The sequence below is a fragment of the Salvelinus alpinus genome, chromosome 22, assembly GCF_045679555.1.
Source record: "Salvelinus alpinus chromosome 22, SLU_Salpinus.1, whole genome shotgun sequence".
Lineage (NCBI taxonomy): Eukaryota > Metazoa > Chordata > Actinopteri > Salmoniformes > Salmonidae > Salvelinus > Salvelinus alpinus.
In genome coordinates this window covers 20,246,900-20,383,954 of record NC_092107.1, presented here as the reverse complement: position 1 = coordinate 20,383,954, position 137,055 = coordinate 20,246,900, and the positions used below count along the sequence as shown (strand labels likewise).

At 45.0% G+C, this 137,055-nt stretch overlaps 4 protein-coding genes across 10 annotated transcripts; 3 read left to right on the top strand and 1 right to left on the bottom strand.

Annotated features, from left to right (window-relative positions):
• The first annotated feature begins 39,561 nt into the window (after positions 1-39,561).
• On the top strand, positions 39,562-46,072 carry LOC139549208 (protein FosB-like). Of its 6 annotated transcripts, none has more exons than XM_071359426.1 (6): positions 39,562-39,839; positions 40,063-40,241; positions 41,760-42,116; positions 42,364-42,471; positions 42,902-43,252; positions 43,407-46,072. In XM_071359426.1, exons 1-6 carry the CDS (start codon positions 39,776-39,778, stop codon positions 43,470-43,472), a joined length of 1,125 nt encoding a protein of 374 aa, XP_071215527.1. In that variant the 5' UTR covers positions 39,562-39,775; the 3' UTR covers positions 43,473-46,072. The 6 variants fall into 6 exon arrangements, with proteins under 6 accessions (XP_071215527.1, XP_071215525.1, XP_071215523.1 ...); XM_071359425.1 differs by having other exon boundaries at positions 39,564-39,839; positions 40,060-40,241; positions 41,760-42,146; positions 44,288-46,072; XM_071359424.1 differs by having other exon boundaries at positions 39,563-39,839; positions 42,902-46,072.
• Positions 46,073-52,827: 6,755 nt separating this feature from the next.
• LOC139549240 (uncharacterized protein C19orf47 homolog) lies at positions 52,828-60,683 on the top strand. 2 transcript variants are annotated; one of them, XM_071359482.1, is made up of 8 exons: positions 52,828-52,908; positions 54,080-54,167; positions 55,736-55,850; positions 56,169-56,250; positions 56,456-56,581; positions 56,757-56,828; positions 57,159-57,232; positions 57,335-60,683. In XM_071359482.1, the coding sequence occupies exons 1-8, from the start codon at positions 52,830-52,832 to the stop codon at positions 57,860-57,862; spliced, it is 1,164 nt and encodes a 387-aa protein (XP_071215583.1). In that variant the 5' UTR covers positions 52,828-52,829; the 3' UTR covers positions 57,863-60,683. The 2 variants fall into 2 exon arrangements, with proteins under 2 accessions (XP_071215583.1, XP_071215582.1); XM_071359481.1 differs by having other exon boundaries at positions 56,757-56,903.
• Positions 60,684-65,294: 4,611 nt separating this feature from the next.
• LOC139549241 (tetratricopeptide repeat protein 9B-like) lies at positions 65,295-97,592 on the top strand. The gene is made up of 3 exons (XM_071359484.1): positions 65,295-66,065; positions 91,747-91,929; positions 92,142-97,592. The coding sequence occupies exons 1-3, from the start codon at positions 65,681-65,683 to the stop codon at positions 92,234-92,236; spliced, it is 663 nt and encodes a 220-aa protein (XP_071215585.1). The 5' UTR covers positions 65,295-65,680; the 3' UTR covers positions 92,237-97,592.
• A 2,431-nt stretch (positions 97,593-100,023) lies between these two features.
• LOC139549239 (mitogen-activated protein kinase kinase kinase 10-like) lies at positions 100,024-134,856 on the bottom strand. The gene is made up of 11 exons (XM_071359480.1): positions 131,751-134,856; positions 108,555-108,735; positions 107,134-107,282; positions 106,032-106,207; positions 105,637-105,883; positions 105,244-105,366; positions 104,845-104,983; positions 104,560-104,672; positions 104,155-104,405; positions 103,385-103,913; positions 100,024-102,793 (listed from the first exon to the last, which is right to left on the bottom strand). Exons 1-11 carry the CDS (start codon positions 132,748-132,750, stop codon positions 102,381-102,383), a joined length of 3,321 nt encoding a protein of 1,106 aa, XP_071215581.1. The 5' UTR covers positions 132,751-134,856; the 3' UTR covers positions 100,024-102,380.
• Positions 134,857-137,055: the final 2,199 nt, after the last annotated feature.

The window sequence follows — 137,055 nt, the reverse complement described above, 5'->3', positions numbered from 1 at the left end:
CCACATTTGCCTGGTACGAGCGGAGCGTAAGCATAGGACGCACTGTACCCTCCCAGCGCCCCGGAGACACAGCACGCAGAGCCGGCGCAGTAAACCCTGGACCGAAACTGCGTACCGGAGACCAGACGCGCTGAGCAGGCACAATACGCCCTGGCTGGATGCCCACACTCACATGACACTTTCGGGGGGCTGCCCTATAGCGCACCGGGCTAGGGGCACGCACTGGCGACACCGTGCGCTTAACCGCATAACACGGTGCCTGACCAGTAACGCGCTGCTTATGATAAGCACGAGGAGTGCGCTCAGGTCTGCTACCTGGCTTAGCCACACTCCTCTTTAGCCCCCCCGCAAAAACAATTCTGGGGCTGCCTCTCGTACCTGTCGCGCTGCCGTGCTGCCTCCTCATATCGCCGCCGCTCAGCTTTCGCTTCCTCCAGCTCAGCTTTGGGGCGGCGATATTCCCCAGCCTGTGCCCAGGGTCCTTCTCCATTCAAAATCTCCTCCCATGTCCAGGAGTCCTGGGATTTCTGCCGCTGCTTTCCCCCACGCTGCTTGGTCCTTGGTTGGTGGGTGATTCTGTAACGGTCGTTTTCCTCCTCGTCTGAAGAGGAGCATGGATCGGACCAAAACGCAGCGTGGGTTGAATACATATTTGTTTATTTAAGAAAGACGAAGACGGAAAAACTCTTAAACAAACTACAAAACAATAAACGACGTGAACAGACCTGTACTTGAGAACATAAAACAAGAACGCACGAACAGGAAAGAACACACGAACGAACGAACGAACGAACGAAAACAGTACCGTGTGGCACAAACACTGACACAGGAACAATCACCCACAAACAAACAGTGAAAACAGCCTACCTTAACATGGTTCTCAATCAGAGGAAACCTAAAACACCTGCCCCTGATTGAGAACCATATCAGGCTAATTAACAATGAACCCAACATAGAAACACATAACATAGAATGCCCACCCAGCTCACGTCCTGACCAACTAAACAAAGACAAAACAAAGGAAATAAGGTCAGGAACGTGACAGTGATGGTGCTGGTAGGTCAAAGTTGAATTAATCGAATAAAATCATGGGAGAACCTTCCAGAAGGACAACCATCTCTGCAGCACTCCACCAATCAGGCCTTTATAGTAGAGTGGCCAGACGGAGCCACTCCTCAGTAAAAGGTACATGACAGCCCGCTTGGAGTTTGCCAAAAGGCACCTAAAGGACTCTCAGACCATGAGAAACAAGATTCTCTGGTCTGACTAAACCAAGATTGAACTCTTTGGCCGGAATGCCAAGCATCACGTCTGGAGGAAACCTGGCACCATCCCTATGGCGAAGCATGGTGGTGGCGGCATCATGCTGTGTGGATGTTGTTCAGCAACAGGGACTGGGAGACTAGTCAGGAAAGTACAGAGAGATCCTTGATTAAAACCTGCTCCAGAGAGCTCAGGACCTGACTGGGGCGAAGGTTCCCCTTCCAACAGGGCAACGACCCTTATGGGCTATTGTGTGTAGAGTGATGAGGAAAAAAACAATTTAATACATTTTAGAATACAACTGTAACGAAACAAAATGTGTAAAAAGTCAAGGGGTTCTGAATACATTCCGAAGGCACTATGTGAGTACGTAGTCTGCATGTGTATGAAGTGTGTGTGCGTGAGTCTATCTTTGTCTCTTACTTACTACAGGAGTACTATTTTCTACTCTCACTTACTACAGGGGATGGCGTGATGGCTGTTCAACAGTCTGATGGCCTATCTTTCGGTCCCTGCTTTGATGCATCTGTACTGTCTCTGTCTGCTAGATGATAGCAGAGTAAACAGACCATGACTCGTGTGGCTGACGTCCTTGATGATCTTCTTGGCCTTTCTTTGACACCAAGTGCTGTAAGTGTCCTGGAGGGCAGGCAGTCTTTCCGGTGATGCGTTGGGCTGACCACACCCCCCTCTGGAGAGCCATTCTGTTGAGGGCGGTGCAGTTGCTGTGTCAGGCAGTGCTCTCAATGGTGCATCTATAGAAGTTTGTGAGAGTCTTTGGGGCCATACCAAATTTTTTATCTGCCTGAGGTTGTCGAGGCGCTGTTGTGCCTTCTTCACCACAGTGTTGGTGTGGTGGGACCATTTCAGGTCCTCGGTGATGTGTATGCCAAGGAACTTGAAGCTTTTGACCTTCCACTGCGGCCACATCGATGTGGATGGGGGCTTGCTCCCTCCTCTGTATCTTGAAGTTCACGATCAGCTCATTCGTTTGGGGGAGAGGTTATTTTCCGGGCACCACTCAGTCATGGGTAAAAAGGGAGTACAGGAGGGGGCTGAGCACACAACATTGGGGGGCCCCCATGTTGAGGATCAGTGTGGAGCAGGTGTTCTTGCCTACCCTCACCACCTGGGGTTAGGCTGTCAGGAAGTCTAGGACCCAGTTGCACACGGAGGGGTTCAGACCCTGGGCCCTGAGCTTAGTGACAAGCTTGGCGGGCACTATGGTGTTGAAAGCAGAGGTGTATTCGATGAAAGGTATTCTCACATAGGTATTTCTCTTTTCCAGGTGGGATAGGGCGATGTGCAATGGCGATTGCGTCGTTTGTGGATCTGTTGAGGCGGTATGCAAATTGTAGTGGGTCTAGGGTGTCAGGCAAGGTGGAGGTGATATGGTCCTTGACCAGCCTCTCAACGCACTTCATGATGACAGAGGTGAGTGCTATGGGGTGATAGTCATTTAGTTCAGTTATCTTAGCTTGCTTGGGTACAGGAACAATGGTGAACATCTTGAAGCAAGTGGGGACAACAGACTGGGATAGGGAGAGGTTGAATGTCCGTAAACACAAGCTGATCTGCGCATGCACTGAGGACGCGGCTTGGTATGCTGTCTGGGCCGGCAGCGTTGCGAGGCTAAACATGCTTGAAAGTCCTACTCATGTCTGCTCTGTAACAATAACAATGCACTATCTTGAGTTCATATGCATGACACATTGCAAAAATACTATGCATATTATGCATAAAACTGAGCAAATGTAATCATAATTGGTATGAGATATGGTGGCCATTGGCTCAACTTACCCCAAGGAAAACGTTCACTATATTAGCCCACACAGCTACAAGGTTTCACTTTCATGATAGGTTTAGGACCTCACTTTGTAGTTTATAGAGACCCCAACAGATGTATAAACAAATCTTAAAACAATCTACTTTGGTTTAGATACAAGCATCATGAAACCTATAACACAATTCATTATTTTGACATTTTGGACTTGACTTGCTTGCCACTTTTTCCATTTGGTTTCTTCCTTCAGACTAAATGAAAGGATGACCTCCTAAATATTTTTTTAACATTATTATTTAGGCGGTACCGTTCCCTAGAAACAAGGGGTGACTCAACTAACCATTTGGCTCAACTTACTCCACTCTCCCCTAAATGTAGAATTCATTTAAATCCAAACAAATCCATAAGGCTAGTGTTACGAAACCAATATCTAGTCCACTGATTTTGCTGCACTCGTTATGTCTAGGGGTCTTAGGCCTAGCTACATGGTCTGTAACTTCATTTGATATGTGCATAATGTGAGAGGTAAGCTTATGCGATCAGGTGTTGAATGCATGTACCCAGGAGCACCTTGACCTCTTGGTCAGCCAGTCCTAGTGGATTATTATTTGAAGAGTTTATATCCACCAATTTTTCCACATTTGTGTTTTCTAATCAGAAATGACTGTTCTCAGATTTTGTATTCATAGATTTGAGATGTTTTAGCAAAATGCAAATCCATTGTTTTGCTGGCATGGAATGTTCGTATCCTGTACATTTGACTGTGATATGGGGCCTTTTGGTAAATTCCAAGCAGTCTGTCATGTGCCTTTTACTGAGGACTGGCCTCCGTCTGGCCACTCTACCATAAAGGCCTGATTGGTGGAGTGCTGCAGAGATGGGAGAACCTTCCAGAAGGACAACCATCTCCACAGAGGAACTCTGGAGCTCTGTCAGAGTGACCATCGGGTTCTTGGTCACCTCCCTGACCAAGGCCCTTCTCCCCGATTGCTCAGTTTGGCCGGGCGGCCAGCTCTAGGAAGAGTCTTGGTGGTTCCAAACTTCTTCCATTTAAGAGTTATGGAGGCCACTGTGTTCTTGGGAATCTTTAATGCTGCAGACATTTTTGGTACCCTTCCCCAGATCCGTGCCTCGACACAATCCTGTGTTGGAGCTCTACGGACAATTCCTTCAACCTCATGGCTTGGGTTTTGCTCTGACAACTGTTAACTGTGGGACCTTATATAGACAGGTGTGTGCCTTTCCAAATCATGTCCAATCAATTGAATTTAAGACAGGGTGACTCCAATCGAGTTGTAGAAACATCTCAAGGATATCAATGGAAACAGGATTCACCTGAGTTTAATTTCGAGTCTCATAGCAAAGGGTCTGAATACTTATGTAAATAAGTTATTTATGTTTTTAATTTTTAATAAATGTGCAAAATATTTGAAAAAACTTTTTTGGGCTTTGTCATTGTGGGGTATTGTGTGAAGATTGGTAAGGGAAAAACGTATTTAATCAATTTTAGAATGAGGTTGTAACGTAACAAAAGGTGGAAAAAGGGAAAGGGTCGGAATACTTTCTGAATGCACCGTATATCTAATAAAATGTCAGATATCCGGAAATATATAGATAAAGATATCCCCTGATATTGATCCTTTTCGACCAGTGTTGGAGTCAACACGGGCCAGCATCTCTGTAGGACGCTTTCGACACTTTGTAGAATCCATGCCCTGACTAATTGAGGCTGTTCCGAGGGTAAAAGGGAAGGTATTAGGGTGGTGTTCCTAATGTTTTGTACACTCAGTGTATTTTAAGATGTCAATGCCAAACTTAACATGGTTCGTCATGGTATTGTTGTTGATGACCTTAAACAGTTTCAAGTTGATAGGCCATTAGGAAGTTGCTTTACAAAGGATTTAAATGGACATGCAAAATCTGATTTCCTGATTTATCAATACCCCAGGCTCTGCCAGCTGGGACCCTGACTAATGATCTCCATAATTGTCTGCAACTGAAGCTTATTAAGGTTTCCTGGCAGAGCAATGCCCTTGACCCCGGTTGGTGCTGCCACTTGGGGATGGAGTGTGGAAGTGTAACCTGGTAGTGTGCAGACTAACTGTGTGCTAACACTAACCTAAACCCTGTATCATAACAATTGTTAACGTGCATATTGCCTAAAGCCTGTCTCTTTGTTTTTCTAATAAGTGACTGTTGGCTTCTGGCTGCCCTGTCCTGCCTTACCATGCACCCAAATCTATTTGTCAAAGTGGTACCACCTAATCAGTGCCTGACCGAATCCTGTGCTGGCATTTTCCACTTCATGGTAAAACGTGGGGAGGGTTCATGAGCATGTGTTCTGCATACTCACTTTTTATTATTGCAATGAAAATGTCCCTTACAATCTTATTGAGTAGCATGTCTTGGAAAAGAGCGAGAGAAGCAAAGGTAGGAACAAAGGGAATGAGAGAATAGAGGAGTATGTTAGTGTGTGTATAACAGTGAGTATGGGTTATGGGAGGAGCTGGTGTAACTAGATCAGGGTTCTCCAACTGGCGGCCCGCGAGCCGAATATGGCCCAAGTGTGATTATATTTGATCTTCTTTAAAAAGACTAAAAACACCAGCAAATCAGCTCCAAGTGATTTTAATTTTGGAAATCTGTTCCAAAGTATCCCCACGCATAATAGAGAGATATTTATGTGATCATATACAAATGTAAGCAAGGTTTGAAAGGATTATGTTTTAGTCAAATATTATATCTGTTTGTTCTTCTTGTGGTCAATTTGCAGTCTATAAATGATTTGTAATTATATTCCAGTCCCCTGACCATCCGCTCAAGAAAAAAACGTCGCGTGGCTGAATCTAGTTGATGATCCCTGCCATAGATTAACAGACAGTTTGCTTGTACTGCTGTATAATTACCCCACTAGATTTATGACTCCCCTCTTCATCCCCCCTTCTGTCACTCACAAGGGAGATCTCTAATTACCCCCCCACCCTTAACCCTTAAAACAGCTGGGACTCATTCCAAACAAGACCGCCCCAAAGGCTTCTTCTCTGGAGCAACGTCGTTAACTGCTCTCGACTCTCTGTTCCACTGTCAAGGGGGTAACGAGGGTTGGGTTTAAATTTGGCAATGCCCTGCAGCCTTGGCCACCCATGTACACTGGGCACTGGTTAAGTACTATATGCTATTAGTATATGATACTGTGTACACAACCCTGAATCCTATGGGCCTTTCCTTGTGCTGGAGTAGATGGTGTGTCGAAACATGTAACCGATGATCGCTTGCAATAACAATTTGGTATGACAATCCATAACATTGATCACTGGCCAAAACTGACCAATGTGTTTGTGAGGCAAATACACATTGTGTTGGTATGTTTTCAGTGTCAACGAGACTCCCACAGCTCCCACAAATATCAATGTGTGTTTTATTTCATAGCAGCGCTTTTGAATTGAATGATGAAGAATTACTCATAATATATACACTGAGTCTACAAAACAGTGGACCAGGTGAATGCTATGATCCATTATTGATGTCACTTGTTAAATTCACTTCAAATCAGTGTAGATGAAGGGGCGGAGACAGGTTAAAGACGGACTTTTAAGCCTTGACACAATTGAGACATGGATTGTGTATGTGTGCCACTGGGAGGGTGAATAGGCAAGACAAAAGATTTAAGTGACTTTGAATGGGGAATTGTAGTAGGTGCCAGGCGCACTGGTTTGAATGTGTCAAGAACTGCAGTGCTGCTGGGTTTTTCAAGCTCAACAGTTTCCAGTGTGAATCAGGAATGGTCCACCACCCAAAGGACATCCAGCCAACTTGACACAACTGTGGGAATCACTGGAGTCAACATGGGCCATCACCCCTGTGGTACGCTTTCGACACCTTGCCCCGACCTTGTCCATGCCCCTGTAACGGCTGTCGTCTTCCTCTTCCTCGGACGAGGAGAGGAGAGAAGGATCGGTGGACCAATACGCGGCGAGGTATGTTGACATAATGAATTTATTGAAAAGACGAAGACTGACACGAACTATACTTGACTTATACAAAATAACAAACAAACAACGTAGACAGACCTGATCATGGAACTTACATAAAACACGCAGAACTCACGAACAGGAACACACTACAATAAACGAACCGAACAACCAAAACAGTCCCGTGTGGTGCGCAGACACAGACAACACAGGAGACAACCACCCACAACAAACAATGTGAAAACACCTACCTTAATATGATTCTCAATCAGAGGAGATGAAAACCACCTGCCTCTAATTGAGAACCATATTAGGTACCCAAACCAACATAGAAACAGAAAACATAGACTGCCCACCCAAACTCACGTCCTGACCAGCTAACACATAAAACAACTAACAGAAAACAGGTCAGGAACGTGACATAACCCCCCCTCAAGGTGCGTACTCCGAACGCACCACCAAAAGTCTAGGGGAGGGTCTGGGTGGGCATCTGACCACGGTGGTGGCTCAGGCTCTGGGCGAGGTCCCCACCCCACCATAGTCAATCCCAGCTTACGTCTCCCCCTTAGAATGACCACCCTCTTATTTCCCCCACCTAATTTAAGGGGCAACACCAAGATAAAGGACAGCTCCGGGACAAGGTAGCTCAGGACAGAGAGGTAGCTCAGGACAGAGGGATAGCTCAGGATAGAGAGGTAGCTCAGGATAGAGAGGTAGCTCAGGATAGAGGGGCAACTCCGGACTGAAGGGCAGCTCCGGACAGAGAGACAGCTCTGGACTGAGAGGCAGTTCTGGATGAATGACGGCTCTGGACGCTCATGGCAGGCTGACGGCTCTGGACGCTCATGGCAGGCTGACGGCTCTGGACGCTCATGGCAGGCTGACGGCTCTGGACGCTCATGGCAGGCTGACGGCTCTGGACGCTCATGGCAGGCTGACGGCTCTGGACGCTCATGGCAGGCTGACGGCTCTGGACGCTCATGGCAGGCTGACGGCTCTGGACGCTCATGGCAGGCTGACGGCTCTAGACGCTCATGGCTCGCTGACGGCTCTGGCTGCTCATGGCTCGCTAACGGCTCTGGACAGACGGGCGGCTCTAATGGCTCGGGGCAGACGGGCGGCTCTAATGGCTCGGGGCAGACGGATGGCTCAGACGGCGCTGGGGAGACGGATGGCTCAGATGGCGCTGGGGAGACGGATGGCTCAGATGGCGCTGGGGAGACGGATGGCTCAGATGGCGCTGGGGAGACGGATGGCTCAGATGGCGCTGGGGAGACGGATGGCTCAGATGGCGCTGGGGAGACGGATGGCTCAGATGGCGCTGGGGAGACGGATGGCTCAGATGGCGCTGGGGAGACGGATGGCTCAGATGGCGCTGGGGAGACGGATGGCTCAGATGGCGCTGGGGAGACGGATGGCTCAGATGGCGCTGGGGAGACGGATGGCTCAGATGGCGCTGGGGAGACGGATGGCTCAGATGGCGCTGGGGAGACGGATGGCTCAGATGGCGCTGGGGAGACAGATGGCTCAGATGGCGCTGGGGAGACGGATGGCTTAGATGGAGCTGGGGAGACGGATGGCTCTGGCCGGATAAGGCGCACTGTAGACCTGGTGCGTGGTGCCGGAACTGGAGGCACCGGGCTAAGGACACGCACCTTCATGCTAGTGCGGGGAGCAGGGACAGGGCACACTGGACTCTCAAAATGTACTCTTTGCCTGGTGCGTGGTACCGGAACTGGAAGTACCGGGCTGAGGGCACGCACATCAGGACTAGTACGGGGAGAAGGAACAGTGTGTACAGGGCTCTGGAGACGCACAGGTGGCTTAGTGCGTGGTGCCGGAACTGGAGGCACCGAACTGGATACATGCACTACAGGGAGAGTGCGTGGAGGAGGAACAGGGCTCTGGAAACGCACTGGTGGCTTAGTGCGTGGTGCCGGAACTGGAGGCACCGAACTGGATACACGCACTACAGGAAGAGTGCGTGGAGGAGGAACAGGGCTCTGGAAACGCACTGGAAGCCTGGTGCGTGGTGTAGGCACTGTTGGTACTAGGCTGGGGCGGGGAGGTGGCGCCGGAAATACCGGACCGTGCAGGCGTACTGGCTCTCTTGAGCACTGAGCCTGCCCAACCTTACCTGGTTGAATGGTCCCGTCGCCCTGCCAGTGCGGCGAGGTGGAATAGCCCGCACTGGGTTATGCAGGCGAACCGGGGACACCATGCGTAAGGCTGGTGCCATGTAAACCGGCCCGAGGAGACGCACTGGAGACCAGACGCGTTGAGCCGGCTTCATGGCACCTGGCTCAATGCCCAATCTAGCCCTACCAGTGCGGGGAGGTGGAATAACCCGCACCGGGCTATGAACACGTACAGGAGACACCGTGCGCTCTACTGCGTAACACGGTGTCCGCCCGTACTCCCGCTCTCCACGGTTAGCCTGGGAAGTGGGCGCAGGTCTCCTACCTGCCCTTGGCCCACTACCTCTTAGCCCCCACCCAAGAATTTTTTGGGTAGTACTCACGGGCTTTTCAGGCTTCCAGCCACGTCTCCTTGCTGCCTCCTCATACCACCGCTGTTGGGCTCTCGCTGCCTCCATCTCCTCACGAGCGCGGCGATATTCCCCAATGTGCGCCCAGTGTCCTTTTCCCTCCAATACTTCGTCCCAAGTCCACGAGTCCTGGTTGCTCTGTTGAGCTCTCCCCCGCCGCTTGGTCCTAGGTTGGTGGGTGATTCTGTAACGGCTGTCGTCTTCCTCTTCCTCGGACGAGGAGAGGAGAGAAGGATCGGTGGACCAATACGCAGCGAGGTATGTTGACATAATGAATTTATTGAAAAGACGAAGACTGACACGAACTATACTTGACATACAAAATAACAAACAAACAACGTAGACAGACCTGATCATGGAACTTACATAAAACACGCAGAACTCACGAACAGGAACACACTACAATAAACGAACCGAACAACCAAAACAGTCCCGTGTGGTACAGACACGGAAAACACAGGAGACAACCACCCACAACAAACAATGTGAAACCACCTACCTTAATATGATTCTCAATCAGAGGAGATGAAAACCACCTGCCTCTAATTGAGAACCATATTAGGTACCCAAACCAACATAGAAACAGAAAACATAGACTGCCCACCCAAACTCACGTCCTGACCAGCTAACACATAAAACAACTAACAGAAAACAGGTCAGGAACGTGACAGCCCCGACGAATTAAGGCTATTCTGAGGGAAAAAGAGGGTGCAACTCAATAAGGAAGGTGTTCCTAATGTTTTGTACACTCAGTGTATGTTTTAACAGACTGTTACTTGCAGTGGTGTAAAGTACTTAAGTAGTTTATGGGGTATCTGTACTTTACTTTACTATTTATATTTTTGACAACTTTTACTTTTACTCCACTACATTCCTAAAGAAAAGAATGTACTTTTTACTCCTTACATTTTCCCTGTCACCCAAAAGTACTCGTTACATTTTGAATGCTTAGCAGGACAGGAAAAGGGTCTAATTCTCACACTTATCAAGAGAACATCCCTGGTCATCCCTAGTTCCTCTGATCTGGCAGACTCACTAAACACACATGCTTCGTTTGTAAATTATTTGTGTCTTGGAGTGTGCCCCTGGCTATCCGTATATAAAACATGAAAAAATAAAATTGTGCCGTCTGGTTTTCTTAATATAAGAAATGTAAATTATGTCTGAGTGTTGAACTGTGCCCCTGGCTATCCGTAAATTAAAATAAATAAAATCATGTCATCTGGTTTGCTTAATATTAGACATTTTAAATTATTTATACTTTGACTTTTGATACTTAATAAGTACATTTAAACCAAATACTTTTAGACTTTTACTCAAGTATTATTTTACTGGGTGACTTTCACTATTACTTGAGTCATTTTCTTTTAAGGTATCTTACTTTTTCTACCACTGGTTACTTGGTTTGTTTAATTAAAAAAAGACATTTAAACATCATAGAGGTCATGAGTTATGGTTTATCAAAATATGTGTCTCTAATATGGTCATATTGGCAGGAGGTTAGGAAGTGCAGCTCAGTTTCCAACTAATTTTGTGTGTCACACCCTGATCTGTTTCACCTGTCTTTGTGCTTGTCTCCACCCCCCTCCAGGTGTCGCCCATCTTCCTCATTATCCCCAGTGTATTTATACCAGTGTTCTCTGTTTGTCTGTTGCCAGTTAGTTTTGTTTCATCCAGTGGTTTTCCCGCGCACCTGGCGTTCTCTAGTTCCTGTTTTCTAGCTTTCCCAGTTTTGACCATTCTGCCTGCCCTGAGCCTGCCTGCCATTCTGTACCTTGTTACACCACCCTGGATTACTGACCTCTGCCTGCCCTGACCCTGAGACTGCCTGCCGTTCTGTACCTTTCTGACTCTGCTCTGGATAGCCGGTCTTCTCTTGAGAGCCAGGTCTCACTGAGTCTGTACAAAGTCAAAGCTTTCGTTGAATTTTGGGTCAGTCACAGTGGTCAGGTATTCTGCCACTGTGTACTCTCTGTTTAAGGCCAAATAGCATTCTAGTTTTTTTTGTTAATTCTTTCCAATGTGTTTTGTAATTATCTTTTTGTTTTCTCATGATTTGGTTGGGTTTAATTGTGTTTCTGTGCTGGGGCTTTGTTGGGTCTGTTTGTGAACAGAGCCCCAGGAACAGCTTGCTTAGGGAAATCTTCACCAGGTTCTTCTCTCTGTAGGTGATGGCTTTGTTATGGAAGGTTTGGGAATCGCTTCCTTTGAAGGTGGTTGTAAAATTTAACATTTATTTTCTGGATTTGGATAATTAGCGGAATCGGCCTAATTCTGCTCTGTATGCGTTATTTGGTGTTTTACATTGTACACAGAGGATATTTTTGCAGAAGTCTGCATGCTGAGTCTCAATTTGGACTTTGTCCCATTTTGGGAATTATTGGTTGGTGAGCGGATCCCAGACCTCACAGCTATAAAGGGTAATGGGTTCTTTAACTGACTCAAGTATTTTTAGCCAGATCCTAATTGGTATGTTGAATTTTATGTTCCTTTTAAAGGCATAGAAGGCCCGTCTTGCCTTGTGTCTCAGATCGTTCACAGCTTTCCTGGAAGTTACCTGTGTCGCTGATGTTTAGGCCGAGGTATGTATCGTTTTTTTTGTATGCTCTAGGGCAACGGTGTCTAGATGGAAATTTGTCGTCCTGGCAGCTGGATCTTTTTTGGAACAACATTATTTTTGTCTTACTGAGATTTACTGTCGGGGCCCAGGTCTGACAGAATCTGTGCAGAAGATCTAGGTGCTGCTGTAGACCCTCCTTGGTTGGGGACAGAAGCACCACATCATGAGTTTAGACATTTGACTTCAGATTTTAGTAGAGTGAGGCTGGGCGTTGCAGACTGTTCTAGTGCCCTCGCCAAATCGTTGACATTACAGTGCATTCAGAAGGTATTCAGACCCCTTGACTTTTTCCACATTTTGTTACGTTACAGCCTTATTCTAAAATTGATGAAATCATTTTTTCCCTCATCAATCTACACACAATACCCCATAATGACAAAGGGAAAACCGTTTTTTATACATTTTTGCAAATGTATTAAAAAAAATAAAAAACAGAAATAGCTTATTTCCATAAGTATTGTAGCAGCCCAGAGGAGTCAGAAGCGAAACTCACAATGAAATAAGACAGCGGGACACCGTTTAACGATGCTCAAAAAAAAGTTGTTGTTTAATAAACGTTGGGGGGAACGGGGAGGGGAGGAATACAGCTGAAAGGCCTCTCAGGTAACGAGTGGGTCACTCTGTGTCCGCTCCTCTGACCGCCTGTGTTAATGAACAAAACAGAGAGAGAGAGCGATGAGTCCGGGGTTTCAATACATGCTCTCAACTTGCACCTGGTGGCGTGCTACCCGGGAATAGGTCCTCTTCCTTGGGGCAAAGAAAAGGAAGAGTGAGAGACAAGTGAGTCAAACATGCCTAGTATCTTCTTTGGCGTCTGATCACTCCGGTTATTCTGGGGTCTACAGTGGCAAGAAAAAGTATGTGGACCCTTTGGAATTATCTGGATTTCTGCATAAATTGGTCATAAAATTTGATCTGATCTTCATCTAAGTCACAACAATAGACAAACACAGTGTGCTTAAACTAATAACACACAAATTGTTGTATTTTTCTTGTCTATATTGAATACATAAGTTGAACATGAGAAGTGTAGGTTGGGAAAAGTATGTGAACCCCTAGGCTAATGACTTCTCCAAAAGCTAATTGGAGTCAGGAGTCAGCTAACCTGGAGTACAATCCTTGAGACGAGATTGGAGATTTTGGTTAGAGCTGGCCTGCCCTATAAAAAACACTCCCAAAATTTGAGTTTGCTATTCACAAGAATCATTGCCTGATGTGAACCATGCCTCGAACAAAAGAGATCTCAGGAGACGCAAGATTAAGAATTGTTGACTTGCATAAGGCTGGAAAGGATTACAAAAGTATCTCTAAAAGCCTTGATGTTCATCAGTCCACAGTAAGACAAATTGTATATAAATGGAGAAAGAGCAGCACTGTTGCTACTTTCCCTAGGAGTGGCCGTCCTGCAAAGATGACTGCAAGAGCACAGTGCATAATGCTCAATGAGGTTAAGAAGAATCCTAGAGTGTCAGCTAGACTTACAGAAATCTCTGGAACATGCTATCTCTGTTGACGAGTCTACGATACGTAAAACACTAAACAAGAATGGTGTTCATGAGAGGACACCACAGAAGAAGCAACTGCTGTCCAAAAAAACTGAAGTTCGCAAAAGAGCATCTGGATGTTCCACAGTGCTACTGGCAAAATATTCTGTGAACAGATTAAACTAAAGTTGAGTTGTTTGGAAGGAAGGAACACACAACACTATGTGTGGAGAAAAAAAGGCACGAGCTGCTTTGCTGCCTCTGCCTGGACAGCTTGCTATCATCGACTGAAAAATGTATTCCCAAGTATATCAAGACATTTTGCAGGAGAATGTAAGGCTATCTGTCCTCCAATTGAAGCTCAACAGAAGTTGGGTGATTCAACAGGACAACGACCCCAAACACAGAAGTAAATCAACAACAGAATGGCTTCAACAGAAGAAAATATGCCTTCTGGGGTGGCTCAGTCACTCCAAAGTCCTGACCTCAACCAGATTGAGATGCTGTGGCATGACCTCGAGACCAGTTCACACCAGACATCCCAAGAATATTGCTGAACTGAAACAGTTTTGTAAAGAGGAATGGTCCAAAATTCCTCCTGAACTTTGTGCAGGTCTGGTCCACAACTACAGAAAATGTTAGTTGAGATTATTGCTGCCAAAGGAGGGTCAACCTGTTATTAAATCCAAGAGTTCACATACTTTTCCCACCCCGCACTGTGAATGTTTACACAGTGTGTTCAATAAAGACATGAACACATATAATTGTTTGTGTTATTAATTTAAGCAGACTGTGTGTGTCTGTTGTTGTGACTTAGATGAAGATCAGATCAAGTCCAGGTAATTCCAAAGGGTTCACATTCTTTTTCTTTCCACTGCAGGTGTACCCTCTGCCTGTCTGCCGAAGTTCCCGTGTCACTGCACCTCTACTTATACCCATTTGGGGTAATGAGGGACAGGTGTGACCAATTCCTGGTGCCAATTGGTTGCAGCACCTGGACTGGGTAGTATTGGTTTTGAATCACCAGCCCCAGTTGGTGCCTGTAGAGCTGTCCATGGTGCTGACACCTTGGCCTCTCTAGCCCTCTGGAGCTGACCAGAGGGCTAGAGAGGTCAGGGGTTGCCACAGTATTCAGACCCTTTGCTATGAGACTCGAAATTGAGCTCAGGTGCATCCTGTTTCCATTGATCATCCTTGAGATGTTTATACAACTTGATTGGAGTCCACCTGTGGTAAATTAAATTGATTGGACATGATTTGGAAAGGCACACACAGTTGACAATGCCTGACAGAGCAAAAAACAAGCCCTGAGGTCGAAGGAATTGTCCATAGAGCTCTTAGACAGGATTGTGTTGAGGCACAGATCTGGGGAAGCGTACCAAAACATTTCTGCAGCATTGAAGGGCCCCAAGAACACAGTGACCTCCATCATTCTTAAGTGATGTACTCGGCCATACAATCTACCCTCTGTAGCGGCTTACGGTCAGATGCCGAGCAGTTGCCATACCAGGCGGTGATGCAAACGGTCAGAATGCTCAGGTATTACAGACTCGGTCAGGGAGAGGTTGAAAATGTTAGTGAAGATACTTGCCAGTTGGTCCGCGTATGCTTTGACTACACGTCCTGGTAATCCGTCTGGCCCCGCGGCTTTGTGAATGTTGACCTCTTTAAAGGTCTTGCTCGGCTACCGAGAGCGTTATCACACAGTCATCCAGAACAGCTGGTGCTCTCGTGCATGCTTCAGTGTTTCTTGCCTCAAAGCGAACATAAAAGGCATGTAGCTCGTCTGGTAGGCTCGCGTCACTGGGCAGCTCGCGTCTGGGTTTTCCTTTGTACTCCGTAATAGTTTTCATGCCCTGCCACATCCGACGAGCGTCAGAGCCGGTGTAGTAGGATTCAATCTTAATCCTGTATTGACGCTTTGCTTGTTTGATGGTTCGTCTGAGGGCATAGCAGGATTTCTTATAGGAGCCCGGATTAGTGTCCGGCTCCTTGAAAGCAGCAGCTCTAGCCTTTAGCTCGATGCGGATGTTGTCTGTAATCCATGGCTTCTGGTTGGGATATGTACGTACGGTCACTGTGGGGACGAAGTCGTCGATGCACATTGATGCATTGATGAAGCCGATGACTGAGGTGGTATACTCTTCAATGCCATTGGATGAATCCCGGAACATATTCCAGTCTGTGCTAGCAAAACAGTCCTGTAGCGTAGCGTAGCATCCGCGTCATCTGACCACTTCCTTATTGAGTGAGTCACTGGTACTTCCTGCTTTAGTTTTTGCTAGTAAGTAAGAATCATGAGGATAGAATTATGGTCAGATTTGCCAAATGGAGGGTGGGGGAGAGCTTTGTATGCATCTCTGTGTGTGGAGTGAAGGTGGTCTAGAGTTTCTTTTCCTCTGGTTGCACATGTCACATGCTGGTAGAAATGAGGTAAAATGGATTTGTTTGCCTGCATTAAAGTCTTCGGCCACTATTTGCGCCGCTTCTGGATGAGCATTTTCTTGTTTGTTTATGCTTTATGCAGTTGGTTGAGTGCGGTCTTAGAGACAGCATCAGTTTGTGGTGGTAAATAGACGGCTACGAATAATATAGATGAGAACTCTCTTGGTAGTTAGTGTGGTCTACAGCTTATCATAAGGTAAGGTAAGGTATCATCGCGCACCAGCTGTTCTTGACAAATAAACATAAGATATTACATTTTTTATTGTCCCGTTGGAAGGATAATCTTGATCATAGGTCATCGATTGAATTTATCGAAAGACTGCACGTTGTCCAATAGAATGGATGGCAGTGGGGGTTTACTCGCTCGCCTACGAATTCTCAGAAGGCAGCCCAACCTCCGCCCCCTTTTTCAAAAAAAATTTCTTTACGGAAATGATGGAGATTTGAGCCTGTTCACAAGAAAGCAGTATATCATTCACGACGGACTCTTCCAGTTCGAGGTGAGTAATCGCTGTTCTGATGTCCAGAAGTTATTTTCGGTCATAAGAGACGGTAGCAGCAACATTATGTACAAAATAAGTACAAAAATAAGTTGCAAAAAAACTAACAAAATAGCACAGGTTAGGAGCACGTAAAATGTCATCCATCCTCTCTGGCGCCATTCAACTCTCATGGACATTTTGTGTAGATTGATGAGAAAAAATAAATACATTTAATCAATTTTAGGATAAGGCTGTAATGTTACAAAATGTGGGAAAAGTCAAGGGGTTTGAATACTTTCGGACATACACATCAGAACAAACTTATTTTGGATTTTTTCTGTTGTTCCATGTAGTGAATCTGTTATTCAAAGCGTTTGTATAGGCTAATAGCAGTAAGGTTAAAAAAAAAATGCATACATTAAAATTCTTAAAATTCTAAATTAAATAGCTAAATGGACCTTCTTAAAACAATTCCATATAGCTTAGTAGAACCCCCCCTCATTGTCAAGCCCTGTCCTCCTTAGCTACTGTTGCTTTCCAGGTCAAATGGCACCGTTCAATTATTTAACAATAAAAAAAAGAATAATGGATGTAAACCCCTCATGCCATAGCATTGATAAGCTTCCATGCATTTCAAACGAAAGCTGGAGCTGGGCCTGTGCATCAGACTTCAGAGCCTTTTATAGCAGAGTTGTGTAAATGAGGTGGTTGGTTTTCAATTGACTAACACTTTATAATGTGGTTTGTGCAGGCTGAAAAATGTTGCATTCGGGTGCCATCAGAAACTCGAACATTTGTAACAAGCATGGTAACAAGCATTTGTTACACCTTTGTGATTACAGTCTGCAATCAGCACCAATCAGTTACATGTTAGTACAGGGTAACTATGAATTATTACAATACTTGTCGTGTAATTACACTATAATAAGGACCCCTTCAAATTAAGTGTTACCAGTGTGTGTGTGTGTGTGTGTGTGTGTGTGTGTGTGTGTGTGTGTGTGTGTGTGTGTGTGTGTGTGTGTGTGTGTGTGTGTGTGTGTGTGTGTGTGTGTGTGTGTGTGTGTGTGTGTGTGCTTCACATGTAACGTCAATGCCACCAGTCTTGCCAGAGGATCGCAAGAGAGTACAGAAGACCTTTGATGAGATGGCGGGGCCTGTAGGAATTCTCTCATCTTAAAATATAACTCAACCATAGAAGATAATTAACCTCCTGTTCTCTCTCCCTGGCAGGACAACAAGCTGAATGCAAAGGAGTTCATGAAGCTGGTTAACTCAGGTTAGATCATAAGAGTTAAGCCGGGGGAGGAGGTTCTAATAAGCTATATGGAATTGTTTTAAGAATTATATAAACAATTATTTGATTTAAAAAACGATTTGGCCTCACTGCTATTAGCCCATACAAACGCATTGAATAACCAATTCACTACATGGAACAACACATAGTCCCCCCAAAACAATTAAACTAAGTTTGTTCTGTCCTATGCCTTCAACTGAAGTGTGTCAGGAAACATTTGTTATTTAACCCCTTATTTTTGGCCCTAAACAGTCTCTGTATGTACTTCCATAAATGTTTTCAACTGGTACTGTAGGACCTTCAGACGCGTCTTCTGTTGCTTGTGGGCGTGTCCTCGAGCACAAAAACCATATGTGTGTTCGTGAGAGTCTCACCTTTCCACAGTGGGGTCATAGACAGAAGTTGGCAGATTGGCTGTACCAAATTCAGACGAGTGCCAAGACGCGCGTGGGAGTCGTAGAGCAAACCGTTCGGGCGCTCTGGCCGATTTTCTGGGAGGTCTGACAAACACCGCTCTAGCTCTGTCACCTTTCACCACAGACGCGAAGGTGCGACATAGGCTAATATGGTGGATTGAGACGCATCCAATGCAACAAAACGTATCTCTAACTTAAACTGACTGATTTTTATAGGATACAAAAATACAATAATGCTAATTCGATTTCCGCGGACATCAACCTTAGGTGGTTTAATGAACCCAGGTAGTCATTATTAATTCTTATGTTAATTTAGTCAAATCTGTTGTAATGAAGGGTACCGGTATTGTATGTTAGTCCTATTGTGGGGAATATTATTACACTACAGTACCAGTAAAAGCCAGTAGGTGGGAGCAGAGTAGCAAGGTTTTAGGCAAAACCTCATAGCTAATTTACCTGACTGACCCAGTGCTCCAGTTGGCTTGAGAGATGATGATGATGACGATTCACACCTTTAGTTGGCTCTCCCTATTTGTTTTTGTATTTTAACTATCCTTTGTCTGATCTTCCCCGTTTTTATTTTGATACACTTTTTTAGTTGTTGGTCAAAGTTTGGTGTGGGGTTTTATTTTGTTTGCCTCTTCTTAGACAAATGTATTGGGCACTAATGTGTGGGTGTCTTTTAGGTCCCAGTTGTTATGGCTAGTCAACTAGAATCGCACCTGTCGTTCTGGTCGTAGTCCGTGACTCTTTGTTAGTTCCCTTCTGTTTGAGTTACTTTTTTTTGTTTTATTGCTGGGGAACGTAACAAAATGGGGGCTCGTCCGGGATCTTGTTTACCATGGGTATGATAGTTGCTCTAATAACCTACTCTGAAGCTCGGTTGTGTCCAGATATTTGAGTGTTCAAAAGACACATTTGGAGGAGAATTTCTGTCACACATCCACCCTGAGTGGCTATAAGATTGGTGAAATCATTTTTGAAAGTTTCATCAAAGTTGGAAGCATTTGTGGAAAATCCTACAAATCCCCAAAGAGTTATTCTATAGTGCTTCGGTGGAGGAGGAAATCCTTCCGGAGAGGGAGTATGATGAAAAGGGTCCTTCGGGTGGTAGACTACACCCCATAGACGTACAACTGCGAGAGGTAGAACTAAAGGCAAAATGGGAACAACAGAAATTAGAGCTTGAGCACAAGGAAAGGGAAAGAGAATGTGCAGCCAGACTAGAACAAGAAGAGCGATTAAAATAGATTGAGCTGGAAGCGCGACAAAGGGAGATAGATCTGTAAGTACTCCAAATCAAGGCCATCCTGCACCCTCAACAGAGTTTGATCTTGGTCGGAACAGCCGGCTTGTAATGCCTTTCAACAAAAAGGAGGTCGATGTGTATTTTACTCTGTTTGATCGGATTGCCACATTCCTAAAATGGCCGTCAGGAAACTGCTCCTCTTCTTGTGGGAAATGCCCAGAAAGTATACGCTGCTTTCTCTTGACCAGAGCTTTCAATTATGACACTGTTAAAGCTTCTATTTTACACGTTGGTCCCAAAGGCATACAGATAACAGTTCCATAAATTGCGAAAGACAGAATCAAAAAGCCGTGTCGAGTTCGCAAAGGAAAAAACATGTATTTTTGATCGGTGGTGTGGTTCTCAAGAGGTCAAGGACCTTGAGGATTTAAAGACGTTCGTACTTCTTGATCATTTCAAGAATTGCCTTCACTAAAGGGTTGCTACCTACATTTGAGGACAAGGATCTCACTCTTGAGAAAGCTGCAATCCTTGCAGATGAGTTTGTCAACACATAAAACTACCTTCACAAACAAAGCACCTAGTAGTTATCCCTACGCAAAAAGCAATCCAGGGAAGCCATCTCCTACTGTGAGGTATGTCTTTTTTCTACAGTGCCCAAAGACAATGATCAGCAGAACTGGTTTTTCGTATCCACCTTTTTGTAATTACTGCCGTGAGAAATAACACATTGCCTCTGTGTCCTAAGTTGAAACAGAAAAATGAGAGAGAGAAAAAGCAGTTTGTTTTTGTGGGAGCACTCCAGCCCATTAAGTCTCTGGTTTGGACTGGTATGCATTTCCTAAACAAGATTTTGGATCAGATGTGTATGAACATGTCTCTGCCGAGTGGCAAATCTGTTAAGCAGCCGGTGAAGACACTGCGAGACACTGAGGCAGCCCAATCCTTCATTTTGGAGGGCATTTTGCCTTTGTCTGACATTTCAGCAACTGGTTACAGTGCGTTAATACAAGGCGTGGAGAAGGGTTGCATGGAAGTTATTTTGTATAATGTGGAACTCAAACCTGATATTATTTCTGGTTCCGTTGTCATTTGGAGTGAGGCCTAGGCTACTGGTGAAGGGGTCTCATTCATTTTGGGAAATTATTTAGTTGGAGGGAAGGTTGTGCTAAATCCTGTCATTTGTAAGGAACTCAGAGTAGGGGAACCTGAATAGTTTACGAATGCACTGTGCTTTAGAGTGTTCCAAGCATGTGCCGTTACACGTGCTATGTCTAAGAAAGTCGCCGGGAGCAAGTAGCCGGGAGCTAGTGTTGAGGAGGACGTCAGCGATCCCACCATGGTCGATCTGTCTGAGACGTTTATGGGTGATCCTGATTGCAGTAAATCTCCTGAGTTGACCTCTCCTTTGAAAACCCCAAAGATGAGCATGTTTGTCGGACCACTGAAGGAAGAGAGGGTCCCTACAGTTGACACTTCGATGTCTAGGAAGTAGCTGATTGCTGAACAGAGTAAAGAGGTATCCCGCTCCCCTCTTTTTTCTGAGATGTCATCTCATTAGTCAGTATGTTTTACACCTGTGCTGGCTTGTCATCTCGTTAATAAGGTGTTTCATCTGTGCTGGCACAGTTGGCTTGAGAGATGTGGAGGGTTAACACCTTTAGTTGGCTCTCCCTATTTGCTTAAAGTAATTTTTTTTAATCCTTTTTTTTTCTTTTTTTCACCTTAATTTAACCAGGTAGGCCAGTTGAGAACAAGTTCTCATTTACAACTGCGACCTGGCCAAGATAAAGCAAAGCAGTGCGACAATAACACAATAGAAAAATCTATATACAGTGTGTGCAAATGTAGTAAGATTAGGGAGGTAAGGCAATAAATAGGCCATAGTGATGAAATAATTACAATTTAGCAATTAAACACTGGAGTGATAGCAGAAGATGAATGTGAAAGTAGAGATACTGGGGTGCAAAGGAGCAAAAAAAATTATAACAATATGGGGATGAGGTAGTTGGGTGGGCTATTTACAGATGGGCTGTGTACAGGTGCAATGATCGGTAAGCTGCTCTGGCAGCTGATGCTTAAAGTTTGTGAGGGAGATATAAAACTCCAGCTTCAGTGATTTTTGCAATTCGTTCCAGTCATTGCCAGCAAAGAACTGGAAGGAAAGGCGGCCAAACGAAGAGTTGACTTTGGGGGTGACCAGTGAAATATACCTGCTATGGTGACCAGTGAGCTGAGATAAGGCGGAGCTTTACCTAGCAAAGACTTATAAATGACCTGGAGCCAGTGGGTTTGGTGACGAATATGAAGCGAGGGCCAGCCAACGAGAGCATACAGGTCACAGTGGTGGGTAGTATATGGGGCTTTGGTGTCAAAATTGATGGCACTGTGATAGACTACATCCAAATTGCTGAGTAGAGCGTTGGAGGCTATTTTGTAAATGACATCGCCAAAGTCAAGGATCGGTAGGATAGTCAGTTTTACGAGGGTATGTTTGGCAGCATGAGTGAAGGATGCTTTGTTGCAGAATAGGAAGCCGATTCTAGATTTAATTTTGGATTGGAGATGCTTAATGTGAGTCTGGAAGGAGAGTTTACAGTCTAACCAGACACCTAGGTATTTGTAGTTGTCCACATATTCTAAGTCAGAACCGTCCAGAGTAGTGATCCTGGACGGGCGGGCAGGTGTGGGCAGTGATCCGTTGAAGAGCATGCATTTAGTTTTACTATCATTTAAGAGCAGTTGGAGGCCACGGAAGGAGTGTTGTATGGCGTTGAAGCTTGTCTGGAGGTTTGTTAACACAGTGTTCAAAGAAGGGCCAGAAGTATACAGATTTGAGCTTACCTGTTTTCGTTTTGCTCCACTTTTTGTTTTGCTTCCGGTCTAAGTTTGGTGTGGGGTTTTATTTTGTTTGCCTCTTCTTGGGCAAATTTAGTGGGCACTCAGGGTGGGTGTCTTTTAGGTCCCAGTTGTTGTTGCTAGTCAGCTTTCAGTGGACACCTCCATGAGTGTCTTTCAGAACCCCTCCTAGAACTCCCACCTGTCTCGTTTTGGTCGTCGTCAGTGACTCTTTCTTAGTTCCCCCTTCTGTTTGAGCGCCATTTTTTGTTTTCTTGCTGGGGAACGTAACAATCAGCACTCATACTCTGATGATATGGGCCCTGGTACATTTGAGTGCCTCTGTCTGTGTCTGAGAGCTATCCCTAACCCACCTGTCCGACTGGGGGGTGTAGCAGTCTGACCCGAGAGCAGACAGAGCCTTTGCTGGTCTCTTCGCAGTCTGCAGGTAGGGCTACTAGAGGGATAAGCACCAAGGTGTTAAACAATAGGGCTCCACAACAAGTGGTTCCGGAAATGAAGTCTCAATCCTCGCAACCCGTGGGGATAATCAGTATTAGCAATAGCGATATTACTGTGCAACTTAGACGTTCTATTTTCTCCCAAGATTGCAAAACCATTCGTATGTTGATGTAGTTAGTACCCATAGTTTGTGAATATTTCAACATCTGTGCTTAGAAGTCGTGTTTTTACCATCAGTTCCGAGTTTCAAAATCCACACTAACATGAGCCTTAGTGTTTCTGCCACCACAGAAACAGACCCTGGGTCAGTTCTAATGGCACCAACATCCATAGAAATAATGTGAGAGTTTGTAGTTATGTTTTGAAGCCAGAGGATGAGTCTGAGTCATCTTTCACTGTTAGTTTTACACAAATATGTGTTAATTAAAAAAAATATTGAAAGTACTGATAATGTTGTGTGTACTGACCATGGTAACTTAGCTAGCTAACAGAAATTGGAAACAAAAGATCTCAGCCAAATCCCAATTTGACTCTTATAGCCCCTATGTGCTTCTGGAGATCTGAGAGGATTTGATTGATATAACCAATATGGGCAAACTTCAACGTAGCTATTACCATATGGATTGGCTATATTGATTGCACCTGTCAAAACCTTTCAGACAAGCTATTAGTGACTGCTCAAAAAATGGAAATACAGGTCCTCAAAGGTGGAAGGCAGGCGGGAGGAGGCGAGATCAGATGGGATCATTCTAGCCAATGAGAGGGCAGATATCCATGTGAACAACATGCCAAAGAGATAGACAGAGGACTAATCTTTGCATCCGTGCCATTATAGCGCCTGTGACAGCGTGGGCAGCATTTTAAAGCACTTTTCTAAATTGGTTGATTGCTCCGAACTCATAGGAATCCCCACCCAGTTGACTACTTTAAAATGGTGGAAGCCCTCAATGGCATTGCCCATGCTAAAACGGGTTATATCCATGATAAGTCCTTTATCTCTATGACAACAGGCACAACGGCGATATAAAGTATTTTTTCCCCAAGTTGCCGGAAGGTCACGTGCGTCCACTTATATCAGTGCATTCGTAACAACCTAACTATTATGAAACTTCTATTCGATCAAATAAGCCTCACGTAGAAAATTAGCAAGTGTATTTTTTGTTGACCAAATTCATCACTCATTGACCGCCACACAAAAATGTCTCACTTCGTAGGGTTATTTTTGTCGACAGATTTAGGGTGGAGTAAAACCTCTTGCTTCACCTCTTCCTCTTTGCCCTTGCCTAACCAACAACCGCCGTATTTCAAAAAATGTCCAAGGTTGAGTCTAGTGGTCACATGGCTTGTATCCGCTTGTATTGGGCTCCCGAGTGGAGCAGTGGTAGAGGTGTCACTACACACTCCCTGGTTTGAATCCAGGCTGTATCCCAACCAGCCGGGATTGGGAGTCCGGTGTATCACAACCAGCCGTGATTGGGGTTTGGCTGGTGTAGGCCGTCATTGTAAATAATAATTTGTTGTTAACTTACCGCAATGCTGTATGGGATGAGTAGTTTGTTTTTCCCCTGACTCTGGTATGTACATAGTCTTGTACCCTTGACTTTTTTTCTCATAAATCATTTTGTTTTTAGGGATTTCTATTCTTTTGAAGGAATGGTTCTCCCCAGAGATTGCTGTACCTAATTACGGTTTGGAACCACACAAGCAGCATGTTGTTGATATTTTTATGCAAATTATTTTTATGGGTGTGTCAGTTCCAGAACTATAACTGCAGGAATGGGGGTGTGGCCCCTCAGAGCCCTATAAGGCCAGAGGGGGTGTGGTACAGCGCATTCTGAAAGTATTCAGACCTCTTGACTTTTTCTACATTTTGTTACTGTAAGGGTTGCGGAACTGGTGGCAGTGAAGTCAGACGCAGGAGAGCAGAGATAGGTGATAGCCGGAGCAGTTTAATTACAAAACCCACGGCAATACAAAAATAACCTACATGGGTACAAAACCCGACGCGCACCAGTAACATAGCGTACAAGCACTTACAAACAAAGAATTCCACACAAGGACATGGGGGGAACAGAGGGTTAAATACACAACAATTAATGATGGAAATGGAAACCAGGTGTGTAAGAAAACAAGACAAAACAAATGGAAAAGGAAAAGTGAATCGACGATGGCTAGAAGACCGGTGACGCCGACCGCCGAACACCGTTACGTTACAGCCTTATTCTAAAATGTATGATTTTTTTTTTTTTTTTTATCCAATCTACACACAATACCCCATAATGACAAAGCGAAAACAAGTTTTTAGACATGTTTTTTTTAACAAAAAGTAAAAAATAGAAATACCTTATTTACATAAGTGTTCAGACCCTTTGCTATGTGACTCGGAATTGAGCTCAGGTGCATCCTGTTTCCATTGATCATCCTTGAGATGTTTCTACAACTTGATTGGTGTCCACCTGTGGTAAATTCAATTGATTGGACATGATTTGGAAAGGCACACTCCTGTCTATATAAGGTCCCACAGTTGACAGTGCATGTCAGAGCAAAAACCAAGCCATGAGGTCGAAGGAGCTACGAGACAGGATTGTGTCGAGGCACAGATCTGGGGAAGGGTACCAAAACATTTCTGCAGCATTGAAGGTCCCCAAGAACACAGTGGTCTTCATAATTCTTAAATGGAAGAAGTTTAGAACCACCAAGACTCTTCCTAGAGTTTGCCGCCCGGCCAAACTGAGCAATTGGGGGAGAAGGACCTTGGTCAGGGAGGTGACCAAGAACCCGATGGTCACTCTGACAGAGCTCCAGAGTTCCTCTGTGGAGATGGGAGAATCTTACAGAAGGACAGCCATCTCTGCAGTGGCCAGACAGATGCCACTCCCCAGTAAAAGGTACATGACAGCCCGCTTGGAGTTTACCAAAAGGCACCAAAAGGACTCTGACCATGAGAAACAAGATTCTATGGTCTGATGAAACTCTTCAGCCTGAATGCCAAGCGTCACATCTGGAGGAAACCTGGCACCATCCCTACGGTGACGCATGGTGGTGGCAGCATCATGCTGTGGGGATGTTTTTCAGCAGCAGGGACTGGAAGACTAGTCAGGATCGAGGGAAAGATGAACGGAGCAAAGTACAGAGAGATCCTTGATGAAAACCTGCTCCAGAGCGCCCAGGACCTCAGACTGGGGAGAAGGTTCACCTTCCAACAGGACAACAACCCTAAGCACACAGCCAAGACAATGCAGGAGTGGCTTCGGGGCAAGTCTCAGCATGTCCTTGAGTGGCCCAGCCAGAGTCCAGACTTGAACCCGATTGAAGATCTTTGGAGAGACCTGAAAATAGCTGTGCAGCGACGCTCCCCATCCAGCCTGACAGAGCTTGAGAGGATCTGCATAGAAGAATAGGAGAAACTACCCAAATACAGGTGTGCCAAGCTTGTACCGTCATACCCAAGAAGACTCAAGGCTGTAATCGCTGCCAAAGGTGCTTCAACAAAGTACTGAGTAAAGGGTCTGAATACTTATGTAAATGTGATATTTCCGTTTAAATGTCTAAACCTGTTTTTGCTTTGTCATTATGGTGTATTGTGTGTTGATTGATGAGGAAAAAAATACAATTTAACCCATTTTAGAATAAGACTGTAACGTAACAAAATGTGGAAAAAGTCAAAGGGTTTGAATGCTTTCTGAATGCACTGGCCAATATATCAAAGCTAAGGGGTGTTCTTAGGCACAATGTAAAGCAGAGTGCCTGGATACAGCCCTTAGCTGTGGTATATTGGCCATATACCACAAAGCCCTGAGGTGCCTTATTATAAACTGGTTACCAACATAAATAGAATAGGAAACAAGTATTTTTGTTTCTGTTATAAACACTATTGTCTGATATACACACTAGTGAAGCGCAGATTGACTCATATCCCGCAGGCAGATTTAGGGTCATGAAACATTGTGTGGATGAAAGGCAGGTGGGTGGCGGGCGGGTTGAAAAAGAGAAAGACATTTATAAAAAAATATTGCTAAATGTATAATTCTTGTGCAATTAATATCTACAGGCTACATTGAGGTTATTCTTTCATTATTTGTATCTGGCATTAGCGCGTTAGCTTTAGGTCCTAACTGTACTCACGCCAAATGCTTTTGGGATTTTGGGCAGAAAAAGTTACCGTCGATCCACTGAGGCAAAAAGGCCAATGTCACAGTTTAATTCAATAAGTGAAAATCTGCAAATTGTAGAATTGAAAATAAAGAGAAGGGAGGGGCAGAAAAGTAATGTTTGGGAAAGGTTTGGTGATGTGGTATTTATTTTTTTAAATAACCTTTATTTAACTAGGCACGTCAGTTAAGAACAAATTCTTATTTACAATGACAGCCTACTCCTGCCAAACCCGGACAACGCTAGGCCAGATGTGCGCCGCCCTCTGGGACTCCCAATCACAGCCAGATGTGATACAGCCTGGATTCGAACCAGGTACTATAGTGATACCTCTTGCACTGAGATGCAGTGCCTTACACCACTGCGCCAAGACGATGATAGCGAGTGTGATGATTGTTCTAGTTCATAAAAACATTAGGCTACTGTTCAAAAGGTCTAAATATTAAATAAATACATTAATAAATGTTAAATAAAACCATCATTGTTCAATAATTGTTCACCAGAAAACAAGGGAACTGTACAGTGATTTTTCTGTATTTGCAGGTTAGGGTCGGCCACAGGCCTCAGATTTTTACTTTATCAAATATAGTCGGGCGGTTACGGATGGGTTATTAGCAATTATGGGTGGATGCGGGATGGGTGAACAAACAGCTGACCTGCGCATCACTTATACACACAGCTGAAATGCTGTTTCAGCCAATCAGCATCCAGGACCCAAAATAGCCAGTTTATAATTAAGAATATTACTTAGCTACAGCTACTCAACCATCTGTCATTGATCTCTCTTTCAGTCCATCTTCTTCAAGTATGATCAGGACTCTTCAGGGACCATGTGCCACATTTGAGCTTAGTCTGGCCCTCCAGGCTGCTGGTGCGTACACGCTCGCACACACACATACACGCACTCTCTCTTTCTCTCTGTGTCTGTGTCTACCTCTTACACTCCCTCCCTCCCTTTTGGACTCAGAGACGTTTGTGTTATTTAAACACCCGTAACTGCCAATTCCTGAAATCTCAAGCACAAATATACTCTATGGGTGTGATGCCTGTCTGTAAATGATCACAAATAGTATTACAAATAAAGTTTTACATAGTGGCACAGCCAGTCCATAAGGTGGCACAGCGCCACTCTTACGCTCTCTGGGGAGAACCCTGCCATTCACTCACTCACTTCCTCACTTTCATATCCTTGTTACATTTTACCCTCCACCCTTGCTGAAAAGAAACAGCATAGACCAGCATATGCTGCTGACTGGTGCTGGTTTTGCTGTTGACCAGCCTTCGTTGTGTTGGTGGTGACCAGTTTATGCTTGTGATACTTATGCTGGTCCTGGCTTGCAAAGTGAGGTTTAATTCCTATTGGAATCCAGCCAGACTGTAGATATCCAACAAGAGCTTTTATTCACCCACAATCTGTATTCAGAATGACTGCAAGGGTTAGAAAGATTAATAAATTAGTCTACCTAAACCATCTAAACTGGAACAACAGATTGGATTCGTTTTTGGTCAATCACAGCAGATCTTTTCACATCAGATCTTTTTCAGGGCTGCAAGGGTTAGAAAGATTAATAAATTAGTCTACCTAAACCATCTAAACTGGAACAACAGATTGGATTCGTTTTTGGTCAATCACAGCAGATCTTTTCACATCAGATCTTTTTCAGGGATTGGTCAAAAGACAAATTTGTGAGAAAAAAATATCAGAATTGGGCTGCCTATTTAAACACAGCCATATGTTTGAGCCAAATAAAGGCCGGTCCTGACCGGACCAAATCTGAACCAAACATAGACGTCTATGATTGGTTCAGATTAGGTCCGGGCTGGACCAAAAATCTACGTCTGTGGACATTGAAATCAAGGCCGATCCAGACTGCACCAAAAAAAAGATGGCCAAAAGACGTTGGCGTCGGTCCGTGCTTAGTGGGATGCTGGTCAGAACAGCTTGACCAGCTAGATCAGGGGTATTCAACTCTTACCCTATGAGGTCTGGAGCATGCTGTTTTTTTGTTCTACCTTGAAATGTTTGCACCCACCTGGTGTCCCAGGTCTAAATCAGTCTCTGATTAGAGGGGAATAATGAAAAAATGAAGTGGAACTGGCTTTGCGGTCCAGAGTTGAGTTTGAGGGAGGTAGACCATGCTGGACAGGCATAGACCAGCTTGGTCACCAGCATACCAGCATGGTCAGATCAGCTTGACCAGCTAGAACCAGAAATGGACAACTAGTCCTTGGGGGCCGGAATGGTGTCACACTTTTCCCTCGTCCCTAGTAAATGCAGCTGAATAAACTAATTGCATCCTAAACTGATTAGTTGATGATAGATCATGATTATTTGAGTCAGGTGTGTTCGCTGGGGCAAAAGTGGGACACCAATCAGGCTATACCCTTACTAACGCCCTCTAACCCTGACTGGTTCCTCCTCTTTTTGCTGTTCTTTTACAGTGGCTGCTTGAACACCTGTGAGTGTGCTCTGTAAACGGGCTTTTCTGAGTGGGCACTGCAGGGGCATTCTGTCTGACCAGTACCATGTGATGACGTCATGCCTCCATTGACCCCCCCCGTCCACACACGAACGTGCACGCACACACACACTAACAACTCCAGGCCTTTGTCACCATATAATACTCCGCTTCTATAGGCTCTTTCACATTAGCAGTGTCAGAATAACAGCCTCAAAGCAGTACAGTATGTGATGACTATGTCACACAGCACATTATATTCTACTGTGATGTTCAGCGCTGTCATTCTCTACTGCCATATTGTGTTACAGTGTGCTTTACATGAATTTACATGGATAGTACCTCTGGAGTTAGTGTCACTACTAATGTATTCGATGTGAACGCAGGTACTGTATGTATCTCTCTCAATGTAAATTTACACTGAGCGTGCAAAACATTAAAAAGACCTTCGTAATATTGAGTTGCACCCCCCCGACACTTTTGCGCTCAGAACAGACTCAATTCGTTGCGGCATGGACTCGACAAGGTGTCGAAAGTGTCCCACAGGGATGCTGGCCCATGTTGACTCAAATGCTTCCCACAGTTGGGTCAAGTTGGCTGGATGACCTTTGGGTGGTGGACCGTTCTTGATACACACAGGAAACTGTTGTGTGAAAAACCCAGCAGCGTTGCAGTTCTTGACACAAACCGGTGTGCCTGGCACCTCCTACCATACCCCGCTCAAAGGCACTTAAATCTTTTGTCTTGCCTATTCACCCTCTGAATGGTACATATTATACAATCCATGTCTCAATTCTTAAGGCTTAAAAATACTTTTTTCACCTGTCTCCTCCCCTTCGTCTACACTGATTGAAGTGGGTTTAACAAGTGACATCAATATGGGATCATCGCTTTCACCTGGTCGGTCTATGTCATGGAAAGAGCAGGTATATCAGCTATTTCAGCTAAGTATTTTCAGTATTTCAGTTATTTATTTTCATTGTTTGACTTTTAACTAGTGAAAATGTAGTTAAACCGTTGGAAATTATAATGAAAAACGCAATAATGAAATGTATCCAAAAATAAAAATTTTGCAGATATGAATCCACTTTGTTAATATTAAATTATTCCTGTGTTTATAAATACAGCCCAGCACACACACACACGGAGTACGGCCTGCCCCAGTGAGAGATTGAAGGTGATGTCTCCGCTGCGCTGCACTCACCATCTCTATTCTTATCATACTGACGCCACGTACAGCATCAACACGTACTCGCGGCCTCCTCCATTACGTTCCCTCGCTCCCTCCCTCCTTTGCTCCGTTCCTTCCTCCCTCGTGCTCTCTCTAGTAACTCTGTCTCACAATCTGCCTCCTTCTCCCTCTGTTACCCTCTGTGCTCTGTCACACACAAACATTTATGCTCTTGTCATTTCTCCTGATGCAGCTATAAATGGAAGCTTTGCTCACATACAGCTAGCTTCCTGTTCATCTTTAGGTGACTAAACACAGGTTGTCAGGTTGCCCATGGCAACAGTCCATCCACCTCAGGACAGAAGGGGGGGGGACATAATACACATGTACCAGGATGGGGCACTCCTCTCTGTCTCTTTTCACTACAAAACAAATACAACATACTCACACACTCTAGGGGCTGTATCAGTTCAACCCAGCAAGATATCATTACAGGTATCACCCCCCCCCCCCCCCCCCCCCCCACCCACCCACCTGCTCCATGCACCCGACCTCCCAGTGAGGTGCTGACTGTAATGCTATGACATAGGCTTGGCGTCTGTTCTTGGAGGTGCTGGTATTTCTGTGCCGTAGTGGCAGGGGAGGCTACAGGAATAGTGCTGGAGTTGTAGTGTGGGGGTGTTTGGGGGGGGGCATACGGAGGCTGCCAAGCTGCAAATTTAGCCCAGGCTCACTCGCTCACGCATAATGTGATGATCTCAGTCGTCACAGTGAGGTATTTAAAGATGTGTTTGTGTGTCGGCATGGGACACAGAGTGCATGATTTACCAGACGGGGTGATTGAGACGAGAGCTGTATTTACATTTACAATACGCCTCCTCTCTGTCTATTGTTTCTCATCGCACTGCTGCTATTTATTCATCAGCCTGTCACCTATATCCTTGGCAGTTTACTATAAATTGTGCTGTTATAGTGACAGGTGTGCCTCAGTCACTGACTACTAATTGAAACAACAATTCATTGTGAAATGTCAAGCAGATATAACATGATCTAACTGTCAAGCATGCGGTCATAGTTGCTTTCACTTGAGTAAAATTTGTGTAAATATTTTCACAGCTAGATTTGAATGAGTAGCTATAGATTCATGTATGAATCTTCATAGTCAGGATTAGCCACTTTCTTTTGCATCACAAGCCAAATCAGTATTAAAACCATACTAAAGTCATATAATTCCCTTCACTGGTATATGCAACCCTGTTACAAAGGCATAGTTCACCCAAATTACATATTGGTTTCCTTCCTGTAAGCAGTCTATGGACAAGGTAAGACAGTAATCCATGCTTTGCTTTTTTCAGCCAGCCACTGTCTCCAGGGAGCATTTAGGCCACAACATTTCTCCCTTAAACCTTTGTGGCCCAAAACCAATGCAAGTCAATGTCCTAAATATTAGCATATGAACATCTGTTTTTCCATGTCGCAATCAGTCGCTGTCTAAAAGGTAACGATGGAAGGATTCAAGGTGCAGACACTGCAGCCTTCAAGGATTGGAGTCATGTTTCCCTGCTCAGAAGTGACTTCACTGTCATGTTGGGTTAACGATACTAGGTCATTCCTGTGCTGCGATATGATTTCCATGCCCTGGGTTGCATGGATAGGTCGGCCCAGTGAATAGGTTGACGCAGAAGGCAGAAGCAGTGGGGCTGTAGCAGAGGAGGAATGGGGGAAGTGAGAGGTGAGGATCAGAGGTGGGGAGGGGGGTGGTGTAAGAATCAAAGATAGAGTAGGTGAGAGGGGGGGGAGGAGAGGGGTGCTGAGTTGTAGGAGTGGGTGACAGGGGTGAGTTGTAAAGGAGGTTAGGTGAGGGTTGAGGAGCAGAAGGTAGTGTGTGGGTGAGGAGCACAGGGGACTGTAGGCGAGAGCGGTGAGGAGGAGAGGGTTACACTATTAGCAAAAAGGGTTCCAAAAGGGTTCTTTGGCTTTCCCCATAGGAGAACCCTTTTCAGTTCCAGGTAGAACTCTTTTGGGTTCCATGCAGATCCCTCTGTGGAAAGGGTTCTACCTGGAACCAAAAAGGGTTCTTCAAAGGGATCTCCTATGAGGACAGCCAAAGAACCCTTTTAGGTGATTTTTTTAAGAGTGTAGGTGCAGAGTTTTAAGAGTGGATACGAGGGGTGAGTCATAAAGGAGGTTGGGTGAGGAGTATAATGCAAAGCCAGTGTGTGGGTGAGGAGCAGAGGGGAGTGTGTGGGTAAGAGGGGTGAGGAGCAGAGAGGAGTGTGTGGGTAAGAGGGGTGAGGAGTAGAGAGGAGTGTGTGGGTAATAGGGGTGAGGAGCAGAGGGGAGTGTGCGTGTGAGGAGCAAAAGGGAGTGTGGGTGAGGAGCAGAGGGGAGTGTGTAGGTGAGATGGTTGAGGAGCAGAGGGGAGTGTGCGTGTGAGGAGCAGAAGGGAGTGTGGGTGAGGAGCAGAGGGGAGTGTGTAGGTGAGATGGGTGAGGAGCAGAGGGGAGTGTGTGAGGGGTGGGGAGCAGAGGGGAGTGTGCGTGTGAGGAGCAGAAGGGAGTGTGGGTGAGGAGCAGAGGGGAGTGTGTAGGTGAGATGGGTGAGGAGCAGAGGGGAGTGTGTGAGGGGTGGGGAGCAGAGGGGAGTGTGTGAGGGGTGGGGAGCAGAGGGGAGTGTGTGGGTTGGGATGTGTAATGACACGGAGATGGGGTGAGGGGGAGGATGATGGGAGCACATGCAGAACTCTGTCTTCACATATGTCGTGTGACATCATTTCTACCCCTTTGCCTCTCTCTATCTCTTTCTCTTCCATCCAATCTTATTTGATGTCTCTTTCCAATATATCTCTACATTTGTATTTTATTTTTTCTTCCCCTCTCTCTCCCACTCACTCCCTATCTCCCTCCCTGTAACGTGCCTTAAAAAATAGGGCAATCCTTATATAAGAAGGGAAGGAGGTAGGGGAATATGGAGGGCAAGAGAGGTTGAAAAATAGATGGACAAAGAGACACGGTGAGCGAGAGAACAGTGAGTGGGGGGAATAATCATGACATTCGACCCTCTCCTCCTCCCTCTGCCTCCCTGTCTGGCAGTTGGCCTGTTGAAAGTAGTCTAGGTTTGACGTGCTGCCTCAGTCACGGAGAGCTGCGGAATACTAAAACCCACTGATTGCATTTAACTTTGGGTACCCAACTCCCATGCAGTGCATGATACAATAGAACAAGCCGTGCTAATTTCTGCTGCTCACTGCTGACAGCTAAGGATTCACTCAAACCAACAAAAAAAAAGCAATTGAAAAAGGAACAATTACGCAGTCGACAATCAGAGACACAGGAATGTATTGGCAGGCATCCCGTCTATATTTGTTGTGCGTGGTCATACAAAAAAAGGGGGGGGGGATTAGAAATTATGCCAACAATTAAATTGAATCTACAATCTATCTGCAATATGTTATATTGTTTTTGTGCATCTCTGAGCGATGTTCTATCAATTCCCGGGGTCATTCTATGCAAAACACGCCGAAGAGTGCAGATACACGTGAAAACAGGTAATCGATAGAACATTGTTCAGAGAGACGCACAAAAACAACATAACATTCAAAATAGGTGAATCTTTGCTTTAACACGTCTCACTCCAGCCCTGAGTTCATTGTTATCTACCGCAAGTCAGTAAGAGTTATTGACCCTGTCTGTCTGTCTGTCTGTCTGTCTGAACACACTGACCACAGAGAGACGCAGGAGGAGCAGTGGAGGGATAGGCTTGGTTAATCAAGTTTTAGAGTCCTAGCCCTTGCAAATCCTCTGTTTTTACACTCCCTGGTCTTTGGTCCAAGTATAACACAACCCAGACAGCTGTAGAATGAGCTGGAGGGGAAGAGAGCGAGCAGGAGGGAGAAGAGCGGGATGACCTCATTCTGCTCCTAGCCGTTCCAGATGTTTCCAGACACGACTGAATGTTTCACGAGATCACGCAACACAGCGGAGGGGGACAGGGGTTCCCTGTCTACCTTCCCAAATAAACAGTGTAGAGACATGATACATACTTAACTGTAGTTATGGAAGTGGGAGGTAGAGAGGAGAGACATTACTCTTTCCTGAGCTGAGCAATTTCTTTGCTCAGTACATACCTCAGATAGTTGTAACATTTTAATAATAGGTCTACACTAAACAGGGGGAGTGTTCAACATAGCGGTAATATATTGTTGTTTGACATATGTATTAAAGCAACTGTAACCAGAAATAGGGGGAAGTTAAGAGGTTTTAACAAACAGAAAAAGGAGAAGTCCACAGTTCCAAACGTTTGAACGTCTGTGAGCTCAGAGGTTTCGCTCAAGCGGCCAATGTTATTAATTTCAGATCTGCTATATTTCAGTTAATATAACAAATACAAGTCACGTTCGCTTAGACTGAGGCCATGGCCCATCTATGCTGCCGAGAAAGAATTACTGGATTTGACGGACTAGGAATGGGGAGGAGAGGTTATAGGGGCAGACTTTCTCCCTTATATCAGCAAGAGCAGCTGTCATACATACAGCCCTAAAACTGTGTAGCCAAGAGCTAACTTCGTAGCAAGCAATAGCCCTGTAACCTGCCTGCCTCATAGTCTTCAACTATTCTGCTGAACTTTTGTATTTTGTCTCGCAATCTAAGTAGCTGCAGATGACAGACAGAAGAGGAAACTGTCGAGAGAGCTTTGGAGACAAAGTCAGCTCTATTTCTGTGGTTAACAGGGGGAGGGGTGGGAGGAATTTTGTGGTGTGTTGGGTAGAAAGAAATCCAGGTCAAACTTCTCTCAGTGGTGAAAGCCTGTGAGAAGGTTTAGGCAATGTTGTCCGGGTGAGCAGCCAGAAGGGGTGTAAACAACACCATTCTGAAGTGGGACGGGCCTGGTTGTTGCCTGGTAACAAATATTTGGGGCAGGAAGACTGGGCAAACATGCCTCGCCCCCCAAGGAAACAGGGGCAGGCCTCACTAGCAGAGTTAGCAGCTTCCCGGAAATACGAAGGACAAGCAAAACAAAGCACACTCAGGCACAGGACAGATCTACTGGTTCATTCCAAATTCAGTACATCTGTAATGCAAAATGCATGAACTCTCAGACACTGATGGAAAGTGTAAAATTCCAACAGTTATGCAGGTTTACTTAGCACTTGTAATACCACTGTGGTGTATATGGCTACACATTTGGCATTTAGGCTACCTGATATCAATGAGACCAATATACTGTAAAATGATAACGTTAGGAGAATAATAAAAAGTAAAATGCATGGTGGTTCATACTGCTTATAGCCACAGGTCATAGTCTGATCCGAGATGTGTGTGTGCTTTAGCAAACTCCTTAGACTACTGTTGTCATGGTGCCATGAAAGAACCATACAAGATCATGGGAACAGGCTAAACAGGTCACAAGTTGCAGCCAAACGCAAACAGGTCACACGTTGCAGCTAAATTTGGCTCGGGGACCATTATTGGTTTGTTTGCGTATTGTCTACAACACCAGTCACCACATTTCCAGCACCTAAATGAGAGGGGGAAAGTCATGTGATTTCCTGCTTCTGTAGGGTGGCGCACATATGAGAAACAACTAAGCAAAATGAGGGTATTTTCCTTATCAAATCTATTTGAGATGTGTATTTGATTAGGAACAACAGTTTCCATGAGTAGCTTACAATACAATTTTAAAACAACATTTAGCCTCAGGCATTTCCTTAAGAAAAATATGAATGATAGTCAAATAAATACTATGACCTTGTGGTGTTGCAGTATTCATATGGTGGATAATATTACCCAATAACTGGCAGAATGTTGTAAGCTCATTCATTTTGCACCACATAGACTTCTAGCAGATTTATGTTCTGCATTTCTGTATGAACTTCAAAGCCAACACATCTCACATCTCTCTATCAAGCAGCAGGAGAAATGTCCCTAACAAAAGTTTTGCATGAAAATGAGCATTAACGCGCATTAACAAATCTTGGATGCAGATGGCCATTGATTGGCTAACTTCCTAGGCGGAACAATGCACTATTTTGCGATAATTAATTTCCGAATAAACTATTTAGCCACGAGTCGCAACCAAGTGGAATCTCCTGAAAAGCAAGTTAGGATACAAGTTAGCTTGCTGTAGCTAGGCTACAGGCTGCGCTGCTGTAGCTAGTATCTCCAAACGCTTAGCAAGACTACAAAGTTAGATATATGCATGCAAAATCACACAACGATTAACTTGTATTTGAACGGAGATGGCAGGGCTATATCATCAACTTGAAAATACGCTGTTAAACGAGAAATTCGTGGACTTCTGGAATACATCTCAGTCAGCCATCTTATTCATGCCTCAACAACAGCTCTACCCCTGCCCTGTCACTCACGAACTGGTTACTGCGGAAACCGGTTGCCAAGCAACAAAAACAAAAAAAGACTAAATTTGTAGCTACGTTTCTACGTCAGGCGTGTTGGAACGGTATCTCCAAGGCAACACAACGCTGTACTGTGTACACATGCAGCATACTTCATCGCGGTGAGAAAGGGATAGCAAGCACATGGTCGGTCTGTAAAACCTCTCTAGACTTGTTTTAGCCGTTATATAACCTAAACAAGACTCGTTAGATTGATTATATAGGTATGCATGCTATTAAACATGCTGAACACGCCTTGGTTTTTCTTGTGTTTCTAGCAAGCCTCAGCTTGCAGTGCAGATATGTTAACTGACAAGTGAATTGCTATTTGCCTGATGCAGATGTTAACTGTATTCCTTAGTTCAACCACCCTTTCCTTTATTAGACAGTTTAATGGTGGTAGTGGTTGTTGTCGTTTTTACAGTCGGTGCAGTTAGAATGTGAAACTTTAGGTAGACTATTGATCTCAATAATACCTGTGCCCCATTGATGTTGATGCCCTCCAGCCCTATCTTCTTGATAACTTCCCTGATTATGAACCACCATCCCCTAATATAATACAACACTTGCTGCTCCCCTGTGTAGGTAGGTAAATGTATTGTCAAAACTCAGTGGTGTTGTTATGACCTCAGAGCTTCCCATGAACCATCTGTCCGGATTACTCATCGCGATTGATCACCGACAAAGTACAGAACGTTCCTTGTGGGTGACGTTGTAGTGCTGACTAATTGTTATTATCCCCACTATTCCCTGTCCTTTTACACACCGATGTATGCCGCCATGACATTTTACGACATTGCAAACCTAAATATTTTTCTTGTCTATTTTAAGACCCCCCCCCCCCCACACACACACACACACACACACCTCCTCCCACCTGCCATATTCCAATTGGCGTCTGTACGTAGGGAGAAGTCTACAGAAAATGAATAATTTTCTGTACAATTCGACAGAGGATGTTTGCAGTGACAGCAGTGTATGGCGACGATTTCCGTCACTGCTGCCCACTGTCCGTGTCGGAACACTCTGCCTCTCAATCTGTTGACATATTTTCTGGTAAAACGTTTGGAGGCTGTTGAATAAAGAATAGCCCTCGTTGTTATTCTGGGAACTTGTGTAAAAAATTGACAACAGAATCATTGATCAGCGACGCCCTCTGCACATTTTACATCCCACACTCATGAATAACACGTCAATCTTGCCTACTTCATGCATGAGTGTGTAGCTACTCACAGTCCATAGATTTGTTACCTGAAGATGCTCCACTCATACAAAAGACATGCCGAATGGAAGTCCAAAAACGCGTACTCATTGCTTCATATGCTTATGCTCGATCTTTTCCATTTCAGTCTAAAATACCAGCTCGTAAAGAAATCTTAATGAGATCAATCAAATGTATTTATAAAGCCCTTCTTACATCAGCTGATGTCACAAAGTGCTGTACAGAAACCCAGCCTATAACCCCAAACAGCAAGCAATGCACGTGTAGAAGCACGAAATCTGATGATCCGACACTTTATGCTATGATAAAGAAAAATAACTGAATGTGTTCAAACGTACCAGCGCAAAAACCTGTCGAAATCCCAGCAGCAGAAGGCCCTGTTATAGAACGAGGGATTCCACGGCCTCTCCAAGAAAGGGAACTCCCGAGGGCGTGTCAGTGAGAAAGTTCACTCGAGAGGATTTCCTCTCTTTGCCTGGTGGGTTTCCTTCCTCTTGTGAGCGATGTCAAAGCAAGTAATTGCGTAAGAAATCGACAATGGAATGTGCATATGTTTATAATGGCCAACCGGTCTAAATAGGCCTACTTGAATTCTGCCAGTACGAAGTAGCCTGTCCCATAGCCTATTTTTCAATGATGTTGCTCATTAACCTAGAAGTAATTTCAGTAATTTCCCATTTCATTGTCACTAGGTTATAGCCTACAGTATATACTAGGCTATATATTTGCTGACCTACATGCTAGATCTATATTCGTTTATATATTCATTTATCTATTTAGGCCTATGCAAATAATAATAATACGTATAGGAGGCAGACAGTATGTACATTAATACCTGTTTTATTATTTAACATATTCATTAGGCAATGGGCTAAACTAGCCCTCAAAGTTTTACTTGATCTGGAGCTTAACTCTACAATATTTAGGCTGTTTACTGAGTCTACAAAATAATTATTAGGCTACATGAGTTTACGCCTCCAAAACACTAAGAACACGTGCATTGAGATTTTAATTTAATCTACTTTACAATGCATACTTTGGCTAGGTGCACACTAAAATTGTCATAACTTGTTGTTTCATTAAATGTACTATCAGAAATTGTTTCTTGATCAAAAATATATCGTGGCTGTGATAGTAACATGTTATATTCTCGTCTGCTGGACGGTTTCTGTGGGAGAGGGAATCCCTAGCTAAACGTCATTACCAAGGATACCAAACAAAAACACAACCCCATAAATGGGCACGTACGTCAGCGGAACTCCTAGGCGGGACTTCGTATCCTTTACAATGCTTCTCTCGTACACCATGGATTCATTCATAAGACAAGACTCGCTTCTGTGGACTGTGACTCTATATCGCTGATCAGTTTACACATAGTGGACTTTTACATGGATCTATCATTGCACATTGTAAAAAGGGGACAAAGGACATATTTTAGCGGATTCTGAATCGGATCGATGAGTTTTTAAAAATCCGAAACGTAAGGACTGTTTCCATAGCAGCGAACTGGATTTCCTTCTTCATGCAACTTTTTTGGAAAGAGACCAAGAGCATCTTACCGGAGCACAATAAGGAACACATTAACGGTAAAATACTTTCTAAACATGAATGTTAGATAATGCAGCAACAACGGTTCTTATTACGTGATTTCCGATATACATACATGTAGGCTACACGTAAAGCGAGGTTTCCAGTTATGCATGTTTACTGTTGACCAAATCCTAGATACATGAGATTGCATTTCAATGACATCAAACTGACAGCTGTCTCCCCTCTCCCCTTGCCCTTGTGTATGCGCTCGAACAGCAGGTGACATCACACTCACTCCGGGAACTGTAGGTTTCTCTCTCGGCTCCGCCCGGGAAATGTTCCAGGGATTCCCCGGTGACTTTGATTCCGTCTCCCGTGGAAGTTCGTCCCCGTCTATTGAGTCTCAGTACTTTTCCTCCGTGGACTCCTTCGGGAGCCCGCCGGCCAGTGCCTCACAGGTAGGTCCAATAAGTCAAGTAATGATGAGTATCAGGGGAGAAAGGGAGCTTATGTGTCCTTTTCCCCCCAATTTCCGATGTTGATTACTATAATATTGAGGAAACATTTCATTTGACAGATGTTTATATAATAATGCATGAAGTCTGATTTATGTTGTACATGATGATGTGGCCGTGGGCTGTATTCCAGAAATATGGGTTAAGTTTAGAATTCAATGATGCTTTACAGTTCAGTAGTATTTGCAAATGCTGGTGCAGTTATACCTTGTCGCGTTAGAGTTCTACCATGCAGAGTTTGGATTTATCAACCTGAGTATCATCATAATTATAAGCTTGTTCTTACATAGTTTCTATGAAAGGGAAAGGCAAGAAGATTTTCCCTTTCACGTCTGATAAACCATGCGTAAAAAAATGTGCTGCCAAATTGCCTTGAAATCTACAGGCACTTGAATTTTATTGTAGTAAAGGCCTGCCGGCATGTTCTCTGACTCAGGCTGTGCCACCTCTACTAGCAACGTGTACTGTCTTCGGTGGTAGGTTTACAGCACGCAGCGCAACGGATGACAACGCTTTGGCCCTCCTACGTACGCACAAAAAGCTCCGCCTTTGCTCGCTTCTCTCCACTCTCCCTGTTGTCAGGACTCGCTGTGACGTAAATGCGTTCTATTTTGGAGTGTTACGTCGCGTTGCTAAGGGAACATCGAGGGTGTGACGGGGGAGGACGAAAGAGGAGGGGGGACTTATTCGAGCGAGTTGATTGGTTGAGGCGGCCCCTTGAAAGCTGCATGTCGCCTTGCCTTAAACGCTTTCATATGAATATTAATGCAACTGCGAGCTCACTATGGCATCACTGCTCGCCTCAGTTCTAATTAAAGCAGAGAGAGTCAGTGATAGATTTGGGCACCTAAATCTATTCTTGCAATGATCTCTTTATAACATCTGTTGTGCAGGAATTTTGGGATACTCCAACTCTCACTGACATTCTATCATTCTATAAGAGTGACATTTACTGATAAGATGTACTACTTTTTACAAGTTTGTATGAGCCTTTATGACGTTATTATAAGGGTTATCAATGTGTTATGTCTATTTGTAGCACATTTTCGACTGACAAATTGTTTTTTTATTAAGTTAAGATCATAATGAGATCATATAAGACATTATAAGGGGGACATATATGCTTATGACTAGTCTTACAATGCATTTATACCTGTCAGCTTCTTATCCACATGGTAAATGTTTGCAATGGTGGCAGTTTATTCAACGTTTGTTTATAGATGACTTGTGAATAGAATGGGTGTGTCAAACTGTACCCTGGAAGTGTGTGTCTTATGGACATCAAGGCTATGTAATCTTCTGCTGTGATGTCTACCATCTTATGTTCAAGGGAATCAACATCGAAATAGTGCACAAAGCAATGTTTAAAGAGAAAGTCACTTGTTGTCATTGCATTGTATAGCAGCATCACATTTCTCTGTCTGTGTTCATTCCTAACCCCTCCATGTCTGTGTGTTCCAGGATTGTGTGTCTGCTGGAGGCGGGGTAGGGGTAAGCAGTGGTTCCGGGGGCAGCAGTGGAGGAGTGGATATGCCAGGCTCCTTTGTGCCCACAGTCACAGCCATCACCAGCAGCCAGGACCTGCAGTGGATGGTGCAGCCAACTCTCATCTCGTCCCAGGCCTCTGGGCAGAGTGGGATGGGGACCTCTACTATGACCCAGTCTGTGTCCCTGGTAGACCCTTATGATCTGCCAGGGCCCAGTTATTCCTCTGGCTCAGGTTTTACTCCCGCAGGCTCTGATAACCCGGGGCCAGGCCCAGCCCCGGGCCCCATCCGTCAGTCCAGGACCCGTAGCCGCCGTGTACGAGACGAGTCTGTGAGTGACGATGGAGATGTTGGTGTGTTTGTAAGTGTGTGTGCCCCGTGTGTCAATCTTTATATGTCGAATGGATAGACAGCAAGAATGAACACGTTCGCCGCATTTTCTGTGACACTGTATTTGACGATACATCTATATATCTGTTATTCTCAGCTAGCGAGAGCCCATTCAAGTGCATCAGACAGATTCGCGGCAAAGACAAAGTTTGCGTTTGTTTTAATCCCTCCTTATTCTTTTCCTCCAGTTGACTCCAGAGGAGCAGGAGAAGAGACGTGTTCGACGCGAGAGGAACAAGCTGGCAGCCGCCAAATGCCGAAACCGCCGGCGCGAACTGACTGACAGACTGCAGGGGGTGAGCTTGCCTGTGTTCTTACTGTCAAAATGACTTCCTGTGATAATTATATGCAGTGAGTTACGCTACATAACTAGGCTCATGATAATGACTGTGTATGTGAGTAAAAGTAACACATGATGTTATTCAAGGGGCTGGTTATTAAGAGACGGGGGTTATTAGTTGAAGAGCGAAGATGATTATAGTGCTTGTGACAGTCTATTGTGCCTACAGTTGGTATAGTCTAATTTACCAGTCCTAGCATGGGCTAAAGTATCTATTTCAAGGGGGAAACATGTAGGCCTATCTATATCTAAAAACATAGCCGTGTATCCACCTCCACAGACGTAGAATTAGAACACCTGTGTTGTCTAACCCTCTCTCTCTCTCACTCTCTCTCTCTCTCTCACTCTCTCTCTCTATCTCTCTCCTTTCCTCCCTCCCTCCACAGGAGACTGACATCCTGGAGGAGGAGAAGTCTGAGCTGGAGGCTGAGATCTCTGAGCTGCAGAAGGAGAAGGAGCGCCTGGAGTTTGTCCTGGTGGCTCACCAGCCCAGCTGCAAGATCCCCTACCAGGAGCAGCAGGCCTCTGGCTCCACACAGCTCCAGCATCAGCCCTTACTGCCCCAACAGGCCCCCGTCTCCATCGTGGGCTTGACTGTGGAGGACACTTTCTACCTGCCTCCCGCCTACACCTCGCAGCCCTCCACTTCACAGCAGCAGCAACAACAACAGCAGCAGCAGCAGCAACAGCAGGTTCAACAGCAGCAGGTTCATCCGCAGCCGGGGATGATGCAGGAGGTAGCGTTTTCTAGTTCTTTCTATGGCTCAAGCGAGCCTGCGCCGGGTGGGCCGTGCCTGGTGGCCGACTGTGGGGGTGGTGGTCACAATGATGGCGCGGCCGCTGGCAGCTACAACCCTTCATACACATCTTCATTTGTGTTCAGCTACCCAGAGGGAGCCTGCGGGGTCAGCGCTAACCAGAGAAACAGCAGCAGCGAGCAGTCCTCTGATTCCCTGAACTCGCCCTCGCTGCTCGCTCTCTGACTGACCGACAGACACACACACCACACGCATGCACACACACACCCCTGTGTCAATCACGTACATACGGCAAAAACCAGTTGCTCATGATAGACGAGGTCAACAACATGGATAACATACATCATATGATGATCCATACAAACTCACACACATTCAGACCTGAAAAACATGAAATCAAACCAAGTTTGACCACATAGCATTTAGTGCATATAAGCCACTGTTGTCCTTAAGAGAAAACTAAACGTAACTAACCAAGTATTTGAAGTGAATTCAAATTGAGTCTAAAACTCTGGGCTCTGAGTTGTCAGTCGATCTGTGAAACATCCTCTGACATCATACCCAGCTTAATTCACAATGAATCTTTCAACATCTTGTGACGTGCACGTACAGTGCACACAATAAATAGTAACATGCTCACCTGCGATCCCACAAGCACACTTATCCTCCCCTTCGTTCCCTCTGTCGGCCATCCCTCTCTCACTGCTCCTGCTCTCATCTTCTTCATCCCTCTCTTCATGCTGAATGTATTTGTGCAAGCTGAAATAGGGAAGAAGGACTGAGGTTTGGGTCTTTTTTTGTGAGGCCAGACTGCTGAGCTCTTGCTCTCCCCTCCTGCCTTCCTCATCCTCTCGGTTCCTCTTGCTTCTTCGTCATTAGTTGTGACTTGGAAAGGGAAGGGCGTCACAGCCTCCAGCTATCTGGCTCTTTCTCTTTTTATCCTGCCGTCTACTCTTCGTCCATCTCTCCATCTTTGTTTCTCTCCTCTGTGTGTCTCTCTCTGTCTCTTTGAAGTCTTCGAACCCTGAGAGCACGCCGAGCCCTTCCAGCCCCTGGGACCTTGACTGAGCGCCGGCCCACCTCACACGTCCCACACGGACGCGGACGCACCCCCAACTGAGGAGCCCTGGAGTATTTCGCTCAAAGCAGACAAAAGCAAAAGCTAAAAAACACACACGCACACACTGAAAATACAACAAATTTGATGGACACAAATGTAAAAGAGTTGTTACTCTTTTATTTCTTCTCCTGGGCCATTGTTGGATGTTGAGACGATGGAGATGAAATGAGACTTGTGTTGTGACGGTGAGATGAGGATGGCGGGAGAATGAGAGAAGAGGCTTTAGCCGAGGTAGAGGTCTAGAGGGAGAGCTGAAACTTTGGCAGAGAGAGAGGATGAGCCCCCTGTACTCGTAAGCCTGAATTGAATTTAAACAATCCCAAAAAATCCTGCTTTTGCCAACTGTATGGATGGGTTACCTCTTACCTGCAGAGTACCACCGCCATACTTCAAGCATCTGGATTGTCCGCCATTTGTTACTGATACTATTTTGTATAATGTTCTTCACCCTCCTTTATCGCCAAGTATTTTCTGTTGTTGTTTTTAAGTCTTACATTTGACAGAGAAAATATCATGGTGAGAAAAAAACATTGAGAGAGGAATGTACTTTTGGTAAAGAGCTTTTGTCAGACATGAGTCTGTTGATAACCAATATGTTTAAAAAAAATATTACCTGTAAGGAATATTTAACCAACCTCTGAACATTGGGATGAGTGGTCTCTGTGCCTCTCCAAGTGGGAGGTGCATTTATTGTCAGTGTATCTCACTCTGAGCCACTTCGCCCGCCTATTTATTTCTTGATTGAGGTTGACACGATGAGAGAGCACAATACGGAGCCGGACACACAGAGGAGACAAGAGGAGGGGGGTGTTTATGACTATGTGTTCTACATTTGTCTGTGAATTTGTTCCTTTTATTTCCAGTGACATTTGTTATGTTTGAGTTTTTTGTTGTTGCTTTGTCCTCGGCTCTTACCTGTGTTGTCGCTGCCAGAGGCTCTTGTTCTTTTCCCCTTAATGTTACATTTACTATTGCATTGTAACTATTATTGTGTTATTATTTTATTTTCTATCTTAGGTTTGGCAACTTCAGAGGCATGATGTGCACTATAAAAACATTTTCTATGTGTCAAAAGTATACTTAAAAGCATATGCATATAGATACAAAAAAAGTGTATATTTAAGTGTATGTACAATTATTGTGAAGTATGAATGTTTGAAAATATAAATGGGATATTTTTGTCAATGAAGAAACAGAGGTGCAGTTTTTGAGGCTGGTTTTAAAATTGATATTTTTCTAAAAGAACAAAGATTTATAAAAAAGATAATACTTAACCATTCCCTCAATATGACGCACATTATCACTGCCTGTGCTCATATGTTTTACATATAAAAGCACATTATTCAGGATAACTATATCTAACATGTGATGCTGCGTGTATTGCAGTTTGTCAATATGATGAGATTATTGAGGTGGTGCTATTGCCTTTTGCTTTTACATTTGTCCGTTTGTTTGTTTTTCTCTGTGAGGTCAGTCCCAATGCCTATGCCGCCAAAGCTTAATGTCACCACTTAGTCCCCTACGGACCCAAAATGAGGAAACTAGTATGAATTGAATGTCAAAATACATATTAAAGTATTAATGATGCAAATCATTTTTTATTTAATGTTTTTGTTGAGAACAGTCTGTTAGTCCAGTGTGCATTCCTGTTCAATAAAGTAGTTATCGTGTGATTCAAACAACAGACATTTTTGGAGAGCTTTTCGAGAGTTGCTCTCATAAAAAAAAATCACCTCACAGTAGTAATTGTTGCATAACTTGAAATATCAATGGAGGTGTGATTGTGATTTTTTGTTGTTGTCTGGCTTATCATTAGATGGGCTAAAGTCTTAGTTGTGAATTGAAAAGAGGGCCCGTCCATTTTTATTGTGAAGCAAAAAATGTAACTTAAGTGCCAGGCTTCAAGTGGTAAGACAAGGGACAGGCCTCATATGCCTTTTTTGAGTGACGAACTTCCATGCCTTTTCATTTCCTTCCATGAACCTACCATGGCATTGTTGATGATGTGTGAAAGGGGTTTACACTGATAGATGGCACGGTCTGGACAAGTATGGCTCGTGTACAGAATGGTTTTGTGGTGCTACTTATAGTATATCAGATGAACTGATCATAGAACATCCTGTTCTGGCAAATTCACTTACAACTTATCAGTGATGAGGTCCATGGGTCCTGTTCCATCAAAACCGCTCGAAGAGTCTCCAGAGTTGGACAAAAATATACCATGGTTCTTCCACTGAATGAGAGCATGTTTGAATATTCCTGCCGCCGATATTCTTCTAATTTCACACCCTAAACAATGTCGCATTGATATCTTGAATTCCAACCATGCATTCTCTTAGAAAATGTTATGTCATTTTTTTTCTTACCCTGGAAACCCAGTTACCAGTTTGGAAGAATTCACACCTATGTCAGCACCGGACAGATCAGGAAATGAGGTCTAGTTCACATAAGTCTAGTTTTGTAATCTGTACCATCCAAGAGAGAGAATGAGAGAGACAGATAGGTAAAGACAGAGAAATAGAGAGAGGAGAATTGAGGTGGCAGAGGGAGAGAACTTCCATTTTGGAACTTCCTTTTCTCACAATCCAAGTTGAGATGGGCCATGGACATATGTAGCAATGATTAAATAAACTCAGTCACGTTGTTGTAGCAGTGGACCTGCCTTCATACAAATACCTCCATACAAGACTGACTGGAACAGACAAGAGGTCTTTTACCATTTGCGTGGTTGACAAATGCCTTATTTTTCCATGAGTTGCAAACTTGCAATGTTATGTATTGAAATTGAAACTTTGAAATGCAACACTCATATCCTCTAGGATAGACATGTATCAAATCATATGAAAAGCTTCATTTACACAGTGCCAGAAGTCTTCTGCACACTCTTTCTGCTATGCTATGTGTCCAGTGTGATCATGTATTGTCGTGATTTTCCACCCCTATTATAAACTGTACCATGATCTTTCATTCACATAGCCCGGTATCTATGTTTGGGCCAAGAGGTCTTGACCTAATTGAGTGGAGGTTGAGGGGCAGACCTTGATTATAAATATATGAATCTTCAAGAAATATTTTAAAACCCTTATTTTTTTGCATTTTCCTTTGATGCCTTGTGACTGATATTTCCTTCAATAGAACCTTTGTCTTTTCCTCGAATGCCTTCTCTAGAAAGTTTATTTCTGACTTTATATGTAAACAGATGTTTGTCTTTTTCTGTGAAGCAATGGTCGCATTGTTGTGATCAGCAGTGACTAATGAAAATGGACGCAGAAATTTTACGGGAATTTATACTCAAGACATTTTGAGACTATTTGTAACAGCTGAGGCCCAAAACGAAATAGGTTTTAGGCCTACCTGGTTAAATAAAAATAAAATAAATAAAACATCTCCAGTGATAGATATAATGATGGTGCTTTGATAACTACACATTTGTCCTTGTTCAGTGCATAAAATAAGTATAATAATTGATGAAATGTAATGCTCAATAACCTTCTCTTGCATCTGTTTCTGAGGGGATCAATTTAACCTCTGATTATCTTATACAGTATTGTCTATCTTTTTCAAATGGACCAGATGTTATGACAGTACACCTGTCATATTTCTCTCTCTCTCTCTCTCTCTCTCTCTCTCTCTCTCTCTCTCTCTCTCTCTTTCTCTTTCTCTTTCTCTTTCTCTTTCTCTGTCTCTCTCTGTCCACCCCATTCTAACGCCTTTCCCCCATTCTCTCTTATTTTACTTGACGGAGGGGAGCTTTACTCATCGTTGTTCTTGATAGACTGTGAAAGCTGAGTGAGCTTTCCCCTCCGTAACTGTTTATGTTACCGTCCAAATCTTTATTTTGGAGAAAATAGCATTCAATAAACAGCAACATAGTATCAAGGTGATTTGTTGTGTGTGTGTGTGTGTGTGTGTGCTGTGGCCCCATACCTCACCTCTATCATAAAATGTCATGTCACTGAAATGTCTCCAAAGGGTCGGGAAATGGAGTCCCTAGAGAAAGCAAGAACAAGATGGTTGTCAGGAGTAGTGCAGTATTATCATAAGGAGACGTATACTTGGAAAACGGAGGAGGAATGGAGGGGAAAAGAAAGGGAGAGGAGGTTGAGCTTGAGTCAGATAAAAATTGTGAAAAAAAGGGAGATGGTTTGTTAAAGAAGAATGGTAGAAAGTGTAAACAGAGGGAGCTGAAGACAGGAGGAGAAATGGAAGTGCATGAGGGTGAAGTATAGGAGGTGGTAGGTGTGGTGAAGTTATCGGAGACTGAGGTATGTACCGAGGGTCAGGAAAAAGATGAGTCTGTGACAGTACGAGTGAAGTTTATGGAAAAGTTTGTGGACTCTTGCCTTTTGGCCTATCCATTTGTGGTTTCACTGTGGGTGAAAAAAAGAGTTGGAAAATGTGGAATCGGCGAGGGTAACCAGAAGTGGTCTAGTGATAATTGTTTGTGTTTCCGTTAGTCAGAGGGAGAAGGCGCTCGGAGTAAAACAAATGGGGGCAAGAAAAGTTAATTGTTTTGCTCTCAAGAAAAGGGCACCAATGAAAGGAGTGATAACTGGGGAAGCATTAAATATAAAAGTTTACCAGCTGAGGGGAAAGATTCCCGGTGTATGTGGTGCTCGTCGTTTGATGCGACAAAGTGAAGTTAGAATATATAAGTTATCCTGTACGAGCATATGTGCCGAATACAAGCTTATGTGGCAGCAGTGTGTAGGAGCGAGGGTCCACGATCTGAGAAGTGTGCAGAAGGGCATGAGATAAAGGAATGTGTAGTATTGGGGAAAGTAGTGGACTGTGTTAATTGTAGGAGTGCTCATGGAGCTGGGGATCAGAAATATCCCGAGCGAGAGAGGCAGGTTGAGGTTTCCAGGGTTAGAGTAGTGCAGAAGTTATCATATGCTGAGGCAGTGAAGAAAGTAGAGGAAGATGGGTTAAGATGGAGGAGTGGTGAGAGTAGTAGAGATATACCAGTACAGAGGGATCAGCCAAAAAGTGATATAAGTTTCAGTAAGATTGGATTTTTAGCATTTATAGCAATGGTTATCAACTGTACTGCAGGGATGGAACAGAAGTCGCAGAAAATTGAGGTGGTGGTGGCAGCTGCAGAGAGGTATTTGGGTGTGCGAGACTTGACATCAGAAGAGTTACAGGGTGTGTTAAGTGGTGATGTCTCATCCTTGATGGCATGAGGTAGGAATAAATACATTTAATTAGTAGAGTAGGGTGGTGTTAATTTTATATAATTCAGAAATTAGTGAGTGTAGTGTTAGATGGTAGAGTATTTATTTATTTATTACATTTGTATTTTTCAAGTGAAGTATATGGGAGTTATACTCCAGTCTAGTAGGTGGCGGTAATGCATCAAATTAGAAGCCAACTGCCGTTAAACCTCATAGAAGAAGAAGAAGAAGAAGAAGAAATGTAAGAAGAAGAAATGAAGAATATGAAATATGGAATATGGGAAATATTGGGAACTGCTGAAATGTAAAATCCGCTCAGCCTGTATTACTTATGGAAAACGGGTTGCTTTAAGAAGGAGATGTGAGGTAGCTGAACTCTCTAAGACAATTGCGGATATCACAGAGATTGAGCATCTTGATCTTAATGAGAATGCCAAATTGAATGATTTACAGAATCAACTAGATACATTGTATGAGGAAAAGGCTAGAGTAGCTTTCATAAGATCCAGAAAACAAAAAAGGCGAAATGAACAGTAGATACTTTTTTCTTTTGGAAAAGAGGAGAGGGGAACTCAACACACTTCGGAAATTTAAGATTAATGGGCTTACCACTGAGGATAGAGAGTTGTTATCAGACTTTACCACTAAGTTTTATGAGAATCTTTACTCCTTAGAAAACTATTTGAGTGACACTAAGGATCTCCTTGATTCTATAGAGAATGTTAATTCGGTTAGTGAAGAATTCAATCGGTCTTGTTGTCAAGATTTATCCATTATAGACATCCAGTACGGGGTTGCTCAGTTAAAAAATAACAAATCTCCAGGTTGTGATGGATTAACCTCTGAATTTTACAAAACCTTCTCTGAAGAAATAGCACAATTTTTACTTGAAACCTTTAAGGAGGCTATAAAGAAGGGAGAACTACCTGCCTCTCTGAAGCAAGTATTACTCTTATACCTAAACCACACAAGGATCTCTTAAATATTGATAATTGGCGTCCAATCACACTCCTAAATAACGACTACAAAATTATAGCCTTAATCTTTGCAAAAAGGTTAAAGTCTTGCTTGAATGATCTGATTGATGAATGTCAATCAGGGTTTATGAAAGGGTACCATATATCTAATAATCTGAGGCTGGTGTTAGACTTGGTTGAGTATTATGATCTATTGGATGACTTCCCTGTTATCCTATTTTGGGATTTTCAGAAAGCATTTGATACAGTAAGTCACAATTTTAGCTTTGTCTTAAGCATTTGAAATTTGGTCGTTTTTTTGTTGATGCTATTAAAACTCTGTATAATAGTGGCAATAGCTGTATCAAACTTGGTCATGGAACATCCTCAAGGTTAAACATTTACAAAGGAATACGACAAGGTTGTTCGATTTCTCCTTTTTTATTTTTGTTAGTATCTCAAATGTTATGCTCATTAGTTCATAAAAGTCCATTTGAAGGCATTACATTCCAGGCCAGAGAGATCAAGATATCCCAACTGTAAGATGACACCTCACTTTTTTTGAAAAATGTGTCACAAACTAGATTAGCATTGGATATCGTGAAGCAGTTCTCCAAAATCTCAGGTTTGGCATTAAATCTTTCCAATTGTGAGATGTTTCTTTTGAAAGGAGCTGTCAATCCGGCAGATTGTAACATCTCTGAAAAAGATACTGTAACCTACCTCGGTGTAAAGATCACCAAAAATCTTAAGGCTGTGAATGATCTTAATTTGAACCCAACAAAAAATTATCCTCATGGTTAGGAAGGGATTTAAGTCTTCAAGGAAGGGTGCTTTTTTCCAAAGCTGAGGGTCTATCTCGTGCATCCTGTCTTTTTTCATCTATTGACATTCCCAAATCCACTTGCTGTACCTTAGATAGGCTATTGTACAACTTCATATGGAAAAACAAGCCACATAAGATAAAAAGAGATGTTATCACCAACAGGGTTTGTGATGGCGGTCTAAATGTCTTAGACTCCACTCACTTCAATCACATATCAAAGGTCAACTGGATTAAAAGGTACATAAAAAATCCTCATAGTTTCTGGAATATCATACCTCATTTTGTTTTTCAGAAGCTTCGGAGGGCTTAATTTTTTACTACAATGTCCATATATTGTGGGTAAACTTTCTGTGAAACTGGCGGCTTTTCACAAGCAGGCTGGGCTTTGTTGTATAACCACAACTTTTCACCTCTATATGGAACAATGGGTCGATATTACATAGAAACAAGACGTTATTTAACCATAAATGGTTCTCGAAAAACATTGTCCTTGTCAGCCAATTAGTTCATATTAGTGGGAATCTATTTACACGGAGAGGATTTATGGAAATACACAACTTTGAGGTTTCAAGCAAGGAATATGACACTGTTATTAAAGCTACTGTATACCTAGTGGGATAAAAACTTTACTTCAGAATAATGCATATTTTGGAATATCTCCGATTGTAAGCGATATCCAGGTGAATGGCATTGGTCTAATAGATACGAAATTCAACAATCGTTTATTAAGGGATATTTTCTACAGGAAGTCTATTCCCTTTGCGATATTTTGTTGGGCTTCATCGTTTGATGTAAACTGGCGCAGTGCTTGGCTCACTCCACACAAATGTATGGTGACCAATAAAGTAAAGGACATCTCCTTTAAGATTATCCATAGATTCTATCCGTGTAATAGCTTGTAATAGCTTCTAAATATATACCTGATATTACCAGTGAATGCAGTTTTTGTGAACTAGAAACGGAATCTATTGAACACTTATTCTTTCATTGTTTATATAATGAAGTGTTCTGGACTGATGTAAAACTATATCTTTGCCCCAAATTGCATACAACCATTGAAATTTCTACGTTTGACATATTGTTTTACTACACGGATTCCTCAGTTGAACGTATGTCATAATCTCTTTATTTTATTAGGAAAATGTTTCATACACAAATCAAAAATTATGAAGAAAAAGCCCCTTTTCATATTTTTTTTATCTGATTTGGAAACCTATTTACAGTCTTTAAAACGTATACAAAACAAAATGTCAAAAAAAATGTATTCGCTATATGTCTGTATTTGAATTGATATAATGTGGATTAGTTGTATTTAAAAAAATATTTTTCTCATTTCTTTGTGGAATCCCTCTGGCTGTTATGTTTATGTTTTGCATGTTACTGTTAATAAAAAAATAAAAAAATAAATGTCTCCAAAAAAGAACGACAATTTATGGCAGTAGATTGAAGGGTTACACTGCACTCATGTGGTGAAAATATGTTACTTCAAAAAAACGCTACGGAATTTACGTCACAAACGGAGCAGTCTCCTGTAAACATGGCGTCCGTAACCACAGGTGAGTGACATAAAAGGGCCCAGATGACGTGGAAGATCGCTTAAAAAGACTCAAAAACATATTTTCCCCCCAATTATTATTAGGATACTGAGTAAAGATGTAACTTTTATTTTGTTCGGAATGTAGGGATACCATTTTCTGTATGTCTACCTAGCTAACATGGTGTGTACGGACACAAGTCAAGTGCCGACTAGAATGTAGCTAACGTTAGCCGGTTAGCTATTCAAAATTGCTCGTGTATCATTGTTTGTAGTTACATTTTTTACCACGAACATACGTGGGACTGGTTACTAGCTTATCATTGGCGCCACCGTGTTGACTGATATGTACGAAGTTGTAGCTAATCTAGCTAACGTGAACCAACATTTTCATTCACATTAACTAGCTAAATTGGCTAGCAAGTCAACTAGTAGCTAGATTGCTAGCCAACAGCCACACACTAAACGGTAGCTTGCTGCAGGGGAGGGTAGGTCGCTAGTATAACAACTACCGAAAGTTCGCCTTGTGAAAATTGTGAAAATTGTCATACGTTTCGTAGAGGCCATCGTGACATTAAACCTAGACTGAGAACGGTTGGTTAACTAGTTTAGTTAGGAAGTTATTGTATGTGTTCGAGACAAGTAGCCCACACACTGCAACCAGGGCCCTTTAGCTAATGTTGGGACTGACTTTAGCTGCCTGTTGTCTCCCTCTATTTAGCTAAACAGACACCCTCAGATTAATTAACAAATATTTTATTGTGCCTGATACTGTAAAATGAAGTCCTTTACACCTCACGGACTTGCTTTTGACGGCAAAAGTATTGTTCTGGGGGAAACACTGGCAATATCAAATGTGTCTATGAACCCCAGTGGAATTTCGCTCACCATAAGAAGCTCCATCATGGTTTTATAAATAACACCCAGCTGGCCAGTCAGCATGCCTGTCCTGTCCCCAGGGTTTCCATTTGGTATTTTCCATTGGATCTCACTGTAAATGGATCTAGCCTAATCAGATGGCTTTGAGTTTTAGCTTTGAAGGTCAATAAGTTTGATGGCTTTTAGTATTGCCATTGAAAACTAAGTTTTAAGATAATCATTTTTGTAATGTAGCTCTTAAAAGTTAAGACATAGGGTGTTTGTTTTCATCAGCTACTTGAACTGTTTTTGGACACCCCTCTTTGTCTTTTCAGCCACCTCGGAGTGGATCCAGTTCTTCAAGGATGCTGGGATCCCTGCTGGTCTGGCTGTCAACTATGCCCTTTCTTTTGTGGACAACAGGTAATAAAGGCCATCTTAACTCCTTGGCCTGGAACAGTTCACCGCAAAATGAAAGATTGTCTGACCTTTTCATTTGATTATTGGTATCTAAGGTACTAAGAGAAGTGTTTTTCAGTTTTGTTTTCGTTGAAGACATTCTTGAGTTTACTAGCAATTATAAATATTTGGGTCTTTTTCTTGATGAACATATTACTGTTCTATTCAGGAACATCTGCCCTGGCCGACTCAGCAAGTAGAGGTCTTGGAGGAGTTATAGGGAAAACAATAACACTCAAAGATATTGGTTTTTCTACGTATTCCAAACTGTATCAGACATGCGTGTGTCCTGTTCTGGACTATTCAGCCGGGGTTTGCGACTATACTTGCAATAACTGGGGATATGGGCTGGGAACCCTGTGAGGTGAGATGGGAGGCATGTATGGTGACACTTTGGAATAGACTGTTGGAAATGACAACTGCCAGAATAGCTAGTAAAGTCGTTCTATGGGATCTATCCATAGGGGGAGCCTGGGCAACTGAAATGTCCAACTTTTTTCAAGAGTCTGACTGTGAACGTCTGTACGAAAACCAAATGAAGGGAGACATAGATATGATTTTTTTTAAACTGTTGATGCAATATGAAAAAAAATGGCTGGAGTTGATGAATCATAAACCCAAATTGAGAACCTTTTGTTTTTATAAGGGTGAATTTGTGTGTGAGATATATTATGTATAACCTACCTAAAAGCAAGAGATCGCTATGTGCACAGGTAAGATCAGGGATATTGCCCCTGTGTATTGAAACAGGTCGGTATTGTGGTGAAATGGAAGAGGAAAGACTATGTAACTATTGTGACCTCGAAGAAAGAAACTAATTTGATCCTCTATTGCCCTTTCTACCACGATATACGCTTGCTCTTATTCCAGAAGCCCACCAGATATACCAAGGAATTATGTGGCTGAGTGATGAGGGGAAATTGAAAATGTTTTTTGTTCATTGTGTATTTCCTTTTGCGGAATATTTAAATAAAGTTTGGAATAAAAGAAAAAAGGCTACCTATAATTAAATTGTAAAAAAATATATATTTAGCTTCTATGTGGTTATTAATGGTGTGTGTATATAGATTGTGTATAGACATGTCTTCCATATGAATCTTCTCATTGTGCCAGACCGGGTTCAAGTGACTTCTGTTTCTTTCCCCCACTTTTTTTTCTGTATTTATTTATCTGTATATGTTATGTATATATGTATGTATATTTTACTGCTCTAGGGATGTAATTTACTATTATGTATTGATTTGTACCGTTTCTTTCTTCTCTTTATGCGATGCGCAATGCAGAGAACACCGGAAGAAGAATGATAATTTAATTACCATAGTGAATTATTGTAATGTTTGTTTGTGTCAAATAATCACATAAGGAATGGGTTGGCAATTGGCGATTTGACACGAAAATAAAATGTCATTAATTCGGTAATCAGTCATGAATCATTTCCATTGGTTTCGAGAGAAGAAAATCTCATCCATTCTTTTATTAGTAGGATTTAAATATTTATCTCGCTCTTCCCCCCTCTCGCTCTCTCTCTGCAGGATCCAGAAGACCATGCTGATGGACCTCACTAAGGAGATCATGATGGACCTGGGCATCACTGTCATCGGTGACATTATTGCCATCCTCAAACACGCCAAACAGGTCTACCGACAGGTAAGGAGAAGGCTTGTGTAGAGCATGCTCTTATTCAGAGCCACTGGAAATGCCTTGAAGATCCACCAGTCTATTGCGATCGACAGGTTGGTAGACCACCGGTCTAGAGAAATGATGGGCTGAAAGATACAATCACTTCCTGTTGCATCATTCATTTTAAAGAGCTTTTGGCACATCCTGGGAGCACTTCCTCCAATGCAGCACTACAGCTCATGCGAGAGAGATGGTGCTTTGCCAAAATACTTGCTGTTTTTAATGCAGGTTTGACAGTAGTTACTCCAGTGCTGCCTCTCTCCCACCTCCTCTTCCCCTTTCCAGGACATGTGCAAAATGGCCACACAGGCCATAACCTCAGGACAGTCCAGCGTTCAGACCGAACTCCGAAGAACTGCCAACACCCGTGAGTGTTTTTAATTCAAATCAATGAACCGTTATGAATGTCATACCGGTGATTTGCCTTTTATGTAGAGCTTTTCTCAAAGGATTTAACACTGTATAATGATAAGTCACCCCTTCCACTACCAATGAGTAGTAGCACCCATTTGGGTAATGGCGGGAGTCATTCTATGCCAGAATTCTCACCATATGTTTATAATCCTCTGCAGCCGCCACACGTATGATTGCCAACGCCTTGAGCCACGACTCACCGCCAACCACACCAGCCCATCACCCTGACAACCGGGCAATCTCTGTGACCGTGTCGAACAAACAGGCCAAGAGTGGCAAAGCAGGTAGCTACCCCCTGTTCCACTCTCTGTGTGGACTGGCCTTCTCTCTTCTCTCTCTCTCCATCTGCTGTATCACGAGGCGAAAGCTCCCTAGCGTAGATGTGTCACACTGACTCTCTCCGTCTCCCTTTTTTCTTCTCTACCCCCCCCCCCCTCATCCTTTCTCTCTTTTTCCCAGTGCTGAGCCGGCCTGCTGACGAGGGGAACGGTCTGCCGGCGAAGCGTCGCCGCGTGACTGCAGAGATGGAAGGCAAGTACATCATCAACATGCCCAAAGGCACCACGGCACGCACCGCCCGAATCCTGGCCCAGCAGGCCAAGAAAGGTAGGGCCTCACCTTCTGGCCAGGGTGAACCAAGGATACTAATCATTCAACCTCCTTTAATTCTCATCCCACTAATATTATGGACTGCCGCATCTAAAGGAAATGGGTCTTGGAATGTCTTTATCTCTTACCATGATAAAGATGACCCCTATCCCTAACTAGAACCCACCATCCCACTCTTTCTGTGTGTGTTTCTTAAAATGTCTGTGTGTGACAGTATATTTCTCATTATAACTCTCTCTTACCCATAAAAAGGGAACAAGCGGATGTCTGTGTTTGAGCGACTGGGAGCCGAGTCCAAAGCAGATACCACCACGGGCTGCAGCAAGGTGAGCCCTCTCTTTTGACACGTTACATGTGTGTCTATGTGAGTGACGTTGAGTGTTAGTCAGGGCATGGCCGTTCTGCTCTCATGGCCCGTCTCTCTCCAGGCCACGGGTGTGTTCAGTCGTCTGGGCCGAGCAGACGGAGCGGAGGAGGAGCCGGGAACAGCAGGAAGGGCTGATGTAGACGGAGCAGAGGAGGAGGAGGAGGAGGAGGATGATAGTGATGGAGAGGGTTCGGTCCTACAGTACGCTGGCGTCCTAAAGCGACTCCCTCCCTCCCAGAAGAAAGAGCCTGTGGCCCCCAAGCTGGCCCCCACCACCCTCCGCCGCCTAGGAGTGAAGTTCAAACTCCCCCCTACTGACTCTCCCTCCTCCTCTTCCTCCCCCGATGGCCTCCCCCCTGCCAAGCTCAGTGTGCTTCAGAGACTGGGTAAACCAAATGCCTCCCCACCGCCCGCCGACACCCAGGACAGCCGGGTGACCAGCACCAGAAATAAGGCCCGGCCAGGCCTGGCCCTGGCCAGCCCTAAGGTCAGCAGCAGCACCAGGGCTGGAGGAGGGGAGAGTTTTGGGGCTCAGATGGACGTAGGGTCAGTCAATGTCTTTAAGAGACTGGGCAGCAAGAGGACCTAACGCATATCAGGCCATGTCTAGACCTATACCTTTTCATTATTTTTATTTAGCATCCATCCGGAAGGCTAGTTATTGTGACGTGTTGGTAACATCACATAGACAGCTAGCCTGGGTACCAATCTGTTTGTGCTAACATTCCCCTCCCTGTCATGTTATGTTTATTATATGACACAGAGTACAAGGGGTGGAATGTTAGCACAAAACAGGTCTGTATTTTAGGCTTACGGAGAGCTGCTTCTAGGAGGAGTTGGCTCAGTGATAAAAAGGGATTGTGGGAATGCAGGATGTAATGTTCACCGTATCACCTCAGCACTCACCTCCACCGGGCTGTGACTACCGGGTACAGGAGAAGTACAGTCCACTTAAGACGGTCATGCTGTAACTCTAGTCCTAGAATGGACAACAGCAACAGGCAAACAACACATAAAGCAACCTCTTAACCCACAAGCAAGAGCATCTCATCGGCCTCATTTTTATATGAACTGTATTTGTAGAAAAGTGTAGACTCATATTGCTGTGAAGGCTCCACCACCACATTGAACCTCTGGTTGTGTACAACGATCTGCTTGAAAGCCAAGATATTCAGAGTTGTCTGTTCACAGAATAGGAAGTTACCCACCATTGACCTGTATGTAGATGTTATCGTGAGTTTTTTTTTCAGGGCTTATTCAGTACATTGCAGATAGAAATGTAACGTATAGAGCTGACATGATGGTTTTATTGACTAACAAAGAATCATGTTAGTTCTGCACCATACATTTCTATCTATACTGAACAAAAATATATACGCAACATGCAACAATTTCAATGATTTTACTAAGTTATAGTTCATATAAGGAAATCAGTCAATTTATATAAATTCATTAGTCCCTAATCTATGGATTTCACATGACTGGGCAGGGGCGCAGCCATGGGTGGGCCTGGGAGGGCATAGGCCGACCCACTGGGGTGCCAGGCATAGCCAATCAGAATTCGTTTTTCACCACAAAAGGGCTTTATTACAGACAGAAATTCTCCTTAGTTTCATCAGCTGTCCGGGTGGCTGGTCTCAGACGATCCAGCAGGTGAAAATGCCAGATGTAGAGGTCAAGGGCTGGCATGATTACACGCGGTTTGTAAGGCCGGTTGGACGTACTGCCAAATTCTCTCAAATGACGGAGGCGGCTTATTGTAGATTATCTGGCAACAGCTCTGGTGGACATTCCTGTAGTCAGCGTGCCAATCGCACACTCTCTAAAAACTTGAGACATTTGTGGCATTGTGTTGTGTGACAAAGCTGCACATTTTAGTGGCCTTTTATTGTCCCCAGCACAAGGTACACCTGTGTAATGATCATGCTGTTTAATCAGCTTCTTGATATGCCACACCTGTCAGGTGGATGGATGATCTTGGCAAAGGAGAAATGCTCACTAACAGGGATGTAAACAAATTTGTGCAGAACATTTTAGAGAAATAGTTTTGAGTATGGAACATTTCTGAAACATGGGACCAACACAAGTTGTGTTTATATTTTTGCTCAGTATACATGTTGTGTAATGTTGTGCTTTCCTGAATAACACCCTGGTTTGCCATTATTCCGCATGGTACAGGAACTGATATGTAAATGTCCCCTTGATATTGATACAATACTTAGCAGGTGTTCACCCAACTTTCTTTAAAAAAAAATGTTTTTATTGAACTTCACCAGAACTTTGCTACACTGTATATAGATTTAGAAAATCATGACAAGAAAAAAACAACATCCAAGGTTTTAAGATGTAATGGAACAAGGCACCATGCCTTGAGAAAGTGATCTTGAACATAAACAAGAAAATGGCGGAAAAAGTCTTGCCTGATTTATTTCCCCTCCCTCTTTGAGCCAGCTACTTCAAGAAGCCGTCCCGTCCTCCAGGATCTCAGTCCAACAGTGTGCTCTTGTACTTTGACCATGCTCTTTTAATGAGAGACCCTGTCATTGAAATTGCAAGTGAGAGACCACAGTCAATATTTGGCTTCCCGGGGGAATAGACATTGAGCTGATAATTTATCTATTGATGAGTTCAATAATATGTTGTCTGAATGAGTGGTGTATGTTTGTCTGGGAGTGTTATGTGTGTTAGGGGGGTGAGTCAGTGAGCTCTCCATGTTGTCAGTATTACCGCCCTGGGGATGGGTGTCTTAGCCCCCAACCTCCCCCCTCACACAGAAACAAGAGACAAAATCAGGCAGGAGCACAGCTGGTACCACTAACAAGGCTTTGACAGTGACCGACCGAGAGGAGGGATGGTGCGAGTGTGACAGCCTGTCCACTCTTCTCCCGCTCATTGTTTCAGACAGACAATACATGGAAGAGAGAGAATTCTCATAGACCTTCACTTCGTGTGCCGGTGTCTTTTTAGACTTCAGTGCAGCTTTTGACATTATCGATCATAGTCTGCTGCTGGAAATACGTATGTGTTTTGGCTTTACACCCCCTGCTATAATGTGGATAAAGAGTTACTTGTCTAACAGAACATAGAGTGTTCTTTAATGGAAGCCTTTAAAACATAATCCAGGTAGAAGCAGGAATTCCCCAGCGTAGTTGTATAGGCCCCTTGCTTTTTTCAATCTTTACTAACAACATGCCACTGGCTTTGAGTAAGGCCAGTGTGTCTACAGTGGCTTGCGAAAGTATTCACCCCCTTGACATTTTTCCTATTTTGTTGCCTTACAACCTGGAAATAAAATATATTTTTGGGGGGGGTTTGTATCATTTGATTTACACAACATGCCTACAACTTTGAAGATGCAAAATATTTTTTATTGTGAAACAAGAATAATAAAACTTGAGCGTGCGTAACTATTCACTCCCCCAAAGTCAATACTTTGTAGAGTCACCTTTTGCAGCAATTACAGCTGCAAGTCTCTTGGGGTATGTCTCTAAGCTTGGCACATCTAGTCACTGGGAATTTTGCCCATTCAAGGCAAAACTGCTCCAGCGCCTTCAAGTTGGATGGGTTCTGCTGGTGTACAGAAATATTTAAGTCATACCACAGATTCTCAATTGGATGGAGGTCTGGGCTTTGACTAGGCCATTCCAAGACATTTAAATGTTTCCCCTTAAACCACTCAAGTGTTGCTTTAGCAGTATGCTTAGGGTCATTGTCCTGCTGGAAGGTGAACCTCCTATCCCAGTCTCAAATCTCTGGAAGACTGAAACAGGTTTCCCTCAAGAATTTGCCTGTATTTAGCGCCATCCAACATTCCTTCAATTCTGACCAGTTTCCCAGTCCCTGCCGATGAAAAACATCACCACAGCATGATGCTGCCACCACCATGCTTCACTGTGGGGATGGTTTTCTTGGGGTGATGGGAGGTGTCGGGTTTGCGCCAGACATAGTGTTTTCCTTGATGGCCAAAAAGCTCAATTTTTTGTCTCATGTGACCAGAGTACCTTCTTCCATATGTTTGGGGAGTCTCCCAAATGTCTTTTGGCAAGCACCAAACATGTTTGCTTATATATTTTTTGGGGCCACTCTTCCGTAAAGCCCAGCTCTGTGGAGTGTACGGCTTAAAGTGGTCCTAAGGACAGATACTCCAATCTCCGCTGTGGAGCTTTGCAGCTCCTTCAGGGTTATCTTTGGTCTGTTTGTTGCCTCTGATGAATGCCCTCCTTGCCTGGTCTGTGAGTTTTGGTGGGCGGCCCTCTCGTGGCAGGTTTGTTGTTGTGTCATATTCTTTCCATTTTTAAATAATGGATTTAATGGTGCTCCGTGGGATGTGCAAAGTTTCGGATATTTTTTTATAACCCAACCCTGATCTGTACTTCTCCACAACTTTGTCCCTGACCTGTTTGGAGAGCTCCTTGGTCTTCATAGTACTGCTTCCTTGGTGGTGCCCCTTGCTTGGTGGTGCCCCTTGCTTAGTGGTGTTGCAGACTCTGGGGCCTTTCAGAACAGGTGTATATATATGCTGAGATCATGTGACACTTAGATTGCACACAGGTGGACTTTAACTAATAATGTGACTTCTGAAGGTAACTGTTTGCACCAGATCTTATTTAGGGGCTTCATAGCAAAGGGGGTGAATCCATATGCACGCACCAGTTCTTTTTTTCATTTCACTTCACCAATTTTTCACTTTTGTGTATGTCCATTACATGAAATCCAAATACATCCAATGAAATTACAGGTTGTAATGCATCAAAATAGGAAAAACGCCAAGGGGGTGAATAGTTTTGCAAGGCACTGCATGTATGCGGATGACTCAACACTACACGTAACTGAAATTAATGAAACACTGAACAAAGAGCTGCAGTTAGTTTCGGAATGCGTAGCAAGGAATAAGTTAAGTTATTTCCAAAACTAAAAGCATTATATTTGGAACAAATCATTCACTTAACCCCAACTACATTTCGTAATGAATAATGTGGAAATTGAGCAAGTTGAGGTGACTAAACTGCTTGGAGTAACCCTGGATTGTAAACTGTCATGGTCAAAACATATTGATACAACAGTAGCTAAGATGGGGAGAAGTCCGTCCATAATAAAGTGCTGCTTTGCTGCCTTAACAACACTATCAACAAGGCAGGTCCTACAGGTCCTGGTTTTGTCGCACCTGGACTACTGTTCAGTAGTGTGGTCAGGTGCCACAAATAGGGACTTGGGGAAAATTACAGTTGGCTCAGAACAGGGCAGCACGGCTGGCACTTAAAGGTACACGGAGAGCTAACATTAATGACATGCATGTCAATCTCTCATGGCTCAAAGTGGAAGAGAGATGGACTTATTTCTTGTTTTTGTAAGAGGTGTTGACAAGCTGAAGGTACCGAGCTGTCTGCTTTAAAATACTAGCACACAGCTCAGACACCCATGCATACCCCACAAGACATGCCACCAGGGGTCTCTTCACAATCCACAAGTCCAGAACAGTCTATGGGAGGCGCACAGTACTACATAGAGCAATGGCTACATGGAACTCTATTCCACATCAGGTAACTGATGCAAGCAGTAGAATCAGATTTAAAAAGCAGGTAAAAATACACCTTATGGAACAGCGGGGACTGTGAAGTAACACAAACAGACACAGACACATGCATACAAACGCACTATACACACGTACACATGGATTTTGCATTGTAGATATGTGGTAGTGGAGTATGGGCCTGAGGGTACACACTTAGTGTGTTGTAATGTTTTTAAAATTGTATAGCTGCCTTAATTTTGCCGGACCCCAGGAAGAAAGCAGCAGCTAATGGGGATCCATAATAAACACAAAAGTCACTACTTTCACCTCTGATTTGTAGCACCCACCTAGCCTGAAATACAGAACCTATTTTGCTAACATTCCACTCCTTGTACTCCATGTCATGTTTAGCATGACAAGGAGTGGAACGATAACTCAAACCGACTGGTACCCAGGCTAGCAAAAAACCTTTTTGCACCGGAGTCCTCACCACTCATCAGCTCTCACTGTAGAGAAGAGAGAAGTGATTGTTTGTAATTGCGTGCCAGTGATCTTCCGGGACTATAGGGGACACAGCTGCTTTGCCAGAGGGGAAGTCCTCTGGGTCACTGCTGCTTAGTAACCAGCACAGTCCCACAGCAGGCGATGCTGGTCATTAACGTGAACATGGGCACAGTACATTCATAATAGATGAGTGTGGCCGAACAACAACTATGGATTCTATACCAGTATAGGTTAGTCTCCTGTGGAATTAATGTAGACTAGGCTATACGAAAGGGCACAACACTGGTATTTTTGTGGATCCAATGGAATCTGGTCACAAATCATTGAAATTGACACAATTTCACCTTGATGTCGCTCTCATCCTGCTACCTATCACACTCTTCAGGAGAAAAACAACAGAAGAGTGGCATGGTGCCACTAAGTTAGCCTAGGTAGGTACATTACATGACCAAAAGTATGTGGACATCTGCTCGTCGAACATCTCATTCCAAAATCATGGGTATTAATATGGAGTTGGTCCCCCCTTTGCTGCTATAACTGCCTCCACTCTTCTGGGAAGGCTTTCCCCTTGATGTTGGAACATTGCTGCTGGGACTTGCTTCCATTCAGCCACAAGAGCATTAGTGACATCGGGCACTGATGTTGGGCGATTAGGCCTGACTCGCAGTCAGCGTTCCAATTCATCCCAAAGGTGTTCGATGGGGTTGAGGTCAGGGAACTGTGCAGGACAGTCAAGTTCTTCCACAGCGATCTCAACAAAACCTTTTCTGTATGATCCTCGCTTTGTGCACGGGGGCATTGTCATGCTGAAACAGGAAAGGGCCTTCCCCAAACTGTTGCCATAAAGATGGAAGCACAGAATCGTCTAGAATGTCATTGTATGCTGTAGCGTTAAGATTTTTCTTCACTGGAACTAAGGGGCCTAGCCTGAACTATAAAAAACAGCCCCAGACCATTATTCCTCATCCACCAAACTTTACCGTTGGCTCTATGCATTGGGGCAGGTAGCGTTCTCCTGGCATCCACCAAACCCAGATTCGTCCTTCGGTCTGCCAGATGGTGAAGCGTGATTCATCACTCCAGAGAACATGTTTCCACTGCTCCAGAGTCCAATGGCGGCGAGCTTTACACCACTCCAGCCGACGCTTGGCATTGCGCATGTTGATCTTAGACTTGTGTGCGGCTGCTCGGCCATGGAAACCAATTCATGAAGCACCCGACGAACAGTTCTTGTGCTGACGTTGCTTCCAGAGACAGTTTGGAACTCGGTAGTGAGTGTTGCAACAGAGAACAGACGATTTTTACTCGCCAAGCGCTTCAGCACCCGACGGTCCATTCTATGAGCTTGTGTGGCCTACCACTTTGCAATTGAGCCGTTGTTGCTCCTAGAAGTTTCCATTTCAAAATAACAGCATTTACAGTTAACCGGGGCAGCTTGTTGGAAACGTGGCATCTTATGACGGTGCCACATTGAAAGTCACTGAGCTCTTCAGTAAAGTCCTTCTACTGACAATGTTTGTCTATGGAGATTGCATGGCTGTGTGCTCGATTTTATACACCTGTCAACAAGGGGTGTGGCCGAAATAGACAAATCCACTAATTTGAAGGGGTGTCCACATACTTTTGTATGTATAGTGTATATGGAATAGTCTTGTGTTCATTGATTTCATTTGCGCAATTGACATATCTTGCCATTTGGATCAGAGCCAGAGGGCATAGGCCTACTACAATCATGTTGTTGATTACAGGTTTTAAAACAATAGATTTGTAGAATAGATTTAGCCTCTACCAGGGACATATTCATACATAGTCATTTCAACTCCGGGTTATAAATGTTGGTGTGCTTTTTTAGTTATTTTCAGTTTCTTTACACAAATGCATCGTGGCTCTTGAGTGATCGAAGATTGCTTACAGATTGAACTGCGCTCGTGGTGCAGGAACACTGCACGACTCCTCTCTTTCCCACAATTCACCACGCGCGAGCCTGCGTCCGCTGTCTGTGGTGCTGAAGCGGCGCGTGCTGGGGACTGGAGCGCAAACACACAATCGAGGCATCCTCTCGCGGGATGGTCAGAGGAGCTACGAAGTAGGTAGAAGAGTGTTTGCAATTCAGGAATCCAAGCCAATTATTTGTGATTTTTTTATATAAAATACAATTTACAGTAGTCTGAATTGGTGTAAGCTGTTTTGATAGCATATAGCCTATTTGCGCTGTACATGTTAGGTTTTTACACAGCCCTCTCTCTAAATTATTTCGCTCTCAGCCTTATTGTTGTTGCCTGCCCGTCTCGCGCATTCTTTATGCACAGCAAACTGCTCCAGTTCTCCCCGAGAAAATAGACCTTCGCGTCGGAACAGCATGGCCCGGTCCAGTCGCACCCACTGAGAGAGATGGAAGCCAAGCAGCACTCCATAAAGAGCCTGAAGAGCTTCCCAGAGGCGGGGGGCCGGAGCTTGGCGGCGGCCGCGGGAGACGTCGGTGTTGGAGGTGGTGGAGGAGGGTGTCGTGCCGGCTCGGCACAGATGGAAATGGAGGCAAACATACAGAAAGCCATTGACTTCAAGGTGGAGGGCCACCGTTGCTACAAGGAGAAGAAATTCCGGGAAGCGATAGGGAAGTACCACCGGGCTCTGCTGCAGCTGAAAGGGGTACATTTAGTGGATGGAACCACGGGCTCCGAGGTCAACCTCCTGAGCCAAGCCGCGGTCAAACTGACAGAGGTACAGCGGAGAACTGTGGAGATCACGGAGATCGAGTGCTACGACAGCCTGACAGGTGAGTAGCTAGCCTAATCGGTGTTTTTGCTCGGCATCGCGCGGCCACGCAACGGAGGAGACCCCGGCTCTTGAGGGGCTTGAGCCTGGAAAGCTCGTGTTCTGAGATTGAACCACGGCTGCCATTGTTCGTTTCGGTTCACGGGGTTAGGAAGGAACGAGTTTAGACAATTAGCCAGTGTCAAGCATAATTTCCGCTGCTGTGACGCCTGTATGGGAATAAATTAATAAGATTTGGCTTAATAATACATTAATAGCTTGCGCTTTTCACAATGGACAGCGCCAAATCTCGATTAAAGGTCCAATGCAGCCATTTTTATCTCAATATCAAATAATTTCTGGGAAATAATGAAGTACCTTACCTTGATTGTTTTCAATAACAATTATCAAAAATAAACAAAAATAGCTTCATAGCATAGAGCAATTTCTAAAGCTAGAATTTTGCTAGGACTGTCTGGGAGTGATCTGAGTGGGGCTGAAAGAACGGAAAACTAGCTGTTATTGGTAGAGAGGTTTGGAACTATCTTTCTTATTGGTCTATTAACTAATTTACCACCTGGTGATGTCACTAGGCAGGTCAAAATTCTGTCCCACCAAAACAGGCTGAAATTTCAGTCAGTCTTTTCGAACAGCTCTTATACTAAAAGGTTATTATAATTTTCACAATTTCACAGTATTATTCCAACATAGTGCGGAAATATATGTATATGAAACACAGGAAAATCACTTTTTTTTTTTTACTGCACTGGGCCTTAATGATTCCTTTATTAGTAACTGGCACAGGGGTTAATTATAATGTCGTATCATTTGTGTGCTAGACACGTTTTTGCCTCGAGCCATGTCTTCCTCCTGTGATTCTTATCACTGCCTGTCTCTCTTTGTTGTGCGCCATTAAAGTTTATTTTTGCTTCTCTGGATTCAAAACCTTCTCCCCCAGTTAATTCCTTCGATAGCCACGGGGGGAAACCAGCGATTTGATGTTGATCAACTGTTAATGTAGTCAGTGGAACGGCTACAGTGGGAGCCTGGGGGTTGTATGGTGCCATATCATCCAACACGTGATGTTTCCCACAGTGCCGCTGTGTTGTTACAAAAACAGTTCACATGCTCCGAGGTGGAAAAACATGGTGTGGACAATCGCATTTTACAGGTGTCTACGTGGATCCTTGAATGACTTCACAAATACAAGTACTACGCCACTATGGCTGCGTTTACACACGCAGCCCAATTCTGATATTTTACCCAATTATTGACAAAAGAGCTGATCTGATTGGTCAAAAGACCAATTAGTGAAAAAAATATCGGAATTGGGCTGACTGTGTAAACGCGGCCAATGAATTGCAACCTACAACAATTTGTATCGTTAGAATACTTGACAATATTAGGACTCTTTTCTGGTCAGCATCGTCATGTCTGGTCATCAAGGTTAATCTGTCTATCAAACCAAGCACAAGTGTCAGTTAAATAAGCTATCTATGTGTAATGTAATTAGAAGAGATAAACTGATGTCTTACTCGGTTAAACGTCAAATCTCTAACAAGGAGATTTGAGTAAAGCTGAGCTTACAGATATTTGTTTTTGGTAATACTTTGAGTAAGAAATCGGATCATCTAATTCAACAGATGTCAGTGTAAGAGATTGTCTACTGGCAGATAATCTATGAAACAGGTGAGATTTGATTGTAACAGATACAGTAGTCTGTCTGGCAGATGTGAGTTGGCCTATAGGGGATTTGATGTGTCTGTGGGTCTAATGATGACCGTATGAAATATTGTTTACCCCTGTGACAGTAGTCCGTCTACATGAGAGTATGGCTAAGATGTACCGTAATGCATTGTGAAATCTATTTGGTGAGTGATATGCTATGATATATTTTATGGTGCCTGTCTTGTTCATTTTGTTGACTATATCTATGAAGATTCAGCCCCCTATTATTCAGATAGAATATAAGATATTCTAACAAACAGTTAACATGAAAACATAGAATGGTTAAAGGCAGGCTGGGTTGGTGTGGTGCTGGCTGTGTCTCTCTGTCCTGGCTCCGCTGGGTCCTGGCTCAGCTGGTGTGACAGGCTGAAGGTCGACTCTCTGCCCCGTCTTATGGCCCTCTGTCTGGGCCCTGTCGGGAAGATACCCTGGCGTGAAGGAGAAATGGAGACGGAGGTAGGGGGATGGAAAGAGAGGTTAAAAGAAAGAGAGGGAGAGTAAAAGAGCGAAGAAGAGAGGAAGAAAGAGAAAAGGGAAAGCGAGGCAGACGCTGGGCCCTTTCCTGTTGTTATTCTAGTGTCCGTCACCTCATTCTGCTCTCAATTCTCACAATAATAAAGACCCTTTCACAGTAATAGCAGTGATAATGCGTATTGTTCATAGCCCACATCCTCTCAGTGGTGTGCGTTTTTTCAGATCATGTATTTGTGATTATTTCTATTTTATTTTAGAATGAATAAAAATACATGTACATTGCGTACATATTTCATAAGACTGGAGACCTCTCCACCCTACCAACAGTCTGGTTACCCAGAGTTCTGCTGGACAGAAGGTGGCCCCTGTGGTGTTGAGTGAGGCAGTGTTTTGATTGGCCAGCTGTCTTAGTCTCTGACGCATGATACAGGTGCAACAGAGCGAACAGCCTCACCTCCAGCTCGTCTGTGCGGGTGCGTGTGCGTGCGTGATTCTGTATGTCTCAGCAATCGCAGCTCTGAAGAACAGCAGCTAACCAAGGGGGTATCTGATATGGAGGAAGGTGGGGGTACACAGATCGCTTCTCACCCTGCCATTCTCACAGTGCCCATACTGACATTGCTGTGTGTGTGTTGTCTGTTTTTTGTGTAGGGATGTGCGAGCTTGTGGCGTGCGCGTGTGTGCGTGCTTGACTTTGTCGTGACAAGGACAGGCTCTTCCTTCCTATTGTGTGTCTCGTCACGGCACCTTTTCTAAATGACATGGCCACCCGACAAATGCGGCCCAGAAGTTTTCACTACATGCAGCGATTTTGCCGTCAGCATGCTGCAGACAGGGATTGTGTTCAAGACAAGAGATAGGAGAGAAGCCGACATCAAAGGAGACAAGTAATGACAGAAAGAGACAGAGGAGGAAACTGTGAGCGAATGACACAAGTAATAAAGACCTGCATTTGGCTGTGATGGTGGTTTGGAAGAAGGAAAAAAAACACTAAAGAATAGAGAGAGAAAATAGAGAGAGAATAGAGAGGGAGGGAGAGAAACAGGACGATGGAGGTTTGTGCCTACAGTGTTCAATCCCAGATTCTGTCTGAGAGCCATTGAGGTGAATGGCCTATTTGCCGTTGTCCTAAAAGAGACAAAATTCTGTTTCCCCATTGGGCTGTGGGACTGTATCTAAGTGGGTTACACCAGGCAGTCTGTCTGTAGCCGCTCTGGAAACGGTGCTGCAACATGTTGGCCAGAGGGAGACCGTCAGCCACACAGGTTGATGGTTTTTGGGATGAATCATGTTCGCAGGCAGCACACCCACCCACCCAAACCACATGCTGTGCTCACAGATACATGTGATAACAGCAAATATACTGACGGTTTTTACACTCTTCTTTTTATACATGGCACTCAAAGCGCTTCCCAAAATGGAGACCCTATGAGCAAAAGACGTTGAAAAGTCAGTGAGAATACGTCTTTTCAACGTCTTGTGCTCACTGGGGAGGAAGAATATAAAAACAGCAGGAAGCAGTTGATGCGTTATTAGAAAATACACCTTCTTTTATTTAACCAGGTAAGTTGACTGAGAACACATTCTCCTTTACACCAACAACCTGGGGAATAGTTACAGGGGAGAGGAGGAATGAGCTAATTGTTAAACTGGGGATGATTAGGTGGCCATGATGGTATGAAGGCCAGATTGGGAATTTAGCCAGGACACCACCCCTACTCTTACAATAAATGCCAAGGGATCTTTAGTGACCACAGATAGTCAGGACACCCGTATAACGTCCCATCCGAAAGGCACCCGACACAGGGAAATGTCCCCAATCACTGCCCTGGGGCATTGGGATATTTTTTTCGACCAGAGGAAAGAGTGCCTCCTACTGGCCCTCCAACACCATTTCCAGCAGCATCTGGTCTCCCATCCAGGGACTGACTAGAACCAATGCTACTTAGCTTCAGAACCAAGCTAGCAGTGGGATGCAGGTTGGTATGCTGCTGGCATATTCAGATTGCTTATTCAGATGAGGAGAGATCTTCTGTAGAGCACAGACATAAATGTAAAACAATTAGTCGGGTCCAAACTCCTTTTGTGAGGGAGATTGAACCATCTTTTCCTTGTCCGTTTTCCTCTGATTTCTGACTCAATTATTCCTTTGTTCCCTGTGAGTGGCTTAATCGGTGCGTGAGTCATGAGTCACAGCCTTGGGTAGAAGCTGCGGCACAACGTTTTGAGCAGGAATCGCTTGTTTCGTATCACCCAACACCTTTTGTTCACCAATCAGGATGTTTCGTAACTGCCAGCACCTTTTATTCACCCATCAGGATGTTTCGTAACACCTAACACGTTTTATTCACCGAGTAGGATGTTTCGTAACCCCTATCACGTTTTATTCACCCATCAGGATGTTTCGTAACATCCAACACCTTTTATTCACCCATCAGGATGTTTCGTAACACCTAACACGTTTTATTCACCCATCAGGATGTTTCGTAACACCCAACACGTTTTATTCACCCATCAGGATGTTTCGTAACACCCAACACCTTTTATTCACCCAACAGGATGTTTCGTAACACCTAACACCTTTTATACACTGTTCTCAAATGCTCTTCTTACTGCCATCCAGCAACTTCCACCCACTTGTGCGTGTGTGTGTGTGTGTGTGCGTGCGTGCGTGCGTGCGTGCGTGCGTGCGTGTGAGCTCTACCACTCAGCAGCAGATCCACCCATAGCCCTTTCAGGAGACTGGCTTTCTTTTAGACACAATGCATTAAGCCAAAGAGCTGCGATGAGGGCATGATGGACACTTTAGAAGGTTTAGGCTGTGTGTTATTTCATCAATGTCCATTAACATTTTGCTGCGGTATGTTTACACTAATCTATCAGGCTCCTAGAATGCTCATGGGGTTCATTTACAACCAGCTGGAGGTAGTCGGTGTATCAACACAACCTCCATTAGCTCCATCACTGGCCAGTGTGCGTGTGTGTGTGCGTGCGTGCGTGCGTGCGTGCGTGCGTGTGTGTACGCATGCTTGTGTGTATCTGTATCTGAGGGTCCATATTTCTCACCACATCCATTTCCTCTCAGGGCTATGACATTGAGGCTATCTATGAACTTGTGACGCTTGACTTGCAATTCTAGGCCCCCATAGTAACGAGACTTCAATGAGCGTCGCATCCATTTCTCCCCGGACAAGAAATAGACAACCACGAGTCTTAGAATGAGAGCGCTGCCTGGAATGAGATAAAAAGTCTATTTACTGGGAGTTCCATTTGGCTCCCAGTGCCACTACACTTCCCCAACAATCTTTAGATTCATGACATCACTCTCTAATCTTAATCTCATTCCAGAAGGGAACGGGGGGTATAATACCGTCAGAGGTTGCGCCCCAATTGGCACCCTATTCCCTATATAGTGCACTACTTTTGACCAGGCCCTGGTCAAAAGTAGTGCACTATATAGGGAATAGGGTGCCATCTAGGATATAGACTTAGTCCTCAGTGCTATATAATACTGCAGAGGGGGTACTATCTATCACAGGGCCTAGCCTACTATACAGTCCAGTCAGACCCCTATTATAAAACCAGAGTGGAGCCGCAAAACTCCTCCCTTTCACCCACTGCCAATAACGTCACTAGAGGAGGAGAGGAGGAAGTGTATGGAGGAGGAAGAGGAGGTGTTGAAGGGGGAGAGGAAGAGGAAGAATGAGGGGTATGAGGTGTATGGGAGAAGAAGAGGAGGGTGGAGGAGAAAGTATATGGGGAGGAGGAAAAGGAGAAGGGAAAGAAAGAAAGGGTGAATTATATGGGGAATGAAGAGGAGGACAGAGGGGGAGAGAGGAAAGTGAGGGTGAAAAGAAAGAATGTTTTTTTTTCCTTGGTTCGTATGTCTGCCGTTCAGGGGTTTTGCGTGGTTGTATGAGAGCCATGGGCGCATTGTGCCAGGTCTGCAGATGGCATGGCATCACTGTGGGGGCTCGACTGGGCATGCTGTACTCCCCTCTTCACCATTCCATTGCAGCCAAGAGAGAGGGAATGAGAGAGAGAGACAGAGAGAATGGGAGGCGGTCAGGGAGCCAAGAGAAAAGGCGCTGAGTGTGAAGAGGGGGAGGGTGGGGGAAAGAGAGTGAGAGAAACTGGACAGGGTTTTAAGGGAACTGTTAAATATGAAGGGATTAGAAGAGGGGTAGAGAGAGAGAGGGAGAGGGGGAAGAAAAGAGGTGACTTTGGTGGACCTTTTTGACCTCTTCATTGCTGCATTTGCGTATCATTTGTCATTGTAGGTATGGTGATGAGAAATCACATCCAAGGCTGACGGTATTATATCATCGCCCTGGCAGTGCTGGAGTGCTCTAGTCATGCCAGTAAATAAGATCCAGTCATCTGCGAAGGAGGGAGAGAGAAAGAGAGAGGGGGGGGGGGGTATTCAGAGAGTAAGCACATACAGACCAGAGTGTTCTTGGTCAACACCTACCATAATGAGAATTTGTAAGAATCATTTGTAAATATCTTAACACACTGTGCTCCAGTGGACAGGAGAGACAACTTGGTATTTATCGAGAAAGCTGCATATTAATATAGGTGGGGTCCACACTATGTTCCCTCAGCCCTATGTCCCCTCAAACCTATGTTCCCTCAATACCCACTGAACCAATTTCAAATGGCACAAATTATTATTGTTATAAGGTAGAAAATGCAGATTATTTTTAGTATCTACATATGTAAGGGTATACAAAACATTAAGAACACCTGGTCTTTCCATGACATAGAATGACCAGATGAATCCAGGTGAAAGCTATGACCCCTTATTGATGTCACTTGTTAAATCCACTTCAATCAGTGTAGATGAAGGGGAGGTGACAGGCAATGGTGGAAAAAGTACTAAATTGTCATACTTGAGTAAAAGTGAAGACACCTAGAAAATGACTCAAGTAAAGTGAAAGTCACCCAGTAATATACTACTTGAGTAAAAGTCTAAAAGTATTTGGTTTTAAATATACTTAAGTATCAAAAGTAAATGTAATTGCTAAAATATACTTAAGTATAAAAAGTAAAAGTATGAATCATTTCAAATTCCTTATAATAAGCAAACCAGTAGGTACAATTATTATATATTTTTTTAATTTACGGATAGCCAGAGGCACATTCCAACACTCAGACATCATTTACAAACGAAGCATTTGTGTTTATTGAGTCCGCCATATCAGTGGCAGTAGGGATGTTCTCTTGATAAGTGTGTGAATTAGACCATCTCTGTCCTGCTAAGCATTCACAATGTACTTTTGGGTGTCAAGGAAAATGTCTGGAGTAAAAAGTACATTATTTTCTTTAGGAATGTAGTAAAGTAAAAGTAAAATTTGTCAAAAATATAAATAGTAAAGTACAGATACACAAAAACACAACTTAAGTAGTACATTAAAGTATTTTTACTTAAGTACTTTACACCACTGGGGACAGGTTAATGAAGGATTTTTAAGCCTTGAGAAAATTGAGACATGGATTGTGTATGTCTCCCATTCCGAGAGTGAATGGGCCATACAAAAGATTGAAGTGTCTTTGAACGGGGTATGGTAGTAGGTGCCAGGCACACCGGTTTGTGTCATGGACTGCAATGCTGCTGGGGTTTTCACGCTCAACAGTTTCCAGCGTGTATCAAGACTGGTCCACCACCCAAAGGACATCCAGCCAACTTGACCCAACTGTGGGAAGCATTGGAGTCAACATGGGCCAACATGTAGTCCATGCCCTGAGGTTGTTCTGAAGGTAAAAAGGGGGGTCCAACTCAATATTAGGAAGGTGTTCCTAATGTTTGGTATACTCAGTGTACTGTATATGGAACCTACTGATATGTTCAATCACTATGACCTTGACCTTTTGTCACTATTACACCAGTCCCAATGGCATTTTCTGAGATAGTTTTTTTTTTATCTCAGCATCTACTCAAGTAATTTTTATAACGATTAGCTTAGATATGTACAATTATATGGCCTACCCACTGGACAAAAACTGGTTAAATCAGAGTTGTTTCCATGTAATTTCAACCCAAAATTTAGATGTGATTAAATGTTGAATCAACCTGGAAAAATTCAGGGATTTTAATTTTTTTAACCCAAATCCAATGACATGGTGAAATGTTTTGTTGATTTCACGTTGAATTCACGTTAGTTGACAACTCAACCAAATACAAATCAAACCTCAACGTTGGACTGACATCTGTGCCCAGTGGGTATGACCCACTCAAATATTGAAACATTGGTGACCGGAAACAAATTTCTGAGTTGAATAAGTGGTTATTTATCTCTGCATTGATCATATATTTGGCACAAATACTGTAAGCAAGGCCATTGGACTGACTAAAAATGTCTAAAGAATATGTCCTTGGCAGAAGGTCAAGGTCACACTGACCAGAAATGTACAGTGGGGAGAACAAGTATTTGATACACTGCCGATTTTTCAGGTTGTCCTACTTACAAAGCATGTAGAGGTTTGTAATTTTTATCATAGGTACACTTCAACTGTGAGAGACGTAATCTAAAACAAAAATCCAGAAAATCACATTGTATGATTTTTAAGTAATTAATTTGCATTTTATTGCATGACATAAGTATTTGATACATCAGAAAAGCAGAACTTAATATTTGGTACAGAAACCTTTGTTTGCAATTACAGAGATCATACGTTTCCTGTAGTTCTTGACCAGGTTTGCACACACTGCAGCAGGGATTTTGGCCCACTCCTCCATACAGACCTTCTCCAGATCCTTCAGGTTTCGGGGCTGTCGCTGGGCAATACGGACTTTCAGCTCCCTCCAAAGATTTTCTATTGGGTTCAGGTCTGGAGACTGGCTAGGCCACTCCAGGACCTTGAGATGCTTCTTACGGAGCCACTCCTTAGTTGCCCTGGCTGTGTGTTTTGGGTCGTTGTCATGCTGGAAGACCCAGCCACGACCCATCTTCAATGCTCTTACTGAGGGAAGGAGGCTGTTGGCCAAGATCTTGCGATACATGGCCCCATCCATCCTCCCCTCAATACGGTGTAGTCGTCCTGTCCCCTTTGCAGAAAAGCATCCCCAAAGAATGATGTTTCCATCTCCATGCTTCACGGTTGGGATGGTGTTCTTGGGGTTGTACTCATCCTTCTTCTTCCTCCAAACACCGCGAGTGGAGTTTAGACCAAAAAGCTCTATTTTTGTCTCATCAGACCACATGACCTTCTCCCATTCCTCCTCTGGATCATCCAGATGGTCATTGGCAAACTTCAGACGGGCCTGGACATGCGCTGGCTTGAGCAGGGGGACCTTGCGTGCGCTGCAGGATTTTAATCCATGACGGCGTAGTGTGTTACTAATGGTTTTCTTTGAGACTGTGGTCCCAGCTCTCTTCAGGTCATTGACCAGGTCCTGCCGTGTAGTTCTGGGCTGATCCCTCACCTTCCTCATGATCATTGATGCCCCACGAGGTGAGATCTTGCATGGAGCCCCAGACCGAGGGTGATTGACCATCATCTTGAACTTCTTCCATTTTCTAATAATTGCGCCAACAGTTGTTGCCTTCTCACCAAGCTGCTTCCCTATTGTCCTGTAGCCCATCCCAGCCTTGTGCAGGTCTACAATTTTATCCTTGATGTCCCTACACAGCTCTCTGGTCTTGGCCATTGTGGAGAGGTTGGAGTCTGTTTGATTGAGTGTGTGGACAGGTGTCTTTTATACAGGTAACGAGTTCAAACAGGTGCAGTTAATACAGGTAATGAGTGGAGAACAGGAGGGCTTCTTAAAGAAAAACGAACAGGTCTGTGAGAGCCGGAATTCTTACTGGTTGGTAAGTGATCAAATACTTATGTCATGCAATAAAATGCAAATTAATTACTTAAAAATCATACAATGTGATTTTCTGGATTTTTGTTTTAGATTACGTCTCTCACAGTTGAAGTGTACCTATGATAAAAATTACAGACCTCTACATGCTTTGTAAGTAGGACAACCTGAAAAATCGGCAGTGTATCAAATACTTGTTCTCCCCACTGTATATTCAAAATAATTACCAAGATTTACGGCCTTTTCTCAGGTTAATCCTAACGTTTCACAAAGCTACACACAGTGTCGCAATGCTGCATTTTTTTGGAATGCTGGCTGGTGGCAATAATGTAATTACTTTCTCAGTAATTAAAGTTGGAAATTCAAACATTGCAGATTGTCAAATGAATGTTAGATACAACAGAATACTAATCAGCTAACAATATATATTTTTTATAGAATATACAGCTGTCCTGTATAGGCTACCTAAACCTGCGTAACGTGAGCTGTCCCATCTTGGATAGAAAGTTGTTGTGTGTAAAACCAGTCTATTCATGCCAAATACACTGAACAACAATATAAACGCAACACTTTCAACGATTTTACTGAGTTACAGTACATATAAGGACATCAGTGAATTGAAATAAATTCATTAGGCCCTAATCTATTCACATGCCTGGGAATACAGATATGCTTCTGTTGGTCACAGATACCTTAACAAATTGCTAGAAAACCAGTCAGTAGCTGGTGTGACCACCATTTGTCTCATGCAGCGCGACACTTCTCCTTCACATAGAGTTGATCAGGCTGTTGATTGTGGAATGTTGTCCCACTCCTCTTCAATGGCTGTGCGACGTTGCTGGATATTGGCGGGAACTGGAACACGATGTTGTACACGTCGGTCCAGAGCATCCCGAACATGCTCAATAATTGACATGGCTGGTGAGTATGCAGGCCATGGAAGAACTGGGACATTTTCAGCTTCCAGGAATTCTGGGGCTGGGGCTGTGCATTATCATGCTGAAACATGAGGGCCCTTTTTCAATCACATTCCTGGAGCCCAAGAAACAAACACTTAGCCTCAATGTACATTTGGAAATTAGAAAGGTTTATGAATTAATGACTTATTGGAGGGTTACTGTCAAAATGATTTATTACACTGAAGAATATTATCAGGTCACAAGGCGAGACCCAGATGCAGACACAGGAGGCAGATGGTTGGAGTCTTACAATGTTTAATCATCCAAAGGGGTAGGCAAGAGAATGGTCGTGGACAGGCAAAAAGGTCAAAATCAGATCAGAGTCCAGGAGGTACAGAGTGGTAGACAGGCTCGTGGTCAAGGCAGGCAGAATGGTCAGGCAGGCGGGTACAAAGTCCAGAAACATGCAAGGGTCAAAACCGGGAGGACTAGAAAAAGAGAATAGCAAAAGGAGTACACACTGTAAAAACACACGGGTTGACTTGACTAAACATACAAGACGAACTGGCACAGAGAGACAGGAAACACAGGGATAAATACACTGGGGAAAATAAGCAACACCTGGAGGGGGTGGAGACAATCACAGGATCAGGGCGTGACAAATATAGACATGGATGACAGGCGCATGGGCCCCCAGAGCTGATCTGTTATTGAAGGTCCGTATTTATTTATTTATTCATACAACAGTGGACCAACTCACCAAAAGACCAATGTACATCGAGGGTGTGAAAAATCTGCTCTACATAAAATATTTGTTATCTCATAACATCACGTTTTTATCTATAACATGAGGCTAAGTGAACATGGGACTGAGAGATCATAGGGCTAAGGAAACATGGGACTGAGAGAACATGGGACTGAGAGATCATAGGGCTAAGGGAACATGGGACTGAGAGATCATAGGGCTAAGGAAACATGGGACTGAGAGAACATGGGACAGAGATCATAGGGCTAAGGGAACATGGGACTGAGAGATCATCGGGCTAAGGGAACATGGGACTGAGAGATCATAGGGCTAAGGGAACATGGGACTGAGAGATCATCGGGCTAAGGGAACATGGGACTGAGAGATCATCGGGCTAAGGGAACATGGGACTGAGAGATCATAGGGCTAAGGGAACATGGGACTGAGAGATCATAGGGCTAAGGGAACATGGGACTGAGAGATCATCGGGCTAAGGGAACATGGGACTGAGAGATCATAGGGCTAAGGGAACATGGGACTGAGAGATCATCGGGCTAAGGGAACATTGGACTGAGAGATCATAGGGCTAAGGGAACATGGGACTGAGAGATCATAGGGCTAAGGGAACATGGGACTGAGAGATCATAGGGCTAAGGGAACATGGGACTGAGAGATCATAGGGCTAAGGGAACATGGGACTGAGAGATCATAGGGCTAAGGGAACATGGGACTGAGAGATCATAGGGCTAAGGGAACATGGGACTGAGAGATCATAGGGCTAAGGGAACATGGGACTGAGAGATCATAGGGCTAAGGGAACATGGGACTGAGAGATCATCGGGCTAAGGGAACATGGGACTGAGAGATCATAGGGCTAAGGGAACATGGGACTGAGAGATCATAAGGCTAAGGGAACATGGGACTGAGAGATCATAGGGCTAAGGGAACATGGGACTGAGAGATCATAGGGCTAAGGGAACATGGGACTGAGAGATCATAGGGCTAAGGGAACGTACACATGGTCCCATATAGGCTGAGTCATGTAGTGGCCTCTTTGCGCGTGTGTATGGGTGGATGGTCTGGGCCTCAGTGTCCTGCTCTGCTCTGTTCTCCTCTACTCTCCTCCTCTGGCCTGGCTCTATCCTCACTTGCCTCTTTACCGCCACATGTTTGTCCAGCTGTGTTCAAAGGACTTAAACTTTCCAGTAGTTGCTCCAAATGTTTGATTGTAAAATCCTGGCCTCTTCAAGTCTTGTAGCTATAACAAGGCCTTGTGACTGCTGGCATGGAATCATACAAAAGGCATCACCATATTCATGAGTATTGGGCTGCATGGTTGTATTGTAGTTCGGTGTGAGTGTAAGCTACTCCATTGTCATTGTCAAGCCAAACAAGGAGTGTCTGTAGGCACAAACCGACTGGTACTCAGGCTAAGTGTAGCTGGCCGTGGATCAAACCACAGGCGTAAGTGAGATACAGGCGCCGCGATGGCCAACAAGGAAGACAGACAGACAGACGGCGTCAACCTGCTGCTCTAAAGGCAAAAGATAGCATCTGTTTGTCCTCAGTGACATTATCCACCTAGCCAGGCCAGCCTTCTCTCTCTCTCACTCTCTCTCTCTCTCACTCTCCCTCTCTCTGCTGCACACTGATGTCCAGTTAATTAGCTTGCTGAAGGCCACAGCAACATCACAGGACCACACCAGGGACCCAGACAAATATAGTCCCCTCTGCCTGGACAACACAGCAACACTTCGACACACACACACAAACACAAACATTGCTTGTAACCACATGCAAATGGGGAAATGGGCAATGGGCATGACACAGATGTACAGTAAAATCATATAAGGAGGGCTGTTGCTGTGACTCTATTACCGCCCCACTGGCAGTCATGAGGGGGTAAGGGAGGGAGGGGTGCAGGGTTGTAGGGAGGTTAAGGGGGGGTTCTTGTCTCTGGAAACCAGGCGCAGAGGGAGCCACTGCGTCTGATTTAGGCTAAGCCCATCTCTCTCTCTCTCGGTGAGGGATCTGACAGAATAATCTGGCTACTTATATTTCCTTTTTCACTCCCAGGATTGCTGTTGCACTGTGGGTAATCCATGCAAATATGTTTGATGTAGCAGCGGTTTCCAAGGACGATGGGCTGCGGGGATGTAATAAGGGAACCAATGTGCAATTGGTATTTTTTTACGGGTGGGATGGAAGAGAAGCGGTGTGGCGCCTTCCGGGGATGGCAATTAGAGAAGCATGGATGAAAACACCTGTTTCTCTGCTTGTTTGGCAGTCTTCAGCACTGCATAGACGCTGAAGCCACGCTGTGGATGTCACTGAGGCGTACACGTACACAGCGGCTCACATCGAAGCACTCAGACAAGAGCAACAAGAGGGTCTGATGGTGTGTGTGTGTGTGTGTGTGTGTGTGTGTGTGTGTGTGTGTGTGTGTGTGTGTGTGTGTGTGTGTGTGTGTGTGTGTGTGTGTGTGTGTGTGTGTGTGTGTGTGTGTGTGTGTGAACGCGTGCATGCGCGTCTAATGACGATATGGGTCTGCATTAGTCTCACTACTGCAGTCACACAGCAACCCAGGAAGCTCATTGGTGTAACTGGAACAAGTGATGTAAATGCTGCACCTCGGTCCTCTACTTTGTTTCGAAGGTCTTTGTTCTCAGAGAGCTATCAATCAATGAGCATTCAGGACTAAATCCACATGTTTTATGTTGAAATTCTTCCTGATTCCCTGACAGGGATGTTGGGGCTTACATCTGATCGGTGTTTCAATTCCGCTTAGAAGTGTAGAAATAGCGACGTGATCAACTTCATAGATAATATACTGTATCAGTGGAGGCTCCTCGGAGAAGGAAGGGGAGGACCATCCTCCTCAGTGAATGGTAAAAATTGTAAAACATAAAAAAAGTGATCCTTTTAAGATGAAACTATACTAAATATAATCACGTCACAAAATAATTTATTAAAACACATAATTTGGAAAGGTCTACAGTAGCCTCAACAGCTAGCTTCCTCTGGGTACATTTTCCGACAAGAGAGAACTGCCAAAGGGGGTGGAGTTAGCCTGCAGAGTTCTGTCATACTATCCAGGTCTGTGCCCAAACAATTCAAGCTTCTACTTCTAAAAATCCACCTTTCCAGAAACAAGTCTCTCACCATTGCCGCTTGTTATAGACCACCTTCAGCCCCCAGCTGTGCCCTGGACACCATATGTGAATTGATTGCCCCCCATCTATCTTCAGAGCTCGTACTGTTAGGTGACCTAAACTGGGACATGCTTAACACCCCGGCCGTCCTACAATCTAAGTTAGATGCCCTCAATCTCACACAAATTATCAATGAACCTACCAGGTACAACCCCAAATCCGTAAACACGGGCACCCTCATAGATATCATCCTGACCAACCCGCCCTCTAAATACACCTCTGCTGTCTTCAACCAGGATCTCAGCGATCACTGCCTCATTGCCTGCGTCCGTAATGGGTCTGCAGTCAAACAACCACCCCTCATCACTGTCAAACGCTCCCTTAAACACTTCAGCGAGCAGGCCTTTCTAATCGACCTGGCCCGGGTATCCTGGAAGGATATTGACCTCATTCCGTCAGTAGTGGATGCCTGGTTATTCTTTAAAAGTGCTTTCCTCACCATCTTAAATAAGCATGCCCCATTCAAAAAATGTTGAACTCAGAACAGATATAGCCCTTGGTTCACTCCAGACCTGACTGCCCTTGACCAGCACAACAAGATCCTACATCCTTACAGCATTAGCATCGAATAGCCCCCGCGATATGCAACTTTTCAGGGAAGTTAGGAACCAATATACACAGGCAGTTAGGAAAGCAAAGGCTAGCTTTTTCAAACAGAAATTTGCATCCTGTAGCACAAACTCCAAATTGTTCTGGGACACTGTGAAGTCCATGGAGAATAAGAGCACCTCCTCCCAGCTGCCCACTGCACTGAGGCTAAGAAACACTGTCACCACAGATAAATCCACGATAATTGAGAATTTCAATAAGCATTTTTCTACGGCTGGCCATTCTTTCCACCTGGCTACCCCTACCCCGGCCAACCTACCCCTACCCCGGCCAAATCTGTCAATCACCACACCACATCGGCAGACTCAACAGCCTTGGTTTCTCAAATGACTGCCTCGCCTGGTTCACCAACTACTTCTCCGACAGAGTTCAGTGTGTCAAATCAGAGGGCCTGTTGTCTGGACCTCTGGCATTCTCTATGGGGGTGCCACAGGGTTTAATTCTCGGGCAGACTCTTTTCTCTGTATACATCAATGATGTCGCTCTTGCTGCTGGTGATTCTCTGATCCACCTCTACGCATACGACACCATTCTGTATACTTCTGGCCCTTCTTTGGACACTGTTAACTAACCTCCAGACAAGCTTCAATGCCATACAACTCTCCTTCCGTGGCCTCCAACTGCTCTGAAATGCATGTAAAACTAAATGCATGCTCTTCAAGCGATTGCTGCCCGCACCTGCCCGCCCGTCCAGCATCACTACTCTGGATGTTTCTGACTTAGAATATGTGGATAACTACAAATACCTAGGTGTCTGGTTAGACTGTAAACTCTCCTTCCAGACTCACATTAAGCATCTCCAATCCAAAATTAAATCTAGAATCGGTTTCCTTTTTCGCAACAAATCATCCTTCACTCATGCTGCCAAACATACCCTCGTAAAACTGACTATCCTACCGATCCTTGACTTCGACGATGTCATTTACAAAATAGCCTCCAACACTCTACTCAGCAAATTGGATGCAGTCTATCACAGTGACATCGTTTTGTCACCAAAGCCCCATATACTACCCACCAGTGCGACCTATATGCTCTCGTTGGCTGGCCCTCGCTTCATATTCGTCGCCAAACCCACTGGCTCCAGGTCATCTATAAGTCTTTGCTAGGTAAAGCCCCGCCTTTTCTCAGCTCACTGGTCACCATAGCAGCACCCACCTGTAGCACGCACTCCAGCAGGTATATTTCATTGGTCACCCCCAAAGCCAATTCCTCCTTTGGCCGCCTTTCCTTCCAGTTCTCTGTTGCCAATGACTTGAACGAATTGTAAAAATCACTGAAGCTGGAGACTCATATCTCCCTCACTAACTTTAAGCATCAGCTGTCAGAGCAGCTCACAGATAATTGCACCTGTACATAGCACATCTGTAAATAGCCCATCCAATTACCGCATCCCCATTTTTATTTTTTATTTTTGCTTCTTTGCACCCCAGTATCTCGACTTGCACATTCATCTTCTGCACACCTGTCACTCCAGTGTTAATTGCTAAATTGTAATTACTTCGCCACTACGGCCTATTTATTGCCTTACCTCCCTAATCTTACCTCATTTGCACACACTGTATATAGATTTTTTTTATATTGTGTTATTGACTGACGTTTGTTTATTCCATGTTCCATGTTTATTAATTTGTTTGGCCATGTTCTGTTATAATCTCCACCCGGCACAGCCAGAAGAGGACTGGCCACCCCTCATAGCCTGGTTCCTCGGTTTTGGCCTTTCTAGGGAGTTTTTCCTAGCCACCGTGCTTCTACACCTTTTGCACCTGCATTGCTTGCTGTTTGGGGTTTTGGCTGGGTTTCTGTACAGCACTTTGAGATATCAGCTGATGTAAGAAGGGCTATATAAATGCATTTGATTTGTAACTCTGTGTTCTTGTTTGTGTCGCACTGCTTTGCTTTATCTTGGTCAGGTCGCAGTTGTAAATGAGAACTTGTTCTCATTTACAAATAAAAAATATAAAAATAAATAAATAAATAAAAAACATTGACTTCAATACAAAACCTAGGAGGCTCCTGGTTCTCACCCCCTTCCATAGACTTACACAGTAATTATGACATCCTCCAACCTCTTGCAGCATGAACTAACATGTTGTCCACCCAATCAAAAGATCAGATTAATCTAGTACTGAAAGCATAAGCTACAGCTAGCTTTTGAACAAATACATTTCTTCCAAAATGAAGTAAGAGAGAAATAGAGATATTTTGTCATTTTTTCTCTTTCAGTTTCACATACTTAGCTAGCAAATGTAGCTAGCTAGTTCAGCCTACTGAAACACCCTGCTCAAACAGAGGGATGCTGTGTTAGCTAGCTGGCTATGACTATCCAACACAACACTGGAACATCAAGGTAAGCTTTTGGTTTTACTAATTTTTTGCAACCAGGGCCCGCCGGTGTAACTGCTTACTGACTGTACACGGTAACGTTACTGCATGATTGCTGCGGGTTTACTAACGCATTAGTTCTATTAGCTATGCTGACTATGACGTTGCTTTAGCTAATATGGTGACAACGATGTAGGCTGTGTGGAGCGGTTTGGCTTGGAAATGTTTTTCCGCCTGGTCACATACAGCTGATGTGTTGTGCATTGAAGTCCACAAGCGAAGGGACAAGGTGAGAGGATGATTCTGTTGAAAAACGTTTCTTAAACAGTAGCAAACGGAACAAAACGGGGATAAACATACCTGAATTTGTCCAATAGAAACTCTTGTGTGCAACTGTTGGATTAATGATTGCACCCTATGTCAGCTAGATGCAGGCAAGAGTGTGCGCGATGACTGTCACTTCAAATTTGTCTCTCGACCTGTGTAAACTTTCATGCATATTCTAGGTTGTAGCAACCTCATGATGGGGAAATTAGAGTATCATGTAGTAGCCTAAACCTATCAATGTTACATTGAACTGGGTGAATGGAATATGAATGACAGTCATCCAACATGCTGTAATAGAAATAAGGCCATTCTCATGAAAAACTAATTGTCATCCCTCGTCTTAAACAGCACCGACCACCACTGTACTGCATATATTAATGTTGGTCCGGCCAACTATTTTCCACCTCCACGAAGCAATGTCTCATACAAACCCTGCATCTGATGTCAACTTGCTTTTCAGATAGGGGAAAGAAACACACTGAATGGAGAATGGGAAAAAGACACAAAGACACCGGGTGAGACGAGGACAGAGATGGAGAGAGGTAGGCAAGTGCAAAAGGGAGAGGAGGAGAAAGAAAGAGGGAGAAGGGTGGAGAGGAGGATAATGCTGTGTCATGTCGGTGGAGCCAGTCTGGTACTAAAGGCAGCCAGCAGCAGCTCCGGCCCTGCCCTTCTGAATGACAGAGACACACATTCGCAGTGGGTTGGTGCTTAGGGAACTATTCTTAGCGGGCCTGGAGAGAATCTGCAAATGCAGAGTAGCCGTGTTGATGTGTGATAGCATAGTAGTTATTATATTATATAATAGGTTAGGTAACTGCTAGGTTATAATATAACCTAGCAGTTAGAGCGGTGGGCCATTAACCGAAAGGTTGCTAGTTTGAATCGCTGAGCCGACAAGGTGACACACCTTTCGATGTGCCCTTGAGCAAGGCACTGGGGCCTAATAGCTCCAGGATTGCTATTGATAATGGCTGACCCCCCCCTCCCCCCCACCGGGCACAGACGTCAATTCAATGTCTATTCTCACTCTCGGAGGGTGTCTCAGGGAGAGTGAGATATGCAAAAAACACATTTACAAATATAAGCACCCACCAAATTTGTATTGAGAGAGGGAGAATATATATAGAGTAATAAATATAATAAATATAAATATATAGAGTACTGCACACACTACAATTACTTAGGTTTAAAAATAAGCTCAACTGGACACCTTAATGAGGCAGTGAATGAACTGAGAGAGAAAGCACGCAGGGCATTCTACGCCATTAAAAAACAAATTCAAATTTAAATGCCTATTAAAATTTGGCTAAAACTAATTGAATGTGTCATTGAACCAATTGCACTTTATGGCAGCGAGGTGTGGGGTCCACTTGCAAAACAAGATTTCACCAAATGAGACACACCCCATTGAAACCCTGCATGCATGAAACCCTGCATGAAACCCTGCATGCAGTTCTGTATGATTCTCCTACATGTCCAGAGGAAAACTACAAACAATGCATGCAAGGCAGAATGAGGCCAATATCCACTAATAATAAAAACTCAAAAAAGAGCAATTAAGTTTTGGAAACATCTCAAATACAGTGGCCCCCTCTCATATCATTACCAAGCCCTGCAATGCCAAGAGCTGAGCAAAGAAAAGAGTCCCCTCATCCAGCCGGTCCTGGGGCTGAGTTCAAAAACCTGTTCTACTAACACGCTGAAGCCTCAGGACCAGAACATCCAATCAATCAGAATAAAACAAATTACAACACAATCAAAACAAAACGACATTACTTATGGGAAGCACAAAGCAAAATGCAGTGCTATCTGGCCCTAAATAAATCGACAGTACACCATGGAAAACTATTTGACCATGCTTACTGATCAAAACCTTAGAAAACCTTGACAAAGTACAGGCTCAGTGAGCACAGCCTTGCCATTGAGAAGGGTAGGCACAGGAAAACCTGGCTCCCTGTAGAGGAAAGGCTGTGCAACCACTGCACAACAGCAGAACCTGTGACAGAGCTGCATTTCCTGACAAAATGTAAAAAATATAAAACAATTAGAGTGTCATTTCCCCAAAGTTGAAACCCTTATTCAAGGTTTCAAAGACCTCTCTGATGAGAGTAGGCGGTCTGTCGTGTTGGGGGAGGACGCAGAGAGCTGTGGATTGGCAGCTCACTACATTGCTGCCTGCCATAAGATGAGGGACGGTGTCTGACAGACCAACCAACCTGCACATGTCCTCTACTGTGTGCTTAGAGAGAGAGAAGAGAGAGAGAGAGAGCGAGACAGAGAGAGAGTGGTAAACGACGACACGGTAGTGTGGAGGTGGCGGAATGATAAATAGATGGAGCTAGAGGTCGATTGAGGTAAGGTAGTGTAAAAAAAAATAAAAAATTGACGTTTGAGCGAGGAGCTAATTATAGAGGGCTGGACAGCGGACTAATCACCACCATCAATGGCCTTAAATTAGCCAGATCATGACAGACAGAAGGGGGAGAGAGAGTAACAGAGAGTGTGAAGGGAGGGGGGAAAAGAGAGAGAGGTCTCTTCATCAGACAGTGGGAACACAGGAAGAGTGATCGCTGGCAATCGATCGATGCTGAGTTTTTGCTCACTTTGCACTTCTTCATTTGTTTGGCATGTCTGTCGACCATTTCTTTCTCCACTCCTCCTCCTCCTCCTCACTCCGTCATTTATGCTACAGTATGTCTCCCTGTCACTATTTACCCTCAACGTATTTATTTCTCTCGTTGCTTGTTGCATCAGAGCTTATTTGTCTCTCTCTCTTCTCATACACTCTAAATACTTTTCTCTTTCTCTCGTGGTCTGATCTTTCTATTTCTATCAGGCTCCTTTGTCCTCTCTCTTTAATCTCTTCTCTCTCTTTCTGACATCTATTCCCCCCATCTTTGACTCCCCCGCTCTGAGATAAAAGGCTGTCTTCTGTTTTTTCAGACAAAATGCTCCAGGCACAGCAGGGGGTGGATCCTGAGCATGTATTAAACCACTCACTGCACCTCCCTCTCTCTCTCTCTCGCTCTGTCTCTCTCTCTCGCTCTGTCTCTCTCTCTCTCGCAAATACACACACATACGCACCCACACACACACACACACACACACACACACACACACACACACACACACATACACACACACACACACACACATACATACACACACACACACTCACTTTCACTCAGCAGCTGTCATTGCACCTGTTAGGTTTCTCTTCAAAGAGATTTAAGAACCTGGTAAATTCCAGCATTTTCCCAAGTATGTCGCACTATCATCCTCCTCCGTTCTTCTCCTCCTCCCTTCTTCTCCTCCTCCTTTTCCTCCTCTTCCTCCTGCTTTGAGTCTGCTCAGCATCCCGGTGCGGTGCGGTGCGGTGTGGTGCTTAGTGATATCGAATGAGAGAGTCCTTAGAGAGAGGGTGTTCTCAGATCACCGACGGTGACACTAGCTCAACGTGCACCCGGCCATCACCACACCACTTAAAGACTCTTTCCTGGCTTCTCTCTCCCCCTTTCATGTGTCTGGCTTCTATGTCTCTTCTGTCTCTTCCTCTCTGTTGTTCTCTATGACGAGAGTCTGGGAGAGTGTGGACGGGCGACGATAACAATGGATGGAAGGGGAGAGTTTGTTTTGGGTCATGTGTTACTGTGGACGGGGATAGGCTGGGGATGAGGAAAGAGGAGAGGAGGGTAGAAGGAAAAGGCCAGTCATGTTGTAACGCGAAGGAGCCTTTTCACCATCCTGGGCCCGGCTCTGACGATGCTACCATTATTACACCGTGTCTGGATACCGCCCTCAATGCGTTTACCCTGACAACACATCCATCTGTCTAATGGCTCCGAGGTGGTGCAGTGTGTGTGTTTCTGTGTGTGTGTCTGTGTGTGTCTATTTCTACCTGGGTTTGTTCAGGCCCGTTCTTTTACACTCTATGTTTAATCCTATTAATGTGGATACATATTTGTGTGTGCGTGTGCAGTCGCGTGCATGCGTTTGTGGTGTGTGTGTGTGTCTTGTGTATTTGTGAGAGAATAGAACACTCTTAACAGCGTTAGCCGTTACGAAAGGCCATTATTTGCTGTAACTGAATCGGCTGAAAGCTCTCCCGTACTCTACTGGCTTCCTTACCCCTGGAGGATGATGGAAGGGAAGACAGGGAAAATGTCCGTAATTTTTTAAAATAGTTGGCTGGATGGGAAAAGGAATATGGTTCATATCTAGAGTACATAGAGGGAATCTGATGTGGCTACCTGGCAGGCAGACTGTTTAGAATAAGGAAATGATTTGACCTTTGGCACCTCGGTTGTGATCTTGAAGCTGCGGACTCGTATCCACTTCTCAAACACGAGAGTTCTCCATCCCCTAGCTTTCGATTTCAGCTCCCTAGTGGCTCGAAAAACCTGAACTTGCTTGAACTATGTGTGTGTGCCTGTAGACGTGTGCGTGTGTGTGCGCCAACCCCTCTGTTCCCCCATCTCGTTCCCCCCAACCCCCCCTTCTCGTTGCATGCGTAGGAACAAGGTCTAGTGTCACGAAAAGTGTCGACATTCATGTCTGGAGGTGTTGAGAGTTTATCAACAGAGTAGACAAACGAGGGAGGGAGGGAGGGAGGGAGGGAACATTTGAGGAGACGACGGGAGGAAAGGGGTGGAGAGGTTTTAGCAGACCAGTGGTAGTAGGGTCGTTCCGCGACTAGTGGAGCTGAGCTTTTGTTTTAATATGGTGAAACTTGCATTACATTGCCCCCTCCCTGTTGCACAAAACATGCTTTCCTTCCCCCTGTCACGAGGGGATTGATGGCTATTTAAGACGAAAACCTCAACCCTGATACGATCAATCCTTACTTTAATAGCCTTTCATTGGCACTTGCTATATTCATCTTTTTTAATTTAACCCCTTGAGATGGGAAAATATTTTTTTTATGAAGTTGAAATGTGCTCTTTATGACAGAATGTTCAAATTATGGTGAAATGAATAGTTCTTTTTACCAAGTTACACTACCCAAAATGTACTACATTCGTGGAACGACCCAGGAATGAAATGAACTGTGTAGCAAGTCTCTACCTACAATCTTTAGTCAGTCTCAGAACACAAACAGGGATAGATCTATTGGGTGAGATGTTGCGTTACTTAGAGTGATGCGTTTGTGTTGCAGTCAGACGCCCAAAGCTAGATGTAATCGACATGGCTCCATTACCTTATCCTATCTTGTTGTCCATTGGCTTATTGGCAGAACACAAACACGCTCGCACGCACGCACAAACACACACACTATCCCAGAGACCTCTGTGAGTTACAGGAAGTCGACAAGCGCTGGAACACATCCCCCCTCCTTGCGTAACCCTCCCCCTATCATCTCCCCCTGTCCCCCCCCCCTCCCTCCCTCCTCCCACTGCGGCTCTGTCCCCCTCTCTCTCCCTCCCTCCCTGTCTCTCACTCCTGACTCACCCTGGCTCCCAGCTAATAGACCCTGACTTATGCTGTTTACAGAGCTGTCTGTGTGTCATGGGCAGGGAGGGAGGGAGGGAGGGAGGGAGGGAGGGAGGGAGGGAGGGAGGGAGGGATGTAAATAGAAAGGTACAGATGGAAAGAGGATATAATAAAAAATACTGAGATGTTCTTGTACCGATACAGGCTTCAGTATGAATGACGGGGAGGTATAAGTATGAAGGGAGGAGAGGAGGAGGAGAGGAGGAGGACTGAGTGATCAGAAAGCCTTGAGATGACCCATCGTCAAATACCTAAAAGCTTCACTGGACTAAAGTGTGTGTGTGTGTGTGTGTGTGTGTGTGTGTGTGTGTGTGTGTGTGTGTGTGTGTGTGTGTGTGTGTGTGTGTGTGTGTGTGTGTGTGTGTGTGTGTGTGTGTGTGTGTGTGTGTGTGTGTGTGTGTGAAAAGTGCTGCTGTAAGGCACACCCAGACGATTAATGACCTCCATGAAACACAGTGTCTCCAAAGTGCTATTCTCTGAACTCTACCCTTCCCTGTCTCAGTAGTGTCATCACTATCTCCTGCCACGTATCACCTGTCTCTTTATCCTGTTGGTTCCCTTCGGACATTCACTGTATGCCTCTCTACCGCCTTCTCCCCCCCCCCCCCCCCTCTCCCCCTCTATTCAATTTAAGGGCGTTATTGGCATGGGAAACATATGTTAACATTGCTAAAGCAAGTGAAGTAGATAATAAACAAAAGTGAAGTAAACAATCAAAAATGAACAGTAAACATTACACTCACAGAAGTTCCAAAAGAATAAAGACATTTCAAATGTCATATTATGTCTATATACAGTGTTGTAACGATGTGCAAATAGATAAAGTACAAACGGGAAAATAAATCAACATAAATATGGGTTGTATTTACAATTGTGTTTGTTCTTCACTGGTTGCCCTTTTCTTGTGGCAACAGGTCACAAATATTGCTGCTGTGGTATTTCACCCAATAGATATGGGAGTTTATCAAAATTGGGTTTGTTTTCTTTGTGGATCTGTGTAATCTGAGGGAAATATGTGTCTCTAATATGGTCATACATTTGGCAGGAGGTTAGGAAGTGCAACTCAGTTTCCACCTCATTTTGTGGGCACTGTGCACATAGCCTGTCTTCTCTTGAGAGCCAGGTCTGCCTACGGCGGCCTTTATTAATAGCAAGGCTATGCTCACTGAGTCTGTACATAGTCAAAGCTTTCCTTAAGTTTGGGTCAGTCACAGTGGTCAGGTATTCTGCCACTGTGTACTCTCTGTTTAAGGCCAAATAGCAATCTAGTTTTCTATGTTTTTTTGGTTAATTCTTTCCAATGTGTTTTGTAATTATCTTTTTGTTTCTCATGATTTGGTTGGGTTTAATTGTGTTTCTGTGCTGGGGCTTTGTTGGGTCTGTTTGTGAACAGAGCCCCAGGAACAGCTTGCTTAGGGAAATCTTCACCAGGTTCTTCTCTTTTTGTTAGTTCTTTCCAATGTGTCAAGTAAATATCTTTTTGTTTTCTCATGATTTGGTTGGGTCAAATTGTGCTGCTGTCCTCCCCCCCCCCCCCCTCTCTCTCTCTCTTATCTCATGCCCCTCTCTCCACTTCATGTCTGCCACGTCAGGAAAATAAAGCTTTACAGTAATAATCCTTCACTCTCAAGGTGTGCTAAGTTAGCTAGATTCCTCCCTCGTTTTCCGGGGCTAGTTCAACAGCAGTTCTCTCTTTTTAAATTTACTGAAAGAGCATAAGCTAAATTCTCTATTTGAACGTGTGGTACATTGACCGGATCTTTTATTGCAGCGTCCTAGCTTCTAGTTATTTATATCTCCCTCTCATCCCGAAGAAGTAGTGCTGTAGCTGTTTAATAAAAGGCGTGGCACGTCAGCTCTCTCTCTCTCTTTCGCTCTCTCGCTCACTCTCTCTCTCCAAGCTGTCCAAACTCGTTTTTTTCCCTACCCCTTCACCACCACCTCTCTCTCAATTCAGCTCGATACCGACAAGCTATACTGGCGCGAAAAGAGCCAACCAGACAACATTTTCAAAGCAATACACGATGGTACAGAAATGACTGAGGTGACTTTCTCACTCCCCCTCCGTCCCTGTCTCTGTGCAGCGTGCCTGTTGCAGTCAGAGCTGGTGAACTATGAGCGTGTGAAGGAGTACTGCCTGAAGGTGCTGGGCCACCAGCGGGACCACTTCAAGGCCATGTACCGCGCCGGCATCGCCTGCTACCACCTGGGCGACTACGAATGTGCCCTGCGCTACCTGCGTGACGCCAAGAACCGCGAGCCCTCAGGTAGGATGAGACAGTACTGCCGGTCGGCGTTTTTCAAAGTGTGTCAATGAAGAGAGAATCTGGTTTACTCGTGTAATCTTATCAGGACATGTCACCTAATGCCAGCTACAACACTAACAATAATCTCCCCCTATCTTTATTTCTCGCTCTCTCTCTCTCTCTCTCTCCTTCTCCCTTTCTCGCTCCCCTCCCTCTCCCTCTCTGTGACACAGACACAAACGTGCTGCGGTACATCCAGTTGACGGAGATGAAGATGAGTAGGGAGGGCCAGCGGGAGCGAGAGAGCGGCAAAGAGGCCCTGGGCTAACCTTTGACCTTTTGGCTTCTGTCACTATGGCATACTCTATGACCCATCCTACATCTCCTCTCTGACCTCCTCTCCTCCTTTATCGAGCCCAGTCTCATTTATGAGTAGCCCCAGTGATGCGCTGCAACCATGTAAAAGAACAGGGCAGAAAAAGCCCCGTTTCTCCCCCTCTCTTCTCCTCCTTGCCTCTCTTCTTCCACCAGGTGCTCTTGATAAGTACCCAAGATGTCGACTGCCAAGCCAACAAAAAAAAAACAAAGCAAAGGGAAATGCTGTACTATACTCATACAAAACAGTCATGGTTGTCTGAATGAAAAAAAAATTTAAAAAAATATATGAACAAAGAACATTGCGTAATTTAGTAGAAGTGTAATTTAAACAAAAAAATTAAGTATAATTTCTTATTTTCTTTTTTGTTGTGAGGACTGAGGAGAGGTCCAGGGTTGGGGAAGGTACCAGGGGAGGGCAATGGAAGGAGTTTGGGAGAAAGGAAGAGGTGTGACACATCAAGACGTTAGGCCAATTCAACTGTACACTCTGACCCCCCCCTATTACAATGGAGGTCTGAAAGCCACTGACCCAGACTGTCCCTGAGAGAGACTGTCCCCCCCCAGCCTCAGCCCGGCTGGAGTACAGATCAGGCTAGCTAGCACGCTACGTCTCTGTCTTTTTCATTCAGGAATAGTCTTCAGACAAGCCTGCCTTTGCGCTCATATTCAATCTTATTTTTTTTTGTTTTCTGCTTTTAGTGTCTCGTCTCAGTTTCTGGACTGTTTTGAATTCAAGGGCTAATTCAAGTGTTTGTAATTTTGTCCTTTGATCGTTTTTTTATTTTGCTGTTGATATTACATTGTACTTAGTTGTTATAAAGCAAAATGTGTGACCTTTCTCTTTCTAACGAACAAAACAAACAAACTCCCCAACAGGCTCGCTGTTCTGCTGTTAACTGGTGTGTTTTTGTGAACTGGTGTCTTGAATCTGTTGTCCAATCCCCCCTGGAATGTGTTGTGTTGTCAGACTGTTACCCCCCCCCCCCCCCCCCTGCTTTCTAGCTAATGATGTCACTATGGAAAATAGCCAGTGGGATTGAGGTTCCAACAAGCACCCTTGGCTGCACAGAGTTCTCTTCTGCTTTCTACTCTGAATTTCTACTTCCAGGCCCTTTATCGCTAATGCTGAATCCTCCCAGACATCAGTGACATCACGAGACACTCTGGCCAGTGTTAGTGCAGGGAATCCGATCACAGATACTGTATCCTTCTGAAGTGTCTCAACCATCATCAGGAGTGTGCCATTTGAGATTCCCATTTAATTGTGTATATTTTGATAGATATCAGTGTTGCAAAAAAAAATGGAAAAAAAACATTTAAAAATGTGCTGTCTCTGTAGGCAGATTACACAACACTAGTGATAGACCAAGACGAGTGAGGATTGTGGTTGGGGCAAGGCCAGCTAATGTCATATTACACATACAGACCCATCATGCCACTGCATACTTTCTCAAGACAACTCCCATTGAGGTTGATAAAGCCTATAGGGTTGCTAGGATTTCTAGAAATACTTAGAAGTACCTGCCCTGTTCTAAGGAGAGGTTTGAGTTGACCAAATGTTAAAGCATGAGCTTAATTTCTCCATCTAATACCATGGAACTCAGTTTCCTTCACCCTATGTGCAAGCCAAGCCCCTGCATGGTAATGTGTGGCTCAAGTGGACGCCATTTTGAATCCAGATGCCAGGGATCATGTCTGGTTTGTTGCTTTCTTTAACATTGCATGTTGTGCCCCCATTTCCCATTTATCCCACGTGGAATTGGTTAATGGAGTAGTCAGCAGTTTAGCCTGAAAAGGTATCTTGCATCTTGCATAGGTTGATTTTACGAGACTTATATGGTCCCATACAGAAAGGAATTAGGGCCAGCAGCAGCCATCTGCCTTGGCCAACGTGAGCCACGAGAAGAATAATTCCCAAAAACATCAGAGGAGTGGATAATACAATATCAAAACGATAACAGTTCTCCCCATTTGCCTGTGACCTAATATGAGGGGAATTGGGACCAAAGTGTGTCGATGAGACTCTGGAGAGGCAGCAGCACGATGCCTGGAGCAAACTTGCATGAGCCAGAGGCTCCACTGGAGAGAGAAATGGGCCAGCAGGACCACTAACGCAGCAGGAATGCCATGTCGCTCTGAAACCGTAGAGATGGGATTATGTTAAAGCAGCGTTGTGAAGAGGTTGTGGGGAGGTTAACACCTTGGTAGCAGGGTAACAGCAACATGGTGTGGAACCACCAAGAACTCTCTCTCACTCTCTCTCTCTCTCTCTCTCACTCTCTCACTCTCACTCTCTCTCTCTCTCTCTCTCACTCTCTCTCTCTCGCTCTCTTTCTCTCTCATCTCTCTCCCTACTTCTATCTCAGTTCAATTAAATTTGAATTGCTTTATTGGCCCAATGTAACAATGTCCATATTGCCAAAGCCTATTTTGGAAATGGATATGCTTAAAAATATTAACATAATAAAAAAATATATAATAATAATCGGGATTGTCAATGAAACAGAACAATCAGTAACAACAATAAGGTTGGGGGGGAGTATACCAAACATTAAGAACACCGTTCCAGCCCTACCGAGTGGTAGAGGTGTCACTACAGATCCGGGTTCAATCCCGGGCTGTGTCGCAGCTGGCCGCGACCGGGAGACCCATGAGGTGGCGTGCAATTGGTCCAGCGTCATCTGGGTTAGGGGAGGGTTTGGCCGGCTGGGATGTCCTTGTCCCATCGCACTCTAGCGACTCCTTGTGGCGGCCGGGCACATGCACGCTGACTTCGGTCGCCAGCTGTACGGTGTTTCTTCTGACACATTGGTGCGGCTGGCTTCCGGGTTAAGCGAGCAGTGTGTCAGGAAGCAGTGTGGCTTGGCGGGGTTGTGTTTCGGAGGACGCACGGCTCTCGACCTTTGCCTCTCCCGAGTCCGTACGGGAGTTGCAGCGATGGGACAAGACTGTAACTACCAATCGGATTTCATGGAATCGGGGAGAAAAAGCGGTAAAATAAAATAAACACAGTTCTAAATTGATTTCCAACTATATGTACAAAAATATGTCGACACCCCTTTAAATTAGTCGATTCAGCTATTTCAGCCACACCTGTTGCTGACAGGTTTATAAAATCAAGCACACAGCCATGCAATCTCAACAAACATTGGCCGTAGAATGGCCTTACTGAAGAGCTCAGTGACTTTCAATGTGGCACGCCACCTTTCCAACAAGTCAGTTTTATGCCCTGCTAGAGCTGCCCCGGTCAACTGTAAGTGCTGTTATTGTGAAGTGGAAACGCCTAGGAGTAACAACAGCTCAGGCGCGAAGTGGTAGGCAACACAAGCTCACAGAACTAGAATGCCGAAAGCTGAAGCACTTAGCTCATAAAATCGTCTGGTTGCAAGACTCACTACGGAGTTCCAAACTCCCTCTGGAAGCAACGTCAGCACAAGAACTGTTCGTCTGGAGCTTCATGAAATGGGTTTCAATGGCCGAGCAGCCTAAGATCACCATGCGCAATTCCAAGCGTTGGCTGGAGTGGTGTAAAGCTCGCCGCCATTGGACTCCGGAGCAGTGGAAACGCGCTCTCTGGTGTGATGAATCACGCTTCATCATCTGGCAGTCCGACTCACGAATCTGGGTTTGGCAGATGCCAGGAGAACGCTACCTGCTCCAATGCATAGTGGCAACTGTAAAGTTTGGTGGAGGAGGAATAATGGTATGGGGCTGTTTTTATGGTTTGAGCTAGGCCCCTTAGTTCCAGTAAAGGGAAATCTTAACGCTACAGCGTACAATGAAGTTCTAGATGATTCTGTGCATCCAACTTTGTGGCAACAATTTGGGAAGGCCCTTTCCTGTTTCAGCATGAAAATGCCCTATGCACAAAGCGAGGTCCATACAGAAATTATTTGTTGAGATCAGTGTGGAAGAACTTGACTGGTCTGCACAGAGCCCTGACCTCAACCCCATCAAACACCTTTGGGATGAATCGGAACGCCGACTGCGAGTCAGACTTAATCGCTCAACATCAGTGCGTCCCTAATGTTCTTGTGGCTGAATGGAAGCAAGTTCCCGCAGCAACGTTCCAACATCTAGTGGAAAGCCTTCCCAGAAGAGTGAAGGCTGTTATAGCAGCAAAGGGGGACCAACTCCATATTCATGCCCATGATTTTGGAATGAGATGTTCGACGAGCAGGTGTCCACATACGTTTGGTCATGTAGTGTACCTCTCTGTCTCTTACTCTCTTAACCTCACCACTGTCGCTCCAAAACAGAACAGGAAAGCAGTAGTGTTGTATTAGTCCCTATGGCTGGCTAAGCTGGCCCTCCTCACGCATGGTCCTCTTGGGAATAGGTTTTCTCCCCGTGGTCCTATCTCCAATGCATCCGTCCACCATCCTGTTGTCCCAATGTGCATTCTCGCTCCATGTCTACGGTTACTGTCTACACATATAAACAGGTCAGGGCTAAGTTCTTCCCACCCCTGCCCTAACATGACCCATTGTGAGATAAACAGTGGAATGACCCTGGACCAGTTATTGTGGGCAGGATGTTACAACACGCTGTCTGTACAAATATAGATCGAGAGAGACATCCTCTCTATAGCAGCCTAGTTCTGAAAACGTACGGCAAAAGCACAAACTAAAAAGAGGACTGGGAAAGTAAATACGGGCTCTGTTTTTTTTAAAATCTCTTTCCTTTGATGTCATTTGAGGTACATGTTTGTCAAAATGTCAAAGTCGTTTTTGTGGTTATGAAACAATTGTGGGGGATAAATACAAAACTGAAAAGAAAAACAAATGGCTGTTAAAAAGCTTTACTTTATTGAGTTATTTCATCAACTGATGAGACAGCAAGTGAAGGGGAAAGTGAGTTTGGTGTAAAAGCACCACAGGCTCTCTGTCACTGTGTCGGTCTGTGTAGATGTTTCATTAAGATTTGTTGTCCCATGTTTTGGGAAGGTCCATACACCTCCTCCAGGAGTCTGTGAAACCCCCACAAAGTGACAGTGGATCTCGTTGAAGAAAGTGGGCGTTGGAGAACCGAACCAGTTAAACAGTAGAGGTCTTTATGAGCTACAGCAACGAAGAACTCATCTGTTTCCTTTCCTTTTTCTCTCTCTCGTTTGCTTGTACCAGAGAGAAGGACTTGAAGATGAGTACATCATGGTTATAAGTACATTTTCCCATTGGACCATGTGAGGAAATGTCCGTTAAATATTAACATTGGAGGACATGATAACTGGTTACATTGAACTGCTAGCCCGGGAATGCACTATTGATTGGTAAATGAGGACTATAAATAAAGTTTAAAAGGAGAAATAATTGTGCCATGTGATTGTCTTCAGGGTTGTCTGAGTGCATGGTGCTACCTCACTGTAGGAGGTACACAACGACACACACACTTCTCTCTGCCCACCCCTCTCCCTCCCCCGCTCCTCTTCTCTTCTCCCTCCAAAGGTAATAATCTGTCTATTACTACTGACTGCCCTGCTTAATGGCTCCCCGAGCTCCAGAGAGAGGGGGAGGAAGGGAGGGAGTGAAGGAGAGAGCGAGAGATGCTGAGAAACGCGTTGGAGGAAAGATGGAGGGGGGAGAGAAAGAGGGATGGTGCGAAGAGATATCCCACTGGGCACACACTGGTTGAAACAACGTTGGAATAGACGTTGAATGGACGTCTGTGCCCAGTGGGATAGACCTGCTGAGAGGTGCTCGGGGAAAGATGGAGGGAGAAAAGAGGAGGAGGAAAGGAGGAGAGACATGCTGAGATATGCACAGCGAGAAAAGAGCAAGAAATGGAGGAAGTAAGAAGACAACAGGGGAACAGGAATAGGAACAAACATATAGACGCAATGGGTGTGCGAGTGCGAACGTGCAGGTGTTGTGTCACTAGGTTTCAGACGGGGGACAGAGAAGCATTGTGATGCAGCGACCTCAGCACTGGTGAAACCCAGAGGTGAATTGAGGATATACATGAGACCTTTCTAAACAAATCCTTATTGAGTCAAAATTTCTTCCATCGTCCCTTTTCCTTTTTTCTTTGTTGTTGCTTTTAATAGCATTGCCATGGATGTGAAGAGCGGTTGCTAGGCAACTGGCTGGCGTCTGGAACGGTGTGTGATCGGCGGCTCGCACTGACAGACAGACAGAGCAGTGAAATGGATCAGGACTGTGTGTGTGTGTATGCGTGAGTTGACTGACATTCCGTCTTGCATCGTTATTTGTGCCTTCTCAGAAAACCTAATTTCGTTTTTCAGTTTCGATTAATATATTCATGAGTTCCATGTTTTTATTAACTCATGTCACCTCATGTCACAGATTAGCTGAACGAACAGCTGATGATGCTCTTTCACACACACTGCTTGTTGCCACGAGCCCCGTTTATACCTAGTGCTAACATGCGTCCCATGTTCTGATCTTGTCCACATTTTGATTGTCCCCACGTTTTTAGACAGGTGTAGACAATTAAAATACTTATTGTGGTCAGATTGGGATCAAGTCTTTCGGACCACCTCCTGAGGTAGTCAGAGATGCATTGTGTCTGGATATCTTACAAGTGTAGATGGACCCTGCTTCTACATCTGCGTTGCTTGCTGTTTGGGGTTTTAGACTGGGTTTCTGTATAGCACTTTGTGACATCTGCTGATGTGAAAAGGGCTTTATAAATCAATGTGATTTGATTTGATCTGGACAGTGAAACTATTTAAATCATCATTATCCATCCCTCTAAAACCATTGACAGGCGGCACCATTGACTTATGGCATCAGTATTTTAAAAAATTAATGAATAGATGTTCTTTTGAAACAATATATGTTAAATGATTTGCGTACAGGGACATCTGGTGACAGTGCAGACACAGTGGATAGGTAAGAGACACATTTTAATATCATGTGTAGCTGCAATGGCTAATATGTGGTCCCAATCAGAATGTTGACAAGATCAGGACAAATGACGGCCGTTAGCACAGGTACAAACTGGGCTGAGAACGCATCTCTATGAGCCTGTTCGATTAAGTCAGGTGTCTGAGATATTGAGACGTAAAGTAAATATATCAGATATGTTTCATTGTTAACACGATGCTGGAGTCACACATTAGACAACATTCCTACAGGTCACCTTCACAATTCCGTCACAAAGGCAAAAAAAAATCCTGCAGAGATCCTGTGGGACTTTTTAGTCAGGGTGGTCTCATGCTCAAGGGGCCACCATCTCGTAATACTCATAACAACCAGACAAAGGATAATGTCAGAGGATACAACGCCACAGAAGAAAACCTGAAAGATACCTGTGAACAACTAAATGATTATCAAAAAGCACAACCTGTACCATACTTGTCCTTGTAAGTGTATTTGGCAAAGTAAAGGACAATAGTGACGTATCGTGATGAGCTTTGATGACATCTAGCGGAGGTTCACTGTTATTGCAGCCAGGCCTCTGTCCTGGTCACAGAGATCCAGTATAATGTGTGCTACTTGAAAATAAGTGCTGTAAATGTTCAGCTATTACAAACCCTAGAGCTTATGGTAGAATAGAATGTATATTATAATGTCAAGAGAGTCAACCTTATGGATATAACTCCACAGAGTTTGAGAGAGAGAGCGAGAGAGAGACACACAGAGAGAGAGAGAGAGAGAGAGAGAGAGAGAGAGCCAGAGAGAGAGAGACAGAGAGAGAGAGAGAGAGACAGAGAGAGAGAGAGCGAGAGAGAGACACAGAGAGAGAGAGAGACAGGAACAGCAGAGACAAAGCAAGCACATCTCTTCCTCTTTTATTTTGTCATTCATTAAATCATTCATCATCACACCTCAACAGTCAACAACACGTCCCTCTCTCGTCAGGTATCCCAGAACGTCACAGAGTGAGACAGGTCGAACGCATCCGCCCGTCCACACTGTCCATGAACGTCAGTCTGTAGTTTGCTCGGTTTTTCTTGGTTGGTCTGTGTTATATTAACAAATATATATATACAGATATTCCGTAAAGAGAATCATAATAACAATAATTAATCATTATTTCAATTATAACAATAATTTTAATAAATACTCTGAGCGTTCTTAACCACACAAGGAGAATAAGGATGAGTTTGGCTCACCATTCTACCTATGGGATTGATATCATCCCATACAAATAATAACACTAAACACACGCACACACGCATACACACACATACATACAAACACTCCCACACACAGTCAAGTAAATACTTGTATGTAGCCTTGACCAACTGTGCCATTAAAAAGTGTCATTCTTCATCTTCTTTCAGCAACCAGACAGTATGGTGCTCTCATGGGCCTGCGAGAGAATCCAGAGTTCTCTCGATTCGCCGTCCACATCCCGAGCACCTTGTGTCAAGTCCTTCACAGTCTGTACTCTTGCGACACGGACATGTCAATGTCAATATCATTGCTCTTTAACCAAAGATTGTGACCTTTTTCCCTTCAATGATGCTGTATCACTATCCAGTAGGTAGGGAAAGGAAGTCAGGGGTACGGAATGTGGGAATTTTTTTGTTGTTGTAGAAAACAGGTAGTATTCATTAACCATTTATTGCAAGTGGATTTACCCTCATTTCCCATGGTTCTCCTCTGCTCTCAGAGGACCTGCTGTTGTTGTAGTAAACTATCCATATAGCAGAGTGTATAAGGGGCTCTATTCAGACCAGTGATGATGGTGAGAGAGAGGACGTTTGCTGAGAAACTCCAGGTTATGAGGACATAGAGTTTCCCATTTACAGCAACTTTCCCCCAAATTCCTTATTTTTCCAGAAATCCTGGTTTGAGGATTCTCGTATTTCCTGCTTATTCCAGGAATCTTTCAACCAGGGTTTCTGGTAAACCAGGGAATTTTGGGAAAGTTACCGGACATTTTGCAACCCTATGAGGACGTAAGGTAAAGAATGAGGGAGAGAAAAGCATCCTGTTTCGGCTCTCTTACAACGGACCTGTTAGTTCCTCAGTACATCCTTCACACTTAAATAACATGCGGTAACAAAACACAAGCGCACGCGCGCACCCACACAGAGTACACCCATACAGACCCACAATTCGCCAAACCAATAGAAAATGCTGTGCTAAACAGGCTATGGCTGGAATGGTTCAAGCGTTGAGAAGAATCAAACTCATTCGCCGATACAGAGCTGAGGAAGCAAAGTCCTGTCCATTGTGCTGTGGAGCTAAAAATGGCTTCCCTGTTCCTGTCACGGCCTTTGGGGAGAGGGGGCAGGACAGACACCATCCCTATACAGGAAGATGCTATGTGGAGGTGAGGGAGGTGGACATTAGTTCTATAGAAGGGGACGCTCAATAAGAGGGCAACTTACGCACTGATTTGGAAGTCGCTCAGGATTTGAGCGTCTACCCACCGTGACTACATGTAATTATGAAGGAGGGGCAGCAGGGTTCACACGGCACCCAGAGGTGCTCTCGTAACCAATCAGGGCAACCCCACAAAACAACTATTAACATGGACACTTCAAGGGCACTCCCAAGAGTCAGCGTACAACGATTCCAACCCTGATGAGAGGCGCGAAGTGTCTACGGCTGGCAAAGCCTCAGCCCTAGTCTTTGGGGAAGGAGAGAGCAGAGACAGACATGACACCTGCGTAGAGAGAGGCAGAGAGTCCGCGGAGTGGTTTAGCAGAACGGGTCCCACTATAGGAAATTATGGATAGGGATGAGCACTTAGAAGTGTCTGCCTGGGAAGCGTAATGGCTTACATGTTCCTTTTAGAGGACGGGTAATATATATGGAAGGTTAGGAGGGCACACTGGTCACTAGGGCACTAAAGGTTTGGACTCTAGAGGCTGCGGAGTGGTCACTTAGAGGAATGTTGTCCCACACTGGGCGGCTTTGGAAGGGACACTAAGACAAGTGCTGTCCCGGATGCTTAGGTGTGTACTAGGAGCACTAGGAGACTAGGGGGCACAAGGCTTAGGAGTGACCACCAGGAGAGAGGTACAGCCCGCACAAGTAGGCTTCAGAGTGGACTCGAGGAGAAGTACTGTTCGCAAAAGGATTGGCTACCAGGAATAAAGTGGGCATACTAAGGAGTCTTTGAAGTGTGCACTAGGAGTAGTGTTGCCCATATAGAGTAATGTTGCAGAGTGTGGCTTAGCTGTAGTTCTGTCCACAGAGCTGTGCAGCCTGGTGCTGTTCACACAGGGGCACGGTGCCGTCCCGATCCTGTCCATCCACATCCATGTCCATGAGGTTGGGCCTGACCGCGCTGGTGCTGGCACTGCTGTCCCCAGAGCCCAGGGGACTGTCACAGCTGCTGCCCGGGGATGAGCTTAGGGTCCTGGACAGGGAGCCCAGCTTCCAGGGGTCCGGTCGCACCCTGGCTGGGGTGGGCCGAGGCCGGGGGGCAAACTCCAGGGTCTTGGGCCTCTCCAAGGGGCTGATGATGGTCAGGGGCTCCAAGACCGGGACGGGGACAGGCGGAGCGGGGGCCTTGCGGCGGACGACCCTTGGGAAGAGGCTGGAGGGGTCAGAGAGTCGGGGGATGTCCAGGGTCTCCCTGTAACCTGAGAGAAGAGAGAGAAATACAGATACCAGAGGGAGAGAAGAGGGAGAGAACAGGGGAGAACAATATGAACACTTTGTTAACAGGGATTGGCCATGACAGGCCATGTCTTATTTTAGGTTCAATTGTAACCTCCTTCCCCCCAGTTGGGTCAAGTTGGCTGGATGTCCTTTGGGAGGGTGAACCATTCTTGATACACACATGAAACTGTTGAGCGTGAAAAACCCCGCAGCATTGCAGTTCTTGACACAAACCGGTGTGCCTGGCACCTACTACCATATCCCGTTCAAAGGCACTTAAATATTTTGTCTTGCCCATTCACCCTCTGAATGGCACATATACACAATCCATGTCTCAATTGTATCAAGGCTTTAAAATCCTTCTTTAACCTGTCTCCTCCCCTTCATCTACACTGATTTGAAGTGGATTTAACAAGTGGCATCAATAAGGGATCATAGCTTTCACCTGGATTCACCTGGTCAGTCTATGTCATGGAAAGAGCAGGTGTTCTTAATGTTTTGTACACAGTGTATTGCTTCCTGTTCTTCAATTAAAAGCTCATAGTGACATCATGCTGTCCCAACACACTCACCTGCATGTAGGGGGAGGGTGGGTGGCCCTGGCGGGGGCGGCATGGGCATGCTGCCGTCCGAGGGGGTCCTGCGGTGCCCTAGGGTTTGGGCGCGGGGGCGTATCGCCCCATCAGAGGGGGTGCGTCTGTGCCCCCTGTTCATGGTTGCAGACACGTGGGTGGGCGTGAGGGACTGATTGGGCTCCCTCTTGAAGCTCTCTGCCCTCAGATCCAGGAGGGGGTTAACGGAGGGGACGGGGGGCACCGCGGGGAGGGAGACGCCCACTCCGGGGGTCAACGGCAAGTCCTCAAGGTCCGAGGGAAGGAGGGATTTGGTGGAGTTGCAGTCTGAGAGGGAGGAGAGGGAGAGGAGGGTGACGGATGGAGAGGGGTCTGTGCAGGGGAGAGTAGAGTCATGGTGGCGGGACAGAGAGAGGGACAGGGCGCGGCTCGGGGGAGAGGTGCTGCGGCGGAAGCGACCCGTTCGCTGGAAAATGCTGTCCTTTTTCTTGCGCTGCTCCTCTCTAAGGTCCTGCTCGTCCTGTTGGACCTAGACACACACATGGAAACTGGTCAGTTCTTACTGGCATCTACTGTACAATCTACGGTTGCATCTTGCCAACTGACACACACACTAGACCTTGTCAACTCCCAGGTGTAGAGTTTAAACCATTATTCAATGTATAAAGATAATCTCTACAGCAGGTGGCAGGATTGAGGATCTTTTCCCATGGTTTGGGTCATTTTGTCCTTCTGGGTGTGTTACAGACCCTTTTCCCTCCCTCCAGTACCTGTAGTCTCCCCAGCTGTAGCAGGTCCAGCCCCAGACCTACAGAGGCCAGTAGGGAGGCACAGCCCAGCAGCAGCAGGTCACTCTTCTTCCTCTGGCTGCAGCGCCGCAGAGAGTCCTGGTAACCCAGCCCGCTCCCCATCCCGGGCCCCACCCCGCCCAACGAGGGGCCTCCCTCCTCCACAGACCCGTTACTGCTGGGCTCTGGGGGCATCAGAGAACCGGGCGACTCCTCCAGCTCACAGTGCTCCTCTATCAAAGAGAGAGACAGAAAGATAAGAGAAAGAGAGTGTGAGAAGGAGAACAAAGCATTTCAATCAGTCACGAATCCGACGGATTTTGTATCCATAGTATGTTTTACGATCTCTTTTCTGTTGCAGAAATGGTGATGAATGAAGAGACCCACCCATTTCATTGAGGCTAGAGAAGCCGACGGTCATGGGTGCGTGTTTGGGAGATTTGCCCAGATTCGGGGCACTAGAGGACCACACCTTGCATCCGTCGCCCAGCGACTTCAACCTGCAAGACGAAGAAGATTGGGTCAATACTATTAACTGGTACTATACACCAAACACTCACCAGAATAATGGTCAGAGATGATTCTGACATGCAAATGAAAAAAATCTGAAAGGGTAGCAGGCAGGTAGGGGAATGGGCTATCAAGGGGCTGTTTTTGGACCATGACTGTTACCTATCCTCTCCGCCCAGTCTCTCTCTCTGGAGGGTGGAGCTGGGGCCCCAGGTGCGTCCCTTCTTTTTGCTAGCTGCCAGGTCCTCCTTCTTACACACGGCACTGCGGCCCCATGTCTTATTGCCATCGCTAGGCGTCACTGAGGGGCTCAATAACACAGTTATTGTCATTACTACACAACAAATCATCCACAAATTCCTGTTGTGCCGTGAACATAACAAAATGTGGCCCTATTCACTTGAATACAAGATCTAGGGAGGGAATCCACAATATTGGTTCGGATTATATTGACACAATAGCATCCCCCACAATTGAATAACTGGTATTAACTTTTGGTGTGACCTCTGTCCTCCAGTCCCCCTCAACCCCTGTCCCTGTCTCCCCCACAGATCAACTCACGTCGTATGGCCCTGAGGCGGGGTATGACCCCTGGGCTGGCTGGAGGTGTGGTGCTCTCACTGCCCTGGGGTTTCCGCTTATCCACGCTCGGAGACGCCTGCACTGTGATCTTATGCTCAAAACCTGTGTACATACAAAACAGGGAGGGATTACAGTCAACTGATTGGCAGCCAAAATTCCGGTAACTTTCCCCAAATTGCTTGGTTTCACAGAAATCCTGGTTGGAAGATTCCCGGAATCGGTGAACCCTCCAACCGGTGTTTCTTAAAAACCTGTGGATTTTGGGAAAGTTACTGGAATTTTGCAATCCTAATAAGGATAGAAAGAAAAAATTATTATGCCCTATTCAAGTAATAGGATAAATGCTTGGGTGCAATACCCTCCATCACACACCAGAGGGCAGACTGATGCTGTTGCTATCTCGGCCCAGTTTGAGTAGTCTGCTCTTCTTGAAGTGGCCCTTGCGCTTCTTGACCCTGGGCTTCTCCTGGTACATCTGGTGGATGATGATGTTGAGTTCACGCTCTACGATATCGATCTCTCTCTCAGCCAGCTCCTGCTCTCTCCTCTTCAGCTGCTCCTCCTGCTCCCTCTGCTCCTCGGCCGCACGAGCCAACGCCTCCTCCCAGGAACGCAACTCCTACAGGAGAGGAGAGGGGCATATAAAACAAAAATGTAGATGTAGTGTTACAGCAACATAACACCCTATCGAGGATCTTCCCGTTGCCAAGGCAACAGCACTTTCCCACTTGCACTTTGTGGGGGATGTTGACAACATCTCTTCTCACCTTCTCCTTGGCCCTGAGCTCGTCAAACATCTGCTGAATCTCCAGTCTCCAGTCCTCCTGCAGAGAGTGGAAGGACTCCAGGGGCATCTGGAACATGGCCGACTGTTCGATGGCCAGCAGTCGCATCAGGATACTAGTGAAGGATGGGCGACTGTGGGGGTTAGGGCTCCAGCACTCTGGGGATGGGAAGAGGAGGCTGAGTCAATATGACTTAAATGTACACTACCGTTCAAAAGTTTGGGGACACTTAGAAATGTCCTTGTTTTCAGCTGAGGCCAGTTTTCAGCTGTGCTAACATAATTGCATAAGGGTTTTCTAATCATCAATTAGCCTTTTAAAATGATAAACTTGGATTAGCTAACACAACGTGCCATTGGAACACAGGAGTGATGGTTGCTGATAATGGGCCTCTGTATGCCTATGTAGATATTCCATTAAAAATCAGCCGTTTCCAGCTACAATAGTAATTTACAACATTAACAACGTCTACACTGTATTTATGATCAATTTGAAGTCATTTTAATGGACAAAAAATTTGCTTCTCTTTCAAAACCAAGGACATTTCTAAGTGGCCCCAAACATTTGAACGCTAGTGTAAATTCTCAAAATAACAAAGTACAGTGGTTGTCTTTTAGATGTACATGTCTCCCCACCACCTACACCACTGAACAGACCGCATTGCTCTGTAGCACCAATTGCCCTCAGATCCCAAACAATTGTTTATAGACCGACAGATAGTATTTCAAGTCCAAGGATGGGCTGAAGAAAAAGAAAGAGGAGATGAAAGAGGGGAGAGAGAGGAGTAAACAGAGAGCAGAGACAGTAGAGGGGTGACAAAGGAGAGATTAAAGGATGAACAGGGATAAGACAAAGGAGAGGGAGAGAGGGATGAAGCGAGAAAGAGCATTAGGAATGCATGGAAATAGTGGAGAGAGAAGTGGAGCAAGAGCCTATGAAATCACCAGTTGGCTGACTGGGAGGGGAACCTACAGTACTCTCACTCTGACCACCAACAATAATAGACTGACAGGCTGACAGGAAGCCATCTTGGTTCTAATCAATAGGTGAAATTGGGCTGACAGGCAACCATCTTGGTTCTTACCCGCCAGCAGGAGTGCGAAGGGCTCGGGGCAGGTGGAGGGGACGGGCAGGGTCAGTTTGTTCATGGCCACTCCGTACGCCACGGCCAGCGCATCTATCTCACGGTACGGAACCTCTCCTGTTAGCAGCTCCCATAGCAGCACCCCGAAACTGAGGAGAGAGGGGTGGGGGGGTGGGGGGGTACAGCTTAAAATCCCTGGTACTGGTCATGATTGTACAGGCTATCAATATATTAACTTAACACAAACTTTATGTTACCTACTAAACTCAGCTAAAAAAAGAAACATCCCTTTTTCAGGACCCTGTCTTTCAAAGATAATTCGTAAAAATCGAAATAACTTCACAGATCTTCATTGTAAAGGTTTGAACACTGTTTCCCGTGCTTGTTCAATGAACCATAAACTATTAGTGAACATGCACCTGTGAAACGGTCGTTAAGACACTAACAGATGCTGCAAGGAGGCATGAGGACTGCAGATGTGGCCAGGGCAATAAATTGCAATGTCCGTCATGTGAGACGCCTAAGACAGCGCTACAGGGAGACAGGATGGACAGCTGATCGTCCTCGCAGTGGCAGACCACGTGTAACAACACCTGCACAGGATCGGTACATCTGAACATCACACCTGCGGGACAGGTACAGGATGGCAACAACAACTGCCCGAGTTACACCAGGAACGCACAATCCCTCCATCAGTGCTCAGACTGTCCACAATAGGCTGAGAGAGGCTGGACTGAGAGCTTGTAGGCCTGTTGTAAGGCAGTTCCTCACCAGACATCACCGGCAACAATGGGCACAAACCCACCGTCGCTGGACCAGACAGGACTGGCAAAAAGTGCTCTTCAATGACAAGTCGCAGTTTTGTCTCACCAGAGGTGTTGGATCGGAGGGTGAAGGCTAGGGCCATTCCCCCCAGAAATGTCCGGAAACTTGCAGGTGCCTTGGTGGAAGAGTGGAGTAACATCTCACAGTAAGAACTGGCTAATCTGGTGCAGTTCATGAGGAGGAGATGCACTGCAGTACTTAATGCAGCTGGTGGCCACACCAGATACTGACTGTTACTTTTGATTTTGACCCCTTTGTTCAGGGACACATTATACCATTTCTGTTAGTCACATGTCTGTGGAACTTGTTCAGTTCATGTCTCAGTTGTTGAATCTTGTTGTGTTCATAGAAATATCTACACATGTTAAGTTTGCTGAAAATAAACGCAGTTGACAGTGAGAGGACATTTCTTTTTTTTTGCTGAGTTTATATATTGAGGATGTAAATTACCCCTGAGGGTATGAATAGTTGAATTATTGAAAGAACAAGGACACTAGCTACTGACTGTGGGTGTTGCACGTGCACCATGCTGTGTGTACTACATGTCCCACAGTAGAAGAAAAAAAACGGTACAGTTACATGACAGAGTGTTGTACCTCCAGACGTCGCTGCTCTTGGAGAACAGGGAGAGTTTGATGACCTCGGGGGCCATCCAGGCGTAGGTGCCCGCCGCGCTCATCTTGGTAGTCTGGTGCCACTCCCGTGCCAGGCCAAAATCTGTGATCTTCAGGGTCCTACCACCCAGATCTTCCCTCTCAATGGGCTCCAGGATCAAGACTGAGGAGGAGAGGAAAGAAGATGGCGAGAGAAGGGTGGGGGGGAAGGGGTTGACGGTGTGAGGGGGAAGAGCGAAGAAGGGAGAGAGAAACAGAAAGGGAGAGATAGATTGAGTTTGGTTGGAGGAGTAAAGGTACAGTGTAGATCATCCATACCACTAGCTGTACTACAACCTGTCCTTCAACAGAGGCCCTTATCCAAAGCACTTTACACAGCACACCATACCATCACACATAGATAGAAGGTGTGGTTATTGACAAAAGCAATTCAGGTTAAGTGTGTGATTTAAGGGCAGTGCATCCTGGGGATTATCAGCCAGTATCTGACCCTAGTCACCTGGCCATATTCCTCTAATAGGCTATAGGCCATATCTGTCATGAACCTGTATTTTCCTCAGGTCTACACTCAATATATAGCACTCTTGGCTAAAGGTATGGTCACATCAGTGTTCAGGTCTCTGCCTCGCCGACGTTATGTACTGTACCCAGCAACTCCGCATTGAGAATTTCCATACAATGAAGCAATCGTTCCAAAGTCTCTAGGTGACTTGGGTGAGTCGTTTTCTCCTGTTGGCCTTTCAACACTCTCCTGTCCTCTCTTCTCCCTGCACTTCCTCCTCCATTTCCGCGTGAGGGATGGCTATGGAAATATCTGGAGTGTACACTGTCCACAGTGCTGGGAGGGAGGGAGGGAGGATGGGGTTTGTACTTGCTTATCTACAGGCGTATGCAAAGGGAGGCAGGGAGAGGCACAGCACACAGCAAAGTCTTTGTTTAGACACGCACGCACACACACACACACAGAGAGAGAGACCTGGCTCACGTGACACAGGTGTGCCCATAAGATTCATTATTATGCTGACAGGCAGCTAATGTCCAAACACACACAACTAAAAGGTCATGTCAAATACAGTACATACAGTATATATTGAGTCTTCAACTGTTCAAGATTTGACTATATAAATGTCCTTTTCTTAATCTCCCGATGGCTCCACTCGTCATCAAATACCGTTCTCACATTTTATTTCAGGTCAATCAACAATGTTCTGGGTTCAATGGCATGATAACATACTGTATATGTCACAAGAGCACTTAGGCAATATTGCCTGTCTGTCGGTCAACATGCACATTGGTGGTTGTGTGTTTGTGCGAGTGTGTGTGTCTGTATGTGTGTGCATGTGTTCTTCATGTGCTTGTTATGTTTCACATGCGTGTGTGTGTGTGTGTGTATAGCCTCCACCCAAGTCTCATCTGAGGGACGGGGAATAGGGGATGGCTGCTGACATTGATAATAAGCCATTGTCATCCCCCAGCTCTGTTTTTCTATTTCAATACCAACTGTCTCTCTCCCTGTGAGGGACAGCTGTCTTCCCATTGCTGGATGGGCCCTGTGTGTTAGTGTGTTAGTGTGTGTGCGTGTGTGTGTGCGTGTGTGTGTGTGTGTGTGTGTGTGTGTGTGTGTGTGTGTGCCTATGAAAGATGGAGAGGGAGTAAGAGAGGCAGAGAGAGGGAGAGAGAGAGAAAGAGAGTGAATGAGTGAGTGAGTGAGAGAGAGAGGCAGAGAGGCATGAATGTGTGTCTGTTTGTATGTGAAACTGAGGGTGTGTCTGTGTCTGTCAGAGTCCATAAATGTGTGTGTTTGACTTAATACAGCGTTGCTTTTGGTGTTTGACTACAGTATGTGCGCTGTACGTCACAGTGTGCGTACAGGTGTGGCGTGCTAGTGTTTGTGTCTGTGTATCTCAGTGAGCTTGAGAGAGAGAGACAGAGAGAGAGAGAGAGAGAGAGAGACAGAGAGAGAGAGAGAGAGAGAGAGAGAGAGAGAGAGAGAGAGAGAGAGAGAGAGAGAGAGAGAGAGAGAGAGAGAGAGAGAGAGAGAGAGAGAGAGAGAGAGAGAGAGAGAGAGAGAGAGAGAGAGAGAGAGAGAGAAAGATAAATAGATCATGTTCACAGATATTTGTGATCAAAGCAGAGGCACCTGCTCTCCACTAGCTCTCATGTTGTCCCCATGTCTTCAGCTCCAGCACAACACTTCCCAGCGTAAGCATACTGATAGCTTATACAAATACTGATAAAATATATACAAATATTTACACTTCTACTGTAGCGAAACGTGAAAAGCAACACAGCGCCGTTCCTGTTCATATATATTATTCACAAAGTGGTAAAGTATTCTCGTCCTGCGTGGCAATAATGTTGACATCAGTTACTGGCACCCAGAAAAAGACTAAGTGCCATCGACATTTTTCTAGTGCCCATTACATTCCTCCGCCACAGCCCAGACCTGAACCACCCCTTTGTCTTTCCCTTGATCCCTCCTTCCCTCCACCACCCCATCCCCAGCCACTGGACCCTGACCCTCATCAGAGAGCAGAGGAATGTTGTGAGTCAATCTTTACACAGAGGCCTGCTAAAGGCTAACCATGGAGACTTAACCTTAGTGATCAGCCTTTAAAGAGGCAATCTGCAATGTCTACATGGAGGGTCATTGGTTGCATCCATAGCTCTGTCTATGAATTTGAGAGTGGTTACATTTCTCCAGCCCCATCCCTCAGCTGTTTACCAAAACGGAGCGAGTGCTTTGTTAAGGTTAGTCATGGCAACAGGTTATGTTAAGTACAGGCGGCTGATACACATTGGAGGTGGAAGGGAGTTTGAGAAAAGTCAAAACGTTTAACACTGTACTATTATTATGCAGCGGTACATTTATATTCAGTTGAAGTCGGAAGTTTACATACACTTAGGTTGGAGTCCTTAAAACTTGTTTTTCAACCACTCCACAAATTTCTTGTTAACAAACTATAGTATTGGCAAGTCGGTTAGGACATCTACTTTGTGCATGACACAAGTCATTTTTCCAACAATTGTTTACAGACAGATTATTTCACTTATAACTCACTGTATCACAATTCCACTGGGTCAGAAGTTTACATACACTAAGTTGACTGTTCCTTTAAACAGCTTGGACAATTCCAGAAAATTATGTCATGGCTTTAGAAGCTTCTGACAGGCTAATTGACATCATTTGAGTCAATTGGAGGTGTACCTGTGGATGTATTTCAAGGCCTACCTTCAAACCCAGTGCCTCTTTGCTTGACATCATGGTCAAATCAAAAGAAATCAGCCAAGACCTCAGAAAAAAAACTGTAGACCTCCACAAGTCTGGTTCATCCTTGGGAGCAATTTCCAAACGCCTGAAGATACCATGTTCATCTGTACAAACAATAGTACGCAAGTATAAACACCATGGGACCACGCAGCCGTCATACCGCTCAGGAAGGAGACGCGTTCTGTCTCCTAGAGATGAACGTACTTTGGTGCGAAAAGTGCAAATCAATCCCAGAACAGAAGCAAAGGACCTTGTGAAGATGCTGGAGGTAACAGGTACAAAAGTATCTATATCCACAGTAAAACGAGTCCTATATCGACATAACCTGAAAGGCCGCTCAGCATGGAAGAAGCCACTGCTCCAAAACCGCCATAAAAAAGCCAGACTACGGTTTGCAACTGCACATGGAGACAAAGATCGTACTTTTTGGAGAAATGTCCTCTGGTCTGATGAAACAAAAATAGAACTGTTTGGCCATAATGACCATCGTTATGTTTGGAGGAAAAAGGGGGAGGCTTGCAAACCGAAGTACACCATCCCAACAGTGAAGCACCAGGGTGGCAGCATCATGTTGTGGGGGTGCATTGCTGCAGGAGGGACTGGTGCACTTTAGATGGCATCATGAGGCAGGAAAATTATGTGGATATATTGAAGCAACATCTCAAGACATCAGTCAAGAAGTTAAAGCTTGGTCACAAATGGGTCTTCCAAATGGACAATGACCCCAAGCATGGAAGACCCATTTGCGACCAAGCTTTAACTTCTTGACTGATGTTGTGGCAAAATGGCTTAAGGACAACAAAGTCAAAGTATTGGAGTGGCCATCACAAAGCCCTGACCTCAATCCCATAGAAAATTTGTGGGCAGAACTGAAAAAGCGTGTGCGAGCAAGGAGGCCTTCAAACCTGACTCAGTTACACCAGCTCTGTCAGGAGGAATGGGCCAAAATTCACCCAACTTATTGTGGGAAGCTTGTGGAAGGCTACCCGAAACGTTTGACCCAAGTTAAACAATTTAAAGGCAATGCTACCAAATACTAATTGAGTGTATGTAAATTTCTGACCCACTGGGAATGTGATGAAAGAAATAAAAGCTGAAATAAATCATTCTCTCTACTATTATTCTGACATTTCACATTCTTAAAATAAAGTGGTGATCCTAACTGACCTTAGACAGGGAATTTGTCAGGATTAAATTAAATGGAATTGTGAAAAACTGAGTTTAAATGTATTTGGCTAAGGTGTATGTAAACTTCCGACTTCAACTGTATGAGTAACTATTAAATGGGATTGACAGTGGTGAGTGCTACACAGCTTAACCAGTTAGTCTACTTGACTTTAGTATGGAGTGACTTTAATGTGCAGTGTCATCAACCTCAGTTGTTATGGTAACCAGGGCAGAGGTTGTGCTCTGTCAGACAGGAAGCTAAGGAGCTGAGACTGAGACAGGGATATGAGCCTGGGAGAACTAGGCAGAGTTGACAACACAGTTAGCAAACAAGCATAGTGGCCTCACTGACCTGGACACCCCTATGCTCCTCTTCCCCCTCTTACTCTGTCACCATCCCTCCGTTACACTCTTTCTATCTTTCCCTACCCTCACTTTCTTTTCATCCAACCTCTCGTTCACTTCTACCTCCGTCGCCATCCCTTCCTGTCCTTGTTACTGACAAGGAGCGTATGGCTGAGCTCTTTGAACCACCACTTCATTAGGTCAGGGTTCCTGTTTAAGTCAGCCATGTCTCCTTTTGATTTGTTTTTGTAAATAGTAGATCAGCTTTAATATTGCAGATAGATTTTGGCTTCTATCAATGTAATTGTCTTCATCATTTCCATAATTTCACTCTTTTTCCCCCTGCCCCGCTACACAGCTTCTCCCTGCAGGCGGTCACTGAGTCTGAGGTGCTAAAGGAGCTCCTTGAACTTTGACCCCCCAAAAACATCTGGGTCAGATGGTTTAGGTCCTTTCTTCTTTAAGGTTGCTGCCCCTGTCATCGCTGAGCCGATCTCTGACCTTTTTAACCAGTCTCTCCTCTCTGGGGAGGTTCCCATTGCTTGGAAGGCAGCCACGGTTCATCCTTTATTTAAAGGGGGAGATCAAGCTGATCCTAACTGTTATTAGGCCAATTCCTATCTTGCCCTGTTTATCAAAAGTGTTGGGAAAATGTGTAAATAATCAACTGACTGGCTTTCTTGATGTCTATTGTATTCCCTCTGGTATGCAATCTGGTTTCCGCTCAGATTATGGATGTATCACTGAAACCTTAAAGGTCCTAGATGATGTCACCATTGCCCTCGATTCTAAGCAATGTTGTGCTGCTATTTTTATTTACTTAGGCAAAGCTTTTAATACGATAGACCATTCCATTCTTGTGGGTTGGCTAAGGAGTATTGGTGTCTCTGAGGGGTCTTTGGCCTGGCAGTGTGTAAAATCAGAACATCTGCTGTCTCAGCCACTGCCTGTCACCAAGGGAGTACCCCTAGGCTCGATCCAAGACCCCACACTCTTCACCTTTTACATCACCAACATACACTACATGACCAAAAGTATGTGGACATCTGCTCATAGAAAATCATAAAAATAAAGAAAAACCCTTGAATAAGTAGGTGTGTCCAATCTTTTGACTCGTACTGTACATGTACACTACCGGTTAAAAGTTTTAGAACACCTACTCATTCAAGGCTTTTTCTTTATTTGTACTATTTTCTACATTGTAGAATAATAGTGAAGACATCAAAACTATGAAATAACACATATGGAATCATGTAGTAACCAAAAAAGTGTTAAACAAATCAAAATATATTTGATATTTTAGATTCTTCAAATAGCCACCCTTTGCCTTGATGACAGATCTTGGCATTCTCTCAATCAGCTTCACCTGGAATGCTTTTCCAACGGTCTTGAAGGAGTTCCCACATATGCTGAGCACTTGTTGGCTGCTTTTCCTTCACTCTGCGGTCTGACTTATCCCAAACCATCTCAATTTGGTTGAGGTCGGGGGATTGTGGAGTCCAGGTCATCTGAGGCAGCACTCCATCACTGTCCTTATTGGTAAAATAGCCCTTACACAGCCTGGAGTTGTGTTGGGTCATTGTTCTGTTGAAAAACAAATTATATTATCACTTAGCCCAAACCAAATGGGTGGTGTATCGCTGTAGAATGCTGTGGTAGCCATGCTGGTTAAGTGTGCCTTGAATTCTAAATAAATCACAGACAGTGTCACCAGCAAAGCACCTCCACACCATCACACCTCCTCCTCCATGCTTCACAGTGGAAAATACACATGCGGAGATCATCCGTTCACCCACACAGCGTCTCACAAAGACGCGGCTGTTGGAAACAAAAATCTCCAATTTAGACTCCAGACCAAAGGACACATTTCCACCAGTTTGATGTCCACTGCTCATGTTTCTTGACCCAAGCAAGTCTCTTCTTCTTATTGGTGTCCTTTAGTAGTGGTTTCTTTGCAGCAATTCGACCATGAAGGCCTGATTCACACAGTCTCCTCTGAACAGTTGATGTTGAGATGTGTCTGTTACTTGAACTCTGTGAAGCATTTATTTGGGCTGCAATTTCTGAGGCTGGTAACTCTAATGAACTTATCCTCTGCAGCAGAGGTAACTCTGGGTCTTCCATTCCTGTGGCGGTCCTCATGAGAGCCAGTTTCATCTTGCGCTTGATGGTTTTTGCGACTGTACTTAAAGAAACTTTCAAAGTTCTTGAAATGTTCCATATTGACTGACCTTCATGTCTTAAAGTAATTATGGACTGTCGTTTCTCTTTGCTTATTTGAGCTGTTCCTGCCATAATATGGACTTTGTCTTTTACTAAATAGGGCTATCGTCTATATACCCCCCCCCCCCCCCCCAACTTGTCACAACACAACTGATTGGCTGAAACGCATTATGAAGGAAAGAAATTCCACAAATTAACTTTTAAGAAGGCACACCTGTTAATTGAAATGCATTCCAGGTGTCTACCTCATGAAGCTGGTTGAGATAATGCCAAGAGTGTGCAAAGATGTCATCAAGGCAAAGGGTGGCTATTTGAAGAACCTCAAATATAAAATAGATTTGGATTTGTTTAACACTTTTTAGTTTACTACATGATTCCATATGTGTTATTTCATAGTTTTGATGTTTTCACTATTATTCTACAATGTAGAAAATAGTGCAAACAAAGATAAAGTAGGGGATCTGAAACTTTTGACCGGTAGTGTAGGTGGGGGTAAAGTGACTATGCATAGGTAATAAACATTGAGTAGCAACAGCGTAAAAGAAGGGGGGGGTCAATGGAAATAGTCCTGGCAGCCATTTGATTAACTGTTCAGGAGTCTTATGGCTAGGCGGTAGAAGCTGTTAGGGAGTCTTTTGGACCTAGACTTGGTGCTCCGGTACCGCTTGCCATGCGGTAGCAGAGAGAACAGTCTATGACTAGGGTGGCTGGAGGTTTTGACAATTTATAGGGCCTTCCTCTTTCAATTCATCCCAAAGTTGTTCGATGGGGTTGAAGTCAGGGCTCTGTACAGGCCAGTCAAGTTCTTCCACACTGATCTCGACAAACCATTTCTGTATGGACCTCACTTTGTGCACGTGGGCATTGTCATGCTGAAACAGTAAAGGGCCTTCCCCAAACTGTTGCCGCAAAGTTGGAAGCACAGAATCGTCTAGAATGTAGTATGTATGTAGTATGTTGTAGCGTTAAGATTTCCCTTCACTAACGGCCTAGCCCAAACCATGAAAAACAGCCCCAGACCATTATTGCTCCACCAAATTTTACAGTTGGTACTATTCTTTGGGGCATCCGCCAAATCCTGGCATCCGCCAAACCCAGATTCGTCCGTCGGACTGCCAGATGGTGAAGCATGATTCATCCCTCCAGAAAACTTCCACTGCTCCAGAGTCCAATGGCGGCGAGCTTTACAGCACTCCAGCCGACCCTTGGCATTGTGCATGGTGATCTTAGGCTTGTGTGCGGCTGCTCGGCCATGGAAACTAATTTCATGAAGCTCCCGACGAACAGTTCTTATGCTGACGTTGCTTCCAGAGACAGTTTGGAACTTGGTAATGACTGTTGGAACCGAGAACAGACGATTTTTACGTGCTACGTGCTTCAGCACTTGGCGGTCGCATTCTGTGAGCTTGTTTCGGCCTACCACTTCGCGGTTGAGCCGTTGTTGCTCCTAGATGTTTCCACTTCACAATAACAGCACTTACAGTTGACCGGGGCAACTCTAGCAGGGCAGATATTTGACTAACTGATTTGTTGGAAAGTCACTGAGTTCTTCAGTAAGGCCATTCTACTGCCAATGTTTGTCTATGGAGATTGCATTGCTGTGTGCTCGATTTTATACACCTGTCAGCAATGGGTGTGGCTGACATAGCCGAATCCACTAATTTGATGAGGTGTCCACATACTTTTGTATATATAGTGTAGCTCAGGCAGTAGGAAGCTCTCACATCCATTTATATGCAGATGATTTTGTCTTAAATGCTCTACAACAAAGCTTTCTTAGTGTCCAACAAGCTTTCTCTGCCCTTAACTTTGTTCTGAAAAAACAAAGGTCATGTCTGAGATACCTACTGCAACCCTCATCCTCCACATACGACACCCATTCTGCCAGTCACATTCTGTTAAAGGTCCCCAAAGCACACACATTCCTCTTCTTTTCAGTTCGCTGCAGCTAGCGACTGGAACGAACTGCAAAGAAACACTCAAACTGGACAGTTTTAGGTAGTGTTGTGGTGTCTCTCTTTGTCGTGATGTGTTTTTTGTCCTACATTTTTATTTTAATGGTAGGCCGTCATTGTAAATAAGAATTTGTTGTTAATTGAGTTCCCTAGTTAAATAAAGGTTAAATAAAAATTCAATAAAAAGTCTCTCCCTCTCCTTCTCTTAGTTAATCTCTCCATCCCCTCTTTCCCTTTCTCTCAGCCCTCCACCTCTCTCTCTCCCTCCCTCCCTCCCCTCTCTCTCTACCCTCCCACTCCTTCTCTTTCTCTCTCTCTCTGTTTCTCTCCACAGAGGAACAGGTGTAGCCTGCAGGGTGGAACAGCTGTTGCCTCCAACGAATCAACCCCCCCCCCCCAGAGTAACCACTATACAGCCCCCCACAGCCCCCTGATCCCCCGCATCTCTCCCAGCTCTCCACACTGATACCTGCTGGTTCTACAAGTCTAACAGTGCAGAACACTGGAGCGTATTTGACCTGCGATTGCCCACCTCAGTTGAATTTCCAGATCGAAAAACATCCTTCAAGAAATACGGTGCCAGATTTTCTCTGTAAGGAATTTCTATATGGTGGGAAGGGGGATTTCTGAGACGAGGGTTTTGGGCTGGCTAAAAGTGTAGGTGACAGACGGGGCTGTGAGCCAACCAGGTAGAGTGATTGGTATGGCTGTGAGCCAATGTGAGAGTGTGAAGGGCTCTATTATCCTTGTACTCCAATAGAGGTCTTTGATATAGTCACTACCCCCGCCACTCAGGGCCAGTCTGTGGGACTCCGTTTCCACTTCACCGCAGATCACAGCACTGCTGACAAAGCCCCTCAACCCACCACCCCATGCAACCACCCAGCCATCCCCTAGTCACCCCCTTATCTCCACCCCTCACCCCTCGCTCCCCCCTGCCCCTCCCATGTCTGTCTGCCATTCCAGCTGTCGCCGCCTAGGATCAACTCAGACTACCCACACAGGGGAGGTTTGATGGAGAGAAAGAAAGAGAGAGGGAGTGAGAGCACGAGAGAGAGTGAGAGAGGTATGGGTATGGGAGGGAGAGTAAAGGCGTCCACATGCCTCCCACCTGAAACAGTTTGTGCATATATCATGAAGACGTTTTGCGAAGTTTTTGTTCGTTTTGGTCTATGGCAAGGGTTTTTTCGGCTGTTCGTGCACATAAAAGCCAGTATACACTTCCTCAAAATAGTCAGAATTAATCTAAGATAACTCAAGAAATCTGTAATTAATTTAGATGTTTTTGCAGAGGATGTATTAGTCGCTCAAAACCTATCGAAGCTTTTTGGTGCAGTATTTCTCAAGTCCAAAAAGTTGCATGAAAACGAATCGTCTCTCGTTGAATGACAACAAACACTTCCTTGAAGAATTCCTACTGTTGACCAGTCGCTGACGAAGGGGCATAGACTTCGGTTACCGAGCTTCGGCTTGCCTCAGGAAAAAAAAGTGTGTGCACGAACAGCAGAAAGAAATCTTGCCCAAGACCAAAACGTCAATTTTTTGGGTCATAATTTAATCACACACTGTTTCGGATGGGAAGCATACGGACGCCTTTAAGGGAGAGGGACAGAAGAAAGGGACAGAGAGTCTGAGGAGACGTGGGGGAGGGGATGGAGATAAGAGGGAAGGAAGGAGGCAAGAAAGAGAGAAAATGACAAGAGCGAGACAGGAATGAGGGCAAGGGCAGAGGGATGGGAATAAACTGGCAGACAGGATAGTGGGGAAAAGAGGGTTGAGAAAGCGAGGGCAATAAAAGGGGAAGATGGCGAGGAAAATGGAGTGAGACGGGCAGAGGATTAATGGCGTGAGAAAGAGAGAAGTAGAGTCGACGAAAAGGGTGAAGGAGTGAAAGAGATGACTGGGAGAAGCTTTTTTTTTTTAAATCTTGCTGGTAGGATATTCGTCATGTCTTGATGTCCCTCATAGGTCTTTCTTTCTGTCACATATTCCTGTTCTGACACTCTAAAGAGAAACCATATATCAGTCAAGAACACGAACCCATCTCACAAAACACTACACTGGGATACAAGTACAGTATACAGCACTGCTCTTAACTGTGTACAGTACCATAGTCGGCGGGTCCATTAGGCTAGGGGAAGCTTTCCCTAAAGTAAATTGAATTAAGTTGCCAAAATTATATCGTCTAATTAGCCTACTACTGTCTATACAGAAATACATTTAAGGATTCAAAATAGGCTTCTAAAGCATGATTTGGCAACAGAGGCTCATTAGCTTCATTTTTTAAAAGTGGATTGTTTCCTATCGAATTGCCTACAGTGCGAGGCAAATACCAAGTACAGTAATCCCTCGTTTATCGCGGGGGTTACGTTCCGAAAATGACCCGCGATAAGTGAAATCCGCGAAATAGAAAACTTCTTTTTTTTTTACAATTAGCAACTATTACATGTATACAAATACAGTGACTCACGTGTAGGCCGTTTCACTGCTCTTCAGACTGGGCCGCTGCATCCTGACTGCGCTCTGCAGTGTTCTCTTCTTCTGAAGCCCGCGGTGCAGGTGTGTTTGTTCGGGAGAAGAGCATAGTGATAGGCAGCTGTTGTCGCTCTTTTTTCTTCTTTGCAAAAAGATCCTTGTACACCGACATGCCACCATCGATTACGTTGGAGAACTGTAATGAACGGCTCATCAAAGGGTCCCATTCCTCAGCTACTCGCTTAAGTTCAGTGGCCATTCGCACCATGGTTGCTAAGCGACCAAGCGTTAGTCCTTCCTTCCTTCCTGGCCAACTTAATGTAAATTTGCCAAGCTGTTTTATGTACGTACACATAACTGCACGAGACGACAAAATGATAGCACAATTCGTAGCATGTTTTGATACAAGAAGCGGGAGTGAGTTTTTAGCGAATCAGAATGCAGAGCACAATGCACCAAAAAAAAATAAAAAATGCATTATGAAAATCCGCGAAATAGCGAATCCGCGATAAGTGAACCGCGAAGTGGCGAGGGATCACTGTATTACGATTAACGGGTTACGACAGTCAGTGAAAAGTACATAGGCCCAACCAGTCATATCGCAATATTTCAAAAAACAATCACGGGAAACGATAGTTTGGAACGCAAATGGCTACCGCTGTAAAGAGACGCCAATGAAAAGACTCTAATCTGTGTTGAAGTTGATCAAAATGACCAACTTAATGCAGCCTGTCATCGGCACCAGAGGAGAACATCGGCCATATCCCCGGTGAGTACACTGCTCACTGCCATATTCACTCTTTATCATTGTTGGGTCAGTGCCACTTAAAACGTTTTTTTTTTAGCACAATAATTTCCTCCTGTAGTTTAGTTGGGCGTCATATTCTAATTGTGTCTCGTAGGCCTATTATATAGATCAGACAACGTCTGTTTGTCCGTGTCAGCAGTGTAGTGTAGGCTACCATGTCATTTGTAGTATTTAAAAAAGGTTTTGCTCACGTCTCCAGTTTTATAGTGTAGTAGAATAGCATGAAATGTGTTTTTAAAAGAAAGCAAAGAAAGGAGAAATGTATCTGACATACCCTATAACCTAGGCCTACTCTACGGTTATACACGCTCAGCCACGCATCTTTTCTTGCGAGCTGTGATTGAGTTATATTTTTAGCCTAAATTATGATTACAGAATCTACTCATCACATGACATAAGTCTTCAAATGCGTTGATGCATGGTACACTTTATTATAAAGGTGCATTTTTTTGGGGGGGGGAATTCGCCTCCCCAAACTTGAAACTCACCCGCTTCCTATGTATGGTAATTTACAGAATACCGGTAACAACATCAGCAAAATGGATGCTGCACCCACTGTATCGCAGCCAGAATTGCTGCACTTTGCCTGCTTGGATATGGAGGTTGTACCTAGTCTGCTCCCATGTCATTGATACCCCTGGTTGGCGCCATTCGTATAACCAGAGGCCATTTGGGTTCTAATCCTGAGCCATGCAGTGGCACAGTTTCACCCTGGAGGCATTCACTTTGTCTCCACACAAATGCAACTGCCAAATTCGTTTGACCAGGCAGCCTGGCTCTCATAAAGGATGGAGGTATTGAGACTGCTTTCCCCCAAGCATGTGAAGTAGGAACTGCATCAATATTTGTACAATTGGGTTTAGAATTCAAGTCGTATTTCACCCACCGCCTCAAACATATAGGAGTGAAATTGACATGGTTTAACCGAAGAAAAGACACCTCTTAGCATTTGGGCCGATCCGTTTGAACCTTCCGGTACCGTCTATTTTGAGATAGAAACCATCCGACACCAGGAAATCCATATACATTTGCCTGGACTGAGAGGCTAGTCTTAGATCCGCCAAGCTCTGTAACGGAGCAGGGTCAACACGCTGACACTAGAAGCACAAGCATTTCGCAACACTCGCATTAACATCTGCTAACCATGTGTATGTGACAAATAAAATTTGATTTGATTTGCCACACAAACACAGTCCGATGTTCATTTCACACCGGTATATTAGCCTTTACTTCTATAACAGCCTGTCTTTTTATACCTTTTGTAGGTCGACACGCAGTTCGAGTGGTTGGTTCCCGTGTGGCTCATCTGGTAGAGAATGGTGTTAGCAATGCCAGGGTTGTGGCTTTGATTCCCACAGGGGACCAGTACAGTAAAAAAGTATGAAAATGTATGTGTGTAAGTCGCTCTGGATAAGAGCGTCTGCTAAATGACTAAAACGTAGTTCTAGTATATTGTACTGTAGTTTATCCCTGTGAGGCCTACTCTAACTGCAGTAGCAGTCCCCTGCTTATGACCTTTCCATGGGGCCCAGAGTTGCTTTGCTTGTCAGTCGATATTCATGTACACCCTCTCAGCCTAGCTAGGCCACTGTCTCACGGGACACACAGGCAAAAACATGAGCAGGACATCGTTTCTGACCAGTAATATGTGACGTCCAAGCGTAATCATAACACATAGGATGATAACATTCTCCTTTGTTTTCAAAGAGTACACACAGTATAGCACAGTGTGTCCTCTACTGTACTATGGTTGGTCAAGAACTCTGACTCAGGGGACACACAGTGCAAGGCCCCCTTCTCTCAGCCCCCCAGTCCCCCCCCCCCCCCAGTCCCCTGGAGCCCTAGGCCCAGTGCTAGCCTGGCCAGCAACAATGCCCTTCTAACAGCAGTCGCCACACACAGCCTGGCCAATGTGCATTGTGCCAGCTTTCTGGCATGAGCGTGCGAGCATCTGTACGTGTGCCTGCATTCGTACGTGCGTGCGTCTGTGTGCAGCGTGCGCTCTCTGTTGTTGCTCTGTTGTCGCGTGAGGCTGGCAGAGGGAGGCTGGGTGCCATGGTTGCCCTGTTAACTGGGTACTGTACAGTATGTATGTTGGCATTCTGGGAATGTTATGAATGCAGGGAAATGAGCAACTAGGATGTACCTGAATACATGCCAAATTCCTCAAATCATTGAATGAGCGGAAACTCTAGAGAAGGCCATGGGGTTGGGAAGCTGTGTAGTGTGACCTGTGTCCTCCATTGGCCTCATCTCTTATCTGTTTATTGACCTGTGTAGACAGTACCAGTGTGTGTGTGTGTGTGTGTGTGTGTGTGTGTGTGTGTGTGTGTGTGTGTGTGTGTGTGTGTGTGTGTGTGTGTGTGTGTGTGTGTGTGTGTGTGTGTGTGTGTGTGTGTGTGTGTGTGTGTGTGTGTGTGTGTGTGTTGCAATCTGACTGACCATTGATCGGTGTCATTTCACCTCCCACACTGAGCTATTCTACTTCCCCCTGCTATCCCTCTTCCTCTCTCTATCCCTCTCCCACTCTCTATCCCTCTATCTCTCTCCCACTCTCTATCCCTCTCCCACTCTATCCCTCTCCCACTCTCTATCCCTCTATCTCTCTCCCACTCTCTATCCCTCTATCTCTCTCCCACTCTCTATCCCTCTCTCTCTCCCACTCTCTATCCCTCTCCCACTCTCTATCCCTCTATCTCTCTCCCACTCTCTATCCCTCTATCTCTCTCCCACTCTCTATCCCTCTATCCCTCTCCCACTCTCTATCCCTCTATCCCTCTCCCACGCTCTATCCCTCTATCTCTCTCCCACTCTCTATCCCCCTATCTCTCTCCCACTCTCTATCTCTCTCCCACTCTCTATCCCTCTATCTCTATCCCTCTCCCACTCTCTATCCCTCTATCTCTCTCCCACTCTCTATCCCTCTATCTCTCTCCCACTCTCTATCCCTCTATCTCTCTCCCACTCTCTATCCCTCTATCCCTCTCCCACTCTCTATCCATCTATCCCTCTCCCACGCTCTATCCCTCTATCTCTCTCCCACTCTCTATCCCTCTATCTCTCTCCCACTCTCTATCTCTCTCCCACTCTCTATCCCTCTATCTCTCTCCCACTCTCTATCCCTCTATCTCTATCTCTCTCCCACTCTCTATCCCTCTATCCCTCTCCCACTCTCTATCCCTCTATCCCTCTCCCACGCTCTATCCCTCTATCTCTCTCCCACTCTCTATCCCTCTATCTCTCTCCCACTCTCTCTCTCTCTCCCCCTCTCTATCCCTCTCCCACTTTCTATCCCTCTATCCCTCTCCCACTCTCTATCCCTCTATCTCTCTCTATCCCTCTATCTCTCTCTATCCCTCTATCCCTCTCCCACTCTCTATCCCTCTATCTCTCTCCCACTCTCTATCCCTCTCCCACTCTCTATCCCTCTCCCACTCTCTATCCCTCTATCCCTCTCCCACTCTCTATCCCTCTCCCACTCTCTATCCCTCTTCCTCTCTCTATCCCTCTCCCACTCTATCTCTCTCTATCCCTCTCTATCCCTCTATCTCTCTCCCACTCTCTATCCCTCTATCTCTCTCCCACTCTCTATCCCTCTATCCCTCTCCCACTCTCTATCCCTCTATCTCTCTCCCACTCTCTATCCCTCTCCCACTCTCTATCCCTCTATCCCTCTCCCACTATCTCTCTCCCACTCTCTATCTCTCTCCCACTCTCTATCTCTCTCCCACTCTCTATCCCTCTCCCACTTTCTATCCCTCTATCCCTCTCCCACTCTCTATCCCTCTATCTCTCTCTATCCCTCTATCTCTCTCTATCCCTCTATCCCTCTCCCACTCTCTATCCCTCTATCTCTCTCCCACTCTCTATCCCTCTCCCACTCTCTATACCTCTCCCACTCTCTATCCCTCTATCCCTCTCCCACTCTCTATCCCTCTCCCACTCTCTATCCCTCTCCCACTCTCTATCCCTCTCCCACTCTCTATCCCTCTCCCACTCTCTATCCCTCTATCCCTCTCCCGCTCTCTATCCCTCTCCCACTCTCTATCCCTCTCCCACTCTCTATCCCTCTATCCCTCTCCCGCTCTCTATCCCTCTCCCACTCTCTATCCCTCTCCCACTCTCTATCCCTCTATCCCTCTCTATCCCTCTCCCACTCTCTATCCCTCTCCCACTCTCTATCCCTCTATCCCTCTCCCGCTCTCTATCCCTCTCCCACTCTCTATCCCTCTCCCACTCTCTATCCCTCTCCCACTCTCTATCCCTCTATCCCTCTCCCACTCTCTATCCCTCTATCTCTCTCCCACTCTCTATCCCTCTATCCCTCTCCCACTCTCTATCCCTCTATCTCTCTCCCACTCTCTATCCCTCTCCCACTCTCTATCCCTCTATCCCTCTCCCGCTCTCTATCCCTCTCCCACTCTCTATCCCTCTCCCACTCTCTATCCCTCTATCCCTCTCTATCCCTCTCCCACTCTCTATCCCTCTCCCACTCTCTATCCCTCTATCCCTCTCCCGCTCTCTATCCCTCTCCCACTCTCTATCCCTCTCCCACTCTCTATCCCTCTCCCACTCTCTATCCCTCTATCCCTCTCCCACTCTCTATCCCTCTATCTCTCTCCCACTCTCTATCCCTCTATCCCTCTCCCACTCTCTATCCCTCTATCTCTCTCCCACTCTCTATCCCTCTCCCACTCTCTATCCCTCTATCCCTCTCCCACTCTCTATCCCTCTATCCCTCTGCCATTCTCTATCCCTCTATCTCTCTGCCATTCTCTATCTCTCTCCCCTGTTCTCTCTGTGTGGCGCTTTCATCATGTTTATCAACTCAAAGGGTCTAACTGAGCTTAACAGAGAGGGAATACAAACATCTGTTTGCAGTATGTCCCTGTTCTCACGGTGCCTGTGCTGAGTCCAAGGCCTTACTCAGAGCCAAAACAGTAGTAAGACAGAACATACTGACACTACTACTCACAGGACAGGCCTCATTTGACCTTATTCATTTGTCTGTCAGCTAGTTCTCTTTACAACCAATTACTATGTTCAACTAATTAGTCCACCACCATTGGTTGATTGGTGAGGTGTTTTGGTTGGGAACATACAGATGTGTGGAGTAGAAAGAGCGGTACTAGAGGAACTGTACGACGTTGATTCTGTAGAACACTCTGACCGCATCGCCAATTGACCCCATCCCCACCACTTTCTCCATCCCTGTATCCCTCCCTCCCCCAACCTAGCCCGCAGGGCCTACTCTACAGCAAGCACATTCCTCCTCCTTTTCTCTATCATCCGTCCCTCCGTCCTGCCATTCAAGGTCTGCAGTCGACCTCACTCCCTCCGTCTCTGCGTCCTCCGTCCTCCGCGCCCCCTTCCCCTCAGTGACTCCTGTCATTGTGAGCCCAGCTCTGTCTTGGCTTGTTGTGTGAGAATGGGGTCATTGTTGCTGCACTCCCAGTGAGTGTTCCCTGCCCTAGCTAGCGAGCACCACCGTGTCCCTCTGTCCCACCTCCACACACACACACACACACACACACACACACACACACACACACACACACACACACACACACACACACACACACACACACACACACACACACACACACACACACACACACACACACACACACACACACACACAACACATGTACATACACACAACACATGTACATACAAAGACATGCGTGCGCAAACACACTACTCTGTACAGCACTTTGAGATATCAGCTGATGTAAGAAGGGCTATATAAATTGATTTGATTTGATAACTACTCTCAGTGATACATTCAGTGAGGAACGGAGGATGCATTTCGAAAGCATTCAGACAGGGCCCTTGATTGATTCATTCATTGGTTGAATCAGGTGTTCTGGTGCTGGACAATATTTTCCTACTCCTGCCATGACGATGAATCAAGTCAATCTGTGATGGCTCTTCTAGCAGCAACGTCCCTCTTTCTGTGTGTGGGAGAAGCCAGAAAGACAGGCTACTCAGAGAGAGTCCAGCCCTAGTTATCCACCGACCGTCAGCTAGGCTAGCCTATCTCTGATAGGGATTAGTAGCTACTGCTAGCCATAACGCTAATCCTTTCCTAAACAAACACACATTCAAACGCTTTTCAGTGGCACGCCATGCACTAATCCCATAAGTAGCAATTATGGGACATGTATTCATATCATAACTGAAGGATACCTAAATGTAAGATGATGATACTCAACATTTCGGTCCAACTCCATCTAACCGAGTAATATCCAAGTTATTAGTTCCTGTAATAAGTGCTGTATTATCCAGGGGGGGGGGACGATTAAAAACTGGACATGCCAGCTTGCAGACACAAGGCCCCACTATTCAGGTGACTGTTGAATGTGTCAACTTGCTTTCCATTTGAAGTGACAGCACTCAAAACAGCAGCAGGTAACGTCAACCACCCACCCCCATCTTTACGATGCCTATATACAGTATAACAGCCTCTTGTTCAGTATCTTAATTCTCAAACAGCTGTCACAAAAACTCCCAACAGAGGCTACAAACATGGGTTTTTAATGGTATTTCCTTGGTTCCTTTCCTTCTTATCGACTCCTATATAAAAGGACTTGATTGGTGAATCCTCAGAGATGGGTATCTGTCCAGTCCTTTCACCTATCAGTGGTTGCTGGGTCATGGGACAGAAGCAACCATACAGTTGAAGTTGGAAGTTTACATACACCTTAGCCAAATACATTTAAACTCAGGTTTTCACAATTCCTGACATTTAATCCTCGTAAAAATTAGTTATTTTAAGAATGTGAAATGTCAGAATAATAGTAGAGAGAATTATTTATTTCAGCTTTTATTTCTTTCATCACTTTCCCGGTGGGTCAGAAGTTTACATACACTCAATTAGTATTTGGTAGCATTGCCTTTAAATTGTTTAACTTGGGTCAAATGTTTCGGGTAGCCTTCCACAAGCTTCCCACAATAAGTTGGGTGAATTTTGGCCTATTCCTCCTGACAGAGCTGGTGTAACTGAGTCAGGTTTGTAGGCCTCCTTGCTCGCACACGCTTTTTCAGTTCTGCCCACAAATTTTCTGTAGGATTGAGGTCAGGGCTTTGTGATGGCCACTCCAATACCTTGACTTTGTTGTCCTTAAGCCATTTTGCCACAACTTTGTAAGTATGCTTGAGGTCATTGTCCATTTGGAAGACCCATTTGCGACCAAGCTTTAACTTCCTGACTGATGTCTTGAGATGTTGCTTCAATATATCCACATAATTTTCCTGCCTCATGATGCCATCTATTTTGTGAAGTGCACCAGTCCCTCCTGAAGCAATGCACCCCCACAACATGATGCTGCCAACCCTGTGCTTCACGGTTGGGATGGTGTTCTTCGGCTTGCAAGCCTCCCCTTTTTTCCTCCAAACATAACGATGGTCATTATGGCCAAACAGTTCTATTTTTGTTTCACCAGACAAGATAATATTTCTCCAAAAAGTACGATCTTTGTCTCCATGTGCAGTTGCAAACCGTAGTCTGGCTTTTTTATGGTGGTTTTGGAGCAGTGGCTTCTTCCATGCTGAGCGGCCTTTCAGGTTATGTCGATATAGGACTCGATTTTCTGTGGATATAGATACTTTTGTACTTGTTTCCTACAGCATCTTCACAAGGTCCTTTGCTGTTGTTCTGGGATTGATTTGCACTTTTCGCACCAAAGTACGTTCATCTCTAGGAGACAGAACGCGTCTCCTTCCTGAGCGGTATGACGGCTGCGTGGTCCCATGGTGTTTATACTTGGGTACTATTGTTTGTACAGATGAACGTGGTACCTTCAGGCGTTTGGAAATTTCTCCCAAGGATGAACCAGACTTGTGGAGGTCTACAGTTTTTTTGCTGAGGTCTTGGTTGATTTCTTTTGATTTCCCATGTCAAGCAAAAAGGCACTGAGTTTGAAGGTAGGCCTTGAAATACATCCACAGGTACACCTCCAATTGACTCAAATAATGTCAATTAGCCTGTCAGAAGTAAAGCCATGACATCATTTTCTGGAATTTTCCAAGCTGTTTAAAGGCACAGTCAACTTAGTGTATGTAAACTTCTGACCCACTGAAATTGTGATACAGTGAGTTAAAGGGGAATACTCTGTCTGTAAACAATTGTTGGAAAAATTACTTGTGTCATGCACAAAGTAGATGTCCTAACCGACTTGCCAAAACTATAGTTTGTTAACAAGAAATTTGTGGAGTGGTTGAAAAACTAGTTTTAATGACTCCAACCTAAGTGTATGTAAACTTCCGACTTCAACTGTATATATCTGTATACAGTAAGATTATTGGGACACAGTCATGTAGGTTGTTGTGTCTTAGCTCTTATTACTCATTTATATAATAAGAAAGACTCCAAATACAAGGAAGTGAACTGGAGCTTCACATTTAATAAATCTAGTTAGTACAAGAATAACTTAGAGCAACACTGCACATGACCACGGGTACTTCATTCATAAAGGGGACATCAGTAATTAACAGAACAGAGCATAGGTTATATAACGCACCTACTTCTGCAGTATAGAGGGGTCTATCTGACCAGTGTGTGTCCATAGAAATATAATCTATAGAAAGGGCTTAGAACCTCTAACCCGCTGCTAGTCCACCCATTATAGCATCATTGATTTGAATGGGGAGGTCTGTTCTATCGATTATATTTCTATGTGTGTTACAGTAGCCAGGTGATCAGTGGTACAGTATTTTCTTACCCGATGCCGAGTCATGCCCATATACTGTACAACTCAATGCAGTGGCAGCAGACACGTTAACCATCCCAGGGTAGAGTTTCCAAGACCTCTTTCTGAAGACCCATTATCTAGGGCAGGTTGGATTTCAACTTGGTCAAATCACCTGTTTTTAATTGAATGGCTATCAACTAGTGCCATGTTTTTGAGAAATGTGTTGTTAATGACGTGATTGTTCACTTCTCTGAGTCCTCCTACTATGTGTGCTTATAAACTGTTATAACAGTTATATTCATATTTATTTAGATTTTGCTGCTGGCATGAGAGCCAACACACTCTTGCCCTGAATCATATGACCCAAGGAGGATTGTGCGCCACTGAGAGAGTGGGCTGATTCTGGATCAGTGTGACAGGTACGGCTAAAGGGGAACACGGGACAGCGACCTGCCAACCCACAAACACCCGCTGTCACATCACTCTAAGGAGGTCACCGTAATCAGATTATCCCAGTTAGACAGTCAGGCTCACTACTCTAGCCTCAGCCTTGCAAACAACAACACGGAGAGAAAGGCAGAAACACACACAAACACACACACTACAAATACAGTGAGTGGGAAGAGGAGAGGTTTGAGGGCCAGCCAGATTGGTGGGGAAGAAACAGAGAAGCTGTGGGGCCTAAAGCTTCTCCGTAACCGCAGTGATGCCAAACGGGCGGCGGTTTGAAGAGGATATCTGAGACCTGTACACCTGGACAATGAGCTGAGGTGTAACCCTAAACTAAGATGAACCACTGTTTATCCCCCTCTCTCTCTCTCTCTCTCTCTCTCTCTCTCTCTCTCTCTATCCCTCTCCTTCTACCTCCCCCAATCTCTCTCACCTTCTATTTCTCTATCTTTCTTTTCCCTCTCTGTCCTCCCTTGTCTTTGTGACCTCTCCTCTCTCGCCATCTCTTTCGCTTCCTTCCTTCCTTCCCTCTCTCTCTCTCTCTTCCTTTCCTTTCTCCTCTCTCTTCATCTCTCCCTCCGGGCTTCACCGAGGTGATGTAAACGTTCATCTTTACGTCACCGTCTGATCACATACCTGAATACTTTAGCATTTTTTTTAAACGGGACGCAGAGAAATGAGACGGCTTGGCAGATGGAGACCCTCCTTTGAAATCATCTTTTCACACGGAATAATTCCGAGTGAAGGAATTGACATTTGCGCAGGGATGCTGACAGCTGGATGACTCAACACAACACAGTGTCGTGAAGGCAGCTCTGTGTTGTTGCCAAGGCTTCGCCCTCCAATACCCATCTGATCCCTATCATTACAGCTACTGAGGGAGGGGCAGCTTTTCATATGGCGGCTCTCTCTACATCACAGCTTCACAAACCAGGGAGAGATTAGGAACATTATGGAAGATCTGTGAGCCGGGTGTTTTTAAGCTACAGGCCCTCCAGATCGTCTCTCGCCTTCAAAGATCTCTGGACTCAGCATCCTGTAGCCTCAACTCGTATCTCTACACCCCACCCCCCATACTCACGTCACACACACAGAGAGAGGCCCACGTACACACACACACACACAAACACACAGTCTATTCCCCCCCCCCCCAATACACCAACAACTGTGACTTTAAACAGCAAGTAGCACAAAGGACCAAAAATAGCTTGGCGAGTTGCAGAGCAGATCTGCTCTCCTTGAGGAGGGGTGGTAGAAAGAGGAGGATGAGAGGAGAGGATCGGAGGAGGAGGGAATAAATGACAGGGGAAAGATGGCAGAGAGAGCCAGCTCTCCAGGGCTGGTCTTACCCTGTCATCCTCAACTCAACTGTCTGTGTGTCAAACAGACAACCTCTCTATTTCATTTCATCCACACAACACTTAAATGAACCCACCAACACAAGGGTTAACAGTATGTATTGTACTGTACATTCTGTAAGTGTCCACTCATCCATCCTCTGTTAAATTCATTTCATATACTATACTGCCCTTAACTGGAGACTGGGACTAAAATAGGCAATAATACAGTCTGTCTATGGCCTATGAGGCAATCAACTGTGTATGACTGGCTGATTCAACATGCAAACAAACCAACGGAAAGAATTAACACATTCAAATTCTGAGTGTGATTTCCCCCCAAATGTTTTATATTTTACATGAAATAGGAAATGACTCATTTGGAGCGAATGGGTCAGAAACGATATCTTTGCGATTGCAGACTGGAGTGGGAAACGAGTGTTGGTGTACTCACTGTTGCTCGACTTGAGGTCTCTGTGTATAACCGGTACAAAGGTCTGATTGTGCAGGTAGTCCATCCCCGTGGCGATCTGCACGGCCCAGTTCACCAGCACCCTGGGGGGTACCTTCTTCCCAGCTAGGGCTCTGTTCAGGGCCCCCCCGCGGGCGTACTCCATTACCAGGCAGAGGTTGGGCTCCCGCAGGCACACCCCTATCAGGTTGATGATGTTGGGGTGTCTGAGCATCCAGAAAAGCCTGGCCTCTTGTCGTACGCTTTCAGCTGTGGCGCTAATGTCCTCGTCAGGGTCCTGCCTGGCAGCTTTAACTGCCACCTCCTCCCCTTGCCACATCCCCCTATATACCTTCCCAAACCCCCCCGCCCCGATCACCTCCTCCAGCACCAGCTCCGTGAAGTCGATCTCCAGGGGGCACCCCTCAGGCACCCCACCCGCCACCAGCCCTCCTGGGGCTAGCTGCGGGTAGCTGCCGGCGTCCCTCCGAGTAACGTAGTTGCATGGGAAGATGCCCACCTTGTCTTGGATCTTGCCCGTCCACCAGCCCTCGTCCCCGGACACTTTGGAGTCCTTGGAGAGGACCTCCAGGAGGTCCCCGCGCCGCAGGGTCAGCTCCTCGTCTGCCGTGGCCTCGTAGTCAAACACGGCCGTCCAGTAGGGGTTGGAGGTGGTAGAGCCGCCCTGGTGGCCAGGGTGGGAGTCTGAAGAACCAGAGGAGGAGTTCCAGCTGCTGCCATTCTCAGACTGGACAGCTGTAGCAGCACACACCGGGGGAGCGGGGGTCATGTGCGGGGGCATGGAGGAGAGAGGGGGGCCATAAGGGGGGCCAAGGGGACCAGCGAGCACGAGGCCAGGGGGAGGAGGGTCGCAGCAGCCCCCACAGTTGGTGCAGGGCAGGGGGGCTGCTGTGCTGCTCGCTCTGGCATACGGGTCCATGGCTGCCCGGCTGCTGGTCAGCGGTGTGGGCCTGCCCTCTGTCAACTCACGCACAAAATCCATGCAGGGCCCATCAGCCGAATCCAGGCCTCCTTAACCAGAGGAGTGACAGATCAGTGGACAGGCAGGCCAACGCTCCACTGTCCCATCACCGTCCCCGTTCACTGGGGTAGTTCCAGTTCCTGTCACCAATCATGTGTGTGTAGCAGTCTGTATTACCATGTATAATGCAGTGTGTATTTAACATGTATACCTACGAGTTCACTTTGGGGTGACCCATGGCTATCCCTGAGAGAGGCTACTGATTATTCTCCCATGTATGTTCTAGAAAGCTACCAGAGAGTCAAGGCTGGCCTGGGAAAATCCCAAAGTAGACCATGTGTTCCCTCTTCAGTAATGTGAGATGAGGTTCTTGTGGATGGGATAGCTTTGCGCTGCTCAGGACCTGAACATGGGTCTCTGTAACATCCAACACTGCTTTTACGACTACTGTAGTGGGGCTGTGGGGGGCTTATGATCCTCAAAGCATATATTGCTATTTCATATTAGACTACAGATTGTATTTACTGTATCCCTCTCAAGACTCAGCAAGAGCTGGATGGTCTGAGTTGACCACAAAAGTTTATTCTGGTGTCTGACCATGTTTATTACCTTGAATTTTTTGCCCTGATGAATAAATTCATGGCCAACGCTGCACTTCATTTCGCCTCATTGAGAACAGATCCTGACACAGAGATTTAAAGAGGCAAACTCCTCTCCCTGAGGATTATGAGAGGCCAAAAACAGTGAGGAAGCTACACGACAGTTAAAGGAGATCACACATCTAAATCGGCTATTTATAAATCAATTGCACCACATGTAACAAAACATTTGTATTCAAAATAGTTTCATCTGTATAGTTTAACATCCTCTGTGCAAGGATCGTTGTTATTTCCAATCAAACACAGCGCAGAAGAATATCGCTTGTCTGACATCTCGTTATTACAGGGTCATTGGCTTTTTAACAGCGATGAAAGACACTTGTCTTGACGTCGTATTTCGTTGAAATAACGATTGAAATATTTCCCTACTTTGCTGCTGCCTCGTCTAAATCCTGCACGCCTACATCGAAAAACGTATACGCCCGTTTAATGTTCTTAAAAAGCCTACTCCTCCATTTTTAGATGGGGAATTACGGCGGACAGTATTCAGGCAAACATCATGGAGTGACAGTACATTTTGCACCTTTGTAGTCAGCGAACATCAATGATTGATCCTTCGTCTTGTTACATTGTCCGGCCTAAGTTCTGCGCACTGTAACGTTTCAATAAACACGATACAGTGAGCATTCACGAATGCGCGAGTTCTCGCGACAGAAACAAATAGATACAATGTGTACAGAACAGTCTGTTTTAGCCATAATTATCTCGCGTTCATTTTGTAGGCTATAAGACGATGCTCATTCATAACATCTGATACATTTGTAATCATAAGCAATAGCCATGTCTAGTTATATGGACACAATGTTGCACATTTCAGTTATTTGTGATCAAAGGTCCCGCACCTGCTCGCTTTTCGACACCTTCACACGCTATGTCAGAGAACGAAATAGCCAACAATAATAATACATTATGTGTTTTGTGAAAGCATTTGACTGTAGTTCCAATTGCAAATATTTGTGTATCTCTGATCCGAGTTGACGTGATAAAGACAAGGCGATTAATCCTCTACAGTAACGTGTTTTCTTTGGTTTTGGTAGACAGATGCACCATCCTCGAGGCAATAATAATAACAACAATAATAATAATAATGTAACGGGTCTAATAAAAGCCTAATCCTTCCTTTTAGTGCAAAATTGAATTAGAATCCTGTCTTTATGTGTATATTGCGTCTCGTCTTCTGGTTCAAATAAACCAAATATGAAATATTCAAATATTTACGGAAAAAAAGCCTGGCCACTGTTCATCACAACATCCATTGACATTGTCGCATGGGCGTGTGATCGCATCCAAATATCCACCATCAGATCCCATAATCCAATTCCACAAAATGAATAGTCTTGGAGTCCTTGCTCATCTGGGTCAGTCGGTTGGCCACTTGTCCTTCACAATCAAATCGCTTTTTTCTCCAAAAGACGTGCCATTTCTAGACGGAGCTGTCAGTCTCTAGGCTGACTTTGTATCCAAATACACCGGCTGGACTGGGGGTGGAATATGCCGTTGTATTCTGGGTAGTGTAGTTTCTTGAGTAGCCTACATCCACATATGCTTTTATATCTCATAATTTTGGACATAGCTTGGACGACCAAATTAACTTTTGCTTCATTTTGATTATAACAAATCAGGGTTTAAAATAGTCTATCTGTAAGACTTATTTTTATGGGTAACCTTTAAAGTTAAGGCATTGATTGACTGTACAACAACAGCATATACTGGTCATTGTCAGTTAACCTAGGTCATTAGGCTGATGCTTTGTGGATCAGTGGGTTGAAATAGTTTTTCATGGTGTGTGTACAACAATGTGTAGCATGTGTGTGCCATGTGCGCTTGTGTGAGAGAGCATGTATGTGTGTGTCTCCAACTATTACACAGCATACTCTCTAGGAATGTATACAGCTATATTTTATTGCAACTTACAACAAGCTTAATGCATTACAATTCCATCACAATTTGGTAGATGTTTATCACGCAGATATCCGGAGACAATACAACATAACACTGACTAAATGGCCCCACACTGCCCCCTGGTGATTAGGATGGATGACACATAGACATTATCGGGGGCAGCTTCACTTTCTGCACCTTCCCTCTGTGGGGCTCCATTGGCTCCCTCACCCAGTTCACCTCCAGCCTCCCATACATGCTCTCCAGAGGGGTCCATGGTGTGGCTGTTGAGCTGCCAGGGCAGGGGCAGCCCATGGTGGAACTGGGAGGGGGACCTTTCCAATGATGATCTTCCGCACCACCCTCTGGCCCAGGGACACCTGGCTGGCCTTCCTGGTCTGAAGGGGGGACAGGGTGCAGGGGTAGAGCTGGGCAGCCCCTGGGACATCCAGAGGGCCAAGAGCGGACAGTCTGGCCCTTGTGGAGCGGAAGCCATATTGGGATACAAGCTTGTACAGGCTCTCCCTCCAGTTGGAGTCCCTCTTACCCTTGATGGGCTCCAGTCTGAAGTGTTGTGGGCTGTCTGGAAGCTGCACCAGACTCCTTGCTCATCCCCATGGAGCTCACCCAGAGTCACTGGGGGCCTTGGTGGTGGGGAGCTGGCTGCACAACTGCTTATGGGGCTTGGAGTTCTTGTAGAGGTCTATGAGGGTGGGGTCATAGACTTGTACGTGTACTTTCTCAGGGACCTCCACAATGCTGTCCCACTTGGCTGTGGACAGAGAGAATTTGCGGCATTTCTTTGGTGAGCGGTGTGGGCGCTTGAGGTCGTCGCTTGGCAGGCTGAGGCCTGGCTCCTCTTTCGGGGGAGAAGATTCATGGGTAAGCCCAAGGGACCTCATAAGGGGGAGGTCAGGAGTCCACATGTGATCTGTTTACAGAGAGTGAGAGGCAGAAATAGACAGTAAAATAGAAAGAAGAGAGGAGAACGAAAGGGATGGGAAAAATAGGGGTGAGACTGATAATGATGAAGCTAAAAATAATATATTAAATAAATATACAAAAATAAACTATTACTTGATGAATCGTGTCTTGCCACACCATCACCCAACACATCTAAAGACTTCCAGGGTTTCTCTCCATGAAACACGCAGATTACTAATTAGGGCAGAAAATCAGCATTTGCTTCCCCCTGATTAAAATCAGAATTTTTCCATCGGCAGACGCTGCCTGTTTAGTTAGCACCAGCAGCACTGCCCTGGAAAGCAGAGGCCTGATTGGGTACTGAGGGATGAGAGTGGTAGCTAAGCGCCCTGGGTACAAGAAGAGAACCGGTCAGCTTGGGAACCAGTCAGTCACTGTGTTCACTTTCATAGCATATTGAGGAACTAGTTTGAAAATAATATTATATGTTTGTAATACAGTAAAAATACATCATGTAAATGATGAACATTGCAATTGTGCACTGGAAGTAACGTGTTGACAATAATATATAAGCCATTTAACAAATGCACAGGTTATGACAGTCATATTGGGCCTCATAGATCCACAAATGGTACCTTACTCTGGGCTTGGAGTGCCTGTGTCCTTTGCTGTGAACTCCAAGAAGGGCCCTGAGGAGAGAGAGAGACGAAAGGGAGGGGGAGGTAAATCAAATTGCACGTCAAATACATTTCCTCTATTGAAATGAACTGAAACAGAGTATAACCCAAATGTTCAGTTTCAAAATGACACTGGGGGGGGGGAAAGCAAACCGTACTGGAGTCCCTGTGTAAAATATGACCTG

Excerpts from the sequence above, each read along its gene's own strand:
- LOC139549208 (XM_071359421.1), top strand. The coding sequence starts at position 39,776 with ATGCAACTTTTTTGGAAAGAGACCAAGAGCATCTTACCGGAGCACAAT. Across the intron at positions 39,840-40,059 it reads CAATAAGGAACACATTAACG|CAGGTGACATCACACTCACT; the intron begins GTAAAATACTTT and ends GCGCTCGAACAG. Across the intron at positions 40,242-41,759 it reads CGCCGGCCAGTGCCTCACAG|GATTGTGTGTCTGCTGGAGG; the intron begins GTAGGTCCAATA and ends TGTGTGTTCCAG.
- LOC139549240 (XM_071359481.1), top strand. The coding sequence starts at position 52,830 with ATGTTACTTCAAAAAAACGCTACGGAATTTACGTCACAAACGGAGCAG. Across the intron at positions 52,909-54,079 it reads CATGGCGTCCGTAACCACAG|CCACCTCGGAGTGGATCCAG; the intron begins GTGAGTGACATA and ends TTGTCTTTTCAG. Across the intron at positions 56,251-56,455 it reads CCGAAGAACTGCCAACACCC|CCGCCACACGTATGATTGCC; the intron begins GTGAGTGTTTTT and ends AATCCTCTGCAG.
- LOC139549241 (XM_071359484.1), top strand. The coding sequence starts at position 65,681 with ATGGAAGCCAAGCAGCACTCCATAAAGAGCCTGAAGAGCTTCCCAGAG. Across the intron at positions 66,066-91,746 it reads GTGCTACGACAGCCTGACAG|CGTGCCTGTTGCAGTCAGAG; the intron begins GTGAGTAGCTAG and ends GTCTCTGTGCAG. Across the intron at positions 91,930-92,141 it reads CAAGAACCGCGAGCCCTCAG|ACACAAACGTGCTGCGGTAC; the intron begins GTAGGATGAGAC and ends TCTGTGACACAG.
- LOC139549239 (XM_071359480.1), bottom strand. The coding sequence starts at position 132,750 with ATGGATTTTGTGCGTGAGTTGACAGAGGGCAGGCCCACACCGCTGACC. Across the intron at positions 107,283-108,554 it reads AAGAGCAGCGACGTCTGGAG|TTTCGGGGTGCTGCTATGGG; the intron begins GTACAACACTCT and ends CTCTCTCCTCAG. Across the intron at positions 103,914-104,154 it reads TACAGCTGGGGAGACTACAG|GTCCAACAGGACGAGCAGGA; the intron begins GTACTGGAGGGA and ends GTGTGTGTCTAG.